This window comes from Lampetra fluviatilis, chromosome 4 (assembly GCF_964198595.1).
Source record: "Lampetra fluviatilis chromosome 4, kcLamFluv1.1, whole genome shotgun sequence".
In the NCBI taxonomy this organism is placed as follows: domain Eukaryota; kingdom Metazoa; phylum Chordata; class Hyperoartia; order Petromyzontiformes; family Petromyzontidae; genus Lampetra; species Lampetra fluviatilis.
Genome location: NC_136278.1, coordinates 27,718,072 through 27,839,967, shown reverse-complemented (window position 1 = coordinate 27,839,967; position 121,896 = coordinate 27,718,072). Strand labels below are relative to the sequence as shown.

Sequence of the window (121,896 nt, the reverse complement as noted above, 5' to 3'; positions counted from 1 at the left end):
TTGGCATCATAAATGCCAGTGAAAACTCCTGGCAAGCATTAAAGTAACGGTGAATCTCTTTTTTGCCACTTTCTATGTAATGATCTAGTCCATCATGAAGGATTCTTAAAATCTTGGCAAATGCTTTGGCACATGATGAAATTTCAATAAAAAAAGTATGAACTCGTATCTATTATATTTTCAAAAGTGTTTGTTGTTGGTGACTTGGCGTTTTGAGCCGTGTTTACAAAACAAACACAAGCATGACACAACCAGCACAAGTACTGTTCACTTTTTTAAACCCAGCATGCTTTACGCCAGTATTCCATTACAATACTATCTTCAAAGACACAGCTATCAATAGGTTAGTTTTACATAGTATGTGTGTCGAGTGGAGTGGTAAAGTGGTTTATTTTACTGTGCTATAAAGTCAGTTACCCGAGTTTAATTCCCTTCCATGGCTAACATCTGTGGCGAGTGATGTCCGAAGCAGTTGCAATAAAGTGCCCCACGCTTGGCTTACCTTCATCAATGTATCTGGCTAATATTTTTGCGCACACTACTGTACTGAAGAAATAAACACACGTCCAGTGCGATGGAAAAAAAAACCTTTTGAGAACATGTTTCTTTCTCCACGTCGTAATGTCAAGATCAAAGTGGTGGGTGGGAGTCCATCAGCTGTTATAATCAAAGCTGCACGCTTAGTTAGCAGTGCAGAGCAAGGGTTCAATGATAAAATTGGGTGTCATTAGGAACATATGTATGTTGAACCTCTTTCACATCGTACGTAGCCAACCATGCTAATCGGAGATGCAGCGGGGAGGACAACAAACTAAACACACAAATCTAAAGAAATGAGTTTTCAACCTTAGATTTAAAAGTGCATAGCTCCCAGTGGATTCCTAATGTTGGAAGGAAGAGCGTTCCAGACGGGCGCAGAAGCGCATCCGAAAGCGCGCAAAGCGGTGACCATCTTTGTTCGATGGCCAGCCAAAAGCTGCTGCTCACGAGGATGACCGGAGTTGGTAGGTATCGTGGTTGGTTACGGGCTCTGATGCAATTCAATAGGGGCCCTCCCCATCTTCAAAGCCCGGCACCTGGGCTGCTTTTACCCATGGGACCCCCTGCTGCGGGTTCAGTTACATTTTCTGCACGTTCCATAGCCACACCACTGGGTGTGCAAGCATGATTAAATAACTAGAATTAGACGGCAGTTTTCAACTGCACGGTTGACATGCTGGCAACGTCTTCCTTACATACATAAAGTAAAAGTGTATGCCACTGGGTGTGCAAACAGGTGTAGTGACATAGCGCTGACTGTTGGGCAGCTGTAGGAACTGCAGGTGGGCACTTAGCTCTCACGCCGTTGAGCATATACACGGTGTGTGTGCCGGCAGGGCGGAGGAACTGGGGCAAGGGTCACAATAGACCTCGTGTGGAAGCCCCTGGAACCCTCTAGAGCAGGGGTCGGCAACCAAAATAACAAGAAGAGCCATTTCTTTCCAATTCGGTACAAAATTCAGTATTTCAAGAGCCGCAATGCATCTGAGTACATACTGTACATACGTACATAACGTCAAGAAGCAGCCCGTAAAGAGCCGCATGCGGCTCCGGAGCCGTAGGTTGCCGACCCCTGCTCTAGAGGGTTTGAGAAGGGAGGCGCGGCTAGGGCGGAGCCAGGCCGCGCCGAGGGGAATAAAAGCAGCGGAGAGCGAGAGCTACGGGCTCCCGGTTCTGGGATTGGACTCGTCTCGTCGTCGCTGCCCTCGTCGCTGACCTTGTCCCTGCCGCCTTCGCCCGATCATTGCGCGGCCGGACAGCGTTTGGCTGTCCCAGTCGACGCCGTCTGTGCAACGCGGACAGAGTCGTGTCTGGGATGGGACGCGCGACAGCCGGGTTGCGTGTGGGAGAGAGAGGGGGCCCGAGTTGTGGCGTGAGCTCGGCAACAACGAATAAAGAGGGCAGAGCGGTGCTCCCTGCGACCACCACCCAGTCTCCGGCTGACTGTGTGTGCGACGCACGCCACCCGCACGCACAGACGACACACTACACAGGTATCATCCATGATTAAATAACTAGAATTAGACGGCGGTTTTCGACTCCATGGTTGACATGCTGGCAACGTCTTCCTTACATACATGAAGTAAAAGTGTACGCCAAAAACCCGAATCGCTCGCGTGATCTTGAATAGGCCAATAACAGAAGCATTTTAAACCAGCACAGCCGAGGCGCTGGCGAACACCCAGGGGCTCTCATATCTCAATTAGGGCACATGTCACCAACGCCTTGGCAGGCAAGTGGAGGTTTAGAGGGATGAGACTCATTTGATACATTATTTCATACTATCAAGTGTTTTGCTATTTTATTGGCCCGAGATCAAATGTGTCTAACTGTAACTCTTAAACAAATGGATATCTTCACATACATCCTGTACATTGTTTTTTTTTATATGCATACAAGTCTAAAACATTTTGTTCGATACCTGACTTCACTTACAAATTAGCCAACACAGTATTATGCAAGTTGACATTTGCCCAAAACAATATTAAAGTACACCCGCACCAAGGCTTTTTTTTACATAAAATGCATTGCTGCATTGACCTCGCTGGAGTTTTCCCGGCACGAATCAAACATTCTCTCTTACATGGCACTCCACAACGCCGTGGCAACGACGCTGTAGAAACGTGTGTGGCATCACCCGCCTTGCTCTACGACGCCCGCTGACGATGTCACCTATACGGCAAGAGACACGCATACGAAACCTAACCTCAAAGGTTTGACGCGCCGCTAAGAACGGCCACGGCTCCCCCCCCCCCCACCATCGAAAACGTCGCCTGGTATGCTCAGGGCTGCGCAGATTTAGGGGCCGTTCATAAATGACGTCACGCGATTTTGGACGATTTTTGACCCCCCCCCTCACCTCGTCACACGGCGTCACAAAAAGTCAGACCCCCTCTCAAATATAACGTCACAAAGCTCTGCCCCCCCCCCCAAAAAAAAAATAAAACATGCTTCAAATCGCTTTAGACTATTGTCATTGTAGTGCGTATTTAATGTGCCGCTGCACTCTGATGTTGTAGGAGAAACAATTTATTAAAAAATTATATTTAATTAAGTATAACGTGTTGTCTATATGTATTTCAAGTTGCGCATTTTGATGTGACGTCACATTTATCAAACCCCCCTCGTCACACATCGTCACAAATGTCTGACCCGTCCCCCCCTACCTAGGTGCGTGACGTCATTTATGGACGGCCCCCTACGAACGCGTCGTCGTTTGTAACCCAGTGCACGGCATCGCTTGCCACGCAGACTCGTTTCTCAGCACGTGACTCGTCAATCGGAAGCACGTGGCCACTCTGGACAACAGCATCGTCCATTTTATTTGAAAAACAAATACAGAACACAGTACACGATTATGTTTATAACAGTTACAGTACAACGCAACGTCGTCTTTATCCGAGTCCCCATAAAGAACGAAAGCACTTTAATTTGCGAGTAGTAGTTAGCTCAGACGGTATGCAGATGTATCCCCCTCTATATACAATGCTTTATTCTAATTATAACATGTCAGTGAACGCCGAATGATTAGCTATTTTATATTTAAACATGGATATTATATTACCTGTGTTTTAAAGCCTGGTGTTTTTTCTAATTAAAATGAAATAATGCGTAGGGAAAGAAAAAAAAACTGATTTCGTTATTGATGGAAGTTCACGATGCACTTAGCCTGAGTTACTGCATACATAATGTGAATATTACAGTGTGTCGATGACCATAAAGTAACCGCTTAGGGGCCATCCATTTAGTACGTACGCATGGAGGGGGGGTTAACCCAAATGCGTACACTTGCGTATGGGGGGTATACTGACAATGTACGCATAGGAAACGTGGGGGGGGGAGGGTGTTTTGACAGATTGTATGCGTATGTATTAAATGGATTGCCCCTTACTTTGTAGAGCCTTGGAAAGATACCTCAACTGAACAATATTATAATCAATACAGAAGGAAAGCCATACTAACATTGCATATGCTTATCATAAGGTTATTTTTTTCAAATTACCTTTCATAAGCAAATATCCAGAATTGTTGTATTGGTGATTGCCAATTGTTGTGAGATCAAAAGCGCCATAGTGACGATGCCGATGATGAGGGTTTAATTTCAGCCAGGTCCTGTCTGGGTTGGCAAACCCGAAAATATTTCGAGCACCCATCAACACCACATCCATGATACCTCTTGCTATGAGTCACAGAGCCGACTGTTCCAGCCTGCCAGCGAACCAGACAATATTTAGTGAGAAATTAAGTCCTAATAATAATGATGATGATGATAATAACAAGAAAACCTATAATCGCAAGTGACGTTTAATTTTTGCATTAAGGGAGAAATATACCATCAGACGGAAGGTCACCAATAGCGGAAAAGTTCATTGTAAAAGCAAGTAAGAGACGCATTTCATTTGAAAAAGCACGAAGAAAAGCTTTGGCAAGGCCCACTGAATGGGCAAATCATAATTAATACACACAATTATATTACCTCTTGTGCAGGAAAACCATGCCAGATTTTTTTTTATAAACTGTATAAATAGCAATAATGTGAATCAAAGACCTAAAAAGAACGAATGTGACAACTACTACGGCTACTACTACCATCTGTGAATGCTTAAAACAAACCCCGCAGTACAGCATTGTCAACAGCACTTACAATTGTGATACCACGTGAACAGTCGTCTTTTTTTGCAAATTGCATGAATTGGGAGAAAAAAAAACAATCATTCCAAGCCAATGAAGTTTAACTAAATTGAAAAACGTATTGACAGACAGCAAAGCAGGCAAAACAGAGCTTAAGTGAATACGAAGTTCTCTATTGGTGAAACCCTTACAGTATAATAAATGCAATTAATATGCTTGATAAAAACATACTTTTTTTCTTAAAATAAATGTGAAGATTCTATTAATTTGATCTTTTAAACGATTGTTTAGGATTAAATAACAATCACACGAAAAAAAAATTATATGAGATGTTTTTGTTGTTGTTGCAAATAGGAGTTCAAGACAGCAACAAATGAAAACGCATCTTACGACGGAATGTGCATAAAGGAGTGTGGCCAATACCGGGCAGTAGCCGAGAGATTTACGCGTTCAAAAACATCGCTAGAAACTCTCACGATATGAGCATCTGAATAGCAAGAAGAGAAAAACAATATGTAGCATCATCCTGATTAAAACAGCACGGTTGGCATATTAAGGAAAGAACACGATTCATCAATTGTATCCTCTGGTGCAGCCAGCTAACTGTGAAGCACACTGAAAACAAAGAGACACGCTTAAAAGATGCACACGTATTTAAATTACATAATAGATACCTAAACTCCTTGCAGTCATTTATGCCACCACACGCTGGTGAGTTTTAGGCGGCGTGGATATCACGTATTATGTTGAACTTCTTTCGCACCGTACGTAGCCGACCACGTTAGTCGGATTTCAACAGACGGCAGTGGGTGAGGGTGGGGGCGAGTGGGACAACACGTTACAGCCTTTCGTGTGAATCCACTGCGAGATCAGGGCGAGTCCACACCGTGCGGTTATGGGGGTTATTTGACCATACTTGACCACGGGTCGGCGCGTGCGTGGAACACAGATTGTAGTTAAGTCTGAATTCTTGTTATGCTTGTGGTAGCAGAGAAGTACAGGACAATTGCGTATGCTCCCTACGGCACTGCCCTCCAGGACTAAACGTAAAAAGGGACCGAAGCTCAGTCTCGCTGAAAGGCACGGGCAAAATACCACACGCGTCACTACTTCGTGGTGGTGAATTTGTTTATATAAACAAGCCTAATGTTTGGCCCGGTGTGATGGCACACCAACAACACGAAGAAGCAATTTCATTAAAAGTGAACGGAACTAAATTAAACCGTTTTAAAACGCGAGTGTTTTTCTTAAGTATTTACCGGAAAGAAGGAAAAATATCAAACCTAAACATATATATATCACTCAAATGAACTAGCAATGCCTGGCTTATACTGGCGTGTGGCCTATATGCAACATTTTTTTTATTTTTTGTTATTTTGTACAAAAAATAAAGCACGGTTTGCCAAATATCACATCTGTTATAGCCGGATGAGAAAAAAACATGACCACTGCTGCTTGAGTTTAACACCTAGCATAATAAGCTGCACAGCAAGAAATAACCAAAGGCAAACAATCACTGACACATTGAAGAAGTCTGCCAGATTTTTTTCTAGATTTACAGGGTCAAAGTAAATGTATGGAAGCACTAACTTAATTTAACAAAATTGGTATCAGTTGATTGGAGTTCTTGCACATGAACAACACGAATCGAAATGCCAATGGCATTAAAATATGCCACAGTGTTCATCACTTAACCCTTTCATCTACAGACACCTGAGAAACCAGATTAGAATTAAAATGTCATCAAGTTCTCTATTAACTTTCGACGCACAGTATTTGTTTTTATTACACCATGTGTTGTTTTTAATCCCTGTTCCCACTGCAGACGACCTTTAAGGTCTGGTGTCAGGTCAACTGCTCAAAAGCTGAGGGATCTAGCATAAGGAAACGATGGTAATGGTGTGGTAGCATCACTAGCAGTGGCCAAGATGACCTTCTGACCAAGCCAAACATATGTTTACACATACTGCAGATGCAAAGGGTAAATATCAAATCGCTCACGTACGCTAAATTTCCACTTTACCTCTCTTCAATTTAATTAAATAAGTTAATGGTTCCATGGCTGGGCTGGCCCTGCTGGGCAGGCGTTGGTGCATGTCGTGCATTGCTTGGGGTTGGGGAGGAGCTGGTGGCCCTCACTGCTGGGCCCAAGGAACTACATTGGGCCCTCGTCGTTGGGGGCCTTTTGGTACGCCAGGTTGGTCTTGTAGGGCAGCGGTCCGGCCACCGAGAAGCTGCCGGCCTCCTTCTTCCGCATGCGGTACACCAGGAAGAGGATGAGGAAGACGGCGAAGAGGAGCCCCACTGCGCCTCCAGCGATGATGGCTGCAAGGTGAGCACGCGCACTCGGTTATTGTTATTCACAAGGTATTATCAAATGATACATTACGCGCACACACATACGTACGATGCTGCCATGGCGTAACGGTTAGCGCGCTGAACTTGCAACGCAGAAGCCGTTGGTTCGATCTCCCGGTGCAGCAGTTGAAACAATGGCCATGTTTCTTCAATTCTCCCACCAACCCCACCGTCTCTCGGTGGCGAGCTGTTAACTACCTCGCCTGATATGCAGGAGGTCGTGCGTTCAATCCCGACGCTGATGCATATATATTTGGAGTTTGTATATTCTCCCCGTGGTCACGTGGATTTTTCTCTGGTGCTCTGGTTTTTCCCTCCACATTTAGAAACGTGAGGCAATTTCCATCTCGCCACTAACAAGGCCCCTTGTACAATTTTGAAAAAATATATATTTTACCCGGAGAAAACATCGCAGTCATATGGAAGTATTTTAATAAGCGTAAGAAAGGAAGCACGTTGACATTTAATCCGTTTAATGGGACGAGCAGATGGAGCTGGCGAGCAGAGCGAAGGCGTGCGGCAGCAGCTGGCTCCTCACCGGCCAGGACTTCCGTGCGGTCCAGGAGGCTCGCGCCGTGGGTCTTGTGAGCAGATACGTCGTAGGGGGAGCTGCCCTCTGGTGCCAGGCCACGCTGGATCCAGGGGTCAGAGGGCGTCTCCGTCCCGGTCTCTCCAGCAGAGCCGCTCTCCTCAGGGTAGTCCTCGGCCGACTCCCCGACCAGCAGCTGCAAGGTGGCAGAGGGCGCGGAGAATGTGAAGAGCCACGGTCACATGGTGCAGGAGGAGCTGGGGAGTGCACACTTGCCTCAACCGTCTCAGAACCCCGTGAACTCCGGGGTGACATTTCTCACACTCAGATGGTGCCGTTTTTAAATTTTTTTCATGGGGACAAATACAGTTTTGCATTGACCTAATTATAGTCGGGTTAATTGAATTGGGTCAATGAGAGGGCGCCAACGGTGGTGAGATGTTAACTACCTCACCTGGTATACAAGAGGTCGTGGGTTCGATCCCGTTCCTGACGATGCCTATATACTTAGAGTTTGCATGTTCTCCTTGTGGTCGTGTGGATTTTTCTCCGGATCCTCCGTTTTTTCCCTCCACATTTAGAACCAACATGGGTTTAGAGTATTTGGCTGCCATACATTCCCACGTGATAAGCCACTTCGTTGGGCTATCATTTGTGGCCAAGTCACTTCTGAAAAAGAGCTAGAGAGCTCAGTGGGCCTTACCTGGTAAGATAAAAATAGTTTAGTTTAGAATTGATGAACCTATCTTAAGGTGAGATGATCTTTCCGTGAAATGTGGTCCATGTGTATTTATAATGACGCCAATAAATATTCTGAGTGCGTTGCCTTCTTAGCCACTTATGCTTTGTGGTCATTTTTGAAATTCGCACACTCTGCTGTAGGTGCATTTTTTTTTGCGGCAACGAAATAACCTTTCATAAACCCTGTTCAATAGTGTAATGGAAGAACATCTCTCATGGCTGACTGCAGGGAGATATTGATGGTCGTTAGTGTAAATCTATCAAGAGGCCAGTGTGCCACTGGGGAGAGCGAGTATCATTCCAGGAAGGGAGTGACAATTCATTCCCCCCAGCAAAGGGATTTTCTGAATCGTTAAGATCCAGTTGTGATTCGATTACAGAATCTGATACGAATGTTTCAGGACGCGTTTTATTAGCATAATACCGAATTAACTTTCATTAATCATTATACCCCATATGATATGTTACAGTTAATCATAATATAAACAGTGGACTGTTGGAGTGAAATAAAACAACTACCATAGGTTGAACACATAATTTACTTGTGTACGTGCTACAAATGCCGCACCTCAAATTAGCATGGTCGGTAATGTACGGTGCGAAAGAAGTTCAACATACATACATGACTACAGTATTATATCTCAGAAAAAAAAGATGGAAAACATTGATTATTTTAGCAATAACCGTTTGTGATTGTCCAGAATATAAGATGTATTGACATAGGGAGGTGTGAATGCATGCCGAAGCAATTTTATATTAAACAATTTTCATAAAATCATGATGAAGGTCCATGCGCTGCTCGCTTCTTAGGGCCACAATATTGCAATATAATTCTGCGTTAAATGCATAATCCGGAAATGACTGGACACATATTAATGTTCGGCTGCTCATCAGCGATTTTAATATCCTCCACAGTCAATTAAGGGCAACAACAAAAGCTGCCTGCCCTATGGAAATAGTGAGATTGATCGGAACACTTTCTGATGACATTATTGCCAAGAAACAGCTCCAGGCTTCTCAATGAATAATAAACAATGATTCATTTTCCGAGAGGAGCCTCAAGCGCAAGCGGTTTCTTTTACGTTCACAAAACAGCATGGCAAATATTGCAAAAACACCGCTTTGACTCACACACACACACAATCGCACTTTGCAAACCCAGAGGCCACAATCTCAAGATGGCCACTTGGCTCATGAGCAGCAGTTACATCGCGTCGGCCATCATCCGTACAGGGTGCACGGAACATCTCGTGTGCTGGGAGTTAACTGGCCATTTGGGAAATGTTCTCTGGGTTCATGATAGTGCGATGCTATTACAAGCCCTTGCGAATTGCATCATGGCGTACCTAGGCGTTGTAAAGGCGAACCCCGCTGGCAGAAATTGCAACGTCTGGAGCGCTGATAAATTGCTTACAAGAACTGGCTGCAAAGTAAAACTGCCGAGGGATTTATTGGTATAGTTCCACAGCAGTGCGCTGTAAATCTAACCGAAATGCTTCATGCGTTGTTAAACAGTGCTTTTAAAAGATCCCGTCACTCAGCCAACGCGTAACTTTATTCTATTATTTCAATACATTGCATGCACTTTTTTGGAGTAGCTATTGTATTAATAGTAATTTGAATGTATAAAGCATTGAACGACAATAATAGTGTCTCTTGAAAGTAGGCATGGTGTAAATTGGATATCTTCTAGAAGCATTAGAGTTATAGAGAGCAGACCCAAGGATTTACAAACATTGATCGCGATCAAATGCAGCCTGACCTCACCGTTGTTCATGCTCTCGTCACGTTAATGATTCATTGTTATTTTGACAAAAACAACTTTTTTTTGGGGCTCAATGTGATTTGAAAATGTTTAATAGAATTTCACAAAAGTGCTATAAATCTTAACAGTCTATCACGATGGACGGAATTATCAAGGGTTAAAACGCCTCTAATTGTATTTTCTCACGATTGTAATAAACCTAAAATGTATACCCTCATTTGAACTAAATTGTAATGTATTTACTTTTGCAGTCCCCCTTCCCCTTATATTTCAATTGCATTCATATTGCCATTTTCACTTGGCCTTCGTTTGTTTTTCTCATATGTTTACTTCTTGGAAGCAAATTAATAATCAGTATATTTATAGGCTTCATGAAACCTGTAAAATTGTACAATATTTTGGTATTTCATTGTACTTCACACTGGAATTTGGCTTCACTGTATCGAATCATTAATTTTGACCCATATCTTCATTGAAAAAAGCCTCCCGTCTCTGTGGGTTCCTACATGCTTAAAAATAGACGCAGTAAATCCAGATCATTTGTGTAGGCCCAGATGTACAATTATTTTTCGTGGCAGTATGAGACTGGGTTCATTTGAAAGCTAATTCAACGAAGGATAATATAAATTGCAATGTCAGTCTAATACCTGCAGCATTTGTAGTTTCGCTTATTTGTCTGCTTTACGCCATACACCACGACTGGAAAAAATTAACCCGTAAAAACTAAGTTTTTCACTATAAATCCTTTATATGCGTGGCGGCTAGAGTCCTCTCGTCCTCTGGCTTGAGATGGCTGCCACCTATGGGTCAGATGATTGCCTGCCACCATTAAGCAATTGGTAATTAAATATATATATTTTTTCCCTAAAAAGTGTAAAATTTTTGAAAAAATTGTCACGCACGACGAGTCGGTGTACAAAATATCAGCTCGATTGGATCACGGGAAGTGGGTTAAAACACGACCGAAAGATTTGCACGGTCGTAAGCGCGCAAGCAAGCAAGCAAACTTAATATAAAGGATTTAAAAAGAGCCTCCACTATAGGTCAAGAAAACGGCTCTCGAGGGTATTTGGCCTACTCTTCCATGCAGGCCAAATATCTTGGAAGAAGTGTGAGTACCCACACTTTACCCCAGTGCATGTGTAGTGGCGATACGCGCTGGGGTAGGGATCGTGTGCCAGCGCGTAGTGATTGGCTGTGTGTGTTGGTGACGCGCGCTGACGATGAAGGATCAGGGGTCAGCGCGGGGTCGGGGGTTATGAGGCAGTGATTGGTTGGGTATGAGTGACGCGCGCTGACAGCGATGGGATCCTGGGGCAAGCGCGCGGGGATTGGTCAACTAAGGGGGATGCTCACGTCGAGGTCCGCATACGCTCCGTCTCCCGTGAGCGGGGGCTATATAAGGTGGTGCGCACAGGCGCACGGGGAGCGAGTGACCAGCGAAGACTGAAGACGGAGGAGGAAGAGATAGGGCCCTGCGGTACCTAGTCCCGCTGTCCTGTAGGGGCCGGGGCTCTGTGTGACCCAGAGGCGGAACCCTGGGACCCGGGGCCGAGCGTCCGTGAGAGGGCCGGCCCTTGGGACTCAGAGGTTGTGGCCCACGCCCAAGCTGGGGTGGGCCTGTAGGCTCCACGGACGTTACGGGGCGGAGTGCAGTGTGAGCATGCAGTGTGAGGCATAGTAACTACACGTGTCAAGTGAAGTGTGTGTAGTCAGAGGAATAGTGACCACACGTTGTATCGTGACAAGTCAAGGTTTAATAAAAAGTGTGCTACCCGTCAAGTGGTTTCCTGCCGTCATTCCAATACTTCACATGTGACCCGCTGATCGACAAATGCCCGTCGTTTCAATGCTAAACGGGGAGATATACATGCACCGGTGAGTTCTGGATTGCCAACCAGTCCAGTCGTCATTGCGCTAACCTTTGCACCACGGCATACTACTGACATGATAGTGGATTAATGCTCAGCATACGGAGTGTATCGCAGAGCCAGTTAAAAGAAAAAAAGCGTCCTTGCAGGCAACGGGCAGTAGCAACTGCACAGTGGATTATGAGATATCTCCTTTACCAGTGGCAAAATATAGTAGTAGGTTTTTACCCTTTCAACTGGTACAAAAACTGACACCTTTATACAAGGCATCATGTTTGCAATAACCACAACACAAGCAGTCAAAATGCAAACAAAAAGAAACAACTCTGATGATGATAATGATATGCAATGCCCTTGAAGTTGATTGGTCCACACCCGAGACAGCTTTTCTTAGAGCCTAGTCTCCATTGGTGTTGGACCAGATGACTCCGAAAGGCGTACAACTCAAATACAGTGCACTATCAGAGACATTGACTGCTTGTATTGTGGTTATTGCAAACATGATGCCTTGTATAAAGGTGTCAGTTTTTGTACCAGTTGAAAGGGTAAAAACCTACTACTGCACGGTGGATGTCGATTCAGTGGAACGTTTACGAGAGTGGCTAGAACCCTCTCGCACGCGACCTCGTAATCAGATGTGAAATGGGGAAGTGGGCTGTGCGGTGTGGTGGAGTCTGGGAGACTGTACCTCTTGTTTAAGGCTGGTATTATAACACATTAGGGCTAATGCGAGCACTGCCTAAACGCGCACGTAGTGGGTTGAGGACAACTTCCCCTCGACATCTTCTTGGTTCTTTTGGTAAAGTCACGTAGAATGGAAATAATAAAATAAAATAAACATAATAAAATAATTCTCACGACGTTTCGGCCACAACGCAAGCAGCCGTCCTCAGGTGGAGAACAGGTCTGTTGAGAAGACAGAGTCTGAATGAATTCAGACTCTGTCTTCTCGACAGACCTGCGTTGTGGCCGAAACGTCGTGAGAATTATTTTATTATGTTTTATTTTTATTATTTTATTATTTCCATTCTACGTGACTTTACCGAAAGAACCAAGAAGATGAATCCCTGCAGTCACGAAAGAAGCTTTAAATCGAATTTCCCCTCGACAGTTGGAATCTGAATGACCAGATTTTAAAATCAGTGATTCCGAGGCTTAATTTATGATTAAATATTCTCCGCGGGTCCCACAAACCTCAATCTTCTGGACTCCCCCTTGACCACCCCCCCCCCCCCCCAAATAGCTGGGTGGTAGGGGGTAAGCACCTCCAGCTGAAATTAATCCCGAGTGGTTTCTTAACTCACAGCGAACAATATAACTGTTTTATATTTTTTTTATAAACATGCGTTTATATATTATAACCGAAGCAACAAACTTAAAATTGTTTATTTGCCTGCTCATTTTCTGTCAAAAAGTAAACAAACATTCCAAACGTCTTGTCGGTTCGAAAAAAAATCTGACAAAACGATGATCCATAGGCCTAAATAAATAACCCCCATCTCACCCCAGTGCACAAACAACAGCCCCCCCCCACCCCCCAGTTCATAGCCCACGGCCACCCACAGGTTCAAAAGCACGGCGCGTTTAATGCAAGGACGAGCGTATTTAACGGTCGGCGGTCAGTTTCCATAAACGTGGAAAACAAGGGAGACTCCAAGCATTGCCACCACACGGACACGTGCACATGGCATTGGTGGCACAGAGAAGTCGAACATTAAAAGGGGAGAAACTAAAAGGAGGGGTACATGTGCCCTTATCGTTTTCCATTCTAAAATAAACACAGGGGGGGGGGAAGGGCAGAGATTAGACTGCCGCCACTAAAGGTACCTTTACTCTGTTCTGTGTCGTTGTTGGCAAAACCATGGTCGGGTTGGTCACCATCTTCTCGCCCTTGTGAGGTGTGTGCACGTTCCAGCCCTGGTCTTGCTCCGATAAATCACCTGGGTGGACAACAGATGTATTCAACAGATGTATTCAGATAATTCAAGACACAGCTCCCACAAGCGTCAACGTGGGCACCCGCCCATCATCATCATAAGCCATGACCAGTCCACTGCTGGATGAAGGCCTCCACAAGCTGGCACCACCTCACAGGATTCTGCCCAGTGATTAGGCCACCTACACACGAGCTGAATTCATAAGTTGCACTCGACTGCAGTGCAAAATCGTGTGTCCTACAGCCCTGATCAATGAATCGCTGAGACCCAGTGTGGTATTCGTGCATGGTGTAACTGTCATTTTCACAATTTCCGACTTTTCCACATGTACACCTGTTCCCAGTGGGACGACGCGTATGCTACCATCAGGGCATTTGGTTTTACGCAACAGAGAGAGGTTCATGCCGTTGAAAAGTAACATTTAACACTTTGAAAAGTTAATTATTTTCTGTATTCATTCACCCCTTTACAACATTGTCTTTGCATTTATTTCCCAAGTCTTCGTTAATCAAGCGGCATTTCTTCCGACTCATGAAATGTAACCGGAATATAATCCGGCATTTACTCGCCGACGCATGTTTATGTTCCAACGTACGTTACATGACACGTTAATAGATATGTGAACATGGTAAAAAAAAATCAATGCGATTATTTACGTAAATATTTTATACAGCGAGCGCGTGATTACTATTGTTATATGTGTGACCTTTACACAGCAAAGCACCTCTGATTAGCACGGTTGGTTACGTACAGTGCCGAAAGAAGTTCAACATACATTCATACAACGCATCACCGATAGTACAAGACTTTTTTTAGGAGTGTCTTGGCAAGTTGTCCCAGTAGGAGGCGATGTCACTACGTATATAATCCAAGTGAGTCATTGAGAGGCAATGTTTCAGCATTGGGACGTTTAGTCAACAACAATTCGGGAATCTAACCCAGGTTCTTTTTCCTGTAAGGCACAAGTAAACTAAACTATTTATAACAATTTTATTTTTTTATTTTACCAGGTAAGACCCACTACGCTCTATAGCTCTTTTTCAGAAGCGACCTGGTCACAAATGATCACAGAATAAAGTGGCTCATCGTGTGGAAATGTATAGCAGTAGCCAAATACTCTAAACATATCATTTCATTTATTTGGTATAGCCCTGTGAGCCATTCGGCTCTTGAATCGGGTGCAACCGCAACAAACAAAAAACATGTGATGTCGATTCGAAATGTGGAGGGAAAAACCGGAGGACCCGGAGGAAAATCCACGTGATCACGGGCAGAACATGCAAACTCCAAATATGCAGGCATCAGGGTGGGAATCGAACCCAAGACCTCCTGTATACCCGGCGAGGTAGTTAACATCTCGACAACCTTGGCGCCCAAATGTTACCACTGTGCCACCATGCTGTCCAGTATATGCCTTAGGCCATAAATATTAAACCTTGACTACTTCATTCTCGTTTGACTTAATTATTTTTTTTATCACAGAAATGCTCATGCCATTGGGCTCTTAAAACCTTCAATTGTTTTTTTGCTACCAAAAGAAGAAAAACAACACTGCACGCTTTGAAATATATATCACCAACCGCAAGGTCTGCCTAGTCAGCAAACAAAATTTTGTGCCGATGTAAAATGTAGAAATTCCAATCATTCATAATGGTCATTAGCAGTAAATCCTCAAGCTTGGTAAGCTTGCTCAGAATTAATGGAGATGCATAAATGGTATCGAAAACCGCATCTGCCCGGATGCTTATTTTCGCCAGGCAAATCGACTGGCGTCTGCACATTCATGAGAAACTGCTGTGAGACAACATTATTCTGAGTCATGAGTTCTGCCTCATATTGCCCATTATCAATGCAATTTGGATCATCGTTACATAGATCTCTGGTGTGGCCTTTGGCGTAAACATTGGTCCAGGGTTGCGCGTTTCATTCCTTTTTAGAAATGAGGCCAAAGGCTCCCGCGTCCACGGAACACTGTGACACAAATTTCCAGTAAGAGGTTAGTCAGCGTTTCTGCTTGTCCAAGCTATAATTGCTGCACGCAGACATATTTTGGGGGATTTTTTTTGTTACTGTGCCTACTTAGCTCGAGGGAAAACTATGCAGTGTAAAAAAATATTGCCGGCTTGCCTTTGTGCCGAGTTGAAATGTGCACTGCTGCGTTTCGATACCGAAAAAAAAATATCTATAATAATGATGCGTTTGTTCTTTCATTTTAAGGCCCTTGAAAAGCTCTTGCACAGTGCACATTTATTGTTGTTAAACCACGTCTGGTTATGGATCGGTAAAGTAAACACTGGAAAATATACGAGTGTGTATATGAAAAAAAATACTATACACGTTGCCAGACAATACAATTTTAAACTTTGCCCCTATTTAAAATGACACTTCGCAATTCGTGTCCTGTTTGTGTCCATTTGTTTACAATGTTTGCTCAAAAGCTTTGTATGCTGAAAAAATATTTATTACAAATAATGGGGTTCCCCCCCCCCCATATACGTATGTATTAGCCGTTTACAAATCATTTGAAGATTCATGTCCCAGGCGTGGCAGTTCAGAATTTTCTGAAAGACAAATTTGGCTCTTTCCACGCAGGCCTTCGTGGCAGGCGAGCTCACTGATGACAACGTTCGCGACCCGTATACGGGAATTGCACCTCCGTTCGTGCTGCATCGGACATCGTTTTAACTCAGACACACGATGGTATGTGGCCACGCGATCGGACAGACGGATCATCTCGGAGGCCCCACATTAGGATGCTGCCATGGTGTGATGGTTTAGGACACTGAAATTCGAATCTAGAGGTCGGCCGGATTGATCCAACCTCCCGGTGGGTGCGGCGATTGAAACAATGGCCAAAGTTTCTTAAATCCATCTCGCCTCTGTTGAACCAGCGGGTTTTAATGGGTTCACCGCAAGTAGTCGATCGGCAGGTCGTGTTTGCTGGGGTAAGGTGTGGTTTAATCCAACCTCTTCCAAGACATCTGGTCAGCGTGGAAGAATGCGCCAAAATAACCGCTAGACCCTCCCGCCAGCAGTAGGCAAGAGCAAGCAATTGCAAGGGCTGCCCTTTTACCCTTTAATCAGTGCTCTTCAACTACTTTTCAGAAGAGACGTTCACCGGTAAGACATCATCAGTGCGAGGGCCGCCACACCGCCTGCAAGGGGCGTGTTCAATATTTGTGTACTGTCGGGGGCCGCACGTCAGGGACCGCACTAAAGGCCACGAGGGGCCGCAAATGGCACGTGGGCCTTGCAATAAAGAACACTGTTATACATGTGTGTGTGTGCTGAACTTCTTTCGCACCGTACGTAGCCAACCGCGCTAACCGGAAACACACTAGGGAGAGGCTCTCCTCACCTGAGCCGGAGTAGAGCTCGCCTTCATCTCCTCCCTCGTCGTCCGTGCTGAAGCCCGAGCCGGAGAAATCGTATTCGTCCAACAGATCCTCGTAGAACTTTTCCGTCGAGGGCATCGCCTGCGGGAACAACGAGCGCGGTCAACGCGACTGCCCGGCCCGGCCGCTTTGCGGTCAACCCGCGACGGGAAACGTGGGGGGTCGCCACCAATCGCGTGGCTTTCCCCCCCCCAAACATCGGGCCACCTTGAAGCAGCTGCTGTCCTCGGAAATATTCTGTGACGCTTCCCGAACGTTCAAAAGGCACCGGTGTTTTTTGTCGGTTGCGTTATAATTATGCAGCACTCACGGCGGCGCGTTTCAGATGTAGTTCTCACCCCTTCTGATATCGTGACATATTCTGCTTTCCGTTATGGGTATCTTTTTTAACTTTAGGAAGTAGCGACCATATGTGGACATCACCTGTGTAAGTTGCAGCTGGGACGATGAGTCGCTTATCAATCTATTAATTCAGTGTAATTTTTTTATCGACTTGATTCTGTTGTGGTCCGTTACTCGTGCCTCTTTAAAAGTCGCAGCCTTCCCAACACACCCCCTGCTCCCTAAAGGCTGGCAACCTCCTACAAGCCACACCAAGCACCACAATGCAAACTACGTCACCGACGCTTCCTAAACCTCCCGTCCAGTGGCACGCGCGAAAAGGCGGGCAAGAGAAATATCAACTGAAATCCATGAGAGTCATCGGTTACTTAAATGATCGGACATCCCAGCTCGTGCCATTTATCCTTGCTGCACCCCTCGTGGCCCAGGCTCTTTCACAACGGCGATGCAATTCCGCCAAACAGCCATTACTCCAGGGTATAATGCGGCGAACAATACAACGCATTGTATTCAATTGTATTCAATTGTATTCAATTGTATTCAATTGTATTCAATTGTATTCAATTACGAAGGCTCTCGCGGTCGCGCCACACGGCTCTCCGATGCGTATCTGGGTCCTCCAGTTTCCGTTCGTACGCACGCACGGTCAGCTTTCTCCCAGCACCCCGGTTTCCTCCCAGACGAAGCAAAAACAACCAGAGCCACCATACGTCAGGAGCGCCGGTGCCAATCGGTGTCAAGAATGGACAACCACCACTTAGCAGCGGGCAGAGGCTCCGCAACAACGTGGAACAAAACGTTTGGACATCAGGCCTAACATGGTGTGTCAGGACAAACCTAAAACACATCGGGAGAAGCGTCTCGTAGTAAATCAACAATTTAAGTGTACGACGTTTTCAAGGAGTAGTAAGTCATAGTTATTTCCTGCTAAACCCTGTGTGTGACCAGCCCTGAGTCAGTGTTGCAAATTGCACCCCATTTGCGTAGGTTAGGGGGAGCCATCGAGGAGAACAACTGCTGTTAATTGCCACTGAGTGGCACTTATTTTAGCGACCCATGGGGGAATGATTGACACGGCGAGTTAATCCCCAACTGGGTTTCCCACTCACAGCCTTCTGAGTAACAGCCCGGGCATTCTGAACGTGGCGTCACCGAAAGCCTAAGATTCATAGTCGCCGTTGGAGCGGAATTAAAAGCCGTTCGAGTAATATGAATGTTAGAACGTTATGTAAAAAGAAGATATATTGTATTGCAGAAATATGGACATGGTTTAGAAGTACGAAAACTAGACATCAATTAACAACGCACACCCCAAATGCCAGTTTATAAAAAGTAAGCATTGTGTAAGAAATATATATTTATTCATTATGATTGCACACATCTCGTGAAAAATTTCATAACTTTTAGAAACAAAGCGCGTAGCGAATGCTAGCTTTGAAAGCCCTCTCTGTTAAAACAACACACTGGAAACTTTACAAGCTACGTTATAAATACAGTACCACATCGATATTCCGCCCAAGGGTAACTTTTCAAAAGCTTAAGGAATACTTTGATGTTTCGTCGGCATGGAAATACAACAAAAAACATCATCTACAATGCGTTAACACAGGCGCACACAAAGAAAGTGTAAACCACGTTTTTCTCCGTAAGAAGTACAATCGCTTATAGGCCATTAAATAATACATCTGAGATCCATTTACGTTTAAATTTAGAAACTAAATGAATGCGTGCGTCTGTAGGCATGCCAACACACACTTATTAATTTAAGAAAAATCATCACTCATGGCGAACAGGGTGGAGACCTCCTGGCAATACCGTTGGGTAACATATTGCACTGAACACGGTAATCAGGGGATTGTGTTGTCTTGGTGGGATCTTGAATTGTTGTTGTTGTTGTTTTGCTGCCTTGCCCCAGCTTGCATTTGGTCTTCACAGATCTGTAGGAATGTATCTACTCGTGCAATTTGTACTTCCATGCGTTATTGTCAGCGAGTTACAATAACAAAAAAACCATAAAATATTTAATTAAGATAAAGAAAAGTTAAGCAAGTCATTCAACAACTTTTTCCTATCTTAATAAAAAAAAATATGTAATGTTTGTTGTTATTGTAACTCGCTGACCTGCCCCTACTGGAAGTCTGCGAAAAAGAACTTCATAGCTCATCAGATTCCTCCAGGATAAATAAAGATTATGAACCTGATGTAGACCAGCTGCTCGTGCATGCCAAAGCTGTCCGCACACACACACACAGACAGTCCCAGATAGTAACATACACAACGAACTGACGCTTGCATCGCACACACACGCCGATGTGCGGTTTTTATTAAAAGCTCCTCCACTAATTTCTACGGTTGCTGCCGTAAGCGTAACGGTGAGCGCCGTGGAACTGCAGTGCAGAGGTTGCTGGATCATTCTACAATTGTGCTATCCGCGTTGTGTCACTATTCAAATTATTAATTAGAAAATCCCACGCACGGCAGTGTGCTCCGCGTGCCAGAGAATGGCGACGTAACGGCACCCTTCACGGACTTCTCCAAAACAATCTCCAGACGACCTTGTCGTTCTAGATTTGAAGCTTTAGTGACTGCAAGGTAGGTAAAAAATATTTTAAATTAATAAAAGTAAAATAAAAGTAAAAATGCGTTTTATTTTATTTTTATTTTAAAATTAATTAAAGTAAAATAAAAATCCTTTTTATTTTATAAAAATAAAACAAAAATGATTTTTATTGTATTTTTTATTTTACTTTTATTAATTTTAATTTTTTGCCTACGTGACTTTACCGAAAAAACCCAAGAATATGGGACCTTTTCGTTCTTCACACGGAAGGGGTTACACGTTTTCACGCCACTTCGGCGAGATGTTAACTACCTCGCCTGGTATACAGGTAGTCGTGGGTTCGATCCAAACCCTGATGCATGTATATTTGGAGTTTGGGTGTCTCTCTGTTCCCGTGGTCGCGTGGATTTTTCTCCGGGTCCTCCAGTTTTTTCCTCCACATTCAGAAACACGCGTTTAGAGTACTTGGCTGCTCTACATTTACATATGATAAGCCACTTCGTTGAGCTATCATTTATGGCCAGGTCACTTCTGAATAAGAATGCTATAGCTCAGTGGGCCTTATTCTTTTATTGTTTCGGTAAGGTCACGTATACTGCCAGTACACTCACCCAGCTTAATAACCATTGCTACAGTCTACATTATAGACTGCCAGTACACTCACCCAGCTTAATAACCATTGCTACAGTCTACATTATAGACTGCCAGTACACTCACCAAACTTAATAACCAGGCTACAGTCTACATTATAGACTGCCAGTACACTCACTCCGATTAAGAACCAGGCTACAGTCTACATTAGTGTTGTTTTGTTTTTAATTTTTCACTATATTTTTATTATTATTTTTCTATCTACGTGACTTTACCAAAATAACCAAAGAATATGAATTCCTGCGGTCACGAAAGTTCTAAGTCAGTGGGCCTTAACTGGTAAAATAAAAATAAATAGTTTATAGTTTAATTTACATGCGCTCTGCTATGAGATTGTCGCATGACTGTGAAACTGATATTTTACAATTTTAAAGCTAAAAAGTAGCTACATTATAGTGCCAAAATTATATCTATTGATGGAGGGGGAGGGGGCTCTTTTTCATGAAGTCGCTGTTAACCAAGCCGAGGCCATCAACTCACCGCCCTTTAATCACAGGTGGCTGAAACCCGATTCGGACCCAGAATCCTCAGCTATACCGGTTCAGCGCCCTGACCTCTGAGCCACCCGTGCCTCCTCGAATGGGTCCTCCGCTCAATTTATACTTAAACGGCCAACGCTGCCCGCAAGAGCATCCACTACTACGTGGCTCTCCCCAATGTGTTGTTGGGCTGTTCCGCACTTTGTTGTTCGGTATAACGTCCACGTGTTTGGGAGCTTTTTCAGTTACGGCGCGGGGAAAAACGAAACATCGGACGCCACTCCAAAAAAATATATAAAATATATAAATATATAAAAAAAAAACTATAAAACCTCGGAGAGCCACACAGCGTGACCAGCAAAAACACGACGCCGGCCGTCGTATCGTCCCGTAATTCTTGCGTCGGGCAAAACGTTTGACATCTCAGCGATCGATGTGACGATTAGTAAAAGCCGCTGCCCCCCGCCACCGCTCCCCGGCTGTCACGGTGCCAACCTGTGCCCTGGCACGAACTCCCGTAAGGGTCACTCGGCGTGGCGTTAACGCGGGCACTGATTGTGAGCGCACGCGAGACAGCTGGTGGCACCTGAAGCTATGCCACCGAGTCACCGAGGGGATATTGTGTGGTGGGCGGGGGCAAGGTGGGTGATGGCACAATTCCATTTGTTCGCCTGCAGCAAAAGGAATGTAAGCACAAGCCGATGCATTGGCTGCGTACGTGCCATCCTATATATTTTTTTGCTTTCCAGAGTCATGTCCTGTGAGATGTATTGGTGAGATGCTGGAAAATGAGACAAAAGCCTCTCAGGGACGTGGAGCTGAATTGCAAAAGCGCAAAACCGCCCCCACGTTGCAGACGTCCCGCGGAGTGGCTCTGCTTGATTGGATCATACCATGGGAGGCCTATACAAAGAGGGTGATTTTCGACGTCGGAATGGTCAGGTCACTGTGCGAAGCGAGAAACACGCCGAGACGAGACGCGGTGTGACAAAGTCTTCGGTTGACATAAAATAATAATAATGAGCTTAATGAAAATGATGCTAAAATTAGCTCTCTTTAAACGATTTTCCACCAACTGGGCTTGACAAGTATTCTCAACCCGAGGTGAATTGTGCCGCCAGTGAACTTTGAACCTGTCGTGATATGCCAAACATCCCGATTATTTAATGAACCGTTGTGTTTTTGATTAATGTTTTTCGAGTTTGATTTGTGAAAAGTGCTTTGTGCACCACTGCCGTGCTCAGCAGCAGCAGCATCACCAAACACAGGAGTCATCCATCGCTGTACGGCAACGCAATACAACACGGACTTTTCACAAAGATGAGTTCGACGTAGTTTACTCGAAATTCGAACTCACGGAATTTTTGTTAACGTAAATGAAACAGTTTTGTTGAAAAACGAACAATGCACGGTTGTGTCGTTTGTCCTCGCGTGCAGTTAATGCTGCTACACGACGTTTGGCTCAGTCTCTGGTAAGTCCAGTAACGGTACTTTAATCTTCACAAATTATTTTGAGTACTCTTAAAATTTTATCCCTATCTTAAAGTATGGATTCGCCCATTAAAACATGCGCTTCAAAAAGGTTTTATACATTCTCGAGCGTGACTGTTTGTATTCTACGCCCTGTGGCCGAAATGATTTCCGTAGGAACGCAACTCTAATTACGCAATGAAAGTCGATGGGAAAATAGGATTCGGTGTAAACGAAATTCCTCTTTCTGGATACATTTTCAGGAACGTATTTGTTTTGTATTTCGGAGGGTAGGAGGCGGGGTTGCTGCCTGTACCTTAATGTATATTGTTTCGTACGTGCGGCTGGGCTCAAACCGTCTATCTCCCAACATAATAACCTGTCCCGATGACGGAAACATTCATTTCTCACTTGTCTGCCTTGGAGCTTGAACTAGGAACCCGAGGGAGCGGCTCGGTGACCCAGTAGTGAAACATGAGATGTTCAAGCCCGCATGAGCACAATTCAAAGCAGACAGAAGCTGGTAAGTTGGTGGCCGCGCATCCAAAAATCGCTTACGTGCTGCAAATACAACACGCTTTTAGCCAGAATGTCCCCACAAAACCGCATAATGATTTTGTGTACAATATTGCTTTTTTCACTTGACAGGGCACCCCCCCCCCCCCCACCCTTTAGATGAGGCACTCTTACTAAGAACATTTGTAAGGCCCAAATCTACTTTTTAAACAAGCCTGAGTCTACTGATGACATTTAGAAGGCCAAAACCGGTCCAGAATTGTATTGCTTTAACATATGCTGATGGATAAGATTGGTCTGGAAAACCAAGAGGCTGATGTACTAGATCAATGTTTTGGGAAAAGTCACGTTTGGTAAAAATTTAAATGAAATAAATGAAAACTTTACCGAAAAAAACAAAGAGTATAAATCCTTGCAGTCACGAAAGCTTCAAATCTAGAATACATTTTTGGGTTTATGTGCGATCTGCTTATATTTGCTTTTACCCATCACGTTGAACAGAAACGCATAATCAGTTTGCTAGAGAGCCTATCTCTGAGATTAGTTTAGCCTCCTCTGCCATGCTGGCCAGATGTCTTTGGAAGAGGTTGGAGGAACCACACTTTCCTCCACCACGCATGCCTTGCTGACTTACTCACCGTGGTGCATCAATTTACAATGCTGGGTGGACCGAAAGCAGGGGGTATTAAAAAAAAAATACGTCAAAAAATCACTTTCTCATACAAAATTGTTACGTAATTATCCCTCCCCCCCCGAGGGTAATATGCATTTATCATGCTAATTCTCATACTATCAACTGCTGCAATGGAATTTGTAATCCCACATCTCCAATTCGCATGCTTGGTCACGTACGGTGTGAAAGAAATTAAACATATGTACATCAAACCTGTAGATTGAAAGTCCAGCGTGCTCACCATCACACGAGGGGAGCATCATTGTTACATAAGTACCCCCCCGCCCCACCCCGATGATAATATACATTTGTCATGCTAATTTTTTAGAGTATCTCAGATTAATGAACTCCGCTAAAATTAACTTCCCTCTGCCCGAAAGCAGACGCCCTTAGGGGGTTTTAAAGCCTCAACACAGCCAACGCTATCTCGCCACTTGACTAAAAATTACCGCACCTCCAATTCGCACGGTTGGCTATGTACGGTGCAAAAGAAGTTCAACGTATATAAGCAAACCTGTGGATTGAAAGTCCAGCATGCTCACAATTATTCATAGGCAGCAAAATTGTTACGTAATTATGCCTCCCCAACCCCACCCCCCCCCCCCCCCCGAGGATAATATTACATTTATCATGCTAATTTTCCATGATTCATCTGTAGTAATTTTTTTTTAGTATTTCAGATTAATGAACTCCACTATAAGGAACTCGTATCTGCCCAAAGCAAACAGCCTCAGCGTTTTGAAAGCTTCAACACAGCCACCTCTAACCAGTTAATAAAAAAAAATGATTCCGTGAAATGCCACACCACATTTCCTTCCCGAGCACATGTTAAGCTCATTTATGGTTGGCTAAATTTAAACAAGTTCCCTTGATATTTTATAAAGCTGCTTTTTTTCACGAATGTTGGTTTCTTTGGCGTGTATGCATTAAAAAAAGAACCTCATAACTAACGGAGTGCTTAAGTTGTTGTTTTCCATCAACAGATGAAAATTAATCGTATGCAGCACGCGTACTAAACATCTGGTTAAGCAGCGGCGCGGTGGTTAGCGTAATGCGATACGAAAGATCGACGATCCGAGTTTGATTCCTGGCAAGGGCTCACGTCAATGGCGAGTGACATATGCCACGTTCCTGGGCTCACTCACCTCTCACCCAGTGCCGGATTATCCTAGTAGCAAAAGTAGCTACATATGCTACGGGCCCCGCAATTTCAAGGGCCCCGCGCTAAATGCTATCATCAAGATAATAATTCCGGTTCAGTGATTCTGCACTTCCACTATTACCATAGTACTATACTGCCTCTTACCTACGTGACTTTACCGAAAAACCTAACTTCAACTTTTATGAACGACTGGGTGTTTAAGGTTAGCAATTTGTCATATTATCTGGCTATGTAGCAAATGAAAACATACAATTAGTTTACTATTCAAGTTAAACAATTGTGTTTCACTATTTATGTGTTTTTTTTATTTTAAAGCCCCTTTATAACATCATGCTACAGGCCCTGCACTAGCTTAATCCAGCAGTGCTCCCACCAACACCCTCGCTTAACCAACTCGCATTGAGCAGCATGGTGAAGTATGGTCATACAACTCCCGTGACCAACACAGCACGGATAAGTGTTCGTCCGGTGGTGGGATTTGCAAAAAAAAAAAAACCGTCGAGATGATTTCTTTTTCTTGTACTATTGTTGTTCGACAATCATGACGAGCGTTTGCCTCCACGCGATGCGACGATGGCCAGATGGCGTGACATTAACCAGATTTACAATACGACACCTTTACAGGCTGCGGGCATGTCCCGTGATGGGCATGGCATCACCATATGACCCCCCTGGCGAAGCAGCTTCACGCACAAGTGTGGCGGGTGGGGCCCCTCGTGGAGCACAAAAAAAAATCTGCTTTCACTGCGATCATTTTGTGGCGAGTCAGTGGTGGGGGAGGGGGCGGGGGTCGAGAGATGACGAGGAAATACGAAAAACAAAACGACGAGCACCGGTACTTATCACGCTGGAGGTCGCGTGGTGTACGAGAACACAACAACGACGCCACTATCACGAAACAAACACGAGCATTTGGTGGGATACACTATTCCAATGTTCCCGTTTTTCAACCTTTGCTACACCAATGACAAACAGCTCCTTACAGACCCGGCAGTAATTACAGTACTTTGTTATCCCACTGCTACATGCAGGCCTCCCTCACCTCCCCTCCCTCCTGTCCTCCCACTGTTTGCCATACTTCACCACGCCAGTCGATGCGGGTTTGGCAGATTTAGAGAAGCCACGTTGCCGGGAATGCGTCACTCGAAGGGATCGCACGGAAGATGGACAAGAGTGGTGACAGAGTGCCGGCTAAAGGAGGCAACGGGTTCGAGAGGTCAGCCACCTCGGCAGTGCCGCAACGAGATCGGCTCGTGTGCGGAAATGAGATCAATAGCGGCGTAGCAGGTCCGATATGGGTGATGGCCACAACAACGATGACGAATCTTCTTGGTTCTTTCGGTAAAGTCACGTAGAAGGGAAATAATGAAATAATAAACATAAAACATAATAAAATAATTCTCACGACGTTTCGGCCACAACGCAAGCAGCCATCAGGTGAAGAACAGGTCTGTCGGAAAGACAGCGTCTGAAAGACAGGTCTGTCGGAAAGACAGCGTCAGACCTGTTCTTCACCTGAGGACGGCTGCTTGCGTTTTGGCCGAAACGTCGTGAGAATTATTTTATTATGTTTTTGTTATTATTATTTTATTATTTCCCTTCTACGTGACTTTACCGAAAGAACCAAGAAGATGAATCCCTGCAGTCACGAAAGCTTTAAATCGAAACGATGACGAAGCCATCATCCAGCCGGGCATAGAGCATGTGCTTTGAAGCTGCGTCTTCTTCAGAACCTCAGGCCCATGAAGCCATGAATAGAATCAAACGTTAAATACACGGTTGCCTTAACACACCAAGTTGCTTGTACCTGCTGTGCCTGTTGATAATATTTGTAGAAATAACACAAACAGAACGTCTCTGCTTCCGCGGTAATGCCTCTTTTTAAATCCTTTATATTAAGTTCGCTTGCTTGCTTGCTTGCGTGCTTGCTTACGACCGTGCAAATCTTTCGGTCGTTTTTTAACCCACTTCCCGTGATCCAATCGAGCTGACATTTTCCACACAGACTCGTTGTGCGAGACAATTAATGTTCGTGAAAAAAAAATTCCCAAAATTTAACACTTTTTAGGCAAAAAAAATGTATTTTACATATATTCAAATATAACTCATTCATGGCTTTGGCTGAACGTCACAGTGTTGGAGCCCAGAGCGTAACCCCTCCACAGGCCGTGGCGGAGTAGCGCAGTTGGTAGCGCCCTCGCTTCCCATGCCAAAGGTCGCGGGATCGATCCCTGCGTCCTCCACAGGCGAATATATTTTTAAATCCTTTATATTAAGTTCGCTACCACGCATATACAGGATTTATAGTGAAAAACTTTGTTTTTACGGGTTATACTTGTTTTGTGTGATGTCGAATGAAAAAGGGTTGTGGAAAATACCCACCTCTGCCCCTTTGACCTTGCTACGTCCTCTGAACAAGGGACGTTGCCTGAAACGTTGCCTATTATATACATTTTCTTTTTAAGGCCGCGGTGATATTGATGAAAGTGTGAAGTATTCTTATTTTTCAGCGATCTCCCAAGACAGAAACGAAATTTTCGGCGTACGACACTGAACGTTTAAGGGAGTGGTTTATGTATTTACTGAAAATTAGTTCGATCACAGTGCGATCAAATAAATACATTCAGGGAAAATGTGCAGTTTCGTGGCTGCAAGCACTGTCACGTAAAACTACGTGCAAACCAGAGCAGACGAGAAGAAATCAAATAAACCCATCCTGCACCGAATTTATTCAGCCACGTGGGTGAAACCAGCTATGCAGCACCGTCACATCGAGGGAGGCCACTATCTGTCTTTAATAATAATAATAATCCACTTTTAATTGACAAAGCAAAAAATGGTGGTGGGTAGTGTCAATAGTGGATGAAAAAAATACAGGGCAGGCACAGATTGTTCTTATTAAATTCACCATGCTAAATTATATATTAGACTTAAAAAAATTCAATCACGGATAAACAAACACGTACAATTTAACACGTAGGCTTTCGCAACCAATATTATTCATAATCAACGTTTTTGGGTTTAGATCTACAACTCGCATCGTTACAACTGCCTGATTACTAATCTAGTATATATTTACAATAACCCCCCCACCCCTCAAATCGTTGCACCTGATGAGTTAATGATGACGTCACCTTGCTGCTGCTCTATATAGGAACGGGAGACAGAGCAGAGCCTCACCATTCTGGCTAATTGCCCAATGATGCTGGATGCAATTACCAGCGAAACGTCGTACTCAAATTGTAAATGTTGTGGTTTCACGCTTCAACACACCGGTGGGCTAAAGCAGTGAACTATTTTGTCTTTTGTCAACGTGACACTTTTTTACTGATTGGCCGTGTCAGGTGGTGGAGGGTTACGATACATTTATAAATAACGATCTAAACCCAAGAACGTTGATTATGAAAAACACATACAATTAAACTGTTTCCACTTTTCTGGCATGCATGCTCTGCTCTCCAGGAGACACAGAGAGCAGCAATCCGTGGTCATTAAACACATTAAATACATTACATTAATGCTCCCCTAACTGTAGAAGAGAGTGATTTTCCCCAGGATTCATGTAATCTTCAGTGGAGCCGACCCAAGCATCTGTTCAGCATACAAACAGCAAGTTGAATACATATACATGTATATAAGAACTCTACCCTCTGGGAACTATGATGTTATTTTGAGGACAAATAAAAAACAATACCATTCACACATTACTCCATTCGCTAAAGTCACGAATTTAAAACGCGTTTAGTTTGTTCTGTCCCTCTAGAAAGGATGCGATTTACAGCGTCAAGAAAACATCAGAAATATATCTTTTTTTTCTAGATTTGAAGCTTTCGTGACTGCAAGGATTCATATTCTTAGGTTTTTTCGGTAAAGTCACGTAGGTAAAAAATGTAAATTAATAAAAGTAAAATAAAAATAAAATAAAAATCACGACGTTTTGGAGGCAACACAAGCTTCCGTCTTCAGGTGGAACCGTCACAGCACGATAGCTGTACTGGTTGAGGGTGGGAGGAGCCAAGGTAGGCCCTGAATATTATATTTTTTTGAGGTTCGGTGCGGCTGAAGCACGCTGTTAGGAATGAGCCTTTGTTGTGTAAACTAGGTGCGGGTGATGTAAAGGTGCGTGTAAAAGGGACTGAGCCTTTTAGTTACGTAGAGAAATAAAATATATCTACTACGAATGCATTTTTTTGCCTTCCCAATAAAAAAACATTTCCTTGAAATATGCCTACGCAGCTTGGATTTGTTTTTTTTTATTAGTAGTAGTAGTGGTTAACATAATTAGCACTGCAACCAATATAAGCACGGAAGAGGAAGAAAAACAAGCAATTTGTTTCCGCGGCAAACTTCGCGGTGGCAAAATCTGCGGTCGCTGTGGGGGCCCCTGAGGAGTTGAAAATGAACGCGGCCCTAGCACTGACCTCAATTGGGGGGGTGGGGTGGGCATGGAGACCACTTCACAAGCCACACCGCAACATCCATCACGGCACGGCACCGCGGGGGTTCTCATACGATACGGAGGGCCGCGGCGGGAGCGCGCCGCACAATCGGTCCGTCTCGTTGTGGGACGACAGAACAAAGAAAACCTGTCTGCCCTGCCACAGATGGCCACTTGTATTGTAAAAATAAGCATTTGCTTGTGTGTGTGTGAATACATAGGTAGTGGGGAGCGGTAGTGCAGCGGTTAGCGCGCTGCGCTATGAACCCGGCGACACGGGTTCGATTCCCGCTCACGGCCAACACAAGTGACGATTATCTGAACCGGTCCTGGGCCTCCCCTAGGTCGACTCAAATGAGTACCTGATGCGGTGTGTAAACATTGCCACTGGGGAGACAAAGGCGGTCGGGCGTGGTGCTGGCCACCCACCCCCTCGTGTACCGTTCCGGTCTTCATAGGTGCTCGCTAACAGCAATTGCCCCTACAGTCTGTTAAGGCTATAGGGGGGATCTTTATCTTTATATACATAGGTAGAGCAGTGGCGCAGTGGTTAAATGTGCTGCGCTGCGCTACATTTCTGGCCATGGCTAACACATCGGTAGAACCAGTCCTGCCATCCCGAAGAAAGCAAAGCAGGTCTGAGCCTGGATAGCGCTTGGATGGGTGACCACCGTGCAGAAAATAAATAGGCGTTGTGGGCGTTCTTGGCAGCAGAACATTGTGGAGGAAAAATCCATTTCATTTGCATTCTGGATTTCTGAGTTCTGGTCACAGTCAACATCCGAGGCAGGAGGTGATGATGTCTGGCTCGGTCCCAGCCACCTCCCCTCTCCCCCCCAATCAGCCCTGACTTGCATGGTGAAGTATGGTTAAACCCACTCCTCTCCTGCCCCCCCCCACCCCCCAAGTCCAAACATAGTGTGGAGAAGCCTTAGTCTATTTCTGTTTCGAGAAAGGCTGGAATGTATTTTGTGTTTATTAAAAACATGGTGGTAAAACACAGCGGGGGGGGGGGTATGGTGCATTTTAGACAGCAGACTTTAATTTGCGTATGGGGCTCGCTGTTTCATGAGCCCGCTCCCGCCGCCGATGTCAGTCGGGAAACTAATCATCCGAGTAGAAGTTTGCGTGCCCACGTTGTTCAATTTAACCACCAACTTCGTGGGTTTGCGCCCCCCCCCCAACCACCCGTCCCACCGCTCCAGTCATCCTAAAGATAATATGTGCGGTAGAACACAGGTGCTCTTAATTCGTCAGATTGAAGAAGACACACGGAGCTACTATACACAGAGATAATTGTGCCTCCCGTTATCGCTCGCCATGATAATTCAACGAAATGCACCCGCAGCTCGAAAAACAACTCCCCGCTCGCCAGACTCGAGTTCGGACAACTGACGGCCTCTGAAGAAAGACCCTCAAATAGCCGCGCAGTGCCACGAATGCATGCAAAGCATCTCGGCGCCAAAGACACCACTGTCAGGGAACATCTCTTCATCGCGAATGCGGCGAGCAATGTGCATATCAGCACGCAGAAATGTACACGCAGCTATTGAATGGCTGCCGATTGATTCCCAGACATGTTTTGCCCACCTTCTCTACCACACACAAAGGCCATCGGAATATAAAGGACATTCTTACAACAGGGGCACGCAATTGATAACATCTGAGCCACGGTTGTATGCGGGCACTACGCGAAATGATAACACATGTTTCAGCAAATACTCAATGAGGCAAATGGGTTTTGTCCACGATGCTGATACTTTGACTTCTGTTTGACGTGTGAGCTATGAAAATACGGCATCGTGTAAAACGGTGTGTTTTTGGTCCTGTCGTTTAAATAAGGGGCATTGGAATTGCAACTCCAAAAAGTATTGGTGAGATTGGTGTCGCGTATAATTTTACACACCTTGGTTGACAAATGTATTTAAAGGATACTTTTACAGCTCTGTGGTTATCCATTACTGAAGGCCTCCGGATGCCCTGGAGTCATGGGAGTTGTTTCTGCCATGCTTCAAGCATGCTGGTCAGTGTGAGTTGGTGAAGGGGAAAAGCCAATTTACCAGTTCGGATATCACTCTTAACTGACATTCGCCATGGCCGAAAAATGAACTCGGGTCGGCAAATATTTTCAACTCTGTCACTGCTTCTAGATTTGAAGCTTTCGTGACTGCAAGGATTCATATTCTTAGGTTGTTTCGGTAAAGTCACGTAGGTAAAAACATTTAAATTAATAAAAGTAAAATAAAACTAAATAAAAAATAAAAAATCACGACGTTTTGGAAGCAACACAAGCCTCCGTCTTCAGGTGGAACCACCTGACGTGACTTTATCGAAAAAACCTAAGAATATCTGTCACTGCTCCCTTCATTATACCGTAGCAGACTTAATTCAAGGATAACAGCCCGAGCAACGTTCGTCTCCTGAATTCCTTTACATTTATTAAATAATGTGAAGATTCATTGCACGTCGGTGACACTGACAGCATCTCTTCTCAATGAGAGCACAATCCAGTGACCTCCATCATTACACACAAAGTGCTTGCCACTAATGAACCACGATACCTTTCTGATCTCCGCAAGGGGCATAAACCATCGTCACGCAAACTCTGGTCATCCTAGCAGCAGTGGCTTTTGGCTAACCATCAAAGAAAGACGGTCACCCATCTCGTGCTTTCACATGCACATCTGCGGTCGTCTGGAACGCTCTTCCTTCCGATGTTAGAAAGCCACTGGAGCTACGCACTTTCAAATCTAAATTGAAAACTCACTTCTTTAGAACTGCGTTTTGTGTTTAGTTTGTTGTCCTTCCCCCCTGGCTGTGTACGGTGCGAAAGAAGTTCAACAGCAACAAACAAACAAGTTCTGACCTACTCCTTCACTAAGATGTACCAAAGCAACGATTCAACAATTAACATCGATTATCTATGCTCACGATATACGTGTTGAATCGCGTGTAAGAATTTACCTTTTTTTTTACAATTCGCCTATATGTGCATTGAACTTCTTTCACACCGTACGTAGCCCAACCGTGTTAATCGGATGTCAGGGGGAAGGACAGTAATCGCCTCTTCTGTTATTACTTATCATGATAATTTCCACGGAATGTACCGTAAAGTCTACTCGTGTACGCAATGTGTCCATTGACTCCCGTGCCTGACAGAGGCCGCCACATTTATCCTAATGTAACAAAAAAAGTGATCCTCAAGCCTGAACCGCAAAAAATTCATGAAATCATTGGTGGTGAATCATTACACATCCTTACGTTTTCCCTGAAGAAGACCAGTCAAATCAAAATTTCAAAATATTCCTTCCCCTCCCCGGTCCGAGAGCCGCTGGTTTATTTTTAACTCAACCTGTGAACTTAGAAAAAAAAAATCCAGCTATTCTCAAATCTCCAGCGAATGACAGCCTCGCTATGGCGATTATGGTGGGTAAATTGACAATCCCTGATGACGCTGGTCAGTGCGGGTTGGTGAAGGGGTTGGTGGGTGGTGGGGGGTTAGAGAGAGTTAGCCGTAGTTGGGAATCGAACTCGAGTCGTCGTGTTCACCGCACGGAACGTTAACACCACCGCTCCACCCCTCTGTATGTGCAAACATGTTCACGTGTCGTGGTCCTGTGTGTTTCAATAATTTCTCCCTCGTGCCCTCTCGTTCTTTGCCATTTTTAAATCCTTTATATTAAGTTCGCTTGCTTGCTTGCTTGCGTGCTTGCGTGCTTGCGTGCTTGCTTGCTTGCTTACGACCTTGTAAATATTTCGGTCGTTTTTTAACCCACTTCCCGTGATCCAATTGAGCTAACATTTTCCACACAGGCTCGTTGTGCGTGACAATTAATTTTCGTGAAAATTTTTTCCAAAATTTTACACTGTTTAGGGAATTTTTTAAAAATATTTAATCACCAATTGCTTAATGCTGGCAGACAATCATCTGACCCATAGGTGGCAGCCATCTCAAGCCAGACGACGAGAGGACTCTAGCCGCCACGCATATAAAGGATTTAGAGTGAAAAACTTTGTTTTTACGGGTAAATTTTTTCAGCTCCCTGTGTCACTGCAATGCACCAAAGGGTCAACATCCTGCAAACATCTCGCAATGCGATAGGCAATTTCGAAGTACAACCGGATTTAATGTCAGACAAAATGCGCGCGTTCAGTGTGCGATTGCCACTGCAGTAAGCATGATGATGTTTTTTTGACAAAATACTCACAGGGATGGTCATTAAATTTCGATTTTAAGCTTTCGTGACTGCAGGGATTCATCTTCTTGGTTCTTTCGGTAAAGTCACGTAGAAGGGAAATATTAAAATAATACAAATAAAACATAATAAAATCATTCTCACGACTTTTCGGCCACAACGCAAGCAGCCATCAGGTGAAGACCAGGTCTGTCATTCAGACGCTGTCTCCCCGACAGACCTGGTCTTCACCTGAGGACGGCTGCTTGCGTTGTGGCCGAAACGTCGTGAGAATTATTTTATTATGTTTTATTTGTATTATTTTATTATTTCCCTTCTACGTGACTTTACCGAAAGAACCAAGAAGAGGGATGGTCATTGTCTCGTTCTGGCGCGCACCGCACACTGACGGCACTGTTATCCGTGCTGTACACAGCCGCAGAATGCAGCATTCGTCAATTCATTAACCAGGATTGCGGCCACAAAAGCTTTTTTTGGACGCATGTTCCAGGCCAATGTGTGTGTAATAAAAAAAACGTAATAATAAAAAAAAAGGTCATAAAAACTCGACGGCTCGTGCCAAGACACACAAGAAGAGCGCGCAGAGGAGAAACCCGCCACTGTGTGCGAACGCGTGAAGCCAACGCAGTTGCGAATGCAGGTGTACGCGCGTACATGCGTGTCGGGAATAATCCGCGCGCGTGTGCACAGCTGCGGCGCTTGGGAGAGACACATTTGCGTGCGCGCGCACCGCTTTAGGTTCAAGATGATTGCAGAAAAATAAATAAACTGCACGCACCGGAAGAAAAAAAAAATCCGCAAAATGAGCCTTCTTTGTTGCTCCGCCAATAACTTACGAAGTTAAACAAGAGCCAACAGGAGGAAAGAAAAACAAATCCATCCATAAAATAGGCAACGGCCGTCTGTGTACAATGTCAGTCTATGAACACTACTATGTGTTGGTGTAAGGAGGCCGTGGCTCTCATTGAAAACACCTTTCGTAGTTTGCTAAGCCCGACGTGTAAATGGAGCCTCTGTTGCATAATTTTTGTTGATGGAGTGGCCCGTTTATACGAACGCACATTGCCAGAAAAACAAAAAATAAAACACGGTTGATTTCAATTCAGCGTAAAAAAAAACACGGAGATTATACAGAGGGACACTTTCTGATTTGCTTTGCGAAGTCATAAAATAATGATCAAGAATGTATTTTATCCCTCGCGATATTCTACTCGACCATTAAAATAAAATTATCCTGAGTACAATATTTGAACAATATCTAATTTCACAGCTGCATAATAACCAGCCAACACATATCAATTCAAGCAAAATGTCAATTATGAGAACAATTCCAATAATCCTAATGATAATGGATACACACATCGCATTCAAGTGAACCGTTTAATTATTTCATGGCCCAGATGAATGTGTTATGAATGTGCAATATAAAATTTAAAATAATTAACAGCTCGAGGGTGACGATGATGATGATGACAGTGAACACACACCACAAGATTTCAATTAAAATGTTCACATCGCCACACATAATCTATACAACTCATAGGAGTTGTTTGATCGAACTTTGCAATGCCGGTCAGTGCGAGTCTGTGAAGGAGTGGGGCCTAAGACGAGTTTAGATACAGCTTGTCACTAATAATAGGGTTTTCCCCTTTTTTCTGGCAACAAAACTGAAACCTTTTAACAAGGATTCATGTCTGCATTAACCACAATACTTGCAGTCAAAATGCAAACAAAAAACACACTAAGATAAAATATGCATTGTCCTTGAAACTGATTGGTCCTCTGGTCGAGCACCAATTGGGTCGAGGCTCAAAAGAAAGCCGTCCCTTGGTTTGGACCAATCAGTTTCAAGGACAATGCATATATTATCATAGTGTGTTTTTTGTTAGCATTTTGACTGCAGGTATTGTGGTTAATGCAGACATGAATACTTGTTAAAAGGTTTCAGTTTTGTTGCCAGAAAAAAGGGGAAAACCCTATTATTATATTTTGGTACTGGCAAAGGAGGTCTCATGATGTACTTGTCACCAATGTTTGCCCATTGCCTGGAATCAAACGGAGGTCACTGTGTTCATTTTGCAATGTGCTGATCTCTACGTTATTAATTTCACGTGTTTAAGTATACCAAATGTAAGCGTATGTATCGCCTCTTATATTTCATGGTCACATTATGATACGGTTCTTTGACGAAACTTTTAAATGATCAAAACACAATGACAGAAATATTTTAATAAATTACTTGGCTTTTTTGCTTAATTAATGTAACATATTTTTTAATTGAGAGCAAAAAAATGTATTTCGTGTTAGCTATGTAATTACAGGATACATAAACAGACAATTTTGCTCGAATGCTTTTCAAAAAGTCAGGCTGTTCTGCCTACGGTATAGCGATAAGTGGAACAAAAGTGAACCGAGAATCTCTATCTTCATCACAGCAAACCTAATTCCAAGCAGCGGTCTAATTTCCAAGCGGCAGTCTTTCGCTGAACCTCGCAAGAAATATGCGAGCAATGAGAAGACTCGGTAAATTAAAAAACCGAGCTCCTAATTCATCTCCCTCTATGGACAAGGGCACATGCAGATCACAGATGTGGCATCGTGTTAATACGCGGAGAGTGCTCCACCGACAAATAACCATGTGAGGCTGACGAGACAGACATTCCTGCAAGGCACACGGAGCACAGCAGATGCATGCACTTCCACGGCAAACAACCGTGTGTTACCGTCAAGCCTGCAGTCTTTTAATGAGGCCAAGTGATGAGCGGGATTTTAATTAGTGAGCTCGTTGCGACAATCTCACATCATCTGAAGTGCATTTGGTTGCGAAATCTGCTACCAATGACACGATTGGATAACGCCCCTGACGGCGGACTATTTTCAAGTTTTCATTCAAGTTTCATTTATTAGGTGTAGCCCTGTGAGCCATTCGGCTCTTGAATCGGGGGCAACCGCAACAAACAAAAAAACAAAAAACATGAACAAGAAAACATCTTAAAGTGACTATGTGCAAGCAGAAAATCCAAGAAAAGACAGCAAAATATTGCTGAAAAAGCACCGTACACCAACGCTGTGTGCAAAAATCCCAGTGGGATGCAAGTCAAACAACAACAACAACAACAACCACAAGACAACTTAGATCAAGGCCATCAGTCTAACTCTGTACTGCAACAAACAAACATGGCCAAACCGAAAAAAAATTCAAAAATCACCAAAATAAAGCTAGAGGGCCCGTGACACTGAACGAGAGGTTTGTCGGCCACGATGACAAGCGACTGGCAAGTGTTACAATACCGTGAGTGGAACGGTGGCGGAAGTGGCTTAATTCTGCTGCGCTATAAAACCAGTGACCTGGATTCCATTCTCGGTCATGGCTAACATCAATTGTGAGTGACATCAGAACAAGTCTCAGTTCCTCCACTTCATTTGCCGACCGGCAATGCCATAATCTTGATCTTGAAGCTTTCGTGACTGCAGGAATCCATACTCTTTGGTTCTTTCGGTAAAGTCACGTAGTTAGAAATAAAACAAAATTATTAATTAATTTATAACTACGTGACTTTACCGAAAGAAACAAAGAGTACAGTGCCGTAATGTTATTCATAATAATTTGGCACATTCGTAGTGACATCCGACGCAGTAGTCTTGAATTATCGGAGTCTTTATTTATTCCAGAACGTGATTACCTTCACTCCAAGCGCCCCAAACTCTCTCGTTTCCCCTTTATGTTATCCGTCCCTCAAGTCCCTTTCCAGAAGGTTCCTTGACCTACTTTCCTTCAAGCCAAATTACCTTGCACCTATCCTTACGGATTCCAACAGACCTCTCCCCGTCATTCATCCTCCGTTTTCCCACTCTTTCCACGTTTGCATTTCTCCTCCAATCCCTTCAACTGTCCCTGCCTCTCAACCAATGCCCCTTCTGAGCCCGTTAAGCGAACGAGGGGCACCCAGCCTTGAGGTCGTGTTTTTACTTTCCTGGTCATCCGTGTCACGCGTGGCGTGTCCACCGCTTCAAGCGAGTATCGCAGGTACTGTAAGTGATGACAATGTCTTTACACGTTTGCTAGGCGACCGTGGCAGGTGCTCCGCTGCAAATAACAATGTCTGCAGCGGTTTCACATTATGGGAGGTGATGATTGCCACGTGTAATCCCAATTGGGTAATTGAATTTGGGCAAATTTGGACGACGCCAGCGCACAGTGACCTACTGTTGCGAACGACGTCAGGATATATTTTTTTAACGTCCACTGCAAAGTAAATAACACTTATGTTGTGGTTATTACCCTCGCAACAATAACCAGGGTGGCCTGCCAGATTCGAACCTCGACAACAAGCGTCGAAACACGCTTCCGCTGGGCTACGTCACCACCAAGTATGGTCAAACAACCACCCACGACTAACATCGTTGGGGCAGGTCTTAGTCCAGTGTATTTTCAAGAGGCTGTCAATAATTGAGTATCATTTGATGCAAATACATCGCGTGGATGGTGCGAGCTGGATTATTACACCGCAGGAATTTGGGAAATGGCAGCGGCTTGGGAAGGACTTCATCCAGCATAGTGTTGAACATGGCTATTGATGATGATAATAATGACGATGGTCACGATGAATACATCACAAAAATCAGAGTGTGGGTTGTAAAGATGTGTGGGTTCACATGAACGCAGCGTCAAATCCACCCGCATTTGGCACGGTCAGCGTAAGGCTCCCGTGGCGAACGCCAACCTCCGGCAAGGGAGCAGTGGAGGCAAGGAGACCCATTGTTGCAGTAGATGCCACTTTCAATACGGAGAACTTTAACTTAAACGTTATGAATAAATTAATTAATAAAAACACAGCAACTGAAAAAAAATTTGCGTGTGATATTTTAACGGCTACAATTTTACTGTAAATGTTCCGACTTCATTTTTTTTGTTAACTCATACTTCCCAGCTCGCTAATAGTCGGGCAAGTATTTTTGTCCGACAAATTCTCGTTTTATCCTTCTGTCCAAGTGTAATGTCAGGAGAGCCGTATTTCTGAACGCACACAATGGTATGGACCTATCGTGATTTAATTGACGTATTGACAATGAAGGCGTTTCATCATCGCTCATTAGTCACGGTGAAAGCACGTGTCGTGACTCACATCTCTTGCTCGTCATCGTCCTGTCAGTAAAAGGCTATCTGTAATTATATTCCTGCTTCGAGGATAAATCACAGCAGCCTGTTAAAACATGACGCTATTTATCATTAACAAACCAAATAGTGCAGCGCAGTGCCGAGTGGGATTTGTCCTCAAAGTATAATTAAGTCACCTCAAACCGCTATTGTGGTTTATTTTTTTACAACGACCTTTATTTATTTGTTGTGTGTTTCCAAGGCACGACTTTCCGCCGTCAGACTGAAATACAGGCCCTGTGCACAATGCAGGGGGCAGCAGGAGGAGGCATAGGAATGCCTGACATTCCGTTTGCGGGCTTCAGTGCAGCGGAGTGACTGCATGAGGTACAATGAAACCCACAACCGCGTAGGTTTCTCGCAGTCGCGCCGTATATAACGCACCGATGTGTTTTGCCGTGAGTTTTTTTTTCCTGCGTGGTGTCCGACGTTTTACGCTGCAGGCGCCCGCCAGCTTCCCCAATAAATGAATGGAGCAGCTCACGTTGACGTCTGCCGCTGATGTACTTTGCTTGTGAATGCACGGTTACCGTTTAAAAAAATAACACGCACAATTATGAAACCCGGCGGCGGTGTTAATTCAAGGTGTGCTCATAATAAAGTTGAGACGACTTCAGCAGTGGTGGTGCTAGCCCATTGTGGTTAGATAAGATACAATGTTGCCATCAACAGAGATGTCGTGAGATGAGAGATACAGAAAATATAAATGCAAGAAAGACGAATTTGCTTTTTGTTTTCTTGGTTCTTTCGGTAAAGTCACGTAGAAGGGAAGTAATAAAATAATAAAAATAAAACATAACAAAATAATTCTCACGAAGTTTCGGCCACAACGCAAGCAGCCGTCCTCACCTGAGCGAACTAAATGCTAACCTCACCTGAGGACGGCTGCTTGCGTTGTGGCCGAAACGTCATGAGAATTATTTTATTATGTTTTATTTTTATTATTTTATTACTTCCCTTCTACGGGACTTTACCGAAAGAACCAAGAAGATGAATCCCTGCAGTCACGAAAGCTTTAAATTTGAAATTTGCTTTTTGTTGTTATGTATGCATGTTGAACGTCTTTCGCACCGTATGTATATCCAACTGTGCTAATCGGAGGTGCGGGGGAAGGAAAACAAACTCAACATAAAAAGAAGTTCTAAAGAAATGAGTTTTCAATCTAGATTTAGAAGTGCATAGCTCCAGTGGCTTCCTCATATCAGAAGGAAGAGCGTTCCAGACGACCGCAGAAGTACATGTGAAAGCACGCGATGCGGTGACCGCAATTGCTAATTAACCGATAATGTTTATTAAGAATTAAATTTGAGCTGATATTTGACACACTACTTACTTTAGCTCCTTGGGACCCAAAATATATTTTTTCATCGTTTGTTCAACGCCTGCACCAACCACCGCACTTCAGCATCCGAACACTGTTAGAGCGGTGGAAGGTCTCCGTTTCAACAAAGCGGCAGCGGGTAGATAGGGGGTAGGATTTTGTTGTTCGCTCAAGCTTAACCCATCATCAACCCCCATCGTGGAGACCAACATCCACACAAGAGGCGGCAGGTGTTTCAAAGGCAGGGCGAGCACGCCGGCCATTATGCAAGACGCGAGCGCTCGACTCTTGGCGTGGCCGGGTGGTCGAGATTTAGTGCCGTCACCTCCCGGGTCCAAGGTTCAGTGCCTTTTGAGGCCCATCTGGGTCCCCCACCAACTGGGGGGTTTTGTTAACAGGTGTGCCGTCATCCCTCCGAGGGGGGCGGGCAGGTTGCGAACCTTGCTTGGATTTTTTGCTGACATACAAGTGTACACGTCCGACGAGTTCTCAACCAACTTAGTTAAAGCATATATATGTAATTATTGATTCGTACGTCATGATTAATGAATTGTCAAAATTCACGACCGTGATTCGACTCAAGAACGGGATTGGTTTATTTTCGTCCCGTTTTTTACAGTCTTACTTTATCTTGCTTCTAGCTTTTGTTCCGTCGTGTGTGTGTACAGTTGTTATTTGCTCGGTTAGCCTAAATAATAAAAAATTCCCATCGAATTTGAACATTGTTTTGGCACACGTTGAAACTGTCGCGTGAAAAAAAAAGTAAAACTCCGAATATCGGCAGCCATTTTTCTTCCAATCGTAACGCAATTTTTATTCGCGGAGAACTTGAGCAAAATCACGGATGAACCCCCTGGATAAAATGGCATCTGACATATGGATCCTCTTCGGATACCACTATGGATAAGAGGAGCTTCTCCTGTAGTAAACACAGCTGGCATGGCTGCAGTAAGTGGTGCCAGGGAGTCGTAGACTGAACCGTTTGGTATTGTTGAATCTCACTCATACCACACAGAGCGCTGGAACCCACCCCCTGGAAACCATTGCACATTGTAAAATGCCAAAACAGTTTTTTGCGAATGTGAACTTTAAGCCAAATTGGCTACAATTCATGTTTTATTTCGCTTTTTATTTTTTTTTGACCCAGTGGGTTGTTAGTTGGAGAAACCTGCACGGCACGTTCCAAATGCGTGTTACTGCACTGGAATGCAAAACAGTGTTTGTGTTTTAGAGAAGTTAATGTTCTTTTTTTAATTTACGTTGTGTTCAATGCACTCAAAACAGAGATTACTCATCATGAATGAGTAATTACGTCTTGTGCATGAACGATGATTGCTCCATTGATTAAGTTAATGATGAAATTCATGAATTATAAAAAAAAATATATATACAAATTATAAAATCTACAGTGCTGGAAATAGGGTACAATTATATGCTGCTGAACAGCAAGCACTCAGCAAGGAAAAACCCAGGGACAAAATTATATCTATGCATGTGTTTTTCGAATCAACGAGCCAATGTAAAGAGATTCACTTTAATTTGACTAATGTACCGATGATAGTCCATTATTAGCTTGATAATGGTAAGGTCAAAGATCTGTGCTGCATGGAGTGCTTACTCTGCTGGAGACAGAGCACCTTTATTCAGTGGCACTGAATTCAGTGGCACTATCGCCTGTCGAACAAAAACTAAGTGTCGAGTGCTCATAATTTACACAACCGCAAGTGATAAGGGCGCCACGGCGGTTAGATGTTAACTACCTCGCCTGGTACATAGGAGGTTGTGGGTTCGATCCCGACCCTGACGAAGCCTGTATGTTCGGAGTTTGCATGCTCTCCCCGTGGTCGTGTGGATATTTCTCCTGATCTTCCGGTTTTCCACTCCAGATTTAGAAACATGCGTTTACGAGTTTTCGACTGCTAAACATTTCCACGCGATAAGCCACTTTGTTCAGCTATCATTTGTGATAGCCAGGTCACTTGTGAAAAATAGCTATGAAGCTCAGTGGGCCTTACCTGGCGAAATACAAATAGTTTTGTTTAGCTATTTGGTCATCTTACTACAATTCCCCCACATCCCAGCAATGTACACAGAGGCAAGGTCAGTCAGATTATGCAACATTAGCCAGATTATATCTGTGCATGGTGGTTCCAACATGCTCTTCAGCTCCCTTCAGGTGAGGATTGGCAGATCTCCCAAAGTCTGTGAAATTTCCAGACCCACTTGGACAAGAAAACGTGGCCAGACGAAGGCAGTGCAGCAAGTGGATTGAATCTATCAGTGTGTGGTGGCTCCGAGGATTACCCACACACGTGTACATGGGTTTTCTCCGGTGTACTCTGGTTTCCGCCTGCATGTCTCATACTTATGAACAGAATTGGCTCAACATCCCAATGCACTGATCCTCCTTAACAAACAAAAAAAAAGTCATAGGATTCAACAAGGACGTCCTCAATAAATAAGGAACATTATTCATATTTAGTCATCGCAGCTAGCCACAAATGAAAGCTGGTGCCTCTGGAATGAGGGCTCAATGTATTGGCCTCTCTGCAGGGCACGTCTGTCATTTTAGATTGCTTAATCATATTTACACGTTTCAGAGATTAGTGGGTAAATAACATGCGGTGAAACTTGGAGGTGCAGGTTTACCACGAATATCAGTACTCACGATGCCAATGGCATCACGAGTAATAATTAAAATATGGAATAAAATTAATATTCACACACTGTGTAACACAAACCTAATATTGCCTCCAAAAGGCCTGGACTACAAAGCTATTGGCATCACAACCGTTACGCATGTTAACAGTTAAATGTTAAATAAGTATTGACACATAAAATAAAAATACATTCCTGTCACTTTCAATACACCCTGTGTCATGTCAGCCAAGGATATTTTTTTATCTATTTTTTACAAAACTTCACAACACTGGTCAGTGCGTGTTGGTGAGAGGCCAGGGGAAACGGCAGGACCGGTTCTGACATTGCTCGCCACTTACGTTAGCGGTGCCCACACAGACCCACGATACCGACCACTCAAACCACAAATACAAATTAGCTATACGCACATGCACTTAAAACAAAAACACCCGCTGTTATGCTTGTGTCTATTTCAGGAGTGAAAACTTAATACGTTGGGCCTTTTGTAAAGATTTTGGTCAATCATGAACAGGATATGAAACATCCATACGATGTCCCCAGGAGTCCCTGGCAGAGAGGGGCCCATTAACGCAAAGGTTGCCCATCCACGCCGAGTGACCTTCCTTGTAGGGCTGCGTTGAGATTTTCCGCACGGTCAGGTTTTCCAGCAGCAGGTGCACCTGACTCGTACAACACCCACAGGTCGGGTTACTGGGCAGGGAGGCTCCCCTATGCTGAAAACATCTAACAATGCACACCTGTGGGACCAAAACAGAATTTACCCCTTTCCCCACCGTCATCGTGATCATCAGCCAATGGTCAATCCACTGTTGGACGAAGGCTTTCCGAAGCCGTTGCCATCTCGGACAATCCTGTGATGTATGAATCCATCTAGCAGCTGTGCACGAGCCAATTCTTATTCGCTCCATCTCCATCTGGTGGGCAACATCTTGGACACGTTCCATCCCTTGGCCGCCGATCTTGAACATCAGCCATCATCTCTTCGAGCCGCATGTCCTGCCCAGGCCACTTAACCTTTTTCTTAATAGTTTGAATGATGTCATCGAAATGCGTACGTACTCCAAATCGATTTGCTCCTCTTTCTGCCTGTCGATGTAATTCCAAGCATACATCTCTCCATGCTTCTCAATATACTTCCCAGTTTTAGTCGCAGTCTTTGACATGACCATACTTCTGAACCAAATGCACACTGATTAAACGCTTCCCTACAACGCTACAAAACCCCATAACGTCCTTTCATTTTTTCCCCTCCAAAGAAAACATTAATTTTGAAGGAAATAAATATCGGAAGTCTAAACGCATTCCTTCACGAAAGAATCAACATTAGCATTGACATGCACCCCGCTGGATAGTGCAGCTGTAGAGCGAACAACTCACAATGCTGGTCACAGGTTGACCCGATCTATCATCCATCCAGGGTGAATAAAATCAGTAACCACTTTGTGAGGAAAGGCCACAGTCATTCGCCTATGGAAAACAGGACCCTGCGGGGTGGGCTGGTAGGAATAATACTAATACCGGTACAGGGATATCGACCGCACGCACACGCGCACACACGTGCATAAACGTACACACGCACACACACATGCACACACACCGCACGCACACACACATACATGCACGCACGCACACGCACACGTAATGAAGTTGTGTTGCTACGCTTCCAGTTCGCCGTGAATAACGATCCGAAGCCCAATAGCGCCCATTCATCACGCCGCTCGAGTGGGCCGGACACGCACACACGCACGCACACACACGCACACAGTCACACATATACACACACGCACGCACACACAGACACGCACACACACGCACACACACGCGCATACACACGCACACACACGCACGCACGCAAACACACACGCACACACACACACGCGCAGGGGGAGCGGGCGGCCATCTTGTCGGACGGACGGACGGACAAACGGACGCGGACGGACAAACGGTCGGACGATATAATCTATTGGTGGTCTGGTCCACTTCGTTCCTACCAGTATAATGCAGTGGTTGAACTCCCACCACTGGTTCAGGGCTGTAGACATAAAATATTCATAGACAGATGCCTCAGCGTATGTCCATGCCAATCGTTACAATCACCTCACAGAATTCCCACATGTATTTCAGCAATGCGTTTAAAGACTATATAAGATCACGATTTTATTGCGTTTCATTTGACATCAAATATGGTCTACAGCTCTGCGGAGGTATTACTGCGTGACACTTTTATTGCACCGTCCTTCGATCAAGAATGCAAGTTAATTTAAAAAAATACCGAGAGGCTTTCTAACACTTTAACTTGCCTAGGTGTTGCAATACGGCCATTGTAAGGGTCACATGATCTTTGTTATAGCATCTCTTAAGTAATATTGATTTTGTTTAGAACTCTGTGAATGTTCACCGATATACAATATCTTAGCTGCAAATGAGATACGAGTAAGTGGACAATGGGGCAATGTTGACTTTTGTAAAATACAGATTAACGGTGCATAATATATATATATTTTTATTCTTCACACGGGCTAATGGTGATGTCACCAATTGCAAGCCCTTGTGAATTATCCTGCAGTTTGAAAAGATTTGGAAATGAGTTGCGTAGCAAATGGGCAAAAATAACACCTCCGATTAGCACGGTCGGCTCCATACAGTGCGAAAGATGTTCAACATGTGTACATACAAACATTTGTAAATTGGCTCGGAAGGAAACCTAAGCACTCTTGAAAGGTCTAACATAGTGGCTCTCAGGTGTGGGCTCGGAGCTTCTTCAGAAATGTATTTACAGTACTCTCTTAGAACTTTTACATTCTGGAAGAAGCTTCCAGCACGGGGAGCGAAACGTCAGACATGATGGCAAATACGACCAGATACAACCCTAAAATACATTGGATAGCCCAACCATCGAAACCTGCAGACTAACATAATGGATAGATCTTATATCCAATGTATCGCGTCTCATTGCGATGAACACCTAGCACTGCGTGGCTTGGCCACTCTGAGGTACAGATGTTAAGGTAAACAAATGCCCGATTAGACATATAAACTCCAAAACGCCAAGCGGCCTTTAATCTGGAATTGAAACAACCTCGATATAAAGCTTTCGTGACTGCAGGGATTCATCTCATTGGTTCTTTCGGTAAAGTCACGTAGAAGGGAAGTAATAAAATAATAAAAATAAAGCATAATAAAATAATTCTCACGACGTTTTGGCCACAACGCAAGCAGCCGTCCTCAGGTGAAGACCAGGTCTGTCGGGGTCTTCACCTGAGGACGACTGCTTGCGTTGTGGCCAAAACGTCGTGAGAATTATTTTATTATGTTTTATTTTTATTATTTTATTACTTCCCTTCTACGTGACTTTACCGAAAGAACCAAGAAGATGAAAAAACCTCATTGCACTCTTCCCGTAAAAAAACATTAACACGACTGCTGCGAACAGTGGTCTGCTAACATAGGCAAACTTGGGGCTATTCCAAAAGGTTGTTTTCTACTTTTCACATGTCAAAAACTAAATCTATGTTGTATAACTACAATTATGATTACTACACAAAGTCTGAAGGCTCTTTTTTTCAGAAGATTCCTCCATCGGCATGTTTGGCCATCACCAAATAACACTCTGTGTTGTTGTTTTTAAAATCCTTTATATTAAGTTCGCTTGCTTGCTTACGACTGTGCAAATCTTTCGGTCGTTTTTTAACCCACTTCCCGTGATCCAATCGAGCTGACATTTTGCACACAGACTCGTTGTGCGTGACAATTAATGTTCGTGAACATTTTTTCCCAAAATTTTACACTTTTTAGGACAAAAATATTATATTTAATTACCAATTGCTTAATGGTGCAATGCAATCATCTGACCCATAGGTGGCAGCCATCTCAAGCCAGAGGACGAGAGGACTCTAGCCGCCACACATATAAAGGATTTATAGTGAAAAACTTTGTTTTACGGGTTATACTGGTTTACCAATGCTATATTCAAGCTTTCGTTTTAAAGGTGCTGTTCAAAAGGCCAACCATAGGCACAATTTCCATGGGAGTTATTTTATCCTTGATATTTGTAGCTCCACCTCACAGCACCTGGCACATAAAGACAGGGGCGGCGAGATGTTAACTACCGCGCCTGCTACACAGGAGGTCGTGGGTTTGATTCCAACCCTGACACCTGTATATTCCGAGTTTGCACGTTCTCCCCGTGGTCGCATGGATTTTTCTCCACGTCCTCCGGTTTTTCACACCACATTTAGAAACATGCATGTAGAACATTTGGCTGCTATACATTTCCACATTATAAGCTACTTCGGTGAGCTTTCACTTGTTGCTTTTGAAAAAGAGCTAAATAGCTCAGTGGACCTTACCAGGCAAAATAATAAATACAAATGTTACAGTTTAAATTTCGATTCAAAGCGTTCGTGACTGCAGGGATTCATCTTCTTGGTTCTTTCGGTAAAGTCACGTAGAATGGAAATAATTAAATAATAAAATAAACATAATAAAGTAATATAATAATGTTTTCTTTTATTATTTTATTATTTCCATTCTACGTGACTTTACCGAAAGAACCAAGAAGATGTTACAGTTTAGTTTATAGGAGCGCACTCTCCCAATGCCACTACTGCACCATCTGCGCTAGGATCCCGACCACCCTGCCTCCCCACGACGCACAAGTCCCCATTGGATGGGCCCGATTTGCTGGGCAAAAAGAATGGACAGCAATATACCAAAAACTAAAATCCAGAGCACCATTCAAAGTGGCAGCCTCCTTATAAGCAAATAAAGAAACCACGGTTTAACGGAGGCTTTGACGACCAACAATATTCATGATAAAGGATTTGTGGGTTAGATCGCGTAAATATGTGTCGGTAACCCACCACCACCCAACACAGCCAATCAGTAAGGGTTTGTCACGTAAAACAAACGTGCTAATTAGTTACTACTTCAGCACACTGGTGTGTTTGAGAGTAAACCCACAACGTTTACAATTTTAGTACGACGTTTCGCTGGATCATTATAACCAGCTTCATCGGGTAATTTGCCAGAATTGTGAAGAAGTCTTTCTGTTTCCATGTCGGGTGGTGGTGGGTTAACGACACAATTATATTTTCGCGATCTAACCCAAGAAAAACCGCCCCGATAGGGTATCGTGGGTGTCTATACACCGAAATGATATTTAGATGTGGCTAAGACACCAAAACATTTTGGACAAAACTCATGATATTAATTTTTTTGCCTGTGTTTTTCTCTCTTCAACAAGGTAGTAAGTACCAGCGTCGAGTACGCTGGACACCCATCCATACAAATCCTACGATATTGCACCATATAATCCTGTAATCCTTTGGACAAGTTTTGAAAAAATTAGACGCATGGGGAAACAAAATAAGATCAGATAGATGTGGCACACTAAGGTAAATCAGAGAACAATGCTCCGGACCATTCCGGCTAAGATGAAGCACTGGAGATGCTGATTGGGTAAAGTGGAGGAGTCTATTTTGGTCTCCTTCTGTGGGGAGTAGCTCAATGGCCCTCGACAGACGGAAACATGGTCACAAAGCTTTTATAGCAAATTACCCATAAAACTGTACAAAGCTTCATTGGGACATGGCCACCAATTTAATTCGAAGTTATTTTAAGAATAAGGACTCGTTTGAACTCGTTTAGACACTATTGGTTTGCAAGCAGAAATTAAGCCACATTGGCATCTATCAAATGTATTTAAAATGGTATTGACCTGAGCACAAAAAAAAAACTTTCCTTTAAATAAATCAGCATTCTTTAGAAATACAAGATAAATTACTGTGCAGCATTAACACACATGTTGCACGACTGCTGAATCACCATCTAGAATTTAAAAAAGACCACATTTTTGCCTTTAAAACACACAGACACAAAATCTACTTTGGTAACAGAAGGAGCGAGTATTTTCATGCGCCCGCTCATGATATGTCAAAATCCATCGGAAAGGCTTGCTAAAAAAACCTGTCCAGTTTACAACTAAGAAAGCTGCCAGAAATATCCTAAAACAACAAAAGGAGGCTTTGTGTATGATGGAAGCCACGGAGTACATCTGTTCACACTTGGAGAACCAGCAGATTAATGACTGGATGTTTACCAGGAGTCACAGATGGAATATCACAAGCCTTCAACATGATCTTTCCTGTTCTGTATTAAAAAAACTGTTTTTTTTTTAATACACAGAACATTTTCTATAACCAAAGCCTTCGGCTTCCTGTAATTGACGGATACATTACAGCCTGTCTTAACATTGTACCACGCTGAGAAAGAAGAGGTATTGCTTTCCAAATTCGGATCTGGTGACACGTATGAAAGTTTACTCCCGCCTTTAAAATGAATAACAGTAAATGTTACCAAAAAAAATCGACTTTAAAATGTAATTTGCAGAACATTTAATTAAAGACACGAGCGCAAGCCCAGCTGCACCAGAACTTTTAAATGAGACACTAATTACAATCCTTTCTACCACCGTCAACTTCTCTTCTGCCATTGGCGGGCCTTTCGATTCCAATCTTATCAGCTTCTATTGAAAACGTGGCAAAGGAGTCTCATTCATGAGGCTGTAATCCACCTCTTAAAGGGAAATGGAGAGGAATGCACTGCCGTGCCATGCGATTTCTCCGGTGGCTTTGAACTACGGTTATGTACACAAACCTCTCTTTGGGTCAGGCTGCTCCGTGTAAGAACATTCCACCATTTGTAACAAGCAGAAACGTGTGATCAAAATGACAAATTGATTTTCACACACAGGCACACGCGGACACATATCTCACACCCGTCAATTATTAATTGAGACCAAGGTTATTGGGAGATCTCTAACATTACATAAACGAGTTATTGCTCTGCTAGGGTGTACTGGTTACAACTTATCACACCGTGAACTTGCGATCCGGAGATCACCGTCTAGATCCGATCTCCCGGGAATGGCGGGTGAAACAAAGGAACAAGTTTCTTAAATCCATCGAACCTTTGTCCACCCAGCCGTATATATGTACACACCACAGTTAAGTCGATCAACAGGTCGCACGTGGTGGAACCAACTGTGGGCAACTCCAACCACTTTGAAGATGACTCGTCGGCGGGGAAGAGTAGGCCAAATACCCGATAGAGGGGGCTGTCTTTATGAGTTCCCTCTGATTTAAAGCTTTCGTGACTGCAGGGATTCATCTTCTTGGTTCTTTCGGTGAAGTCACATAGAAGGGAAATAATAAAGTAATAAAATATTATATGATTTTATTATGTTTTATTTTTATTATTTTAATATTTCCCTTCTACGTGACTTTACCGAAAGAACCAAGAAGATGAGTTCCCTCTGGTAGAGGCCCTGCTACCAGCATGGCATTAGGAAGTCACTTTTGGGCTGAAACTTTATTTTTTGGTTTTAAATAAGAGGGCATTAGAGAAAACAGATTTAGTTTTACCCACATATGAGTTGGCTACCTACATAAATGTAAGGAACTCAGAAACAATTGCATTAAAGAACATGCCCCCGACTCTGTTACCTTACTTGTGCCGATGATCAGCTATCATTTAATAACATTCATAAAAAGGTTAAGTGGATGGCGCACGCAGTGTTTGGCAATCAGATACATTTGTGCACCGGTAAGCAAACACGGAACACTTGTACAAGTTCAGGACGAGGACAAAAATCAATGCAGGATTTTTTTTCTTCCTACGCTGTAATTCGCAAATTGGCAATTTAAAGCCATCGCTGCATAAAGTAAGGCGATGCCTCTTAGTTCCCCCGTGTAGAATACTCCAGCAGGGCGAGTTCTCCCATTAACATTGATCGGTTCTGAGTGACAATGACCCGTGTGGCCTTTTCCTCGACCAAAATTTGTATCATGCATGGGCCAATTTGGTAAAAGGTCAAGAGCACTGCCACTGCTGGTGTAAGGACCTCTCCTGAAGTGAACTCGAGTGCCCATCTAGAAAGGATTTTGGCCTTCTCCCGGAAGAACTGGGACTACCCACACTTTATGCCACTACCCACGACTTTGTCGAACGACTCACTCTGTTGCACTCATTTATGTATGTGTGTGTGTATGTACGTTGTGGGGAGCAGTAGTGTAGCGGTTAGCGCGCTGCGCTATGAACCAGCGACACGGGTTCGTTTCCCGCTCACGGCCAACACCAGTGACGATTATCTGAACCGGTCCCGGGCCTCCCCTAGGTCGACTCAGCCTCAAATGAGTACCTGGTGCGGTATGTAAACATTGCCACTAGGGAGACAAAGGCGGTCGGGCGTGGTGTTGGCCACCCACCCCCTCGTGTGCCGTTCCGGCCTTCATAGGTGCTCGCTAACAGCACTTGCCCCTACAGTCTGTTAAAACTATACAGGGGATCTTTTGTATGTACGTTGAACTTATTTTGCACCGTACGTAGCCAACCGTGATAATCGGAGGGCGGGAGAGAGGCGGTGGGGAGATGTAAAGTGACTTTGCACCATCGTTTCAACTGCTGCAACCAGGAGATTGAATCGAACCGGCGACCTTCGGATTGCAAGTCCAGCGTGCTAACTGTGACATCACGGCAGAATCCCCGGGCCAATTTGGTATTTGAGCAGAATAGGATTTGGAAAGGTGCAAAAGGGAGGTGTGGGCTACAAAAAAACACGTGTTTAAGCAACACTCCACCGGGCAACCGTTAATTTGCTTTTGGAAACGACGAAGGTTTGGCGATAAAACAGATTTTTTTTTTGGCCTTGCTCAATATACTTTAATGCGCCTTGCGACATGACACACGCCAACGGTGCGCCCCACGCACCCCCACCGCCAACGCCAACCCACCCCGCGTCAAGCAACCGTGCACACGGGGGGGGGGGTGGGGGGCCCTCACAAATCTTGCAGCGCACACGTACGCCCCTGGCCAGAGTCGACGGCAGTCAAGTCGTCCAAACGTCCGCGAAATGTCATTGGCTCCGAGCGGCCGTCCAGTATACTGTTCGAGAGATCTTCAAAAAAAAAAGAAACGAGTCCACACGTTTCACCGCCGGAGCTCCACAACCTGCGCCTTGTCACTGCACATTGCCGTTGTAGAGTGAGCACAGACTCGAGCAAAAATGAATGACCTCATGTTATACTTGACAAATGTGTTGTGTGTGTGTGTATGAATGCATAGGCGATATTAATTTGGCAGTGCATGCACGCGTGTGGAGAGAGTGGTGCAAGTTAGGGTGGTTAGTTGCATTCGTGCAGTGGGTTAGTACTCTCCGCTGTGGCACTTAATTCTGGGAACTTTGCAAGATCTAAGTTGCGGTCTGGGCATCTCCGTGGTCAATTCAGTATTAAATTAATACATTGCTGTGGATGCACGCAGAGCACTGAAAAACAGTTGGCAGACGGAGATTTGGCCCAGCCGTTGGCCACGGGTGTTTACAATGATTTCATTTACGAATTAAATTGATTCCTGCGCTCGCGATACATGCTCCGAATTGTTTGAGAAAGCATTTTCCGTTTGTTTTTGTTGCATTGTAATTGAATCCCTGGACCCCGGCTTCTTAATACAGCCCGCAGTGGCTGCAAATTGTTACGGGCCTAGTGTTGGCCACGCCACTTCTTCTTCCTAGCGTTGTTCCCGCTGTGGCGCAGGGTCCGCTTTTCGGCATTGTCTTCTCCATTTGGCTCGGTCCAGGGCATCTTCGGGGGATGCGTTGACCGTCTTCACGTCTTCCTTTATTCGATCCATCGTCCATCGCTTCTTCGGACGTCCGCGTGGACGGCGGCCCACTGGCTCAATACGCACGGCAGTCTTGGCCACTGATGACTCTTCACTTCGCATCACATGGCCGTACCACCGAAGCCTTGCCTCAAGTGTTGGCCACGCCACTGACGTGTGTAATCCCGACCTCAATAGGTGCTGGCTGGCAATGCCTTCCCTGAAGATGTGCAAGGCTGAACGTGCTGTAAATGTGCGCGGTTTTGCGCACCGAGTTGTTAACGTGGCGACCCGAGTTTGATTCCTGGTCACGGCTAACATCAGGAGGCAGGAGGTGAATATGGTCTCACCCACCCCCTCTCCTCCACCACCCAACCAACTCATATTAACCAGTGTGGTGAAGTATGGTCAAACAAGCTCCAGTGAATTGAGCGAGGGTGGTAAATTCATTGTCTGCCATGTTCTATCCACTGTTTAATGAAGTCGCCGTCCCACGCTCTGTCGCTCGAGCACAGGAACTAAACTTTTTATTTTATTTTACCAGGTAAGGCCCACTGAGCTAGATAGCTCTTTTGCAGAAGCTGCCTGTCAATCACAAATTATAGCGCAGCCAAGTGGCTTATCGGAGGAACCGGAGAAAACTCCACGTGACCACATGGGCAGAATGTACAAACCCCGATTACACAAACGTCAGGGTCGGGATCGAACCCACGACCTCCTGAATACCAGGCGAGGTAGTTAACATCTCATAGCCACCGCAGAGCCGATCTCAATGGCCCATGGTTGTGGCGGTCGTCCTCTTGTGCACCATTGCCACCTTTGGCTGCCATCACATCGCCGGTGTTGTCCACCGGCTGCGATCATCCCTTACGGCCGTGTCCTGCCCATGCCCTGTTGCAGTAATAGTTAATATGCACGTACGTACGTATTCATAATCAACGTTTTTGGGTTTAGATCGCGTTATTTATAAATGTGTCGTAACCCTTCACCACCCGACACGGCCAATCAGTAAAAAAAGTGTCACGTTAACAAAAGACAAATAGTTCACTGCTTTAGCCCACCGGTGTGTTGAAGCAGTGAACTATTTGTTATTTGTCAACGTGACACTTTTTTTTACTGATTGGCCGTGTCGGGTGGTGGAGGGTTACGCCACATGTATAAATAACGCGATCTAAACCCAAAAACGTTGATTATGAATAATATTGGTCGCGAAAGCCTGCTACGTGTTAAACTGTACGTAAGTATGTTGAACTTCTATCGTAGCCGACCATGCTAAGCGGAGGTGCGGGAAATACCACGCCTCGAGTGTTTGTGTGTTCCCTGATGCAAACTCTTCTCTCTATCTCTCAGTTTCATTTCCAGCGCACATCTCCACGCTTCTTTGCATACTTTTCCGAGTTCAGAGTTTTCAATCCCTTATTTTACAGCTTGTAATATACACCAGTAAAAACGTTATTCTACACGCACTTCGGTACATTGCTCTTCATTCAAACTTGATTTGAAGCTTTCGTGACTGCAGGAATTACTCTTGAATTTCGATTTAAAGCTTTCGTGACTGCAGGGATTCATCTTGGTTCTTTCGGTAAAGTCACGTAGAAATAAAATAAAATAAATAATAGAATACGACGTTTCGATTGCAACGCAAGCAACCGTCATCAGGTGTGAATGAATGTAAGCTCGGAGAGAGACAAATACACAGAGAGAGAGACAACACAGACACGGAGATAGACGCATACACAGAGAGAGAGACACACAGAGAGATAGACACAGAGAAAGAGAGACACACACAGAGAGACACACATGGGGGAGAGACACATAGAGAGACACACACGCAGAGAGACACACACAGAGAGATAGACACTGAGAGAGAGAGAGACACACACATGGGGGAGAGACACATAGAGAGACACACACGCAGAGAGAGACACACACAGAGACACACAGAGAAACAACGCCTCTGTGACGAGGCATTATATATAGAGAGGGGGGGGGGTAGCAGAGAAATTAGCATGTCAATGGGAGCGGCAAGGAGGAGAGCTATTGGAAGTTTTGACAACCCTCACACTTAACAACCCTCACACTTAACTTCAAATTTAGCAATATTTGGAAGAACACAATTAACCAGGTAAAGTGGTAACTCTTGTGTTAGCCGACTCTCTGTGTTGCATTGCATTACATTTCTAAGTTAACTATGTTTGTTTTCTCATACTTCTAATTTCTCTCCCCCTGCCGCTCTCTTAATTTGTTTTACTAGGGTTGTCAAAACTTCCAATTTCTCTCCCCCTGCCGCTTTTCATTGACATGCTAATTTCTTAACCCCCCCTTCTCTCTCTAAATATATAATGCCTCGTCACAGAGGCGTTGTTTTGTGTGATGCTTGCATGGTAAGGCTTTCTTCAATCTGAGAAAATCGAAGTGTTCCACTTAAAAAGAAAAAAAACCCGCATGGAAATGTTAGAGCAGCTATCATTTACCTGTTTTAAAGTAAGCATTGGCCTTGAAGCATTGAAATGTGTTCTCCATTGCACCATACTGTAGTCATTAGCAGCACACACAAACACACGTGCAGTGTGCTCACGATTAAGCAACAATCTCCTGTGACTACCGCATGTACGGAATGGAGGTGCGGATTAACTGAAGCCACGGGGAGAAGGTTCATACATTAGGCAGTGCCCTTCACATTTCTCAAAACTAAATTAACTACGAATGCTCGCTTTAAAACAACACGTAAAAAAAACCCCATTATTATGTTTTGTATCAGCCTTCATGTTCGTAATCCCACGCACACACAGCTTGTTACTTAGCAAAACTTTAATTCGCCATTTGCTGTGAAATTGTATTTTCCAAAGCGTGATAATTGGATAGTACCGCACACCCCACGATATTGTAATGGTTCACATTTAAAAAATGTCATGGACATAATGCTGTGCCTTATGCTCTTTGGCATGAAAGACCGCAACAGTGGTTAAAGGCAGCTTCTTCCTCAGGGTGTGTTTGGTTCCTCACACAGGAAGCCTTCGCAAGCCGGCAATGGCGTGGCATGCCGGCAACGTCTAAAGAAAACTCGTGAATCTCAAGGCAACTGGATTTGCCAAGCTTTCGACATCCCAATGTGATCCAGGAGACATGAGGTGGCTTTTGTTCACTTTACCACGACAGCAACAACAGTGATAAAACATTCCAATTCTTTACCCAGGAATGCCGCAAGAGATTGTCATGGTGAGCACACTTCACAACTCCTGGCGTGGCGGTTTAAAAAAAAAAGGGCAAATTCTCTTAAATCCTCCGACCCCTGTCCACGCCGGAATATAAACGTGTACATCACGGTTCGCCAATCGGCCAGTCACGTGTGGTGCGTGAAGAGGTTTGCCCAGTGTGGATGAGTGGGCCAAATAGCCTCAAGGAAGGGGGCTCTCTAGAGCATGAAGCGAGTCTGAAGATTAAGATATTTCTTTCAGGAACGGTCCTGGATGTGGGAGGAAACTGAAGTACCTGGAAAAGAAACCCATCGATGAAATAGGAACTCAATGATATTACCTCTGAGAGAACTCCCAACCCCATGCCTGCAACATCTGGCAATCCCTGGTGGCACCCATCCAAGTACTAACCAGGCTCAACCCTTCCTAGCTTACGAGATTCAACGAGAACGGGCACATTGCAATGGTGATTTGAATGATCAGAATCAGGCCCTATGCTGCAGAGTTATTTTAAAGTACGTTTAAAGTACTCTACATAAAAGGAAATGTTCTTTGGTCACAACTATAGTCGGTGGATACTTGTGAACACGTTGGTCAGAAGTTAGTTATGGTAAATTATATTTGACGTCACCATCAAGATACATGCGACATCCATAAATGTCACGAGCAATGCTTTACCAGACTATTGAGAGCTTTAGCCTCTTCAAATATCTCATCCATCAACGATCCATTCTCTCTGTGAAACGAGGTTCGCTGGCAAACGAAATTCGTTGTTTTTCTCGCAACCTTCACTGACACCGCGCCTAAACAGTTTGCAGGCCCTATCGACTTGGTCCAGGAGGCCCCATCGCATCTCCATTTCAGAATCAAAAAGGTCAGAGTTGTCTGCCGATCGCAGGGCTCGTTATTTGACCATACTTCACCGCACAGGTTGGTGCAGTTCGTTGAAGACATGGCGCACAGGTTTTGGAGCATGATAGAGAACAAGAACGGCACTCACCCTCGACTGACATTGTTGCCTTTTAGCAGTATACAACTTCCTAAGTTATGCGTGGTGCTCACTCATCCAATCGCTATCCAGTCTCAAACCTGCTGAGCTTACGAGAGTTGATGAGACGGGCCACGTTCCGGCTGATTCAATTACACAGCACTATTGGCGGTCGTACTGTTTTCAAATCAAATTCATGAAGGTGCGATGAAATACATTTACTCGGGATAACAATTTGTAATACTCTTGCCGCTTACTGCAGTCATATAGTGCCTGTATTGTAATTGTAAAGCCACGCTGTTTTTGCCAAAATTTTGAACGTATTTGCTCATGTCAACGCTGAATGTACACCGATTCAACGAATGGAATTGTTCCAAGAAAATATCACTGGATGGAGAAATTGCTTGGAGTATTTGGATTGGTAAACATTCATAAAAACATCATGTCAGAGGTGCCCGACTCTTATATATTTTATTCGGAAGCCACTGAGGCTTATGCGCTTTGAAATCTAGATTGAAAACTCATTTATATTCTTGGTAATTTCGGTATAGTCACATAAATAGAAAAAGAAAATTGATAATAATCATATTTTCTTTTTCTATCTGTACTGTGTTTGATAATAATCATATTTTCGTTTTCTTTTCTATCTACGTGACTTTACCGAAAGAACCAAGAATATGAATGCCTGCAGTCACGAAAGTTTGAAGTCAAAATGTAAAACTCATTTCTTTCGAACTGCTTTTTGTGTTTTGTTTGTTGTCCATCCCCCCACCGCACCTCCGATTGGCACGGTTGGCTACGTACGGTGCGAAAGAAGTTCAAAGTACACACATATACAGTTTAAAAATTGCTGTTGCGTTAGAACGCGAGCAACCAGGAGTGGAGTGGGCTTCTCAGAAGAGAGCGAGCGAGCTCCCTGCAAAGGGGTTGGGGCTGCTTGGGCATCTCTGCCTATTCACACACAAAATGAAACTCATCAATCTGGCGGCTCGGACCAAACAACATCAAGGGAAGCAGGTGGTGCGCTATGTATAAAGACTTTAGCCAACAGCCAGCCCAGAAAGCTGTACACAGCGGCCAAGAACAACATTTGACCTACAGCAATGTTATCTTCTTAAAACACCACACTTAAAGTCCTCCCACACACACACACCCCACGGAAAATTGACACAGATAATGTGTGCATGCACGCACACAGTATTGTACGATATTTCATGCAATGCACCTCTATACTGGATTATGAGTACTGTACTGTGTTCGATTAGTATTTTTTAAATCACATTTTGATTGTACTGTATTGCGGTGGTGATGTTTCTTTATTTTTATTTGTTTTATTTTTTACCTACGTGACTTTACCGAAAGAACCAAAGAGTATGGATACTTGCAGTCACGAAAACTTAAAATCTAGAATGAAGGTGGTGATGTTAATTGTGTACGGCTAATGAAGGACAACTGTTAGAGATTCAGTTCTAAGCGATTTAGCCTTTCAGTTGCCCTGCCTGGGAGTTGGTGAATTGCCGATACACCACCACCTTCACATTTACTTTTGGGGCAGTGAGAAGTGACATGGTTTGTGGTAGAAATGTTCTAACTATTAAAACTAAAACTATATTTGTTTCATTTTCTAGGTAAGGCCCACTGAGCTATACGGGTCTTTTTCGCAAGCGATTTGGCCACAAATGATAGCTCAACAAAGTGTCTTATAACGTGGAAATTTATCGCAGGCGAATACTCTAAACGCACTTTGCTTCTAAACGTGGAGTGGAAAAAAAACCGGAGGACCTTAGAGACAAATCTACGTGACGACGGGGGAAATACAAGTAGAGTATCAGGGCCGGGATCGATTTCACGACCTCCTGTTGACCAGGCGAGGTAGCTAACATCTCGCCATCGTGGCGGAGTCCGTAGTCACATTCGCACAGAGGAGAGGTGGCTCCTTTTCCACGCGCGCATTCCATCACCGAACCGTGTACGGTGGCCATCGCAGCGCTTGACTACAATGCTGTAGTTGTGACATGAATCAGCATTGGTAAAACATAACACCCATGTTCCACGGCTTCTGTTTCGATACTATCATAACAGCTCTCCCTCAATCTTTACACATGCATTTACGGAATACGTATTGTTTGAAAACATTGCACAACTGTGTGCATTTACTTCATTTGTTTCCAGATCTCATGGAAATTTGACAACATTGCTACTGTTAATCTGTTAAGGGATACGACTCGGATCAACATCAGTGTGGCGACCGCATTCTTGTCGTTATCTGCCCAAGCTTTTCATTCACCTAGAACAGGGGTCGGCAACCAAAATAACAAGAAGAGCCATTTCTTTCCAATTCGGTACAAAATTCAGTATTTCAAGAGCCGCAATGCATCTGAGTACATACTGTACATACGTACATATTGTCAAGAAGCAGCCCGTAAAGAGCCGCATGCGGCTCCGGAGCCGTAGGTTGCCGACCCCTGACCTAGAATGTAAAATAAAGTCCTCAGATGTTTTCGCGTTGCACCGCGTGGTGTTTTGGCACGACGTCCTACGTTTCCCTCCTGAATAAGCTCCCGTCACATGGAGGCAAACGTCGGACATCGTGCCCAACAGCGCGTGGTACAACCCGCGAGATCTACAGGACAGCCGTGAAAGCCTGCGGCGTACTTAAATAAAGTTGTTGACAAAGCCACTTTAATGAAAGTTGCTGGTCTGTGCTAAATACTGGGCTGAGGCGATGACTGTCTCTCAAAGCAAATGAAACTCCTCACCGAGAGGACCTGCTTTGCACGGCTAATCCAGCCTCTGCCCTCTGGGCTCTAAGCACTCGACAGAAATATCTTTTAGCAGTTGAAAATCTAGCCCATTTTGCTTGACGAACTCCCCGAAATCCTAGCCATGCGTTCAAACAACGACTTGTTGTGGTTTTTTTTCTTTCCCTCCCGCCCGCCCGCATTGTACGCTACAATAACACCGGGGCAGGCAGGTAGAGAGGGAACTGCGAAATAGCGCCGGGCCTCGCGACAAAGGATGGCACCGCAACACTAAGCAGAGCCAAGGCATGTTTTGTTTGTTTGAGATTGTCAAGCATTCACGAGAATGAATGTGCGCGAATAAAGACCAGAATGATGGTAAGCAGGTGCCACCATATATCACAGAGAGAGCGAGAGAAGCACTTTTGCATCGGCACGCAGCGGCACGGAGGTAATTTTTTTGGCATTTAATGGTGGCAGTTCTCTCACTCGTACGGTTGTGTTGAAGTGGGGCTCTGTGACCGGTGGGATGAGTGCAACCCATCCGCCGGGGGCTGTTGTGCGTGTGGCCCCTTAAGGTGCACGTAGCCTGGCACAAGCGCCCTGGTGATGTCACCGACACTTAGTGGCGAGTGGCGGTTGTTGTTGTTGTTTTTGTCGTGCGTGTCCGGGGACACACCGCAAACTCACCTTCCAATATATTTAGATTGTGACCAAGCAAGACGCCCACAACAACCGTGATGGTTTTTTTTGTGGCCGTGTTTTTTTCTCCTTTAAAAAAGTGGCGCACATTTTGATTTCAATGCACACCGGTAAAGTAGAACTCCTCTAATCCGTGACTAAGTAGGTGGTGGGTGGGGGGGGCGAAATGTCCATATTCTAACGGTGATATAACCAATAACCACCGGTAACCATTCGCTAGCAGGAAACCCAACACTTCCACAGCGTGGCTGGGCCCCCTGGTCCCCAATCCAATATTCTTAGGTTTTTTTTGGTAAAGTCACGTAGGTAAAAAAATTTAAATTAATAAAAGTTAAATAAAAATAAAATAAAAATCACGACGTTTCGGAGGCAACACAAGCTTCCGTCTTCAGCTTCCGTCTGTTGCCTCCGAAACGTCGTGATTTTTATTTTATTATTTATTTGACTTTTATTAATTTTAATTTTTTTACCTACGTGACTTTACCGAAAAAACCTACGAATATGAATCCTAGCAGTCACCCCAGTCCAATGTTGTCTGGTTCCAAACCAACTTCACCCCCCCCCCCCCGCTGGCTTGTTTGGCAGGCAGGCAGGCATGTCAATACAACAAAGCATTCCTTCCTTCCGAAGGGACAATGGTGCCAGCTGTCGCCGAATGCTACTCATGGGTCGCCTGAATATCCCACCACGCACCCTTTTGAAAGAGTAAGCCGCGCAACGCGTTTGAAATAAAATGGGATGCCCTTCGTGTTTCTAAAATTGAGCTCGTCTTAAATGGCACTAGACAATAAATAATGCCTTTAGAAACGCCACGATGAGGCCTTCTATTTTTGTAAGGGCAGGGCGGGCGGGCGGGCGGGCGGGCAGGCGGGGGGAAACTCGCAAGGTCTGCTTATTCAAAACAAGTGATCCGCTAAGACAAAAACATTGTATCCTCCTTCCCACACACTGATCCAGCTGTAGCATAAACACAGCTGCAGCGCTGTAGGAATTGCAGAGTGCTGGCACACGCGAACATGCGCGCACATGTGCGTGAACACGCGAACAGGCGTGCGAACACGCGCACGCACACAAAGGATGTTACATCTGCCAGACGACGCCGAGCAGCGAAACGGCGTTTCATGAAAGCCCCCACGTGACGCACGGCTGCGACTCGTCATGTGACGTAGCAGTCGACGAGAAGCCATTCAGAAATGCCATGAGTTGTCACGTTTCGAGGTCTTGTTTAATATCACGTGGTTTTTATTTTTTACCCTTCTATGCCTGGCTTGTGCAGTCTCGTCCGCTCGGTTAACATGAACAAGTGACGTAATTTCACAAGTAGCACTAATCACATACCTGCATTTCCCATAAATATGCTAAATTCCTCTTCATATGCAAATTATTTTGTCAAGGCGCCCTTCCCCCCTTCCAACCCAGCTTAAATAGACGCTCCAAGCGTGGTGGTGTTTCATTCAGACGCTGTCTCCCCGACAGACCTGGTCTTCACCTGAGGACGGCTGCTTGCGTTGTGGCCGAAACGTCGTGAGAATTATTTTATTATGTTTTATTTTTATTATTTTATTACTTCCCTTCTACGTGACTTTACCGAAAGAACCAAGAAGAAAATGATCATACTCTTTGGTTCTTTCGGTAAAGTCACGTAGACGCTTGTGTTGCGCCCGAAACGTGGTGATTTATGTCATGTTATGCCCACGTGACTTTACCGAAAGAACCAAAGAGTATGGATTCCTGCAGTCACGAAAGCTTCAAATCAAGAGTAAGAATGATCGTTTGCAGATGAAGGTAAAGATGTGTTGCCCCGAAATTGCTTGCTCCTGTTGTTGTGATGGGTTCTTCCCATCGTTTATGAACACTTTATAATTATAATAACGACTTTCTCGCGCCCACTGGTAGCAATAAGGGCCTCAATTAAGAGAAATCTTTGGAGAGCCACTCTATAGGATGTTTTGGTCTACTCTTCCATGCTGTCCAGATACCTTGGAAGAGGTGGTAGTACTCACACTTGAATCCACGACATACGACCCGTTGATTAACCAACCGTTGTGTACCCATTTCTCCTGTTGAGTGGACCGAGGCACGAGGGATTAAGAACAAACTTGCCCATCGACTTGATTCCATCGGATAATTTACACATATCAGCGATGGAATCAAACCAGCGACCTCTGGATTTCAAGCCCATTGAGCTTAAGCACCATTATACCGCAGGATAAATTGAAAAAAACATCAATCCTCAAATGTATGATTGTATGCATGAATCGCATGATGATTAATATTCATTTAATGTAACGATCCGTCGTCAGATGCCTGCATGACAAAAATTATCAGACTTGTCCGATGCAATAAGTGCTTTGCATTAAGCTGACGCGTATTACAAAAAAAAATACACAGTGACTTTGAAGTACAGTATCTGATATAAACTCTCGCATGAAGAAGAAATATACAAAATACATTCCCAGCACATTATCTTGCGATTCCGAAGCATATTTCCGCATAGGTTCATTCACTGCCCTTTAAAATCGGCAGTGACCAAATCACCTGGAATTCCCCTTGATCTCGTCAGATCTCGGTAGCTAAGCAGAATTGAGCCCAAGCAGTTGTTGTGGATGGGCACCCACTGGGCACAGTTGATTGTTACGTACAGTGGAATGACTACGTATGGGTGCGAAATGAATTCAACATACATACGGCACTACATACACGCACGTGTGGCTAAGCTAGTGGGGAGAAGGCAGTGCCTCAACATCCATTGTATTTCTTGATTTAAAGCTTTCGTGACTGCAGGGATTCATATTATTGGTTCTTTCGGTAAAGTCACGTAGAAGGAAAAAAACACCATTTTTTTCAAATTTTCTTGCTGTGGTTTTCACACCTGATGATGATTGCTTGTGTTGCAATCGAAACGTCGTGAGAATTTTATTGTTTTATATTTGTCTTATTTTATTCTAGATTTGAAGCTTTCGTGATTGCAAGGATTCATATTCTTAGGTTTTTTCGGTAAAGTCACAAAACCATAACAAAGGCTCACCCTCTTAAGCCTCACCTTACCATATGAATAAAAAGTGTGCTGCACTTGCCCCTTCCCCCCTCTCCAACCATTTTATAAACGGAGTGGTAGCTCCTGCAATCTCTCATTTACTTGATACAGCTGTCGTGGCTGTGACGGTTCCACCTGAAGACGGAAGCTTGTGTTGCCTCCGAAACGTCGTGATTTTATTATTATTTTTTTTTATTTTACTTTTATTAATTTTAATGTTTTTACCTACGTGACTTTACCGACAAAAAAAACCTAAGAATAGTATTTTATTGTTTCCCTTCTACGTGACTTTACCGAAAGAACCAAGAATATTGTATTTCATGTTCGTTAATCTCCCCACCTTCACTCACACTGACCAGCGTGGTGAAATATGGTAAAATAACCCTCACGCCTCGATCACAAGAGTGAAGGGGCCTTCATCCAGCAGTGGATGAATAAAAGGGCTACACAGGTTACACACACACAACACAACAGTAATTAATTTCTACACAGACACAAAGTATGAAGACAAGAAAAAACAACCTCCTCACAATTCAGATAACTTGGCATATTAGCAGGGATCATATTAGTAAACAATTGCATGTTCAGCGTTTAAACAACACATGCTAATGCGTTTACTAGAGGCAACCATTTGGAAAAAAACCCCATAATTTTACTAGATTGCTATTTGATAACTGTTTAACTGCCCTGAAGCAGAATGTCACTGTTTGGTTACACCACTGCTGTTCTGCCCTGATAAGCCATCCTATTTGGGAATTTAGCTTAAGAGCTGATGATTAAGACCACATTCAGGCAATACTGTCGTGGTTAATTTTAGGCTCAGATTAACACCCAACGATGCGGACAATAACAGTGAAATGCACACGTGTGTATGAAGCTATGTACGTGCGAGTTAACCCATTTTATTTTGTGTCCCCAACACTCTCCGCAATTGCACAAGATCAACGATGTTGTTATCTTGTACCCGAGCATCTGTGCTGCAGCGGTGAGCATACTTGTGCCATGAACCCACAAACCAGAGTTTGATTCCTGGCCACGACTAACAACAGTGGTGAGTGATATCTGAACCGGTACCGAGTCCTAACCCCTCACCCTCTTGCGTTGAACAGCATCGTGGTGAAATATGGTCAAGCAACCACGATGGTCAACACCGCATGGGGAGGCTATCATGCAGCAGTGGAATAACAAACGGACTTTTACACGCACAGGTATTTTATTAGTTCAAGTGACCTCTGCGGCCACTGGAAGTGACAATTCACGGCAGCGTTTGCAATAGGTATACAATCCTGAATAGATCCCCCAAATCATGACCATTCATTCATTGCCAGGCCGAGACATTTACAGCAATATACTTCCAGCACTCTATGCAGTACACGGTGCTAGTTTGACAAATTGCACAGCACTTATCATTTGATACACACATGCATTCGTTTCACAAAACAGTTATGTGGCAGAATTCATAAAACCAAAAACCCATCAAAATGTTCCCCTCAACCGATGGTGGAAATTCCAGTTCCAAAATAAGATTTGGATTGTACACGCAAACCAGTGGTCGCAACCAGCACTCACCAAGACTAACAGCTTACAACTGCCGAATCACACCACCTGCTCTAAACTGTCACCTTTTAACATTATCTCAGGCCATCAATCACTGCATCGAAAATAACAACGAATTCTAATGAAAGCGAAAGCGTCATTTCCCATCATTGGGCCCGAAAGCCGCCGTCATTGAATTCAATTTAGCGTTGGCTAATGTTTTGTTCATGTATTTACAGCAGACTGCTCAAAAAAGGTCATGGATGCTTGGAGTCTAGAGATTAGTGAACGTGTCAGAGCATTAGGCCTCCCAGCAGGCAGACCACGTGGCTTCAACGTGGCAATTTATCAAACGCGTGACAGCAGGGTGCAAGGCAAAAAAGCAAATTACAGCCAGAAAGGTTATGCAAACTATATGTGCACAAAACACACACTTCTTTTTCTTTAATACTATATATATCAGAAAAAAAAAGCAAACATATAGGCGTGATGTTTCTTTGCCAAGGCTTAGCACCGTAAAATGTACATAGGTGCACATTTTACATCTCCGTGAATCTTTCACGGTGCGATGGTTAGCACACTGGATTTTAAAAATCCAGAGGGGCTCCAGTTCGATCTCCCTGGCGCGGCAGGTGAAACACAACGGTGTACACGTTTCTAAAAAAAACCTCTCCCCCCGCATCTATCAACCTCAGCAGTATATATGTCTTTTTAAAAAACCAATGGGTACAGCGCAAATTATTTGATTGGCAGGTCATGTGTGGCAGGGTGAAGCGTGGGTATTTCAACGTCTTCAAAACACATTCCTGCGGAGGGAGCTGGTAGGAACGTTGGGTTGCTCGGTCAATGGCCAGGGTCAACGGCGGCGTGGTGTATTCCGCAAATATGCCCGACTGTGAGGGCGGGCACAAGCCGGCGTGAGTAGGTTAAACGTTGAGTTTTATAAGGGCACCACGGGGTGACCAGCCCCTCCCCACCCAGCTCCTCCCCACCCACCCCACCCAGCCCCACCCTCCCCACCCAGCCCCTCCCTACCCTCCCCTCCCCACCCAGCCCCTCCCTCCCCACCCAGCCCCTCCCTGCACGACGGACACAATAATCCCCTGTGGGCTGGTGTAACCAGGAGGTTCCTACCAGTAAAACACCCGGCCATGTGTGGCAGAGTAGAGTCTGAGAGTGGGACGAGCACGCTTGCTTGCAGCTGTACATTGTATTACCATGCACACTTTGTTTTTCCTAATCACATACGAACCATCGTGCTGCTTTCTGGGCCGCGTTGGGTTCGCTTCACTATAATTGTGATGAAATGGAGAATGACGCGTGTTTATTTTACAGCGGGTATGCGTTTCACACCACTTTGTTTTACGTAACACTTCACTCACTGTGGAACACAAATATGCCATCTTCGCACGGGAGCGGAGACTGTTATTTGATCTCGAGCTATAGCGTCAGCTCCGTGAAATGGTGACGACACCCTACATTCTTAAAAAGAAACCACCCCTCCCCCCCAGACAAAGGCTATTGTTTCCAGCACATAGCCTGCTCATATAAAAAGAGAACTACAATGTAGCCTGTATGCATCCCCGCGTAATTAATGTATGCACACATACAGAACGCTAAGCACAAAAGCAATATTCGAAGCATTAAGAACAGCCAAAGCGCACGTGACATTCTTTTGTGAGTTCAATCGAATTTCTTTTTTTTTGCACCAGAGTGGGCTCACGCGACCGCGATAGCTCTTCGAGTGAAGTCATTGTGTTCAGTGCAATCTGCGTATCTGATAAGCGAGGACAACAATATTACAACTCGCATTCCACACGGAGTCAACGCTGCATATTTATACAATCACACTTCAAGGCCTGGGGGGTGGGGGGGGCGGGCAGGCGGGCGGGGAGACTGATGGCACATTCGTGTGATGGAAAAATTGGCGCCCCCCCCCCCCCGTCGAAAGCAAACCAGGCAGTGTGCGTGCCTCTTAAGTTGCCGTCCTGGCACGGTGACCGTGGCGGTGGCGATGCCGGATTAAGCTAGCTTGTTATAAAGGGGCCCTGAATAAAAAAAAAACACGTAAATATAAAAAACACACATTTTTACTTGCATAGTAAAGTAACTGTATTTTTTTAAATTTTCTATACAGCCAGATAATACGACAAATCGCTAACCTTAAGCACCCAGTCGTTCGTAAAAGTTGAAGGCAGTATAGTACTATAGTAATAGAGCAAGTGCAGAATCACAGAACCGGAATTTATAGCTTGAAAGCGTTTAGCGCGGGGCCTTTAAAGGTGCTGGGCCCGCAGCTACTGCACGTGCAGCTACTGCACGTGCAGCTACTGCACGTGCAGCTACTGCACGTGCAGTAGCTGCACGTGCAGCTACTGCACGCGCAGCTACTGCACGCGCAGCTGCTGCACGCGCAGCTGCTGCACGCGCAGCTGCTGCACGCGCAGCTGCTGCACGCGCAGCTGCTGCACGCGCAGCTGCTGCACGCGCAGCTACTGCACGCGCAGCTGCTGCACGCGCAGCTGCTGCACGCGCAGCTACTGCACGCGCAGCTGCTGCACGCGCAGCTGCTGCACGTGCAGCTCCTGCACGTGCAGCTACTGCACGTGCAGCTGCTGCACGTGCAGCTGCTGCACGTGCAGCTACTGCACGTGCAGCTACTGCACGTGCAGCTACTGCACGTGCAGCTACTGCACGTGCAGCTACTGCACGTGTAGTAAAAAGTCGATTCAGACGCACGCGGTCTCGCAACCCTCGAATGCTTTAGACCGGTGGTTCTTAAACTTGACTGCAGCCTCCCCCTCCCACCACCCTTGGTTCTTAAGCGTAAATTAGTTTTCATGTTAATAAATACATAGGTTCGATGAAACGAAGTAGTTGTTACTCACGTGCCCGTGGTTAAGAACCACTGCTTAAGAGCGTGGCCAGGCCAACTTCCAAAAAAGGGGCCCACTGTTCACCGTGGTGCAACGATTATCACACTGGACTTGTGATAACAAGATTCACCTCCCCGGTGCGGCAGTTGAAACAATGCGGACACATTTCTTAAACCCTTCAACGTCTCTGTCCACTCAGCAGTATAAATGTGTACTCCCACGGCTAGCCGAATCGACAAGGCTACGTGCGGTTGGGGTAGTTTACGGGAACTCCTTTCTCTTCCGAAGACATCTGGCCAGCGCGGAAGAAGGGCCTCTCTTGTCAGGGCCGGCCCGAGGCATAAGCGAACTAAGCGGCTGCTTGGGGCCCCCTGGCCACCAGGGGGCCCCCGAATCGTTTTTTTTTACAATTAAATAACTTAAACAAGTGATATAAATGAATTAATGAATGAATGAATAAATGATTCAAGACAAGAAAATTCTGTCGACAACTGCTGCTTTGTCACGGCTCACGGATGTTGGGAGGGGGGCCCCCAAATCAAATTCTGCTTAGGGCCCCCAAGAGGCTCGGGCCGGCACTGTCTCTTGTGTTTCCCCTTAGTGGAGGCTTTCCCCACCAGCAGTGGCACGAGTGTAGAGAAGTTCCGACGGACGCACTCGGAGTCGGAGGTAAGTTAAGGGCTTTCGCCAGGGTTTATTAAAGCTGTTACAATAATACACAGCAGGGTACACAACTCCCAGGGGCTAGGGGTCCTACTCTGAGTCCGGGTCCCTGCCGGCTAGCTCCGGTCTCTCTCTCTCTCGTGTCGGATCGTGGACTCTGCCGACTCCACCGACCGGAGAGAGAAGCACCTCTACGGCTACCACCGGCTTCTCCCCAGACTCACCACTCGATCCCTCTCTCTACCCCTGGTTCCCTCTTCACCCTGCTCACTCTACCCGTTTCCACAGTGACCCCGCTTACGTCACGGGGTATCCCTTAAGTACCTTAGGACACGTGACGTCATCGCACTAAACGGCACACGTGACGTCACGTCCCCATTTTACTCCTCTACACGAGTAAGAAATGGCAAGGGTCGCGTCTCTATTGACCCACCACCAATGGCATCGCTGCTGTCCCCGATTGAACTCGTGCCCATCGCGAACAAGCACAACAAGGACGGGCGAAAGAGCGCCGGTAACTTGGCCGAGGAGGCTGGGAGCGTCTTTGGAAGGAAACTGCTTCCGAGACTGTCCGAACTCTGCTCACAGAGCGTCACCCGCCATTAGCGCGATTGGATACGTACGGCGCGAAAGAAGTTCAACGTACGTACATACAACGGGGGGTTGCCTGAACACTTTTGTATCACGTCCGATTAAGCACGGTTGGCTACGTACGGCGCGAAAGAAGTTCAACATATATACTTTATCATTCTAGATTTAAAACTTTCGTGACTGCAAGGATTCATAATCTTGGGTTTTTTCGGTAAAGTCACGTAGGTAAAAAGTGTAAATTAATAAAAGTTAAATAAAAATAAAAATCACGACGTTTCGGAGGCAACACAAGCCTCCGTCTTCAGGTGGAACCGTCACAGCACGATAGCTGTACCAAGTGAGAGAAATTCCAAGAAAACAGTCCTTGTATATATACTGGTTGAGGGTGGGAGGAGCCAAGGTAGGCCCTGGATATTAACACTTTTGTATCACGTCCGATTAAGCACGGTTCAACATATATACTTTATCATTAAAATAACACTTAAACGCCCCCCCCCCTCTCTCTGGGACGCAAGGTAATCGTTTATTTTTCTTGGCCAATGACCAGTAACGTGCAGTGCGCTAATTCTTCGCTCTTGCAGTGGGATTGAGCTAGCAACGCGAGGCCAGCATGGGTTTCTCCCAGGCCGGGTGGAGGTTAAAAAGGAGAATGCGGATTTCCATGGATTACGGTCACATTCATTTAACTCGAATTAGTTACACCTGGCATGGAGCCTTTGAAAGTCTGAAGCTAGAAAGTGACCTGCATCCTCTGGCCTCGTTCGCATGGAGTCGATCTGTGGCCTTGAGCAGGATCCAAGCTGACATTACGCAACGCTCTGCTCGGAAACGTCACTGCCTCGGCTAATTACAAAAGGAACCCCACACCCCCACAACGCCCCGCCCACCCCACCGTTACACACTTTACAATTGCACGAAACATTGGCTTTATTAAACGAATGTGAAACGAACTTATTGACACGCTGTCGCTTAAATTATCAGAACAATGACAGAATTAAATTTCGATTTAAAGCTTTCGTGACTGCAGGGATTCATCTTCTTGGTTCTTTCGGTAAAGTCACGTAGAAGGGAAGTAATAAAATAAAAAAAAACATAATAAAATAATTCTCACGACGTTTGTGAGAATTATTTTATTATGTTTTCTTTTTTTTATTATTTTATTACTTTCCTTCTACGTGACTTTATCGAAAGAACCAAGAAAATGACAGAATTAATTCACATCCCATTTTGCAATCCACTGCTGGATGAAGGCCTTCACCATTGCAGGTTTTTTTCCCCCTTCTTTTTTACCACACTGGTCAGTGTGAGATTGAAAGTGGGAAGCATAGACGTGGGAGCATAGAAGTGCAGTACAACTATGGATTTTGCATCACTGCCCTACGCCATGCAAGTCTATAACAACTGATTATGGGGGCCTCAAAACCCAGTTCAGATTACTTGTTACCGACATTAACCATATTCTTGGTTCTTTCGGTAAAGTCACGTAGAAGGGAAATAATAAAATAATAAAAATAAAACATAATAAAATAAAATTCTCACGACGTTTCGGCCACAACGCAAGCAGCCGTTCTCAGGTGAGAAAACATTCGTTTCATGAAACTAATATGAAACGGACTTATTGACACGCTGTCGCTTAAATTATCAGAAACTGAGGACGGCTGCTTGCGTTGTGGCCGAAACGTCGTGAGAATTATATTTCATGTTTTATTTGTATTATTTTATGATTTCCCTTCTACGTGACTTTACCGAAAAAAACAAGAATATGAATCCCTGCAGTCACGATAGCTTTAAATCGACATTAACCATGGCTGGGAATTGAACTAGGGTCACTTGGTGCACAGTTCACAATGCGGTAACCACCACGCCACCACTTTGCGTGTCTATGTGTGTACGTGCGTGGGACTTATTTCGCACCGCACGTAACCAAACGTGCGAATCGGAGGTGCGGCCGGGGTACAACAAACCAAACGCAAAAATAAAATTCGAAATGAATTCGTTTTTAATCTTCACCCGGTATTGTTTAATATCACAGGACTTTAACCGCATTGGGATTGTTAATCATGCATTTTACGGTGCCATCAAATTGCATAGCGGTGGTAAAATACACAATTGTAAACATAAACAAATAATTGTGTATGCTTAAACTTTAAATTACAGCACCGTGACCTGTAATTAATTGAAAACAGTGCTTAGCCGTAACAGCTTAGGAAACACGATTGTGCCATTCTTATGAGGCAACATTTGTTTTGCAAACAGTCACACCCTATCTGCACCGCTCAGTGTGTTTATAACGCTGGTTAACACACTTTTTCTGGCGTTAGGTATTCCAACGGGTTTAATGTAATTTTGGGGTGCTGATTCCAAATCTGGCATCAGTTTTTGTCTATCACATCAGGTTTTTGAGATATCAAATATTGCATTCTCAATAAAAACTGCAGAAGAAAAATATTAAATAAATGTGGATATCTCCATGAAATGATATTATAAACACACTATCCTAAAAATACAGTACCACATTTTAACAATAAAGCAGTCACTGACTCGCAACAACTTGCAATCATAAGTGACAGAGTTAATTTCGGGTAAAATCAATGAAAATGGGGTATGCCGATAGCATAAAATGAGATGTGATAGAGCAAATCTGAGATCAGATTTGGAATCAGCACCCTGAAATTAGTCTAAAACAGCTGCAAAAGTCCAGGCCAGAAAATTTTTTTTTTTTGTTGACCAGTGTATAATCGGACGTGGCCATTCAATTCAAAGCAGCTCATCGAGATGGCCCAGGTACGCGGTGCATTTGTAAGTGATGCATCATTTAACCATCTGTAAAGACAGCCAAGAATCGGCATTGGTTAAAGGGCAGCGTCAATTATCCATTTCAAAGTCATAATCAATTGCTTTTGTGACCAATTCCTTGGGCCCCTTTAAAAGTGGCAGCCGCCGCTACAAACCACAGATGAGGATGATGTCGTCATCAAGTTCCCCCCCCCCCCCCCCCCATTACTTCCCGTCCAGCGGCACACATGGGAACAGAGGTAACCATCCCCTCCCTCCAATTATTTTTTCCCCAAACTAGAAATCTGATTTTGTCGAGCAAACTAACCGATCGTCGGAACAATAATGATCAATTACTTTTATACTGGTAGGAACCTCCTGGTTACACCAGCCCACAGGGGATTATTGTGTCCATCCGTCCGTCGTGCAGGGAGGGGCTGCGTGGGGAGGGAGGGGCTGGGTGGGGAGGGGAGGGTGGGGAGGGGCTGGGTGGGGAGGGTGAGGCTGGGTGGGGGGTGGGAGGGGTGGGGCGGGGTGTGGAGTTCCTGGTCACCCCGTGGTGCCCTTATAAAACTCAACGTTTAACCTACTCACGCCGGCTTGTGCCCGCCCTCACAGTCGGGCATATTTGCGGAATACACCACGCCGCCGTTGACCCTGGCCATTAACCGAGCAACCCAACGTTCCTACCAGCTCTCTCCGCAGGAATGTGTTAAATTTGGACAAAACAGCTTTAGACACAACCAACGTTTCCACCCAAACGCCTGCACGACAGTAACTGTCCAAGCTCTGCGATTCCATCGTGCGAATGGAGGTTACGCAAGTTGATTTGTCCGAGTGGTGAGTCAATACAGTTTAAACAAAAAATCCACACATTGCATTGCCACCAAAGGTTAATGATTACATGCGTGTACGAACAGATAACACTTCTCACACACTCAAACAAAGCAATGAGATAAAGGAGATACTCGGGTGAATGTGCACGTGAATTCTCAATGTTGATCGTCATTGTGTAGAATATAAGCAATATAGAATATAAGCATATATATATAAATAAAATGAGGATCCATTAACTAAACCGGAGCACTGGACTCTTTGTTTTAGAGTTGTTTTTAAGAGTAGTTGTTTTAATATATCAAGGTCATAGGAGTTGCGCAATGTTCACTAACATCAAGTACAAAGTGTTTTTTTTTTTAAAAGGCCGATGTTATGTTATTTCTTATCATGAGGATCGCTACTTGTATAATGAAACGGTAATGGCGGAAAACGTTCAGCCCTGCAATTCCTTGAAAAATACGTTTCTGTTTTTTTTACCTTTACTGGCAATAAAACAGGGTTTAAAATGTTCAAACACCAAATAAATACCTTTTTTTGCAAGGAAGAGGTTCAAATGGAGGAAGAAAGTACTGCATTAACCACAAGTACTTGTGGTGAACATGCAAACGAACATCCTCTGATAATATGGGCATTCGTCTTCTTGGTTCTTTCGGTAAAGTCCCGAGAAGAAGATGAATCCCTGCAGTCACGAAAACTTTAAATCGAAATATGGGCATTGTCTTTAAAACTGATTGGCCTACACCAGAGACAGCCTTCTTTAGGGCCCCGTCTCACCGATGATACAGCCGCAATGCTATCGCTGCCATTCCTTGCTGACACCACTGCTGTTGGAAAGGGCCTCCAGTAGAGGGACCTCTATAGAGAGCCCCTCTCGATGGTATTTAGCCATCGAGAGGTGAGAGTACCCACACTTCACCCCACCACGTGCAGACACCTAATGCACTCGTGACTGTGGGCCGTGTAGCTTCGCACTGCCCCGAACACAAATGCGAACACGATGCTCCGGCAATTCACGCACTCTCAGACAAAGGCAACTGAAAGGCCAAATCGCGTGGAACCGAATGCTGCAGCAGTTGCTTTTCATTGGCCATACAAAACCAAAACCGCACGTGACCTACCAAGCGACTAACTGTAGTGGAACTCGTTTATACCAGAGGTCGCAACCGGGTACCCGATACCCGTACCCTACCCGATACCCGGCTACCCGTACCCGGCCGGGTACGGGTACGGGTACCCGTTTGCGACCCTGGTGCGGCCGGGTACGGGTAGGCCGTGAGTCACTTGTGAGGAACCGTTTGTCACTCATTTCCCAACGTCTTGTCTCTTCTCACAATTCAAGTTCCTAGAATCAACCCACCCGCGCCTGCAACATGGCTTCATCCCAGAGGTTGCAATCAGGTACCCGATACCCGTACCCTACCCGTATCCGGCCGGGTACGGGTAGGGTACGGGTACGGCCCGGTACGGGTACGGGTACCCGTTTGCGACCCTGGTGCGGCCGGGTACGGGTAAGGAATCAAAACCCGTTTGCGACCTCTGGTTTATACTGCTGAGTGGACAGAGGTAGGGGGAGGAGTGAGGGAATTTAAGAATCTTGCACCGCCGTTTCAACTGCTACGCAAGAAGATCGAACCAGTGACCTCTGGATGGCAAGTCTTGTGTGCTCACCATGACAGCACCCACTAACATTACACTATGTAACACGATTTTTGTTCCTGGGTAGTAAGTGTTTTTTTTCTAATTGATTATGCCTCAAAAGTAGAGAAAATTGCTTTTATTCCCCACAAACTTTGCTTTTGTGACCAGGACTTAATGTGAAGGAATGACACAAATGCACACCACGTTTTCTCATTGAGAATAGGTACATTTAAAAATATCACGGTCCTGGTCACAAAAGTGTTATCACTGTGTGGCTCCCACACCTCCGATTAGCACGGTTGGCTACGTACGATGCGAAAGGAGTTCAACATACACACATTTTGCTAAAAATTCAAAACAGATGGCTTCACATATATAACGCCGCTCACTGCACAATAGGCTATGCGAGTTGTGAGCGGGAAGTGCACCGGGGATTAATCCTTACAAAGTAGTTTTTTTTTATCGTTCCAGTCGACTTCTCCCCTACCCAACCAAACGGACCTACCGAATGTAATGAAATGTTAATGGCCCGTGCTGCTTCACTGTGTCACTGCATTGCCAATTCCAGTGAATCTTTATTCCCCACAGTAAAGCGAGCAACGGGCCGTGAGCCCCCCCCACCTCCTCACCGACAACGCAACACTTTCCGTGCGATTTCCCCCTTTTAACGGAACCTCCATGCCACAACGCACAGAGGTGAAGCCATGCTCAACAACGCTCTTGGGATGTTGACAAGCGTCAGCACCGCGCGCGTTACATTTGCCGCTCTATTTGTAGGTTTTTTCGGTAAAGTCACGTAGGTAAAAAATTTCAATTTATAAAAGTAAAATAAAATAAAAATCACGACGTTTCGGAGGCAACACAAGCTTCCGTCTTCAGGTGGAACCGTCACAGCACGATAGCTGACTTTACCGAAAAAACCTAAGAATATGAATCCTTGCAGTCACGAAAGCTTCAAATCTAGAATTTGCCGCTCTGCCCGCCGAAAGAATCTTGCATTGGCTCCCCCGTGTATTTTTCAGGTCGCGACGTTTTGCACCGCGTGGCATTTCGTTCGACGTTTTTGCTCGCGGCGGGCGAAGAGGCGAAACGTCAGACAAGACAGCGCGACCGAAACAAGACGCGGTGCGACCCGAAAACTCGACGGAGCACAAAAGACTGCACGGACGCGAAATCCTCCGCAGCATTAGCTTTCTTTCATGCCCTTTGCCACTGTACGTTTAGTGGCTTTAGATAAATGCATTTTTTTTTCACGAGACTGCCATGTGGCCACACGCGGCTGTCGATTGAATGCCATTACAGTGAGTGGTCACCAATGCTGGAGACTCAATGCTTGAGGGCATGGAGTAGGACTTTTCACGTAAGACCACGTGTGCCGGGTCAGTTTCAACGACAGAGGTGTTGTACTCTGGGGCTCGATGCAGTTTTGTAGCATGGCGAAACAAGGTGCTCCTCAACATCCGATTATAAAAAAAAAACACTTAAAAATATAACAAAGGCAAAGATAAGCCAACAAAAAGTAGATTCTAGATTTGAAGCTTTCGTGACTGCAAGGATTCATACTCTTAGGTTTTTCGGTAAAGTCACGTAGGTAAAAAATAAATAATACAACTATAATTGAAATAATAATAGAAATAAAATAATAAATCACGACGTTTCGGAGGCAACACAAGTCTCCGTCATCAGGTGGGACCGTCACAACTAGATTTACTGTCTCAAGAGAAAAAAGTAGCTTCGTTCCATGTACTATTAAATGGCACAAATATAAATAAATGATTATGATTTGCCGCATGCAGTAGTTATTTATGAATCCCTCCTTATTCCGAAAGTTTTCATGTTTATGTTATATATAGGTACAGAATATCACCATTGTTAAAACTTGTTCCTATGCAAGCAACATAATTGCCTCCCCTGAGATCAGAGCTTCATCTGTAATGAACTCCAAAATTAAAACTGACGAAACTGCCTTTGAACAACCAACATCAGCCGATAGGAGTAACTAGCGGCTTAACCCACTTGCAGACAAAGCATCTCCATTTGGTTTGTTGTCTTCAGCAGAATCGTGTGTGTCATATGACTTTTTTTTCCGAGCACAGAGTGAGTGCCTCCGATTTATCTCTCAGCTGACTGGCCCTTTGGTAGTGGCTTTTTGCTCATCACATGCCTTTCCTAGCGACCCGAGTTTTGTCAAGGCGCCCTTCCCCCTTTCCAACCCAGCTTAAATATACACTCCAAGCGTGGTGGTGTTTCATTCAGATGCTGTCTCCCCGACAGACCTGGTCTTCACCTGAGGACGGCTGCTTGCGTTGTGGCCGAAACGTCGTGAGAATTATTTTATTATGTTTTATTTGTATTATTTTATTACTTCCCTTCTACGTGACTTTACCGAAAGAACCAAAAAGAAAAACCACTTTAAACCTCTTTAGGCAAAACATTCAAAAACAGTTTCAAATTGGCTTCTGCACTAAACACCGAGGGTCTTCCAAAGAAAGGTCGACTTGCTTTAATGCGAGTCGTCAGTGGATTTGTGCTTCTGGTACTGAAGGGGTGATGAGTGAGTAGCTGACAAAAAGGCAGAGGTGGTGTTGACCTAGCAACTTTAATAAGTAAGTATGGTGCGATAGATAGACACAGAGCTGAAACACATTTCTCACGAAAAGCAGCCGATTTATGTGTCCGTAATTCAATTTAAGTGAAAGTTATCCACCTTCGCGCGCAGTGTGCATCCGCTATCATGCTCAATTCTCTCAGAAAATAATTAGACGACAGAATTAACTTCGAAAATTTCTATACTAAATAGATCAAATTAATTATATTTGCACGATTGCCATTCAAGCAAACCTGATTCAATTGGGAGATAAATATACTTAATTTTCATGTACGGTCAATGAGAAATATGGTTGAACACTTTATCCTAAAAACGATGTGGATTGGTTTATCGCTGAAAAAATGTAACAGCAATACAAAATTTCCCCATGAAATACATATCACCACAGATCATAATGTTATTAGATCAACTCGGATTGCTTGTGAATAAACACATTGTTTCTGCAAGAATTGTTGTGTTTTTACAAACAAATACTCGCGGTTAACACACCCATTTGTATTAACATCTCACTTCGAAAAATATATTAACATTTAGGAAGTCACATTTTGTACCGAAGCATTATTGGCATGCACTTTATAAGCAAAACAGTGGGTGGTCATTGCTCATAGCATAACATTTATCTTTTTATTTATGCTAACAGTTTGCTTGGCAAAGTGGATTTTCTATATCGATACTTGATTTCTCTTGCGGTTTCATTTGCGGTATTTATTTTTTATACTTACGAACATGCATTCCTTTTCCCCTCACATTTATGCACTTGTGGTTGATTTGGCAAAGGCAACCATCAAACGCATAACCATAATGAAGTGGGAAGCAAAGTCAATGTGGTTTAAAGAACAAACTGTGAGGAATCACTCCGCTGTTATGATCATCTGACAAAGGGCTGAAACACATTCCTGCGGAGGGAGCTGGTAGGAACGTTGGGTTGCACGGTCAATGGCCAGGGTCAACGGCGGCGTGGTGTATTCCGCAAATATGCCCGACTGTGAAGGCGGGCACAAGCCGGCGTGAGTAGGTTAAACGTTGAGTTGTATAAGGGCACCACGGGGTGACCAGGAACTCCCCACCCAGCCCCACCCCTCCCACCCCCCACCCAGCCCCTCCCCACCCAGCCCCTGCCCACCCTCCCCTCTCCACCCAGCCCCATCCCTCCCATTTTTGGATGCACGACGGACGGACACAATAATACCCTGTGGGCTGGTGTAACCAGGAGGTTCCTACTAGTGTTACTCATTAAATATTTGCCAGGTATCCCCAATCCTTTCGACAAAAGATTGGGGGGAGGGGCGATATTTTCTGGAGCTCAGTCCTTGCTGAAATGAAGCAACTCACGTGATAGATTTTGAACAAAAGAAACAATAACAAAACTCAAACACACAGAATAATAATATCCACCACCATATACTAATGCCATTGGCGCCACGTGGGCTTCTGTTCTGACCACAACCCATGATGGACTGTGGGAATTGAGCCGATCATGTCTGCCCTCATGCTGCTGGGCTCAAATAATCCCAAAAAAAAATAAAGCAGAGCGAGGTGCAACAGAAAATAATCCCACAGCTCCCGGGTGTCACCCAAGACCACCAATATTCAAACCCACAGCACTCCTCACGGAATATATTTAGCATGGACCCGTGGTCACAACAGTAACCACACATGTTTCCGGTCAAACCCACATAGCTTTCCAAGCAAGCTTCAGGCTTTCAAGGTCTCTCGATGAAATGCATCAGTTGGTGTTCTATGCCTGCCATTGCATTCGTTTAATTTAAATGTGTACGGCGTATGTGCATACAAGTATAACAAGTAAATAGTGCAGCAATGCAATTGCTTGCTCGCGTTCCAATAGAGCAGGGGTGGGGAAAGTCCGGCCCGCGGGCCGTATGAGGCCCGCAAAATCATTTGGTGTGGCCCTGCCAAGGCAACCGCAGGCGGGACTCTAAATTCAATCAATCTAGGAGCAAACCTGGAAAAGCAGTTGCGAGTAGCAGCATCATCATCAACACCAGCTAACATCACACGCCTCGCCAAAGAGAAGCAGTTCCAGCCATCGCATTAGGGGTGAGTTAATTAAATTTTTGACCAAATATAACAGGCTAATTTTTAAGTTGATAATGTTGTATGGCCCGTGAATGATGTTATAAATATCCAAATGGCCCTTGGCAGAAAAAAGGTTCCCCACCCCTGCGATAGAGGGTATCTTAGCCCACACTTTTACATAGTCATGACAATCTCGCAAGAGGTGGAAGCACCCACACTTCACCACACCACGCACACAATCGACTAACTATGGTGAACTCATTTATACGGTTGCTTTGCCTGAGCGCCTCTTGATTGTAATTTTAATGCGCTAACCATTGCACCGAGGCAGCATCTCTAAGCATTAAGGGGTATTATAATTTGAATAAAAACAGGTTCACTGCGTAAACAAGCCCAATATTTCTGGGGCTCCATTTGTTGCAGTATTTTTTTTCAGGAGACCTTTTTTGCTATCCAATTTGACCAACTGCCAAGCTGTAAAGAGGAAAATCACTCAGTTCAGCCAAGCTGGTTAGCCCAGAATGATTAAATGGCCCTCTCCTGACATTAAATGTTCAATATTCATGCTATAGTCATGATACAATACGCAACATAACATATCTATAATGGGCGGAACAGTGGAGTTCATGCATTGCGGTCTGAACCCAGTGAGCCGAGTTGTATTCCTAGCCACAGCTAACACGAGTGGCCAGTGATATCTGAACAGGTCCTGGACACCCGGCTCCCTTCACCAGTATACACTGACGAGTGTGATGATGTATGGTCAGTACAATCCCCATGACCGACGTGGCATTGAGTCCCTCATCATCCAGCAGTGGACTGACAAAGCGCCGGACGTTATTATTTTTGTTCTACTATACATTGCAGGTGACGCACAGCACTTACTGGCGAAATCGCGTGACGTCATTTATGGACGGGCCCCTAAACAGTAGGGCTGGCGCACACCTCGACTGACTCACTGCACATTAGGACTGCCCGTGGAAGAACCTGATCCAGTCAAGCAGCTGCGTGTACGTGTACAGCCCGTTTGTCGATCCACTGCTGGATTAGCGACTCCCCCAGGCCGCGTGGCTAATGAGGCTTATTTTGGTTATTCTTCACCACACTAGCTTTTGTGGCTCAGCGTTAAACGAAAACGGCCACTGCATTGCGCGCTGTCGAACGCGCTTATTGAGGCCGCCTGGAATGCTGGGGCTATGCACTTTTAAATCTAGATTGAAAACTCATTTATCTTCTTGGTTCTTTCGGTAAAGTCACGTAGAAGGGAAATAATAAAAAAATTAAAAAAATAAAAATAATTCTCACGACGTTTCGGCCACAACGCAAGCAGCCGTCCTCAGGTGAAGAACAGGTCTGTCGGAAAGACAGATGAATCCCTGCAGTCACGAAAGCTTTAAATCGAAATGAAAACTCATTTCTTTAGGACCGCTTTTTGTATCGTCCGTCCCCGCACCTCCGATTAGCATAGTTGGCTACGTACGGCGCGAAAGAAGTTTAACATACATACATGGTCAGTGCGAGTTGGTGGAGGTGGGGGGAGGGAATAATCATTATGGAACTCATTTTGCCTATGACGCTCACAGCAAACGCTTTTATCCGTGACGGTCGCTCATTCCCAGCGACAACCAGGCTCAAAACAAGCTGCTCGTGCTTTATCGAGATCTGAGATAACGGGGTGCATTCTGGGTAACTGAGTAGACGCCGTGGAGCCACATGGGGAGGATGCTCACGTGGTCGTGAGCTGACTCAGCCGTACGCATAAGCGGTTTGCCTATTAAGATCTGCGTCTTTGCATCATGTTCCATCTTTGCAACTCACCTCCCTTACACGTAGCATTTTGTTGGGGGGGGGGGGATAAAGATGTACATTTTATTTTTGTTGTTTGCAAATCGTGCTGGCTGTGAACTATTTAAACTAATGTTAAGTTAATTAAAATGATACGACAAAAAACAAGACCACAATTGACATGTTGGTGAATATTCACCATCTTCTAATTTTCGTTGCCAAAATTCGCCAATGTTTCCTCTTCACGCTCTAAAGGGGCAGAGACGTTTTCTCATTCAAGTGCGACGTCTTACAAACTGCATCCTCATCATTTGAGAGGCCAAGAATAGCTACGGTGGCAAACCGAGGAACGGAACGCGTACGAAAGTACATCCACTGATGAAATGGATCAACGAATTCAGCTCGTGCACAGGCCCTCGGTGGATTGCTTCGTCCCTTGTGCCTCCTGTGGGGAGTTGGCAAGTGAGCGGCACAGGTGGTGCATCTGCCACTCATCTCAGTCAATCAACCCTCGAGACCCGAGTCTGTTCCACGACCTCCTGCCAGCGTGCCTTTGACACCTGACGTGACCTCGAAGTGCACCTAGCCTGCCACAAGCGCCGTGTTGACATCACCGCCGCTGAGGTGGCCAACAGCGGCTGTTGTTGTTGCTGCTGCTGCTACATCCCAGAACCATGAGAGTTGGAAACAGCTTGGGGGGGGGGGGGGAGGTCTTGATGATGATGATCACTCCATTGCTAACCGTAGTACAAATAAACAAAGCGATGTGTATCAACCCCTGAGTTCTTTAGGAGAATGCTATCATGATATGCAACTCTAGATTTGAAGCTTTCGTGACTGCAAGGAATCATCTTCTTAGGTTTTTTCGGTAAAGTCACGTAGAAAGTAAAATAAAATAAAAACAAAAATCACGACGTTTCGGAGTCAACACAAGTCTCCGTCATCAGGTGGGACCGTCACAGCTAATCTGGCTGTGACGGTCCCACCTGATGACGGAGACTTGTGTTGCCTCCGAAACGTCGTGATTTTTGTTTTTATTTTATTTTACTTTCTACGTGACTTTACCGAAAAAACCTAAGAAGATGATATGCAACGCTATCACGGTGAAATGGACTTTATTTACTTTTTCACATTTAACAATTTAGTATGTATGATAGAACTTTAGCTAGACTTAAAATAAAAGAAGGTTCTGGGAAGCCTTGTTTAGAAAATACATTAAACACAGAGTTTCTCAAACTCCAGTCCTAATGATCCATGCGCGGAGCGATTAGCGCTGTCTGCCTGAATGAAGTCGATTCAAATTTAAGAATGAGATCTCAGTGAGCGCGCGCGCGCGTGTACGTGTTGCATGTCACGTGGGAGGGACGTGTTGAACAATCATCAGGCGCGTGCAGCGTCGAGCGAGTTAAGTTGTATTTTAAATGAGCGGAGTATATTGGTACGAGCTCGGTGGCCAGGACTGGAGTCTGGTAAACCCTGCATTAAGCCCAGCACATTGGTGACTGACAATTTAGCGGACGGATTTTTTTTTACGTGAAAAACAACAACACGGGGCACAAAGGACAACGGTAATACATAAAACAAACAGTTGGGAGACACGCACCCATATCTGCCATCTACGTTTAAAAAGCAGGGTCAAGGTGTACGACCGGGCTTGAACGCTTGACCCCTTCAACTCTGGAGCCCTCAGGGTCCCACACACTTTGTGTTCTTCTTTAAGACCGCGGTGCCCGTAAAAAAAAATAACCGCAACACGAAAGTACTCCGCACGCCCGAGTGAGGCGAAGGTCAAAAGGAATAATCTTAGACATGCCTCAACGTAGCAAAATATCCATAAACTCCGGACCCCGGGTTCAATTTTATTTCATTTTGATGCTTGGACGCCAATTGTCCACAAAATGACAGCCTTACGCGATCGATTTTGGGCTGGCCTTCAAAGCTTTAAAAGCTTAAAAAAGAAGTGGCTTAAAACTGCAATCAGATACGCAAGGGGCCCAAATTACAGGTATTAGGGCTGTTTTGTGTCCAAATGCAGCTGGTTATGGGGGCGACGCACACACTGTGGGATTAGTTTCACTTGTATGACGAATTTTAGGGGCACTGGCTGGAACATGCGAGTATGTGCGGTGGGTTGGAGGCGGGAGGGAGGAGGGCGGTGGTGGGACTTTCGTGCTCTCCCTTTCTACGGGCAAAAAAGTTGATCTCATGAGCGGATGGAAATCCGTTGAATCGCGTGTATTGTAACCGCTGTTTGATTCTAATCGCGTGCGCTTGCACTACCGAGTTATCGCAGTTGCCCGGCGTTCTGCCGGCAGCAGTCGTAGCAAAAACGTCGCCCATTCGTGCCGAACAACGCACGGTACAACTCCACGACACATCAGAGGGTTTTTTGAACGTCGTGTCCATGTTTCTCACTCACGTAGCAGGGGGTAAAATATTGGCCGATTGGACAAAAATAAAATCTTCGTCAGACACATTGGCGTTTATTGCTTTTCATGATAATATTCAATTTCATAAAGTACGCTCACCCTGCCTTTGTTCGCCTCTTTAAAAGAGAAACAAAGACACAAAAACGTGCACAAAAGCATGAGAAAGAAGCGATTTATGTTGGGAATAACACCGAAACAGGGCATCCACGGATCAAGGACAAATTAAAATAATACACGTTGAATGCTAATGGCAGCACTAGTGGGCTAGGTATGTATGTATGTTGAATGTGTTTCACACCGTTACGTAGCCAACCGTGATAATCGGACTGCTTAAGCAGGACACATCGCTCTCAGGGACGATGGCCAATGGACAAGGCTAATGACGGAATGACAGCCAAAGGACAGGACAAGCCCGATAAGATGACCACGCCCAGAAGATGGTGGATCCCTCGTAGATGAGCAATCTTCCCAATAAATAGAAATCAAGCAAATGCATCATTTTTGCTTTTCTCGTGCCATTTTTTGCTTTCAATTAATTTGCTCCGCTGCTAGATTTGAAGCTTTCGTGACTGCAAGGATTCATATTCGTAGGTTTTTTTCGGTAAAGTCACGTAGGTAAAAAATTTAAATTAATAAAAGTAAAATAAAAAATAAAATAAAAATCACGACGTTTCGGAGGCAACACAAGCTTCCGTCTTCAGGTGGAACCGTCACAGCACGATAGCTGTATCAAGTGAGATTTTTATTTAATTTTTACTTTACTTTTATTAATTTTAATTTTTTACCTACGTGACTTTACCGAAAAAACCTAAGAATATTGCTCCGCTGCATTCGCAAACTTATCCGGGCTTTAAATCACCGACTTCATTCAAAGGCAAATCAATGCGCCGCTCGTAAAAAAACAACAACACATCAACCAAACGAAAGCTCGAGGCTGTGTTTGGTACAAAGCACGCGGCGAACCAACTCACAACGCACGCGAGGGCAGCGAGGTGGGAATTCGATGCGGACACTCTCTCTCGGGCAGCGCACATTTCACGTACAAAAAACTGACACCTTTAGTTTTTGTACCAGTTGAAAGGGAAAAAACCTATTACTATATTTTGCCACTGGTAAAGGAGATGTCTCATAGTGTAAATGCTTACCCCGAGCTCTCAATACTCTGATAGTGCATTGTCTTTGAGTTGTACGCCTTTTGGCGTCATCTGGTCCAACACCAATGGAGACTAGGCTCTAAGAAAAGCTGTCTCGGGTGTGGACCAATCAACTTCAAGGACAGTGCATATCATTATCATCATCAGAGTTGTTTCTTTTTGTTTGCATTTTGACTGCTTGTGTTGTGGTTATTGCAAACATGATGCCTTGTATAAAGGTGTCAGTTTTTGTACCAGTTGAAAGGGTAAAAAACTATTACTATATTTTGCCACTGGTAAAGGAGGTCTCATAGTGTAAACATTGTAAACACTTGCGCGGGCGATGGGGCCAATAATTCCAGCGGGTTGTGAGCAAAGTCGGGCCCCGTGATTGTGGCTAAAACAAACATTGAGTTTGCTTTCTACCCATCTGGTTGCTCGCATTTCACAGGCCACAGAGTCTATTGAAAGGGGATGCTTTGGCACAGCAGGGCACATTTAAACATTTCCACCAAGAGATAACACATTACTGGGACTTCATGCGGAGCAGATTGTTATTACAGTACTTGGCAGACCATTTCATCAGATGTTTTTTTTTCTATTTTCCCACAAGTATGCTTTGTGGGTTTAAATTAGTGCAATTTAATCAGTGCAATTCAAATATTCCTTTAAGCAAAGTAAAATTTTCATTGCATTTCAAATACACGAGTTTACCAATGATTATGGTTATCAGAGTTCACTGTTAAATCCGCTGCATGATGAAGGCCCCATCACGCCGTGTCTGTCATTGGGTGTTTGACCATACTTCACCACGCTGGTCAGTGAGTGTTGGTGAAGGTGACGGGCCAGGACCGGTTTACGTAACACTCACCACTGATTTTAGCCACAATCAGAAAGCGGACCCGGGTTTGCATGTTCATATCACAAATACGCTAATCCCGCTGTGACACCGGTCTGCCCCACTGTTAAAAAAAAACTTTTCATTAAAGCAAAACACAAAAGTAGCATACTCATAATGAATGTGAAATTTTTTTTAACGATTGTCATTTTTTAGCACCATGTTACACCGTGCAAATAGTATCTATTTTTAACGGCTTAAGGTTGCAGTTCATTGACGATACAAATGCAAATGTAAGTTTCTCTCCCTGGTGGCTTTACAGCAGTGTGCAGGGCAGTTTTGATCATGCATTTTTAGACTTTGCTCACGGAGTTAGAATCACCGAGCACAGATGCTTATCTCGCCCAAGCCTTGAACCACGGACGATCTGATATTATCTGAAGCTACACCCAGAATTGCCCTCAAGAGACTCAACTCAGGTCACTCCCACAGCCATCACAAACTGCACTGCGTGTGTAAATTAGCAATGGGTTTTGGGCTGCACCACATGCCAGGAGCTTCCGCTTCCAAAGAAGCTTCGAGCGAGTGCGGCCACGAAACGTCAGACATCATGCCGAAGAAGCACGCGGCGCAACAACCGAAAACACATCGGACGGTCGAACGGCGCAAGCGCGTAAACCCGCGCGGGTAGTGGCGGTGATGCTTCGATGCCGCTTTCCGTCAGCACAGCTCGTTTGGAAGCACACTTGTCGAAGAGCTATCTTTGTAAACAGCGTGATGGACGAGAAACACACAACGGCTTGAGAATTGTACAATGCTAGCGTGTGTTCGTGGTCCCCGCGACAGCACGGGCCAAACGCAGTCGTAGTCCGGTCTAACGCTCCACGACCTTCGACAAACACAACTTACAAGGTGTGCTCTTGCTAAATGTACCGTTGGTAAATTTCTAAACAAGTTCGTTCAATCGTTCTATTCTTGTTGTTGCTGCTGCTGCTGCCCTCATTCATAGTGTAGTCCTACAGTAAGGGAAAACAAGTATTTGATCCCCTGCTGATTTTGTATGTTTGCGCCCTGACAAAGAAATGATCAGTCTATAATTTTAATGGTAGGTTTATTTGAACAGTGAGAGACAGAATAACAACAAAAAATCCAGAAAAACGCATGTCAAAATGTTATAAATTGATTGGCATTTTAATGAGGGAAATAAGTATTTGACCCCTCTGCAAAACATGACTTAGTACAGTACTTGGTGGCAAAACCCTTGTTGGCAAACACAGAGGTCAGACGTTTCTTGTAGTTGGCCACCAGGTTTGCACACATCTCAGGAGGGATTCTGTCCCACTCCTCTTTGCAGATCTTCTCCAAGTCATTAACGTTTCGAGGCTGACGTTTGGCAACTCGAATCTTCAGCTCCCTCATTTCTTTGTCAGTGTGCAAACGTACAAAAATCAGCAGGGGATCAAATACTATTTTCCCTCACTGTATACCTGGCCCCTTGAAATGTCAAGACTTTCTAGACCGAGCCACTCAGCACACACACACCCACCACGAGCTGCGCCACGAAGGTTTCATGTTTCAAATTGATGCGACAGAAGGCTTTGCGGACTCACGGAGACGGTGCAATGTGTCAAGAGAATTGGCTCGGGGCAGGAGAAGGCACGGCATGTTGCAACGTCTCGCCAAAAATGTTATCAACTACGAGGAGACACGTTCCCTCTTTCAAATCGCTTTTACTTATTCCTAAGGAAATAATGGATCGATGCCATTGCCCCGGTGCGAAACATAAACACGCGTCTAATCCTTATAGATGCATTGCCCACACAGTGTGGTTCAACCACAAATAATGGCTATTAATATATTTCACTTAGAAATATCAATAACACATGGCTCTACAGGTTCGTGCAGGGACCATTTAAAAATAGAGGGCAAAAAAAAAAATGTAACGGGATGTGCCAGTATATCTGGCATGACCTCAATCCGTCGGTAACATCCACCTGCTCCAAGACTTTAACTTACGATGGCACATGCTCTCCATAAGCTGTAGAGGTGCAGCCCTGCAATGTCTTGCCCTTGACACTGCTGGCAGATGTCCACGAGAGGGAAACTCAAGAGAGATACCTCCAAGGACATCGATGTTTCCGTCTGTTCTATAAACGCGGTGGTTGCGTTCCCCAAGAACACCGCGTTATGGACACATCGCGTTACAATAAATAACATAGTGGGGGGGAGATGCGCAGGCTGAACAAAAGACTCAGGCGCATGGGTAGCATCTCGAGGCATCCAGCAGCATCCCACTGTGTGTGCTTTGTGTGAGGCTACGCCGAGGCAACCATACAACCGCTTATTCCTTCTCGCGCTATATAAAACAGGCGTTCCCTAATACATTCATTGCGTTATATCCAATTCGCGTTGTGAAAACACGCGTTATAGGAGAACACACTGTAACATGCCTAACATACAAATATAGCACTGGGTTTTTTTTCTTCTTTTGCACGTGCTTCCAATGAGAAGTCTTTTGTTTTCACGTGAAATACGAGACCTGTCAATGCACAAGCATGTAACATGTTCCGGCGTGTTCGTGGCGTGTCCTGAAGCCTTCAAAAGAGGAGTTCACTTCCCAGACAGAAAGGAGCCCCGTCCCCACGCACGTATGAAGAAGACACTTCTGAAGAAATACAGAATGTTTATGCGTGATGCTGAGTGGGGGCCTCACCCCCCCCCCGCATCCTGTCACACTCTAACCGCAGAGAATGGGGCAGAGTTCAGGGCACTTTTAGCTGCTCAAAAAAAGAAGACACCCACAACCCCTCCATCCCTTCCACTCGCCGCGTCATCGGGCAAGCAACTGAAGCTCACAGCGGAATGCGCAGTGAATACTAACACGCAACATGCACCGTTTAATAGCCGAGCCTATTTAATCATACATTTCCACACCAAATCCCCCCACCCACCCACCCACCAACCAACCCGCCAACCCCCCCACCAACCCCCCCACCAACCCACCCACCAACCCCCCCACCAACCCACCCACCAACCCCCCCACCCACCCACCAACCCCCCCACGACACCCCCCCGCCACATCTTTTTTATTAAAATTTGCCCGTCCGATTCCCGCTTCTGACATCCACTTAGCTGAGCTCAAATTCACCCATTAAAAATGTTGGCTGCGCGAGGCTATTGTTCACACAGGCAGCATTGTGGTGGGTGGGTGGGGGGAGAGGGGTCCCGAACGCGAGCGAGCCAGACCACACTTCTCGTCTCCCCGACACAACAGGAAGCTGGGGCTGAACGGCGAGGGGGGTGTGGGTGGTGGGGGAAGAGGATAACACAGGATGTACCAGCACAGGTGCAAGACCGCAGACCAATTAACTGCAATCTTGCAGAGTAATGAAGGTGGAAGTTGGGCCCGGTGGTGGGGGGAGTAAGGGTGGGTGGGTGGGGGGTTGGGGGAGTAAGGGCGGGGGCAGTAAGTGTGGGTGGGTGGGTGGGGGGAGTAAGGGTGGGTGGGGGGAGTAAGGGTGGGTGGGTGGGTGGGGGGAGTAAGGGTGGGTGGGTGGGTGGGGGGAGTAAGGGTGGGTGGGTGGGTGGGGGGAGTAAGGGTGGGTGGGTGGGTGGGGGGAGTAAGGGTGGGTGGGTGGGTGGGGGGAGTAAGGGTGGGTGGGTGGGTGGGTCAGGAACGCTGCAAGGAATAACCACCTCGTGTCTAATTTGATTTCAAAGCTTTCCTTTGTGGACCACCTCCATCAATCACCCTGTCAAAAGTAGCCATTTGATGGAGCTACGATTGAGGTCCGTTTGTACAATACACCCGTCCACTAAAATCCACGGAACATCTTACAGGGCCAACGTGTATTGATCGATGTCATCGATAACCATCGGAAGCTCATTTCAGTCGCGTCTTTGGTTCCGTTTCTCCGAATGTGATGTCCACTGGAAGGCCACCATCTACAGAAGTTCAGCCTTGTACAGAAGTACTTGTGCTGTTCAAATTGAAAGCGGAATAATGGGAAATTATGGTAAAAACATCGGTTTCAAAAAGTCGATACGTTAGTCTCTTTAAAATAAATGCGACTATAATACAGACATCCATCAATAGGAGTCTCTATCAAGCAGTCACAACCAGCCAATAACGTCCACGATACGTTTATATCTGCACTTCAGTTCAGGTAATGTCCTCTCAAAAAATAGTCTTGGCATTTTTGGAAATGGATTGTATTGTCCTTGTTTTTGATATTTGGTGTATGGCTCATTCCTTCTCCTAGTTTTGGCTCGAGCAAAAGCCAAACAAAAAACAGACATCTGCGGCTACAACAAAGACATTAGGAGTGTGATAATGTGTTGCAATCATATGCATTGACTGGCACGCCGGGAGATAAAAACGGCGATCTCTGGATTCGCGAGTCCAGTTTGCTAAACATTACACCGAGGTAGCATCCACTGAATATTTAACTAAAACAAGACATTAGACAAATGACAATTAGATCACAGGGTGTGCAAAGATGCTTACAACTGTACGACGCATACAGTAACGTTCAGCGTGTTACTAATCACGTTATGTGCACTATATAAGCGTGAATAATTTTGCCAGATATAGACCACATACTGTCATCTACATTGTCGGAAAATGCGCACAAAAACGGCAGACCTGAACATTGGTTTGGGTCTGGGCTACCTGTGCCACAGTCTGCCTGCGTCACAGTCTACCTGTGTCACAGTCTGCCTGCGTCACAGTCTACCTGTGCCACAGTCTACCTGTGTCACAGTCTACCTGTGTCACACTCTACCTGTGCCGCAGTCTACCAGTGCCACAGTCTACCTGTGTCACAGTCTACCTGTGTCACAGTCTACCTGTGTCGCACTCTATCTGTGCCGCAGTCTACCAGTGCCACAGTCTACCTGTGTCACAGTCTACGTGTGTCACACTCTACCTGTGTCACAGTCTACCTGTGTCACACTCTACCTGTGTCACAGTCTACCTGTGCCACGGTCCACTTGTGTCACGGTCTATCTGTGTCACAGTCTACCTGTGTCACAGTCCACCTGTATCACAGTCTACCTGTGTCACAGTCTACCTGTGTCACAGTCTACCTGTGACACAGTCTACCTGTGTCACAGTCTACCACAGTCTACCTGTGACACAGTCTACCTGTGTCAGTCTACCTGTGCCACACTCTACCTGTACCACAGTCTACCTGTGTCACAGTCTACCTGTGTCACAGTCCACCTGTGTCACAGTCTACCTGTGCCACAGTCTACCTGTGTCACAGTCTACCACAGTCTACCTGTGTCACAGTCTACCTGTGTCACAGTCTACCTGTGTCACAGTCTGCCACAGTCTACCTGTGTCACAGTCTACCTGTGTCACAGTCCACCTGTGTCAGTCTACCTGTGTCACAGTCTACCTGTGACACAGTCTACCTGTGTCACAGTCTACCACAGTCTACCTGTGTCACAGTCTACCACAGTCTACCTGTGTCACAGTCTACCTGTGTCACAGTCTGCCACAGTCTACCTGTGTCACAGTCTACCTGTGTCACAGTCCACCTGTGTCACAGTCTACCTGTGTCACAGTCTACCTGTGTCACAGTCTACCACAGTCTACCACAGTCTACCTGTGCCACAGTCTACCTGTGCCACAGTCTACCTGTGTCACAGTCTACCTGTGTCACAGTCCACCTGTGTCACAGTCTACCTGTGTCACAGTCTACCTGTGACACAGTCTACCTGTGTCACAGTCTACCACAGTCTACCTGTGTCACAGTCTACCACAGTCTACCTGTGTCACAGTCTACCTGTGTCACAGTCTGCCACAGTCTACCTGTGTCACAGTCTACCTGTGTCACAGTACACCTGTGTCACAGTCTACCTGTGTCACAGTCTACCTGTGTCACAGTCTACCAGTCTACCACAGTCTACCTGTGCCACAGTCTACCTGTGTCACAGTCTACCTGTGCCACAGTCTACCTGTGTCACAGTCTACCTGTGCCACACTCTACCTGTGTCACAGTCTGCCTGTGTCACAGTCTACCTGTGTCACAGTCTACCACAGTCTACCACAGTCTACCTGTGCCACAGTCTACCTGTGTCACAGTCTACCTGTGCCACAGTCTACCTGTGTCACAGTCTACCTGTGTCACAGTCCACCTGTGTCACAGTCTACCTGTGTCACAGTCTACCTGTGACACAGTCTACCTGTGTCACAGTCTACCACAGTCTACCTGTGTCACAGTCTACCACAGTCTACCTGTGTCACAGTCTACCTGTGTCACAGTCTACCTGTGTCACAGTCTGCCACAGTCTACCTGTGTCACAGTCTACCTGTGTCACAGTACACCTGTGTCACAGTCTACCTGTGTCACAGTCTACCTGTGTCACAGTCTACCACAGTCTACCACAGTCTACCTGTGCCACAGTCTACCTGTGTCACAGTCTACCTGTGCCACAGTCTACCTGTGTCACAGTCTACCTGTGCCACACTCTACCTGTGTCACTGTCTACCTGTGCCACAGTCCAAGTCAACCACCAGCCAGGATTTGATCTCCAAATCCTCCCGTTGCAAGATCCCCTCACTCTTCCGCTGAGCCATGTCCTTGTTCACCGGTAATGAAATAATTAGCCAGGACAGTAATTATGACACGTTCATTCCCAAGAGGCATTGCGGAGATTGTAATTTTCCAGTTACTTTAATTTAAGATGCAGCGTTTCGTCCCAGGAGGATTAAGAAATGTAAATGGTTATATTTTTCACCCCAACTTAAGTAGTTTGGTCTCTGTAGACTAGGCCGAGCAATTCGACCGTGGAGAATGTTGAAATGTACGCAGGCCACAGGCAGCGCAACAGATTGCCCTCTTAAAATATGACAAGGACAGCTTTTCTTTTTACAGAAGAGGAAAATGTGTGCATTGAGAGGAAAAGACAAAGAAAACATTTACATCAGCACTCGCTACAAGGAAAACATGAAATTATCCCGACTCACAAAAGCTGCGGCTGCCATTCAACATTTACAGATAACAAGTCAGAACTGCTTTGATTTTAAATGGTGCTTTTATAGCGCATGTTTGAACCTGCTTCACATCTACCATCACCTGCAACTATAAAAAGGCGGGACATGGAAACACATTTATACGGCACTTTCTTTATGTTATCTCTAAAAGTGGTTCTACGCTATGCGTAGCATGTTACCAAACCTGTCCTCATAGTGCACTGTCCCCCCCCCCTCTCTCATACTGATACGCACACGTGCATTTTCAGTTGTCGTTCGATTCCAATCACACTGGTCAACACACTTTTTCTGGCATAAGGTATTCCAACGGTTTTAAGGTAATTTTGTGGTGCTGATTCCAAATCTGGCATCAGTTTTTGTCCATCACATCAGGTTTTTGAGATATTAAATATTGCATTTTCAATAAAAACTGCAGAAGAAAAATATTAAATAAATGCGGATATCTACATAAAATGATATTATAAAACACACTATCCTAAAAATACAGCACCATATTTTAACACTAAAGCAGTCACTGACTCGCAACAACTTGCAATCATAAGTGACAGAGTTAATTTCGGGTAAAATCAATGAAAATGGGGTATGCCGATAGCATAAAAATGATGTGATAGAGCAAATCTGAGATCAGATTTGGAATCAGCACCCTGAAATTAGTCTAAAACAGCTGCAAAAGTCCAGGCCAGAAAAAAACTTTTTTTTTTGTTGACCAGTGTTATCCACCCTTGTTCTCCCTTGAAATGCACATCGAGCAAAACGATCATGATGAACACATGCAGTCGAGGTGCACGACAAACACGTTCCATTGACACACACTTCGCAAAACAGACAACAAAGAGGTAAGGCCGTCAGACAGCTTGTCGGTGCTTCTCTCACGTCCCGTTTGCATCTCCTGTGACGAAAGGCAACGTGCAGCAAATCCGCCCTTCATCAATGCACTGGGTTTGCAAAAGTATTTCCATACCCGTCAACCCCTTGTCAGTGCCCTTACCTTATTACAGACCAAGTCAGACATTGTTGGTCACCCCGTGGTCCTTATAAATCTCAACGTTTATCCCACAAAAAGTTCCATCACAAGGGAGAAACACAAACAGACAACAAAAATACATTTTTGCCCACATTGAAACGGCTGTACGCCGTATGGACCTGAAAACTCAATTTCCGTGCAAGAATACAGGGTAAACCTATGGGTTTGAGAGGTATGCATTTCTTAACATGACGACTTAAACGAATTATTAGTGGTCCAGCAGAGCGTTTGTTCTATTGACCATGTGCTTTTGTCTGTGTGCGCGCACCACGCATTGGCTTTTCTGCCCGGCGCGTCTCGTGATAGTCCCCTTTTCTACACGCCACCGTTATGTGTCAGCAAATCCGCCCGTTTGTTACGAAAGCGTAAAAAGTGGATGTTTTTTTTTTTATCAAATAGCGATTTCGCGAAAAAAGCCACAATCACGTGTGTGTGTGTGTGTTGACCTTCATTCACTCCGTACGTAGCCGAGCGTGCTAATCGGAGGTGCGCCCCGTTTTAACGCGGTTTCAAAGCGGTCGACGACGAACTACTTTCTTGAGCTGCGCGGTTGAGCGGCGTTATACGGTACGCGGAATGATACAGTAACGCAGCGGCGTAACCTCGGTTATTTGCCCCGCAATCTTACTGCGGTGTGTGTGTACATTTTTCGTCGTTACATTATTTACGGGGTTATTATTTTCGCCTCGTGCATTTCAACTTAACGCGGAACTTTTTCGGAGTGCATCTACCGCGTTAAACGAGGACTTACTGTATATAAATGACAGCTTACACCATGCACAAACAATTTACTGGGCGAAAAATAAAAGTGCAAATTGCTTTAAACATGGGAAAATAATTTACTGAAGATTATAAAAAAGAAAACATACTTCACTGGAGGGGGGGGGGCAGTTTTATTTGTGAGCATCCATTCAAAGTAATCTTACCAGGTAGCTCACCAGTAGAGCAAGGGCTGGCCTTGCACTCAGAAGGTTGCGAGTTCAGATCCTGGGGGTTGGTTCAGCCCATCAGCCTATCAGCCATCCAGGTTCGCTAAAATTAGTACCAGTTTGTGGGGAAGTCCAGAGTTGTTGTCCAATGGGAAACTTGCCCCTCACCATAGGAATGTGGAATTCTCACCACTGGCTCTCAGAGCTGTAAACTGGAGATAAGCACTGCCTCGACATCCATTTGAGCAGACATCCCTTTTACTCTTTAGTCAAGATGACATTCGTACCCTGCCCTGAAAACTGCACTGGGAGTGGGCAGTTAAATGTGATGTTTTACAGAATATATACAAGATCCCTGACCGAATATTTAAGTACAGGGTGTTTGAAAGAGATGGACCCGATTTGAAGTCGCTATATCTCTGCAACCACGAACCGACCGCCCATGAATGAAACTCTTACCACTTGAAAGGGCGGGGCATAGAGAGGGCGGGGCATAGAGAGGAGGGCGGGGGCATAGAGAGGGCGGGGCATAGAGAGGAGGGCGGGGCATAGAGAGGGCGGGGCATAGAGAGGGCGGGGCATAGAGAGGGCGGGGCATAGAGAGGGCGGGGCATAGAGAGGAGGGCGGGGCATAGAGAGGGCGGGGCATAGAGAGGAGGGGGCAGAGAAGGCGGGGCATAGAGAGGAGGGCGGGGCATAGAGAGGAGGGGGCAGAGAAGGCGGGGCATAGAGAGGAGGGCGGGGCATAGAGAGGAGGGCGGGGCATAGAGAGGGCGGGGCATAGAGAGGAGGGGGCAGAGAAGGCGGGGCATAGAGAGGAGGGCGGGGCATAGAGAGGGCGGGGCATAGAGAGGAGGGCGGGGCATAGAGTTTAAAATGATTGCCGATCGCTGCCTCTCCCAGCGCACAAACAGCCCCTAGCCTCAGTCATTCGCAAGATGGTGACCCCGCAACACAAGGGGCGTTTTGCGTTCTGCAGTTCAGCAAGACTGCATCCGTAATTGCGGTGCAGCGTGCGTTTCAACGGCGTTTTGGCATCGATCCGCCAATGTCAAAGAGCATTCGTCGTTGGTAGCGACAATTTGAGGAAGCAGGCTGTTGATGTAAGGGGAAGAGCACAGGGCGACCACGCAGCTCAGGGGAAAACGTGAGAAGAGAGGCGTTTGGGACGAATTCAACTATCGTCTCGATGTTGTCCGTACAGCAGATGGAGGGCACATAAAGCATTTATAAAATGGTTAATAAAACTTGATAACTCATTAAACCGTTTGTAACTTTTTGTGTATTCCGAACATGTTGCCATCGTGAAATATACTGCTTTGAAATTGGGTCCTTCTGTTTGAAACACCCTGAAAATCCCCCCCTAGAATAGAAAAAAACCCCATCTCATTAATTCATTCATATCGTGTGACCATATAATAACATTGCTAATCACCCTGCCACACAAAAGGGAGAAAACGTGCATCCAAGAGACTCTGCGCTGGCTTCCAGATTCACTTAGGATTCAGTTTAAAATCGAATTGCGAACTCAGAAAGCTCTGAACCACCTTGCTCCAGCCTACATCAGAGACACGCAGCACCCATTTGTGCCCCTCAAGGTGTCTAAGATCTCTGCTCCCAGGTCATAGAGGCTTCGGTCGATGGGCGACCAAAGCTTTTTCTCATGTGGTTGCTGGACTCTGGAACTTATGTTTATTCAACTCAATGTTGATTCAGAAAATGGCTTTTGAAAATTACGATCATATTTTTCGTTTGACGATTTATTTTTACGCCGTGTGTTTGCTGTTGTTCCTTGTGGAGCACTTTGAAATCCTCGATGAAAGGCGCTTAATACATTGAATTATTATTAATATTATTTACTTTGTTTCCATTGCTTTTGATGCCTCAAGTTTAACTAGCGTCCGAAATTCATTAAAACAAATATTTACTCAGAGAGCGGCGTTGCATATCAAGGTCCGGCGCATGTAAAGCTTAGTTCAAAACGTACGACACGGTCATGGGTGTACTACAGCAGCACTGCATTGGGATGTTGCCAGCTAAACCTCAAAGAAAGCCAGCCCTGTGCCACAGCACATCACCTTCAGCAAAAAAAATGCGGTTCGGAAGCAGCCGCTTAAGGCGAAGCCTACAACTTCAGCGATAACATTGTCCTTGTTACAAAAAAAATACGAAGAAATGTTCAGTAAAGGGGGTGTAGCTTCAGATGTGACAGTTACCTTGTTGTGCTTTCGAGAACATGAACAAGGGGCATTATTTTGCTTTCTTCAGTTGAGGTGACAGTCCCTCAACAGGTCCCTGTGTGGTGGGGGAAGGCGTGCGTATAACTCCCACCTCTTCCAAGGTGTCTGGCTATCGTAGAAGAGTAGGCCAAATACCCTGCGAGAGGAGCTCTCTACTACTGCGCCGTTTTGTGGAGGCCCTTCTTGCAGAGCGGTGATGCGAGCAGGACATTTGAGGGCTGCGCCGTTACTTCCATTGCAATTATTCTACTTATAAAGCACTTTAAAAAAATCAAGAATCTCAAATGACTATACAAGACATAGCAGACACTCAGAATAATAACAACTAATGAAACTAAAAATAAAGGAAAAACAAAGTATGCCCTCGAGTTTAGATGTTTTTTTTTTTACAATGTAATTGGAATTTGCGAACGCAAGGTTGTCCAGAGCACTGGCAAGTCCTCATCAGACAGGGCAATCGCAATTTGTTGTTTTGTGCACAGATAATATCATAACTTAAGAAACAAATAAACTGCCTTGGCTGTCAATCTCATTCATGAACTCAGGGTCACGACGGCGAATTTGAAGGCCCATGATGCTGAAGTTATCTCCGTGTAGACGCCAATCGTTATTATAACCCAGCCTTAACCCTTACCCTAACCGCGCACGTCTAAAGGCTTAAAACGACAAATTATTTCTAGATTTGAAGCTTTCGTGACTGCAAGGATTCATACTCTTAGTTATTTCGGTAAAGTCACGTAGGTAATTTTTTTTGTTAAATTAAAATTAATAAAAATAAAACAATAAAAATCACGACGTTTCGGAGGCAACACAAGTCTCCGTCATCATTGCTGCTTGATGCAGCAAATCTGGCTGTGACGGTCCCACCTGATGACGGAGACTTGTGTTGCCTCCGAAACGTCGTGATTTTTATTGTTTTATTTTTATAATTTTTTATTTCATTTTTTTTTACCTACGTGACTTTACCGAAAGAACTAGGAGTACGACAAATTATATTTGTGAATAAAAGACAATCGTTACTTGGGGTCGAAGGATGAAAAGAAAAACACCTTTACAGTGTTACATCTCCCACGTAGTTTATCTTGCGTCACCGTTTGGTCTTGCTTCATCCCAATTTAGGTACCGGGGAGAAATGGAATTACATGCAATATTAATAACGCAAGAGGACATATATATTGCTGAAGCACACTAAAACGCTGCCGGAAATTGCTTAAAAGTCATTGCCCTTGGTGCATAAATCTAATACAATTGAATTTGCTGTGCTGACATTTTTTTTTCTCCCCAACAAGGACAATCTGAAGCAGGGCAATTTTATCTTTTAATTACAAGCTCCGTACATATTAATTATGGATGAAGCCGATGGAATCACAAATTCTATTGGAACCCCCCTTTCAAAAGTGTTGAAACAAAGCAGGTGAAAAAAGAGAATGTGACTAAAATACATTTCCCAAAGCTCAGCTAAACTTTCCACTGGAAAATTTAGACAAGGCGCCATTGAAGCCCCCATAACCTGAATTACAACTACACCCCTATTTGACAAAGGGAATTAGAACCTCGGATTTGGCCACAAAGCCCACAAAGCATGAGGTTTCATCTCTGGGAACATGGGTGTGGGCAACGGAGATCAGATGTACACGTGTGAAGGGTTTAACGTGGGAGTGTGTGGGCTCTGTGTGGCTTTGGCTCAGGGTCAAAGTTGGGCCCCTTTCCCTGACGTGCGAGAACCAGGCATGAAGAAACACAAACGCCGTCAGTTTTATGACACACTCGAATTGCCGTGCTAATTTAAAGCGGTCATGCGAGTATCTTCCCATTGTGTTCAATGTTGCTTTTCCACCTACTACCTACTCAATGATCAAAACCAATCCGCTGAAAAGATGCACTGTAGGGAGACAAAAATATCAAAGAGGCATTATTGTCTCCGTCCGTACTTTATTCGTGAGGCATCAGTTGTTGCTGCCCGTGTTGAGCGTGGCTGGCTTTTGGTCGACGTGTTGTTCGTGGAACATACCAAAAAACGCAAATCACTTTTACGCATACATACGTACATTGTCGTTGCTCATGATAGTCTGGTTCTCCGGAGGTACCCAGTGCAGGAGGGGTCAGTGTTGTGGGAAAGAGCTTAATTCATATCCCAGGGGCAATCGTCTTTGTGTTACTTATGACTGGATGAAAAGGATGAACCGTAACAAGAGCAAGTGGTAGTGGGGTGCCGGCATGGTGGAATGGGCTGGTGCTCCATCCCGCCGCAGTGACGAGATGTTAACTCCCTCGCCTGGTGTGCAAGAGGGTCGCTGGTTCGATCCCGACCCTGACGCCTGTATATTGGGAGCTTGAATGTGCTCCCCATGGTTGTGTGGATTTTTCTCCAGGTCCTCCGGTTTTTCCCTCTATATTTAGAAACATGCGTTGAGATTGATAGGCCGCTATACATTTCCACATGATAAGCCACTTCCGTTGAGCTATCATTTGTTTCCAGGTCGCTTCTGAAATTGAGCTATATTGCTCAGTGGGCCTTACCTGGTAAAATAAACATTGTTTAATTAGTTTTAGTTTGCTTTCCCTGACACTCTCTTCCCAATGCTCGGACGTATGGGTTAGCCTTCGCATTCCCTGTTCAGGGAAATCCAAGTTTTCCCGGGACATTAATAAAAGTCCCGTTTTATTTGTCAGTTGCGTGATAATATTCATAATAAACGTTTTTGAGTTAGATCGCGTTATTTATAAATGTGTCGTAACCCTACACCACCCGACACGGCCAATCAGCAAAAAAAATGTCACGTTGACAAAAGACAAATAGTTCACTACTTTAGCCCACCGGTGTGTTGAAGAGTGAAACCACAACATTTACAATTTTTGAGTACGACGTTTCGCTGGTAATTGCATCCAGCATCATCGGGCAATTCGCCAGAATGGGTGAGGCTCTGCTCTTGCTCCCGGTCTTAAATAGAGCAGCAGCAGCAGTAGCAGGGTGACGTCATCATGTTAAACTACGCAATAATACACCACGCATTTGCACGTATCTCTCTCATAGCAGAGTTTTGTGGGACATTCTTCTTCTCACGACACGTCCTGGACTTTTGCGATTCAGGAGGTGAAAAACCGTGAGACCTCTCTCATTCTTTGTACTTTGATGCGAAATTCTTTCCCCCGTATCTTTACCTTGCGTTTGTATTTTCATGGTTTTGTGAAGCGAATTGATATGCCATCACTTTTAAACACCTAATGAATGAAAATCCCGAGCATTCAGAGCAAGCTGTAATTTTTTGTTCAAAAATCAGGTGAAATAATTTTAACCCCAATTATATGAATTAAACCCACCATCTTCAACACGAAATAAATATACAAAATACCAATGCACTTTCTATATTGCAATACAATCGGAGTTAATATGTTTAATATTCAACAGGCATTTGTTAATTCACTGCTGGATGATTGCTTCCCATATCGCATCGATCATGAAGATTAATTGATCGTACTTTATCATTCCGATCAGTGCAATTTGAAGAAGGCAGAAGCCAGGACCAGTTCAGATATGATTCAATACTGCTGTAAGCCGTGGCCAGTGTGCTAATCATTGTGCCACCACTCCTCACCATATTACTATGATTGACCCATACAAAAAAGTACGTGCCCATTTAAAACCCTGCGTTATGGTCACGGAAGTTAATATCAAACGTCACCTCAAAGAAGGTTTCTGTTTGAAGACTTGTGTTAATTGCAAGATTAAATTAACGACAGTGCTCACATTGAAGCCTAATAGCCAGACTAATGGAACCAGAATGCCCTGTCTAATTATATTGACATGGCTACATTTCCAAATCACGTATGCATTCAACCCACTTTTAGGATTCATCACAGACACATACACGCACATATACAGAGACGTTTTACTCATTTAAAACTAAGCTACAACTGAACTATTTTTTTTATTCAATCTGCCAAGTCCCACTGAAATGTGTAGCTCTTTTTCAGAAGCGACCTGGCCACAAATGATAGTTCAACGAAGTGTAGTATCACCTCGTGGAAATTTATTCCAAATAAACGCGTGTTTCTGATATTTGGTCAATATTATCTCGTGTTCATGAACATACCACGAGCCTTATGGCGGTTAACACTTGGCATTACCGTGAAGGGTAATGTGAATCTATATTCATATCACTCTCATATTTCGAGTGCTCTATGCCAAGGAAAAAAAATCCTGTTTGCACATGCCTCTGGCCTCTCTCTATGAACAGGACATACAGTACGAGAGGAGGACGGAGTGATTTTGTACAAAAGTAGTTTGATAAACGAAATTCAACATGCCAATTTGCCCAAAGAGGAAGCTTTAAAACAATTCCTTAATACCCACGATGACATACGGATCAGAAGCATGGACAATTGACGAACGAGATGGAACAAGAGCTGAAAAGTATGCAAAGAAAGCATGCTTGGAGAACCGCAGCTTGGCATTACACTTGGGGGGAAATTATACATGAACTCATCCATCCGGGATCAAACGCAAATTAGGAGTCATCATATTGACTCTGAAAAGTAATATCAAGAAGGGCCATTTGCTATAAATGTGGCCTATTATGTATTTTAATTTGAAGATAGTGTTCGCAATCAGAATATGTATTTATACTGCAGGAGTCCTACGGAGCTGTGGAACTATTTTTCACAGATGTCCAGTAAGTGTTTAGTGTTGCTGATGAACGCGTGGAGTTTATTGTTATTTGTGATTGTGCCCCACTGCCACAAAATAATTTGTTTGATATAAAAAGTAGGTGAGCTTGGGCAAGAGACATCATGGTGAGAAATGGGATTGGTGAAAGAATGTTGTTGTTGTTGTTACTGTTATTATTCCACTCGTTTACCCAGGAAAGCTTCACCAGAGTCTCAAAGAATACTTTTTCTGGAGGGTCCTGCTGGGCTTTTTGGCAGTGGGAGAGGGGGTGGGGGCGGCGATGTTGCTGAACGTAATCCAAACCGAATAATTTGTGGGCCATTTTTTGAGCATTGGGATGTTTGGCCAATATCACTGAGAATTTCGACCACCACGGAGATGGAGCGATCACGTCAGCTCGCGCGCGGAAGCACGATAGATCTGTTGCATTGCAGGACTGTGTGAGATAGTCACCACCTGGGGGAGGCTTTCGTCCAACAGTTGATTGATCCTGACCATGGTGACATTACCAAACAGCAACGGCCAAAAATGTATATTGCGCAGAATATTATTTATAACTTTGCAATTCAATTTTTCGATTTAAAGCTTTCGTGACTGCAGGGATTCATCTGCTTGGTTCTTTCGGTAAAGTCACGTAGAAGGAAAATAATAAAATAAGAAAAATATAACATAATAAAATCATTCTCACGACGTTTCGGCCACAACACAAGCAGCCGTCTTCAGGTGAAGAACAGGTATGTCAAGGAGACAGAGTCTGAATGCAATTCAAGCCGTGCAGTTAAAAGCCACACTCGGGGCTCAGGCACGAGTGTTGAAACTGTTGATGACTGCCGTGTCTCCCCCACCCCTATCCTGCCCCGAGCATTCGGCGCTGTTTGTCAGAGGAATACTATAAACCAGGCGTGTAGGTTGTGTGCAAGGTCAAAATTACCAGCGACACTCTTCTTTCAAAGCACCAAAGCTGTACAAGTACCCGTTTATAACGCACTGCATTGCAATTAGGGATGCTGCCGTGCTGTTGATTTGCTAATCCAGAGGTCGCCGATTCGACTGGATTCGATCTGCTGGCTCGGGAGTTCAAACAACGATGTAAGTTTCTTAAACCATCACCCCCCCCCCACAACACCTCTTTCCGCCCAGCGGTTTAAATGGGCACGCTACAGTGTGTCGATGCGGTGGGTGAAGTGTGTGGGATACTGCCAGCTCTTCCGATCCATCTTGACCAGAATGAAAGAGTCGGCTAAATGCCCTCCAGATACAAATTCTCAACGCGCACGGTTTCCGTAGATTCAGAGGCACTGGAAAACCACGGACGGAGCGGGACCACAGACAGATCCGGCAACCGTATATTTCCTGAGCTCCAAGGCCCTAAGTTGGGATGTTTGGCCATTTCCATTAATACGGGAGAAAAACTGAAACACCCGGTGAAGACTCTCACATGTACGAGGGAACAGGTGGAGTCCAGGGCATGGCGTCTTGATGCCCGTAAGAAGGGAGATTTCACCACATTTTTGTGATCCGTCGGCCCTCCCCTCCACAGTGCTGATATGCGCGTATGTATTTTGAACTTCTTTCGCACCATATGTAGCCAACCGTGCTAAAATCGGAGGTGCCGTATATGACAGGCATGCTTCATCATCGCCTGGTTGCAACCTTGATTGCAAGGTATTGGTTTATAAATAGGTACAGTATCTCCACAGCTTTGGTGAATGGGATCAGATGGGCAGATGGGCCAATGCTGGCCTCTCTGCCAGCATTGGCGTCAGCAAATAATTCCAGTGATTGCACGATTTTACCTTTTTTACCTTCATAATGTGACGAGTTGCCGTGCCAACATGTTAAGTACGAGTTGTTGTTTTATTTCAAACAATGGAGACACATGTTAAAGGTGTGAAATGAAAGCAAATTAATGCGAGGATGATGCTTGTTTTAACGTAGTAGCTCGCTGGGATTTGACCAATGATGGATTCAAGTTTACATTGTGCCCGGTGCAAGTGGCACTCCCCTACAGTTTAGCAAGGACTCGGTGCTGGTGGATGATACAGATTCGTGAAACTCCAAAACCAGCTGGATTGCGGGGTAGCCAGGAGACGGCAGTACAGCAAATAGGATGGGTGTATATAAATTGAACTTCTTTCGTGCCGTACGTAGCCAAACCGTGCTCAACATCGGAGGTGCGGGGGTAGTTAGACCCCTCTGTGTGGACGTTTGAATGGCATCGCCGGGTACTTGAGTTCCATCCCACTTGCAAAACAAATGAATGGGATTGACCAAAACATCCCGATGAAAGATTCCCTTGAGACGGTCATGTAACTCAGTGAGGCTTTCCTGGATGAAACAAATGACATGGTTAGTAGGCTCATATACGACTTTATTTATATTTCGATTTAAAGCTTTCGTGACTGCAGGGATTCATCTTCTTGGTTCTTTCAGTAAAGTCACGTAGAAGGGAAATAATAAAATAAGAAAAATAAAACATCGTGAGAATTATTTTATGATGTTTTAATTTTATTATTGTATTATTTTCCTTCTACGTGACTTTACCGAAAGAACCAAGAAGACTTTATTTAGCTTGCACATCGTATTTAATCCCCCAACCCCCGTACGTATGTATGTTCAACGTCTTTCACAGTAGCCAGCCGTGCTAAATCGGATGTGCTGTTACTTTTGATCCATGAAGCATCCCATGTGAAGTTTAGTTATTCTACATATGAGCTCCACGGTATTGTTAATCTAGCCTATGCTGCCTTATCTAAAACAGCTTCTACTTCTAATCGTTTTCTAATGTGTTCATTCGTTTGCCTTTTTCTCGCCACTGTCACATCCCGATTCTTCAACTTATCATTCTATAAGTGGCCCTGTATCAGCAAAACTGCATTTCCCTGAAAGCCAATCGGGCAGATGGTAACGTTCGTAATGACTTGGCTTCTTGTTTCACTCAAATTTAAACGTTATGAATACACTCACGCACCAGTTAGCTACACGATAAATATAGCAGCCGTGTGTGAGAGCAAAACAAAAGAAAGCCCATTTATTATCAGTAATTACATGAGTGACGAGATCAAAACTTATTCTACGCGTGGCCAGGTACCTGCGCAGACTAGAAACACGCTGTGGTGGATGAAGTAGGAGGGCAGCGTTTGCGTCACCGGTTGGCAGATAACAAAAATTAGTCCGTAGGTAAAAAATTTAAATTAATAAAGGTAAAATAAAATAAAAAATAAAATAAAAATCACGACGTTTCGGAGGCAACACAAGCTTCCATCTTCAGGTGTTGCCTCCAAAACGTCGTGATTTTTATTTTATTTTACTTTTATTAATTTTAATTTTATTTTTTTACCTACGTGACTTTACCGAAAAAAACCTAAGAATATGAATCTATGCAGTCACGAAAGCTTCAAATCTATAAAAAAAAATTAGTCCCTAGATGGACGACATTACAACGAGGATTTTTCTCTCTTTTTTTCAGCGCTAAAATTGAAAGCCACGTGGTGCTGGCGATTGCCTTTGCTAGAAGAATAAAGGTATCGCCGTAAAACATAATTAAGGTGTGGAGTTGCAGTGATGAGGATCCCGCTTTGAACTCGCCGAATTGAGTTTGTTGCTCGGGCCAGGGCTAAAATCGGCGGCGGGTGATATCTGAAAGATATCCCGGGCATGCCTTTCCACTAACTGGCACGAACCGGCGTGGTGAATGTACGGTCAAACAACACCCGTGACTGACATGGCATGCCGAGGCCTTTCTCCATCGGTAGATTGACAAATAGTTGTACATGTTCACCATAATTAAATCAAATGTAAGTTACGTGATAGAACATTTTTGCGACAAAACCATTAGGGTTCTGATTTGATAATAAAAAAATATTATAGCGAGTGTTAACTATGTACATGCTCTTGAATGCTAAGTTTGAATTGACGTTTTATTTTGTACATTTTCAAATGTCATTTTTATACGGTAAAACATGACGAGAGATAAACGGGCCCAAACTGATGACAACCCTAACTGTCAAATACAATTGGTGTAACTTAAATACAGGAACCACACACACTGTCGATGAGGCGAGAAAGAGTCCTGATGTAGGATAAGCTATCTTCGAGCTGTTTATAGCATCCCAGCATGCAACGTTCCAGTAAACGTTATGATTCAAAGCAACAAGAGATTAAGCTGTTTTTAGCAATGTGCCAAATAAAAAAAAGCTTTTAAAAATAAAAACTACTTTTTATTTCACTATGGGAACCTCATTTGCCAGTAAAAATATGATAATTGTTTTTTTACCCTTCTATCTGGCAACAAAACTGACACCTTTTTACAAGGAGTCATGTTTGCATAGACCGCAATACCTGCAGTCATAATACAAACAAAAGAACATAACTCTGATAATGTGCACTGTCCTTGAAGTTGATTGGTCCACACCCGAGACAGCTTTCCGTAGAGCCTAGTCTCACATGGGTTGGACCAGATGACGCCAAAAGGCGCACAACTCAAAGACAATGCACCATCAGAGTATGAGAGCTCGGGGCAAGCATCTACACTATGGGAACCTCATTTGCCAGTAAAAATATGATAATTGGTTTTTTACCCTTCTATCTTTGAGTTGTGCGCCTTTTGGCGTCATCTGGTCCAACCCATGTGAGACTAGGCTCTAAGGAAAGCTGTCTCGGGTGTGGACCAATCAACTTCAAGGACAGTGCACATTTTCAGAGTTATGTCTTTTGTTTGCATTATGACTGCAGGTATTGTGGTCTATGCAAACATGACTCCTTGTAAAAAGGTGTCAGTTTTGTTACTTTTTCTTTGTTCAACTCGTTCCCAGAACAGCAGCGTGCCTGTGGAAACATATCCTGCCGAGGCATAATTTGAAGAGAAAATGGTCCCAACGTATTGCGTTGTATACTTTAAACATCAATGGTATACTACTTAGCGTGCAATAAAGTTATGGAACAAAAAGCTCATTGTAATACCACGAGCGTAGCATTTTGCGGTGGTGCTGCTGCAATATTCCCGCGATGTGTTTCACCACGTGCTGTTTCGACAATTTCTCTCACCACACAATGTGCCAAACAACGCTTTGGCAACAACACGGACACAAAAAAACCACCACGTGTAGGGAGAGCCCCTTGTAATCGTACGTACTGACTATGTTTTTTTCTTTTTAAAACATTCGATTTGAAGGGGGCGCTTCAGAAAAAACAACAAAAAAAGAAGGGGGGGGGGTGGGGGTGGGGGGGTGGGAGAGACATAGTAGGGAAGTCGGAAACACTGGTGGGCAAATAAACCTGGGAAGTTTAGACAAGTGTGTGTGTGTGAGAGTGAGTGTGTGTTTGTGTGTGAGTGAGTGTGTGTGTGAGTGTGTGTGTGTGTGCATCTTAGTGGGGAGCGGTAGTGTAGCGGTTAGCGCGCTGCGCTATGAACCTGGCGACCCGGGTTCGATTCCCGCTCACGGCTAACACCAGTGACGATTATCTGAACCGGTCCTGGGCCTCCCCTAGGTCGACTCAGCCTTAAATGAGTACCTGGTGCGGTGTGTAAACATCGCCACTGGGGAGACAAAGGCGGTCGGGCGTGGTGCTGGCCACCCACCCCCTCGTGTACCGTTCCGGCCTTCATAGGTGCTCGCTAACAGCACTTGCCCCTACAGTCTGTTAAGGCTATACGGGGGATCTTTATCTTTGTGCATCTTAGTGCGTGCAGGTGCGCAGGAGAGCGGCCGTTTGGCTTAAAACAAACACAGGTGTCGTCATACCAGCAGGGTCACGTGTGCACTCATCCCCAGTTTGCACCTGCCGCTGTAAAAATGCGGTCATTCGAGCCGCAATCAGCATAGCAGAACAAACTGTCCCCCCTCAACCAGCCACCCACCTGACCCACCCACCTGACCCCCTCAACCACCATCCCCCACCTCCCCCCAACCACCATGAAACTCTTAATTTTGGAGCTTTCGTGACTGCAGGAATTATTCTTTGATTCTTTCGGTAAAGTCACGTCTAAAGATAAAATAATAAATGAAATAATAGCATATTACGACGTTTCGATTGCAACACAAGCAATCATCATCAGGCATAAAAGAAATAGCAACAAAAATCTAACTATTTCTTTTATGCCTGATGATGATTGCTTGTGTTGCAATCGAAACGTCGTAATATGCTATTATTTAATTTATGATTTTATCTTTAGACGTGACTTAACCGAAAGAACCAAAGAATAACACCATGAAACTACCAGTTAGCAGCACCATGGTAGGGCCCGAGTCTTCTTGGTACGACAACAGCAGCTGAGATCACGTGTCTGATAAATTGGAAAGCAAAAAAAAACCCACACAGGATATGACCAACAATTCCGAGCGCATGCTGGCTTTTTGCCGTAGCACCTCCACGCAAATAGCGTATCACTTATACCACCATGCCGCTTGGGGCTTTATCTTGTTGTCGGAAAGTATGTGCGTGTGTGTACGGCGAAAAAGGAGGAGAGACAAAGGGCTCCCTTGACAAAAAAAATGGAAAAACGAGGGCAAAACACGAATGCTTATCAGGCTTTCGCGACGAGGAAAATGTGAAACTTTTTTTTCATCAGCAAAGCTTGTGAAAGTTAAAACATCATAATATTTCAGTCCCATGGGTCATAAACATGAATTGCTTTCCACCCACTTTCCCTATCTGTTAGCGTTGAGCAGAACGTCTTTGCTTTGCTCTTTAAGCCTTGGGCATTGCTGCAAACTTTGAAGAATCGTAGCGATTCTGCTAATCCCAAGACACGGTTTAATACAGAGGGAATCTGGGGAACTTTTAACACCCTTCACTTGCGCGTACAAAAGGTGCACACACTGCTTTAGAAAAAATATATTTTATCAGACTGTGTGAATGTGCCATTGTGAGAGACAGGCACGGCCCATCACAACAATGGGCGGAGTGTGATCAATCATCGACTTCTCAGTCAACATGAGTGCATGTACACGAAGGAAGACTACTAAGTCAACGTTTTTTCGAGCCACAAGCCTCCCACGTGCAGTTGTGTAGCGATAGGAAGCGCGTTAAAACATTTATCTTTATTAATTGCCGTTACTAGATGCTATCGTGGTGTTAATGACGGTGAGGTTCGCAACACAGGATTTGCAATACAGAGGCTGCGTATTAAATCCAGTCTCCCTCTCGGAGCAGAAGCTGATACAATGGGTGCCTTTATACTGATAGGAACCACCTGGTTCCACCAGTCCACAGGGGATTATTGTGTCCGTCCGTCCGTCGTGTATACAACAATGGGAGGGGTGGGGCTGGGTGGAGAGGGTGGGGAGGGGCTGGGTGGGGAGGGGCTGGTCACCCCGTGGTGCCCTTATAAAACTCAACGTTTAAGCTACTCACGCCGGCTTGTGCCCGCCCTCACAGTCGGGCATATTTGCGGAATACACCACGCCGCCGTTGACCCTGGCCATTGACCGAGCAACCCAACGTTCCTAGCAGCTCCCTCCGCAGTAATGTGTTTAAATCCCCTTCTCCTCGTCTCTGTCCAGCTATCAGAATAAACGAGCACGCCACAGTTAGTCAATCGGCAGGTAGCGTGTGCTAGGGTAAAGTGTGGGTCCTCCTACCACTCCTAAGTGGTAGGCGTACTCACACTTTACGTACGGTGCGAAAGAAGTTCAACATACATAAATCTGACCAGCGTGGAAGAGTAGGCTATAAAATAGTCTCTGGCGAGACAACTATTTAACGATTGGAGGGCTATGCTTTTGGCCTTCATGGGTTGGTTGCATATTCGTTTGGGTCTTTCGGTAAAGCCACGTAGATAGAACAAATAATAAAAATAACAACAATATCACGACGTTTCGATCGCAACACCAGCAATCGTCATCAGGTGATGACGATTTTTCTATCTACGTGGCTTTACCGAAAGACCCAAAGAAAATGAATTCCTGCAGTCACGAAAGCTTTAAGCCAAGGGCTGATTGCACTTTGCAGCATATCCATGTGTGTCAACTGCCAACTTGCACATCAGTAGAAGTCGCGCTTCCATAATATTTCATTCATCCAACTTAAAAAAAAAACATTAAAAGGCTTTACAACAGGGGATTGGTCAACCAAGACGCCTGTTAATTGGGGGGGGGGGGTCAGTGGGGGGTCAACTGGCATTCTTAGAGGGAGCCTATAGGGGTCTGCTAACTAGCAGGAGGTGGCTTCAAGTATTTGCATGCATTGCGGCTCTTGAAATACTGATTTTATTTTTACCGAATTCAAAAATGTTTAGTTTGGTTGCCGATCCCTGGAATATAAATACGGCAGTCAGCCACAGGCAGCAAATAAGCTACCAACTCAAAATCATCGACTAAAAGTCAAGTAGATGTAAACCAAAACAATGCATATTCTACTTAATTATATTAAGTAAATTAAGTTGCAAAGTAAAATCTGCTGCAAGATGTTGTACGTCACATGAGAACAATGTGTTTATTTGTCAATTTCACTGCGATCTTTCTAGTCAGGTTTTGAAGTGCATTTTGGGAAAGCAGATTGTTGAGGTAGTAGACAATTAATTTAATTTGCGTAAACATTTTCCAAGTGAATAATAAACAAGCGATTATTTAACAACCACCAACGAATTGCCTTTCAAAGCACTTCAGAAAACGAAATTCAGTACTGTACTGTATAAGCAAAATTCCATTCTGCATCTCCACATACAAACATATGTCCATCAACCTGTTGACTTGTTAGACGAATGTAAGCAGGAGGGTTTATTGAAGAGAGCAACCTCTGGATCTGCTTTGACCTCGGTCTCATCAGCAACATCAAGTATTGTTCAGCAGTTGCCACGGGATTACCAAATTTTTATTAGTGGCAAAAGCCCTCATCAATGTACATTCAAATGTGACCCCCCCCCCGTTCAATGCAAAATGGAATACATTTCACGAAGCATTTTGGGTAAAATGCTTTGCGTTTGCTCGTTACACTCACGCTTGATGCCACGCGCAACGGGGATGTGCCCAGAAAATGAAGGCGCGTCACATGAGGCACATCACGGTTTAAATGGACACCGATGATGTCTACTCTCCGAATCTAAAAATATCTCAAAAGTGTCTATGCAAGGATACCCAAACACCGCTTTAGTTAATTCTCTACAACAAATGCAACATTTACAATTGACTACTAGAGAATGTAAAGAAAAAAATCCCCAAGTACATCGCACCAAGCTTTTAAGGTCTGTGGGGGAAAATGTGCTCAAGGCAGCGTGTGTGTATGTATGTATGTGGGGAGTGGTGGTGTAGCGGTTAGCGCGCTGCGCTACGAACCCGGCGACCCGAGTGCGATTCCCGCTCACGGCCAACACCGTTGACGATTATCTAAACCGATAGTGGGCCTCTCCTAGGTCGACTCAGCCTCAAATGAGTACCTTGCGTGGTGTGTAAACATCGCCACTGGGGAGACAAAGGCGGTCGGGCGTGGTGTTGGCCACCCACCCCCTCGTGTGCCGTGCCTGCTCTCATAGGTGCTCGCTAGCAGCACTTGCCCCAACAGTCTGGCAAGGCTAGACGGGGAACCTTTGTTGTTTGTTGTGTGCAGGTGAGCAAAGACACATCAGAGCTCCACTCAAAGTTACGCGACACAATCCCCGTCACAGACGCGTCCACAGAATCTGTACGACACGATTTTAATAACCATCTGACTGTGCTCCTCACCTCACTGGAATGTTCGAGAATAGGGCTCCACACAAATCAGGCGAACATGCGTACAAATAAACAGAGGCATTCCCCAGGTGCAGAAACACATCAAACTAAACACACAGAAGCAATGTTCACTGGGAATTCAATTATACCGTGTGTGTGTATGTGTGTATATATATAAGCTATCAACTGTTTTTCACGGTGTAACACAAACACTAATATCGTTTCTATAAGCACATCTTCTTTTCTCCCCCTTGCCGCACACGAACGCGTTTTTGTCGAGAAGAACCCCGAGTCAAAGTCTGCGTGGTGGGGGTAGACGACACAAAAGGGCTTCTGTTTGGGTTAATTCCCTTCTGTGAACTTGACGGTCACCTCCCAGAACTCATTTCCTCCCATGCCCTCCCGCTGCTGTTGATGGTTGTGTGTGGCACACACACACACCCCCGGTGAGGTTGGCCCTGTGGGTTAGTCGTGTGCAGGAGAAGCGATGGGGGTGGTGCTGAATTAATGGCACGAGCGGCTGACAGCTTGCGTAACCCCCTGTCGCACTGCCCCACCCCCCACCACCCCCCTGCAGCGCCGCGCACAAACCCTCCTCTCGCTCCATCACGCGTCAGCGGATGGAATGTTCTTCCGTAAATAAACAGCCCACACGCAGCACACACACAAAAAAAAATACACTACAACAGTTTTCCCTTCAAATAGCAGACGGGCCAGTTCTATGCATTCACGTGAGAGGGGGGTGGGGGTAGTTTGGCTCATGAATACCGAATTGTGCATAAAAACTGCAGTCCTTGCAATGACAATGAGCCATGAGCGTCGTAGCATTGGACGCGGCTAGCCAGCGTAGTTGTCAGCAGAAATGTGTACACAATCGAAAATGTTATTCTTACAGCTGCATCGCGCTACCGCGTATGCTTTCGCAGTTGCGCCGTATGGAGCTCTCCGATGTGTTTTTGGGGTTGCACCGAGTGTTGTTCATCTAAGTTGTCTTGTGGTTGTTGTTCTTGTTGTTGTTTGACTTGCATCCCACTGGGATTTTTGCACACAGCGTTGGTGTAACGGTGTTTTTTTCTGCAATATTTTGCTGTCTTTTCTTGGTTTTTCTGTTTGCATTCAGTCACATATTCACTTTAAGCTGTTTTTTGTTCATGTTTTAGTTTTTGGTTTGTTGCGGTGTGCACCCGATTCAAGAGCCGAATGGCTCACAGGGCTATACCTAATAAATGAACTTGAACTTGTTCGTCACGATGTCACGACGTTTCGTTTCCACGTTCTGCGAGCGTCTTTTAAATATTCCACCTGGGTGTTCCTAGCTCGTTTGCAAGAGCTAAAGCTCCCAGCACGTGGAGCGCAACGTTGACATCGTGCCAAACAACACACGGCACAACCCGCAAACACGGAGGAGAGCTGCATGGTCATGTCTGCAGGTAAATACCAAAGCATGCCATCTGCCTTACCGTGGGGTTAAAGACCTTGTGATTTTACCATTAGCGAAGACAAACCATTGCGCAGAAGGTGGACTCCTTCTTAAAAGTGAAAACAATAATTCCCCCTTGGGTCGGGTATTGTGGCTCATCCAAATGGTGTCCACAATTCGGATAGACACTAACGGAGTGGATTGAATGCTCGTTCCACATTTTACCAAACAAGTCAACGCTTCGTGGACGTTTGCCAAACTCCCAAACTCACTCGACGAATAGGTCGACGGCTGATGACAGCTAAACAAATGGATTTATGTGGTCCTTTGGAGTGTCACCCCCCCACATTTGAATTGAGTTCACGTGCACGAGTGAGATGGATTATGGCATTGGGAGGTTCAAGATGGATGGCGATGTCAACCGGGAAAGCCTTCATCCAACAGGGCGTAGATAATGGATAATGAATGACGATGCAATTCTAGATGTGGCCACGATTTTAAGCAAAATTGTACAAATACAATTGCATCATGCTGAAGATGTTTGATAAACATCTGTATTTGGTGGACTACTTAAGCGAAAACCATCAGAGGGCCGATGAAGTGGGCTTGACATGTGGGTCTATCAAATAAATCCATTACGGTACTTGCACTAGGCCGAGGTCGCATGTGCACAATTGCATGCGAGATTTCAAATGTGAATAAGAGAGATATTATTGAATACCTAGAATATTGTATATAGATTTGTATTTTCAAGAGGAATCGGCCTTAGTGCCCTGTGTAACTGGGTGAGATGGGGAAGCTAAATTTAAGGCAGAACAATGACAGTCAAATTATCTCCTGGGTGACTCTTGAAAGTGAAATGGGACTGAAGAATCTGGGTCCACAAAAAAACAAACCATGTGCATTGACCTCTGACCCACCTGCTTCCCTCTTTTCATTGTGGATACTCAGAGCAGACAAAGAGAAAGAGAGAGAGAGTGAGGATGCAAAGAACAATTGTTTTCATGCTTTTCATCTTAAGTTTAAGAAACAAAAGGACTGAACCCAGCACACACACACAACAGACTGTGTGAGTGCCTAAATGCGACCAGTCATTTTCGGATCTGTCACTACAATATAATTATTTGTTTCTCCAATGTTAGAGAGGTGCGATATATAATTTATCCTGTGAGGGCAAGTGACAACACACATTTTTTGCGAGGCATCCAATGGCCAACTCCTCAGCAGCACAATCACGCTGCATCAGTGCACAACCGAATGAAATTAACAGGCAGCAATTACCATGTAATGTGATTTTAAAAAAATACTGACGGCAGTATGCTCGGGGTATTGGCGATTATCACGCGAGGTTGAATAAGGGGCAGTGCAATGCTGACATTGTACACGTAGAGTGCTGCAGGTAAACACAAATACGACTATCTCGTTAAAAAGAATATGCACGCGTACACAAACACGTCCAAGAGAACGCTGTATATATTGATGTGTGCCGGAGCATACTCGGTGGCGCACAATGTTGCCCGGCCACGAGCTTGCGTGCGCGCGCGTGCCGAGCCACATTTTCCCCAACGAAGCGGAGTTATTGTGTCGCCCCGGCTATTCCTCCCGAGACGACGTCTCCGATTTTGGAACGCTCCCTGCCGCCGCCGTGGCAGATTTCATCCCCGTCCTGTGCACCACCGCGTCACGCAGTTCATTGGCAAATTCCCTTCACAATGATCGGGGTCAAATTGGTGTACCGCACCTAACAAAAATAAAAGCTATTAATTCATTCGCGCATTCGGTATTGCGCACCATTTTTTTTTTAAATCCTTTATATTAAGTTCACTTGCTTGCTTGCTTGCGCGCTTACGACCGTGCAAATCTTTCGGTCGTTTTTTAACCCACTTCCCGTGATCCAATCGAGCTGACATTTTCCACACAGACTCGTTGTGCGTGACAATTAATTTTCGTGAAATGTTTTTTCCAAAATTTTACACTTTTTAGGATTTTTTTTTAAATATTTAATTACCAATTGCTTAATGGTGGCAGGCAATCATCTGACCCATAGGTGGCAGCCATCTCAAGCCAGAGGACGAGAGGACTCTAGCCGCCACGCATATAAAGGATTTATAGTGAAAAACTTTGTTTTTACGGGTTAATCTTTTTAAAGGTGTGCAAGATTATCACCAAGCCGCTACGAGTGTTTGCAGATGTATTCTGCAGTCGTTTTGCAGTATTGGGGGGGGGGGATAATTGCTATGTATTCTTCCAATTAAGTAAATTGTGGGTCATTTTCAAAACGTTGGCGAATTTGGACCATGACGCCAGTGCAATGGTGTTCTACTTTTTTTTCCAAATAATTTTGTGGGATATTTAATGTCTACCGCAAATCAGATGGCACATTTTAACGGGAAATAGAACCCCACAGTATTAACCAGGGTGGCCGTGGGTCTTGAACCACACACCTCCGCAACCAATGCTGCAACTTGCTCAGCCATGTCACCACCCCCTTAGATATACACGTACAGTATTTATGTATTTTGAACTTCTTTTGTACCATACGTAATCAACCGTGCTAATGGAAGGTGCGAATTGGAGTATAAGTCATCCTTTTATATATGTGTGGCGTGAAAGAATGTTCTTTGTTTATTTCTGGTAGGTAAAAAAATAACTGCTAAAAATGTGAATTGTATAAAAAATTGAGTGAATTGCTGATGTATTACTAGTGATCATAAGTGTTTGTATGAATCAACATGCAAATATCATGATCATAATTTGTTGCTGGATATTGTACCTCAATAATTAAACATGTCCCAGAATGCCACGCAATTAAGAAGCACCTTTGCACACAGGAACTCGGAATGACACAAAGATCCTACTAAAACACACACTCTGTGTTCTCATATCTCAAACAAAAACATATTTAAATGGCTGCACTGTACTTATAGCCAGAGGTGGGACAAAGTCATTGTTATGCAAGTCCAAGTCGAGTCGCAAGTCATCAAATTCATGACTCGAGTCTGACTCGAGTCCAAGTCACATGACTCGAGTCCACATCTCATAGGTGGGACAAAGTCATTGTTATGCAAGTCCAAGTCGAGTCGCAAGTCATCAAATTCATGACTCGAGTCTGACTCGAGTCCAAGTCACATGACTCGAGTCCACACCTCTGCTTATAGCATATACACCGAGACGGAGTAGGATTGTGAGGTATGGCCGCTTCAGTGCCATGTCTGCCTCTGAGCTCAAGGTTCATTGGTTTGCACATCTATCGTGGCACGGTAGCGTGTGGCAAGCGAAGCATTGCACAACCGAACGAACCCCTTCACAGAGTGTGCGCTAAGCTCACAGGCTCATCGGTAAACTTGTGACAGGAGGCGTCCCCTGGCACTCTCTGTTTGCAAGAGCAAGAAAATAAGCGGTTGTGGCTTGGTAAAAATCTACTCTACCTACTCAATATTATGTACAAGATGCCCTTCCATCCGTTAAATGACATATTAATGGTGAAAGTGTAGCCCTGGAATTTCTTGGTCACCCCCCCCCACACGGATGGCTACGTACGGTGCGAAATAAGCTCCGACATCCGTGCATACATATATACACGCTGGCCATACGTCTTGGAAGAGATGGGAATACCAACACTTTACCCCACCACACGTGACCTGCCAATCAAGTAACTGTGATGAACCAATGTATCCGATTGGGTGAACAGAGGTGGGGGGGGGATTTAAGAAATGTGCCCATTGTTTCAACTGCTATGCTTGGAGGTCGAATGGTAACCTCCGGACCTCTGGATTACAAATCCCAATGTCATTAAACTCTTACGCCACGATAGCATTATAAATTTCACATATTAAAAAAAACATCTTATATTTAATTACGTACATAAAAAACAGGTAACTGGATAAATTATGTTGCATGCATGTGTTTCAGCTTTAATGCATTTGTATGACACGGAGTTTCAGTTCTATAACACAAAAGAACACGCCCAGACTTTCATTCCATTTTGTTCTTTTGTTGCAAGCTGCAACAATAATAGCTTGCAAGACAAGAAGGCTCCCGTGTATAACGCATTGAAAGTGGTGTCCGAATGATATATGTGCTCTTCGGTTTTCAATGAAGTGCACCCCAAATGTGCGAGACACTTTAATCTCCTCCAGTGGGCATCATAGCCCGATCCTTCAAGCCAGAGTTCAAACTACCTTTCATGCCGCACTAATGGCATGGGAAAGAAATCAATTTAGATCTGTTGGGAAATAACAGTTAACCCTTTTATAGTACAGTTATTTAACAAAATTAGGGTACTCCGTTGGCAGAAATGCATTGCATTAACTATGGTTAAGAGAGTGGTGGCGCCAGTGTTTGACACACTGTGGCATGAACCAGGCAAATCGAAGTTTGATGCCTTGCCATGGATGATAACTAGTCCAGGCACCCCCCCCCACCCCTTTCACGAACCCACACTGACCACAATTTTGAAGTACTCTATGGTCAAACAAACCGCCTCCAACCCCCATGGCCAATAGCACAGCAATGAGAGGACTTCATCCAGTAGTGGATTCGCGAATGGCGAAATATCACGATTAATTAATGCGTCTATATTACAGCCAACTGAGGAAGAAAGCATTCGTGTGATACAAAAAAAAACATGTATTCAAACAAATTCACTCCTGGAACGGTCAGTTGGCAACTGTGTACTGCAAATCCCATGCTATCCAAAAACCACTGCCTCTTGGCTCTCTCAGTTACCTTGGTAGAATAACTTGGGTTTTTTTTTCCTTGGCACTTTCTTCAAATTCTAGCTAGTGGAATGTCAGATATTGCCTCAGGGTTAATGCCAAACGTGTATCCTGTGCTAGTCACGTGGATTTCATTTTGAATCGATTGCCCAACTTGAGAATTCGTCTTAATGTGTAACGCATTTTTATATATAAAAAAAACAGGGACTGCCTTATTAATGTACATCCGTCAACCCCACAAAAATAACCCTTTAGAGAAAATAGAGCCACGTATTATAGCTCTTGTTACATTTGCAATGACCTGGTACTGCGGGCTTGAAAACAACGTTTTCTAAATAAATGCATCGTGACGTGAAATAGCTAGTAGACTGCATCAAAGATGTTTACGAGGAAAATTCAAGTGCCACCGGATTGGTTGGCACCAAAACACCTGATTGCCCCAAGTAAGAAAACCATCCAATCCCATTCGACTTGTGCAACGTCAGGGAGACACCTCCCCACAGCCACTTTCCAGCCCTCCACAACGGCTGCAATCTCAAAAGCAAGAGTTAAAGTCAGAGGAGGTGGGGTGTGCAAAGGCACCACAACCCATGAAATATTACACCGACCCCTTAGTATAACCCAGTGGACAGCAGTTAGAACATCTGCTTTCAATGCCCGATCTGCTGTAAAATGTCAAATCACAAATCCACTGCAAATAGAACCTCCTCCAAACCGCGACCTTCAATCCATTCTGCAATTCATGCCCTTTGTGCTCACGGTGTGACCAAAAATATGCCCTACTTGTAACCCAATGTCTCACTATTTTTTTTTTCTGTACCAAGGATCTTTTAGAAAAAAAAAATCCAATTCCTGGAATGTGTACACGGATAGCCTGTGGCTAGCACCAGAGTCAGAACACACAGCCGGTCTTCATGTGGCATTACAATCAAATGCAACTCACCAGTAAAATGATACCGGTGGCTTTGTTGCAAGTGTTCTCGCTTATAGCTCCTGGGGTCATGGCTGAGGTGACGCCATTAGTTCTGTTGGGCTGCACGTTTGTTTCACGGCAAGTTGGTTAACTAGCGCCCGCGTTCCCAAAAGGGCAGCTTTTGGAGCTCATCGCGCATGCATGAATGTAAGCAATAGACATTCCTACGGTCTAGGATTAATGACTGCTTTTGTAATTGGAGTCAGCCAAACTACGGGCCACGTGTCGAGGTGCCTTCTGGGTGCTGTTAAAGTCGCCACGTGCACGAGTCGCGTTTCTCATCCTGTACTCACTCGTCAAGCTCCCGCCTCCCCACACCCCAGCACAGTCGTCTAAAGGGTGTTTTTTTTATCCGATTCATTATTTTAAATTGCACGCCTTAAGTATGGAACGCTATCCTGCGCCGCTCGGAATTTGCAAAGGAATGTTATCAGGCGATTACTTTTCAAATTAAATGTGTTTTCCTGAAGAGCATCGATTATCTTTCCATTTGAGCAGCAGTTAATTATTTATGTTGAACTATTAGTTCCTCAAGCATGCAACACTAGATGCAATCCCTGACCATATTTCTGCACAATCTTTGCAAATGCACAAGACACAAGGGATGGAACAGTGGCGTGGTGGTTTGTGCTCTACACTATGAACCTCATAATCTGAGTTCAATTCCAACCAGTAACTCACGCCAACGACGAATGACATCGGAACTGGCCCTGTGCACATCGCTTCACCCAACACACATTGACCAAGATGGTGAAGTATGGTCAAACAACTCTCATGTTTGATATGTTGTGTGCAATGGGGGGCTTCATCCAGCAGCTGGTTGATAATAAATACATATCTTTATTTTTATGATTAAGAAACAAGGTGATGTATTAGTGTCCATGCGTGCCCGCACACCAATTCCATTTTTTTTGAAAACACAGCCAGGCCTCTCGGAGCATTTAACAAGCTCGGCAATCGGATAGGTCAACCTCTCTATATCATCTCCTCGTTATGTGCCCCCTACCCCTTTAAGCAGAAACACCCCGGAGTCAAAGTGAGGCGCTACTGTAGAATACAAAAAATCTTTGAGCTTGAAGTTGTATCGAGAAATCGATAACCTGCCATGTTCTGTCTGCACAGCACATAGAATGGCATTTTAAATGTCCTCCTGAGCCAGTTCAGGACCCGCGCTGTTGTAGGATCTCATTAGAGAAAATAAGAGCTGTTGATGCCATCAATACTGGGCATCCAGTGACGATTCCCACGGGTGCTCTTAATCCAGAGCGCGGTGTTGTTTCGAGTGGTGCGGGTATAATACAGGGTGGCCCAAAAGTCAGGACACATAGGGCTATTTAAATTATTTTAATACTGGCATTAAAATATTTTAATTGTTTGTGCTTTATGCATACAATGGTTCTATTACCATTATTCACATCGACTTCTTTTCTTGCCTTTCAGATAGCATTTAGAAATTTAGAAACATTGACTAAAGACCAGTTCAATTAGATTTTTATATGAATGCTAAAAAAAAGGCAAATGTACTTTTTTAAAAGTCCTACATAAATATCAAAAAATAATTCAGTCATGAATTAGTTAATGGCAGTCGTTTGAACAAATGTAAAAATAAATTTAATAACCCCATGTGATTTGTTAAAATAACATGATAATAAGACAATGCGACAACACGTTCTTACCTCTGCTATATAATATATGCAATCAAGGGCAAACACGAGTATAGTGCACATCAAAACGACAGTGAGGATAATACAGTATATACATAAATACGTTACAGAAATGATTCACAGCTTATGTCAATCAATCCTTTGCTGGATGAAAGCCAGACCCAAGCCATGTTGGCCATGAAGAGTGTTTGACCATACTTAACCATACTGGTCAGTGGGGGTTAGTGAAGGAGATGGTGGTAAGGGATGGAATTATGGCAGGGTCGCTAGCTGTGGTCCTGAATCGAACTCAGGTAGCCCGGCTCCGAGCACGGTGCGCTAACCACTGCACCACCGCTCTAACTCCACAGGCACGGTGGATATGCAGTGCGCATTATTTTGCATTATCTTAAAGCGCAGTACTTGGGTTTCCAGTTATTGTTTTAACGTAACTTTATACATTCATATACAGGACATGTATTATAGTCCAATATAATAACATTGGATAAGATTGTAAAGGCTTCCCAAGCACACCGCGTGTGGCCACTAATTCATTGATTAATTCCGAGGCCAAGAATTTTGTAGAGTAGAATTCAAAGAGTTTTACAGTGAGAATACACTCCAGCATGACATCTGATAGGCTTCCTATCGTCACTCCACATCAAAACGAAACAGCTTCATTCCATAAGCCCATCGGCTATGCAGTCCACCGATTATTATTATCCAGCAGCGAATGTTTAAGAAGGGAAAACCTCTGGGTCATTTTCCGCTTTCTGCATCTCATCAGCGGAGTTCGACTTGTTAAAACAAATACTGGTCGACTGAACACGTAGGGTTTCTGATTGGATTGCCAGCACGGTATTTGCAGGAACTCTCCCATCAACAAGTCCCTTCTTAATCGAGGCAAAAGAAACAGCGTTAACGCGCCCAGTTACGATACCCGCTCCAATCTGACCACATTAAATACATCGCTAGCGCAGGTAAATCAGGTGATAGAGCAGCCACGTGAGTTTCGTTGACATTAAAACGCGGGCTTGGTCGACCCTTGTTTTTGACCGCCGTGGAGAATCAAAAATTAAACAACGCAAATACGCGCAAGTACACACACACAGACACACAGACCCAACACGTCCAACATCGAAGTGCTTGTGCCCGCAACTTACCATTTCACTTTTGGCGAGCGCCACAAATGACAGGAACAGAAGAAGAATCATCTTCTTCTTCTCCATGATCGCCGACTAGATCGATCCCTCGCAGTAAAGCGCCTCGACTTGATCGGCGTGCTCAACCACCCTGCACGGACGGCTACGCAGAGATGAATCTGGCAGCCGCGTCTCTCGGGTGTAGAGCAGAGCAGAGGCAGAGAGAGAGAGATGGATGACGATGTCGCTCTTGGATTTGGTTTTTGTGGGTCGCGTCCGATCGCCTCTCACCCTGCCAGCGGTGCCTTAAGCGCAGCGCTCAGGCAGGAGGAGGAGACGGGAGCTGGTCAGTCGTACACACCCCCCCCTACACACACACAGAGACCCTCCTCGCTAAAAAAAACAATCGCAGCTATCAAATCAAGCTTCTCTCTCGTGCGCGCGCGTGCGTGCGTGTGTGTGATGTGTCCCGCTTTCCCCACACACAGCTCACAAGAAGCCGACTGTTGTTTTATTTTTCCGAGTTTCACCCACCCCCCTCTCTCCGTTTTGTGTGTGTGTGCGTGTGTTTAATGCAGCAGCCAGAGGAGAGGAGGGACTTTGGTAGCACGGGGGTTTAAAGTTATCCGAAACCCCCCACCCACTTCTTTCAGATTTTCAGCAAGGCAAGTAAAGCCTCTTCAACACAACAACAGTTCTTGCGACTGAAAGGGTGTTTTGCACGCGCTTATATATTTATATAGACGCACACACACACACTCACTCTCACGCTCCCCACTCTCTCGCTTCGCTTGGTCGCGACATGGCCAATATATGTTATGACATTACGTAATTACATTCCAGAAATCACCACCATCATGTGTGAATAACGCGCGTTTCGAGAATGAAGATATGTGGTGGTGGTGGTGGGGGCGGGGCGGGCGGGCGGCGGTGAAACTTCTAACATTGTTCCACATTTTTGTCGATTTAAAGCTTTCGTGACTGCAGGGATTCATCTTCTTAGTTCTTTCGGTAAAGTCACGTAGAAGGGAAGTAATAAAATAATAAAAATAAACATAATAAAATAATTCTCACGACGTTTCGGCCACAACGCAAGCAGCCGTCCTCAGGTGAAAACCAGGTCTGTCGGAGAGACAGCGTCTGATTCAAACGCTGTCTCTCCGACACACCTGGTTTTTACCTTCCCTTCTACGTGACTTTACCGAAAGAACCAAGAAGATTGTTCCAAATGATTGCTGTGTCTACATCGGTACTCATTTTAACACGCAGAACAATGGGTGGCTGAGTGGAAAAAAACTGCGAGATTGATTTTACGAAGGCCGTCTTGGGCACTCCTCGAATCAATGATGCGCAGCAGATCTTTGTAAAATCCACCGCTGGATGAAGAACCCCGTGTTTTGCGCTGATTTTATATGTAGCGGGGCTTTGATTCTACTCCACCACGTGGGTCAGTGCGGGTTTGTGAAGCGGCGTGGGGAGGAGGTGTCAGGATGATCACTCGTCGTTCCGGACAGCCGTGG

The 121,896-nt window shown here is 44.8% G+C and overlaps 1 protein-coding gene across 1 annotated transcript; it reads right to left on the bottom strand.

Moving 5' to 3' along the window:
• Positions 1-3,339: 3,339 nt before the first annotated feature.
• Positions 3,340-121,076, bottom strand: LOC144931716 (uncharacterized). The gene is made up of 5 exons (XM_078855930.1): positions 120,398-121,076; positions 17,231-17,348; positions 13,763-13,875; positions 7,568-7,754; positions 3,340-6,996 (listed from the first exon to the last, which is right to left on the bottom strand). The coding sequence occupies exons 1-5, from the start codon at positions 120,461-120,463 to the stop codon at positions 6,827-6,829; spliced, it is 654 nt and encodes a 217-aa protein (XP_078712056.1). The 5' UTR covers positions 120,464-121,076; the 3' UTR covers positions 3,340-6,826.
• Between the last annotated feature and the right edge of the window lie 820 nt (positions 121,077-121,896).

Coding starts and splice junctions, on each gene's coding strand:
- LOC144931716 (XM_078855930.1), bottom strand. CDS start 120,463: ATGGAGAAGAAGAAGATGATTCTTCTTCTGTTCCTGTCATTTGTGGCG. Junction 17,349..120,397: donor CGCTCGCCAAAAGTGAAATG/GTAAGTTGCGGG, acceptor TTGTTCCCGCAG/GCGATGCCCTCGACGGAAAA. Junction 6,997..7,567: donor CCGCACGGAAGTCCTGGCCG/GTGAGGAGCCAG, acceptor CTCACCTTGCAG/CCATCATCGCTGGAGGCGCA.